The sequence below is a fragment of the Barbus barbus genome, assembly GCF_936440315.1.
Source record: "Barbus barbus genome assembly, chromosome: 29".
NCBI lineage: Eukaryota > Metazoa > Chordata > Actinopteri > Cypriniformes > Cyprinidae > Barbus > Barbus barbus.
In genome coordinates, this window is record NC_136757.1 from 27,360,606 (window position 1) to 27,482,501 (window position 121,896).

Consider the following 121,896-nt stretch of genomic DNA (forward strand, 5'->3'; position numbering starts at 1 on the left):
ATTAGAGCCATTATAACGAGGTGGAAAAACAATTATTTCAACTGCTTTTCATACGAGCCTGATATCCGTCAGGCACGTTATTGAGTTTTATTTCGCCTGACTGTTGTTGTTATTGTGCTCGTCATGTCGGTAATGTCATTAAGAGTATAACAACCTCGTCTGATGACAGAGATTGTTTACTTGGGCTTTCATTTTGCAATCTAGCTCGCTTTTTCATCTCATTCATTTCAATTAAAGAAGTGAGAGGACTTAATTGTGCTCGTTTAAAGACAGACTACGAGAATCACATTGATGAACACACGAGATGATGTTTGAGGAGAGATGGAAGGCCTCCAGCTTCTGTCAGAACTTAAACAGACGTGACATTGGCAAATGCAGCCCAAAGCATTGTCTCTGCATGCTCGTTTTTCTCAGAAATGTAATCAGTTTTCACAGTTTAGGAAAAAGCCAATTAATTCATTAACACAGCCAAACGGCTCTGATTTAAAACGCACAGCTTAAAAAAACAAGAAATGTTACTAAAGTTCAACATGAACAAGCTTGAGTAGATAAAGTTTAAACACACTTAACAAATGACCTACAATATATAGAATATTGTACGTATGTCATTTATATTTAATATATCCAATGAATGGAATACATTCTGTTTTATATATTCTGTTTTGTTTTACTATATATTTATGTATGTATTTATTTGTGTTGGTTTAAATTTAAATATAGTTGTTTAAATATTTATGTAATTTATGTTAAAATGTATTCATCTAAATATATGATGTACATAATAAAATTGGCACAAAGTATTTTAAGTGAAACTATAATATTTCAAATGTAATTTATATTTAATATATATTTTACAAAACTATATCTGTTTTTGAATCTCCATTTACTTTTTACCATTTTATTTACTATTACTGTTTTACTATTATAAAGTTTTAAAAATAATAAATTATATGAATAATAAATAATCTATGTTTAAAGACAGAAATGTAAATACATGATGTTTATAATATTGTCAGCCGGTGAAACTTCAAATTTTTTAAATGTCATTTATATTTCATATAATTTTAAAATATAGCCTAGTCATTTTTGAATCTCCATTATTTACTTGTTCTGTTACGTATCTGTGTAATTTTATAATATGAAAAATAAATTATTTTTGAATAATTTGTTTAACGATACAAATCTAAATACGGTATGGTGTGTGTGTGTGTGTGTGTGTGTGTGTGTGTGTGTGTGTGTATTTTTTTATGTTAACAACTGTGTATTGAGTTTTATTTTGTGGAACAGTAGTACAAAACAAAAATCAGCTGTACAAATTTAAAACCCACCCCAACCCATCTCACCCCTTGGTAGACTTAAAATAATAATAATAATAATAATAATAAAATAACATAATAACAAACACATTATTTAATATTAATAGATAAATAAATAACAATAAAATAATTTTTACAAAGATTTTAGAAAAAGAGACCACATTAAAAGCAGAATGCCATGAATTTACAGTTTTCACGTTAGATCCATGTATATGAGAAGTAGAGAGCTCCATTGAGATAATGTCCAACAAATACACCGTCCAGGTTCGTCTGTCCATTGTGTGAGGAGGATTCCAACGGTTGACAAGCAATATTTTGCTGCTGTGAGAGCAGCTAACAGTAAAGATCTTTGTTGGACAGACAAGGTGAAGTCCCAAAAGTCATTCATGAAAAAATGGCGTGGAGTCAAACATATCTCAGTACCCAACAAATATGATAGGTCCAGTGAGAGTCCAAAGAGGTGAGAGAGAGGGGCACTTGCAAAAAAAAATGCAAAAACGTGCCTAAAACTCCTTGGGAAAAGAGATTACACTTATGTAATCTCAAGTCAAGTTGAGCTTTATTGTCATTCCGCTACATGTGGGGACATACAGTGGAACGAAATGTCGTACCTCGCAGGACCACAGTGCTAAATAAATACAAACATACAACAATGAAGTAAAAAAAACACTATAAACCTATACACAACTAACCTACTGACAGATTTGAACTATAAGTATACTATATATAAGTATTTACCCTATACAAACTAAAAGAATAAAGGATAAAAAATACAAACTATACGAATGCTTCACATAAATATTTACCCTATACAAACTAAAAAATAGAAGATAAAAAATACAAACTATACGAATACTTCACAAATACTGTACATGTGCAAAGAGAGACATTTTGAGTCAAGCAGCTGGTTGGGGAACAGAGCAGGATGATTTGTAGTGCATGAGCATGTAAACATACATATATTGCTGAGTCTTTTGAGGGATTTTGTGCACGCAGCAGTGTGTGTAAAGTGTCTAGTGCACATAGAGGAGAGTGTGTTACTACAGGTGGTTTGTACAGGCCCACTCACCTTCGAATTGCACAAAAAAAGTTCCATACAGTTTTTTCTTTGATGTGGTAAGGTTGGGGTTTGGGGGGTGGTCCATGTTTCAGGAGGTAGGGGTTTTCATTGGGTTTCAGAAGGGGGCGGTGTAATTTGAGTTCAGGGCTCTCACAGCCTGGGGGAAAAAGCTGTTGAGCAGTCTGGCGGAGCGGGCTCTGATGCTCCGGTACCGTCTTCCTGATGGTAGGAGCTGGAAGAGACTGTGGGAGGGATGGGTGGAGTCCTTCACGATGCTGTTGGTTTTGCTGGAGCATCGTGTAAGGAAAATGTCCAGGATGGAGGGGAGAGGGGCACCGATAATCTTTGCAGCTGTGTTCACTGTCCGCTGGAGGGTCTTGCGGTCAGCAGCACTGCAGTTCCCTTACCAGACAGTGATGCAGCTGGTCAGCACACTCTCAATGGTGCCTCTGTAGAATGTGGTGAGGATGGGTGGAGGGAGACTTGCTCTTTTCAGCCAGCGGAGAAAGTGTAGGCGCTGTTGTGCCTTTTTGGAGAGTGACATGGTGGTCCAGGTGAGATCCTCTGTGATGTGCAACCCCAGGAATTTTGTGCTGCTGACTCTCTCCACAGTCGAGCTGTCGATGGTCAGTGGGGGGTGGTCAACAGAGTTTCTTCTGAAGTCCATCACAACCTCCTTTGTCTTCTCCACATTGAGGGACAGATTGTTAGTGCCACACCATTCAGCCAGCTGTGCCACTTCCTCACTGTAGTGCGTTTCATCGCTTCATCGAAGCGGTTCCGGGTGGAGATCTCGAAGACCGGAGGCAGCGGAGGGGGAGGGGTCGTCGCCCGGGGCCTGGCTCGCGTCTTCCGCTGCTGGTGCACCCAAGGTCCGTGGCGTCCCGGCGCCAGAGTGAAGGACATCTGGGAAGATTGCGTCCTGGGTGCACAGGGTCTGTGCAGAGAAACACACGGAGTAGAGGTGGTGGGAGTGTTAGCAGCGTGCTGTATACTTACCCCGGACTTGTGAGCATCAGCCCGGCTCTCCGCTCTCTAAGCTGGGCCTGTTTCTCCACCAGGTCGCGGATCTGCTTCTCCACGGCCTCCAGCTCCAGCTGCACCGAATGCAGCTCGAATGTGTCCTCACCTGCACTCAAAGGTAGACACAAATCCCCCATTTAAGCAAGTAACAGTGAAACAGTGGTAATGTGTGTGAATAGAGTATTAGCAGTGTAAGCGAGATTAGCGGCAGCCACGCTGCCGATGCTAACGGGCTATAAGCTAATAGCAGACTCGAGAAATCAAATAAAACTAGTGATAACAAGGCGCTCTGATTGGTTTTGTTTTAGAATGCTATAGGGGATATATTCACACGTTATAGAAACGAAAATGATAGTGTATAAAATTTTAAAGTTTTGAACCAATGGAATAGATATAGAAAGGGACATGGAATCAATTTTAGAATTGAGGGGAAGTAAACATGACTTACTCCAATTAATTTTAAACCCAGAGAGCGATCCAAAATGGTCAAATAAATTAAACACAGGAGGAATAGAATGTGACGGCTTCTCCAAAAACAATAAGATATCATCAGCAAACAAGAAATATGATGATGAGTATTCCGTATATTTATGGGAGAAATAGTTTCAGATTGTCGGACCGCTTGAGCTAAGGGTTCCAAGGATAGGGCAAATAACAGAGGAGAAAGTGGCCAACCCTGATGAGTACCTCGATGTCTAAAGAATGGGTTAGAGCGAACAGCACCTGTGAGAACAGTGGCAGCTGGATTGGTATACAGAACTTTTATCATATTTATGAAACTCGATCCCAGACCCAGATGCTGTAGAACCGCCCATAAATAGTTCCATTCTAGCTGGTCGAAAGCTTCCATCGCATCTAGAGATAAAACTGCATAAGAGGAGGACAAACTATTATTTGAATTAATAATATGATATAACCTGCGTAAGTTATCCGAAGCTGAGCGAGATTTAATGAATCCTGTTTGGTCATGATGAACTAGTCTATTCATAAATTTCTCTAGACAACGAGATAGTACTTTAGCATATAATTTAACATCAGTCCCTATCAAAGAAAGTGGCCGGTAACTAGAACAGGAAGTCGGATCTTTATCTGCTTTTAACAAGAGAGAAATAACAGCTAATTAATAGATGGGTGAAATGCGCCTTGAGTAACTGAAAAATGTATCATATCTAACATGAGGGGGACTAAATCCGACCAAAAAGTAGTATACAATTCGATTGGAATGCCATCTACAGGTACATCTCAAATAATTAGAATATCATGAAAAAATTCAATATTTTGTCACTCATTTCAGAAAGTGAAACCCATATATTATATAGATTCATTACACAGAGTGAAATATTTCAAGCCTTTATTTCTTGAAATTTTGATGATTATGGCTTACAGATAATGAAAACCCAAAATTCAGTGTCTCAGAAAATTAGAATATTACATAAGATCAATGAAAAAAGGATATTTTAATCAGAGATGTCAGGCTTCTGAAAAGTATGTTCATTTCTATGCACTCAATACTTGGTTGGGCCTCCTTTTGCATGAATTACTGCATCAATGCGGCGTGGCATGGAGGCAATCAGCCTGTGGCACTGCTCAGGTGTAATGGAAGCCCAGGTTGCTTTGATAGCGGCCTTCAGGTCATCTGCATTGTTGGGTCTGGTGTCTCTCATCTTCCTCTTGACAATACCCCATAGATTCTCTATGGGGTTCAGGTCAGGCGAGTTTGCTGGCCAATCAAGCACAGTAACACCACGGTCATTGAACCAGCTTTTGGTACCTTTGGCAGTGTGGGCAGGTGCCAAGTCCTGCTGGAAAATGAAATCAGCATCTCCATAAAGCTTGTCAGCAGAAGGAAGCATGAAGTGCTCTAAAATTTCCTGGTAGATGGCTGCATTGACTGTGGACTTCAGAAAACACAGTGGACCAACACCAGCAGATGACATGGCAGCCCAAATCATCTCTGACTGTGGAAACTTCACACTGGACTTCAAGCAACATGGATTCTGTACCTCTCCACTCTTCCTCCAGACTCTGGGACCTTGATTTCCAAAGGAAATGCAAAATTTACTTTCATCACATGAACCACTGAGCAACAGTCCAGTTCTTTTTCTCCACAGCCCAGGTAAGATGCTTCTGACGTCGTCTCTGGTTCAGAAGTGGCTTGGTAGCCCTTTTCCTGAAGTCATCTGAGCGTGGAGACTCTTGATGCACTGACTCCAGCTTCAGTCCACTCCTTGTGAAGCTCTCCCAAGTGTTTGAATCAGCTTTTGGTTGACAGTATTCTCAAGCCTGCGGTCATCCCTGTTACTTGTGCACATTTTCCTACACAATTTCTTCCTTCCAGTCAACTTTGCATTTTATATGCTTTGATACAGCACTCTGTAAACAGGCACAGCTTTCAGGAATGACTCTCTGTGACCTATCCTCTTTGTGGAGGGCGTCAATGTTCATCTTCTGGATCATTGCCAAGTCAGCAGTCTTCCCCATTATTGTGATTTCAAAGAACAAGATATAACCCGGAATTTATACTGTAGAGATGGTCATTAATTGAAACTCAAATGTAAATATTCTAATATTTTGAGATACAGATTTTTTTACTTTCGTGAGCTGTAAGCTCTAATCATCAAAATTAAAACAAAAAAAACTTGAAATGTTTTACTTTACATGTAATGAATCAAAAATATATGAAAGTTTAACATTTTGAAATAAGTTACAAGAAAAAATTAACTTTTTCTTGATATTCAATTTTTTTAGATGTACCTGTATGCCTGGGGATTTCCCCTTGTTCATAGATCGAATTGCTGACTCCAGCTCCTGAAGAGAGATCGGTTCAGCCAGGTATTCCGAATCTGAATCTGACAGCCTAGGAAAAATCAAGGTTGGACAGAAAAGATGCAAAAGAGTCAGGGTCACCATCAGCAGAAGTAGTAAAGAGGTTAGAGTAAAAAGAGTGAAAGGCGATATTAATGTCTTTTGGGTCTGTCATAATGAGCCCAGATTGGGATTTCACTGCTGAAATATTAGCAAACTTTTCACTGTTACGTAATCTTAGGGCTAAAAGGTGGCTTGGTCTACTCCCTTGAAAATAATAATTCTGCCTGGATCTTTGGGTCAGGAATTCTGCCCTGGATCTCAGTAATGAATTGACCGCCATATTGTCTGAGAAACAGCGCTGATTATCTCTAGCCAGATTCTGGAGCTGTGATTCCAGTTCAACTATATGTTTGTGTCGGTTTTTCTGAAGGAAAGAGGCATATGAAATTGAGATATTCATTCGAAACGCTTTAACTGCATTCCAAAGTGTTCGAGGATCATCCACTAAACCTTGGTTAATTTCAATAAACTCAGCAAATTTATTTCTGAATTGATCAAAGATAATTTATTCAAGCTTGATTTGCCAGCACCCTTTAACATGGTCCGTGGCCTCAACAAAACCCTGCACATTACTGTAGCACCAACAATAGGCCCCATAGTCACATATTGACTAGGTAGTATTTCTATTTAAAAAAAAAAGAATAGAAGGAAAAGAGAGATAAAGAATACAACTAAAACAAATAAAATATCATAATCAGTAAGCGATGAACTATGAATTAAGAAGTGAACATTAAAGTGAACAGTGAAAGACACAGTCACCTAACCATTTAGACCATCTCTTCTCCGATTAGACAGCAAATGTCCAGCTGAAGTTCACTGAGAGTTAGTGGATGAAAGGGACCTGAGAAAAACTCTCGCTTCTTCTGAGGAGAATAGCATTTTAGGTTCACCTTGATTGAGAATGACCTTCAGCGTTGCAGGATAAAGGAGAAAATTCTGGATGCCAGCGTCTCTCATCTCCTTCCTAATTGGCGCAGATGCACTTCTTCTTTTTGCTGCGGTGACCGGAGAAAAATCTGGAAAGAAAGACAGCGTTGCTCCGTCGAAAGTTTTCACCAGGGCATGAAGTCTGGCGGCCCGCAGAATGAGCTCCCTGTCCGTGTACCGCAGCAGTTTAAAGATGAAAACCCGTGGTTTAGCGCAATTTCAGGAGAACCTTGTGTACACGTGATGCGCTCGCTCCACTTCAGTCTCTTAACTCGCCGGAGTCGGGAGCCACGTCGGTAGCGATCTTTTCAAAAAGCCCATAGGGTCGTGCTTTTCGGAATCTTCAGGCAATCCAACCAGACACAGATTGCTGAGCCTATTGCGATCCTGTAAGTCCACAACCTGTTGCTCGAGCGCGGCAACGCGCCTATCATGATCTGCGACGACTTTCTTTTGTTCTCTTATCTCCCCTGTAAGAAGATCCAGTTTAGAGCTTAGACATGTGAACAACTGAACAACTGACATGTGAGAAGCGAACTCGTTCCACATCGCCGTCAACTCGGTTCTTAGAATGTCCTCAAAGTGTGTAACCGTGTTCGCCATCTTGTCCATCATATCGCTTGAGTTCGGTGACTTGGATTTCTTCTTAATCGGAGAAGCTCACGGAAACAACTCCTGCTGTTTACGACTGCATGCCATCAGGTAAAGCACCACCAATGAATAAAACTTTAAACAAAACGAAAAAAAATCTGCAAAAAGAGGCCAAACGTACGGAGCTCAAGTGCGACTAGGTTCATGAGCACGTCACGTGACTCCTTTATATTTATATATGTATGTACAGTATATATATATAAACTGAAATAATATATGGATAGCATGAAAAATGGCTGCATAAAATTAAATATTGCTTTGAGAAAAATTCCATTTGAAGAATTTCTGCCTTTGACGTCTTGTTTGCCTATGCAGAACACCAAGAAAATGTTTCCTTTACAAAAAATAATTCACAATAAATGACTGAAATCTCACGAAAGAGAGTTTTAATTTCTGTGATTTTATCTGAAATCAAATTCAAGCCTCGTTATTCAGCCCATCTTGACTCATAAGACTTTAATAAAGAGATTAAACATTTACCAGCAATCACAGAGACTGGTTTAAAGCGCTCCGCTCTAAACGGCTGGTTTGGGCCGCAGGTTTTTTCATTTGATTTCTGAATTAAACATATATTTACTTTTTACATCCGAGGCCTATTAGCTTTAATTAAATATGACGGCCTATAAAGATTCCAGACTATGGTTCGGAGCCGTATAGCAGCAAAAACTTTGATGCAGACATAATTTCACAGGCTTTTACCGTATTCATGGGGCCGAAACCGCAGCGCCTGGCAGTCTGTCCTGTAACTCAATAGAGAGAACAGCAGTTGTCCGTGGCAATGCAAACCAGCCGTCGCATTTTCCAACACCATCATATGGCCTCACCGCCAGCCAACAGCGTGATTCTGTGGAACAGGAAAGACCAAACGTGAGCTACAGCTCAGCTCATTTTTAATTTCTGCTTTATATTACCCACTGACATATCTCTCGAATGAACTAATTCACTTTGCGGAGGGAACAGCGGTGCCGACTAATCAAATGGAACAATGATATTGTATAATGTTGTAATCTTCCATCACCCCCGCTGCTGTTCGGGGCAGTTAATGGCTGGTATCAGTCATGAATTCTGCTTGTTTAATGAGGAGTGGCAATGGAAAAGGGAAAAGGACCAATCGGACGGTTTGTTACCCTCTTCCACCAATCAAGATGGGGTAAAGTGTTGCCCATTATGATGTCATCAGGTCAAATCAGACACACGTATGGCAATCTGTTCGGGCGTCAGATGATGGATTCAAATGAAAGTCATCTTTCTCTCAAACCTGGCTTGTTTTGAATCACAGACCAGCAGCCGCTCAGGTCAATTCAACCCAAAACGTTACAAGCTTTCAGCCCTGAAAAGCATGACACAATCACAGGACGGAAAGAGAAACAGGCTGACATTTGAAACGTGAGATGCTGGATGATGTTATGCAAGCGCTTGAGAAGGACTCTATCTGCCGAGTGTTATTAAATAACTAAATGCTATTAAACAATCGTTGTGGTAGTACACTGAAAATATGATAACATCTACATTAACTGGTTTCATTGAAGTCAAAAACATTATTTAACATCACTGAATCGACCAAAACACATTCATTTATACCAACAACAGCACTTTTTTCAGTATCGAGATACTATTTTAGTAGTTTTTATTAATAGCATGATTTAGGTTTTTTTTGTCGTTTTTATTATGTCCATACAGTTTTTTATTAGTTTTTATTCCGTTTTATTCAGTTGAAAATAAGAATCCTTCGGAACAAGCTAAATATAATTTTTTTATACTTCATTATATTTCCGTTTAAATTTATTAGTAACACTTTATTTCAATAGTCCACTTTAGACATTCTACTAATAGCAAGTAACTTTGCAACTACATGTCAACTAGCAGTCATCAGAGTATTAGTAGACTATCTGCTTAATATCTTTTAACACTAAACCTACCATAACAGTCTACTCTAAGAGTTAGTAGACATGTAGTTGCAAATCATTGAGAAATAGTTGACATGTAGTTACAAATTTACTTACAGTTAGTAGAATGTCTAAAGTGGACTATCAAAATAAAGTGTAACCAATTTATTTAATTTCATGTAACAATTTGTAGTTTTTTATGGTTTTAGTTTTAGTTTACTATAACAACACTGAACAACAAAACTTTGTTTTATGCGTTAAATCAGGTATAAACAGCTCTTCCAGGTAATAATTGCCACTTTTTACAGTGTAAGACCTGAAAATCACTTTATACATCAAGGGTGCCTGATCTAGCAAATGTATATCTATATCTTACCAGTGCACAATGTTCGGGAGTAACTAGTTACATGTAACGTAATTACGTAATTTAATTACAAAATAAAAGTAATTGTAATTAGTTACAGTAACAAAGATAAAATGTGCAATTAAATTAGTTACTTATGAAAATGTTAAGGATTACAAAGGGGGATACATCTGATTTTTTTCATAAATTGCAGTGACTGCTCTAAAATATGAAACACCAATGTTAACCAATGTAGCATGCTTATCCGATAACTCTTATATTTCCTATATGGGTTTATGTATATACTTTATTTTTTTAAGATTAGCTGTTTTTTTTTTAGGCATTGTTAGATTCCAGTGTTTCCTGTCATAGCTATGCAAAGATTTGATTTCAAAAAATAGTATCGTAGCTATTAAACTATTTCTTGTTATGATTTTAAATCAGTATATAACCTCAGAATGATCTAAAAGGAAGTCTGATTTTGTGGTGGCTGTGCTTCAAAGGGGACATCGGATGCCCATTTTCCACAAGTTGGTATGATTCTTTAGGATCTTCTCGAAATGGTCTCAGTGGTCGTGAAAAACAACACCATTTTTACCTTGTCAAAAACAGCTCTGTTCACAGCAACTCATTTCGGTGCATATCTCTTTACATGCTAATGAGATCTGCTCGCCCTGCCCCTCTCTTCTGTGGAAGAGCAAATGCGATTTGCAAACAATCATAAAAAATATAAAGTGTGAGACTTACTACTTCTGGAGATGCAGGTGGATCATGAACAATGGGTGCTGATGCATCCTTGAGTTTTAACTTTTTAACAAAACCTGCCTTGAATTGTCCCTCATTCAGAAAGCAGTCTGGAGTAAAATGATTTGCGCAGCCAGACATAAATGAATTTAGTGAAAGTGAAGTGAAGTAACGAGTGGCCAAGTATGGTGACCCATACTCGGAATTTGTGCTCTGCATTTAACCCATCCAAGTGCACACACACAGTAGTGAACACACACCCAGAGCAGTGGGCAGCCATATTGTTGCGGCGCCCGGGGAGCAGTTGGGGGTTTGGTGCCTTGCTCAAGGGTCTCACCAATCGTGGTATTGAAGGTGGAATAGAGCGCTGGTTATTCACTCCAAAATCAAAAAGGGTGGTTGTGTCCACATACTGCTAAGACACATTTATATGCAAATTAAGATATTTTGCATCCAATGTCTCCTAAAATCTCCTAAAATATTATAATCGTAATTCAAGTGATGAAGGACTTTTAAAGTCTGACAGTTATCAGTGTTGAGTACTACAGTAACGTTAACCCTGCCTGGTTTACATGTTTGAAAATGATTAACAGTTGAAAACATTAGAAATTTAGAAACGTAATCAAATGTAATCAGTTACATTACTTTAATAAAGTAATTGAAAAGTTACACTACTTATTGCATTTTAAGTAGGGTAACTTGTAATCTGTAACCTATTACATTTCCAAAGTAACCTTCCCAACACTGCCAATGCAATATGCACTAAAGTTACTATACGACACGTAATTCAACATACAAAATGCATGCTAAGCTTAAAAATAAGGAAAAACCTAGAAAAACAATGAAAATATGCTGATAACTATCAAATATCAAAAAGTATAAAATCGAACTAAGAAGCAACTTAAAAACTATAATATAGTTATCTAACTTAAAAACTGTTGCTTCTGGCCAAAATACCAGTCTATTAATCCATAATAGTACTTCCTCCAATAAAAAAAGAAAGAAAAAAAATGAGTATGAATAGAGGACTCATATCTTAGCTGGAAGCAACAGCTTGAAGTTAAAAATGCTTTAATGATGGATTTGCAGGTTTCACTTCACAAGACATTAACTGATGGACTGAAGTAGTGTGGATTATTGGGATGTTGTTATCAGCTGTTTGGACTCTCATTCTGACGGCACCCATTCACTGCAGAGCATCCATTGCTGAGCAAGTGATGGAATGCTACATTTCTCCAAATCTGTTCTGATGAAAAAACAAACTCATCTACATCTTGGAGTAATTTTCAGCAAATTTTCATTTTATGTGAACTATTAAGAAAGTGAACAGGTTGATTGTAATTTTGCATTGACTTAAAATAATGAGGCATTGGATATTCTTGTATTTACCCATGAAAAACTGTAAAGATGACGTAGATTAACCCTAAATGATATACTAGTTTAAATGATTCCTTAAACATATAAAAACAAACCAGTGACATTGAGAAATGCAAATGCAGCCTTTCAGACCAACAGCCGCAGGTCTGTTGTATATGCTGGCTTTCCATTGATTTGTTTCAGTAATTGACTGTCTAGAGAGTCCTCTAACCTGGAACTCACACCATAATCAGTTTATTCGTGGGTAATTACTAACACCTGCCCCCGAGCCCTTTGACTCACCTCAGCAGTTACTTATGCGGCTTGAATCGAGTCTCAGCAGGCATCCGTGGATTCCTCTTTATCCAGAGGCGTCTCCTCTTGGCTTAAGTGACTGCTGTGTTTGTGGAGTTACAATATCTGACTTGTATGATGCAGGTTGTTGTCACCGCTATTAGATTTGTCTCAGCCAACAGGCTGATCCCTCATGAGCACTTGGTGAGACAAGTTCAACAGACTGCCTGTCGAATTCAGCAGAGGCAACCTGGATAAATAGAAATGACTGGGTTCAATATATGATTACAGATATCTGTAACCTTTATCTCCAAAATACAGCTAGTTCTATATGGTTTATAGCTGGTTCAAGCCGATTTAAACATAGACACACAAACTTTCACTTTTTACTTACATATATATTTTTTAATAATAACAATAATAAATTATTAATTATATTATAATACATAATTATTAATATATTAGTAATATACATATGTTGGAATAATTTCAATATTTCTAATTATATTTAGAACATTTGTTCAATATTATATTGAAAAAAATATACTAAATACATTGTATGTTTAGAATATTTTTTTCAATATATTCATAATAATGTAATAATGATTTCAGTATATTTCATTTAAATACTCACTTTGATTTAATTTATATTTTATACAAATATGATTAATTCCTCACATAGGTATTATAAATGATTGAATAATTATAGAGCAATTATATTAGAATAATTTAAATTGGACTCTCTAAAAAATGCTGGGTTAAATACAACCCAGTGCTGGGTAAATATTGGACCGAACACATGCTGGGTTGTTTTCAGCCAACAGTTGGGTTAAATGTTTAACCCAACCTTCTGGGCAGTAACCTAAACGCTGGGTAAAAGCAACCAATTCACTCAGTGACCCATTTTTGTGTTGTTTTTGAGGTTTGTGTTTGGATTATTGTCCGGTTGGAAGATCCAAACATGGCCCATTATAAGATTTCTAACAGAGTCATTCACTTATTGATTTTTTATCTGTTGGTATTTCATAGAATCTGTCACGAATCCGGTTCGTGGCCTTCCGTCCGACTACCACAAGAGGTCGCCTCTCCATCATATTGACTCTCATCACACATAACACTGGACTGCATTTCCCATCATCCATTGCACTGACGACACACACAGCTGATTCCACTAATCCCGCTCACACCTGAGAATTATCACACAATTACACACCCTACTTAAACCATGGACTTCCTCTTCCTCTCTGCCGAGTATTGTTCTGCGCATAGCACTCCCCTAGTGTTAGCTGCCTTACCGAGCCAGTCTGTGTTTTTCTGTTTAGTTCCAGTATTGTTCTGCATTTAGAACTCTCCTAGTTTCAGCTGCGATACGGAACCCACTTATTTGTCATAGTCTTGCCTTGTGTGTTCTCTAGTGTTTTGATTCTTGCCCGTGTTTCCTGGATTTACTCTTTGCCTTGCCGTTTGGACTCTGTTTGCACCTCTCTTGAACTACTGCTCGTGTACCTGGATTATCTCTCTGCCTTATCCTGTTGGATATTGTTCGCCGATCAAAGGCCCTAGGATTACTCGTGTCTTGCCCGTGCCATATCCGTTTGCTGTTGTTTGACCCTACATGTGATTTGACTGTTTATTAATAAAAGCTTTCACTTGGATCCGCTTGCCTCACGTCTCGTTTGCCCCGTTACAGAATCCATGATGCCATGTGTCTAAACAAGATGTCCAGGACCTCCAGCAGAAATATAGGCCCACAACATCAAGAATACAGCAGTATATTTCGTTGTACACATGGGGTACTTTTTATCCCTGTGTTCACCAAACCCATCTCGAGTGTTTGCTGTTAAAAAGCTCATTTTTTAGTTTCATCTGACCATAGACACCAGTCCCATTTGAAGTTCCAGTTGTGTCTGATCACTGAATATGCTAGAGTTTGTTTTTGGATGAACTAGGATAATTTTTCTTGAAACTCTCTCAAACAACATGTGGTGCTGTTTGCCTATTGTTTTTTTTTTAAGGTTTTCTGACCCCAAGACACAACTATTTTCTGCAATTCTCCAGCTGTGGTCCTTGGAGAGTCTTTAGCCACTCAAACTCTCCTTCTCACCGTGCATTAGGACGATATAGACACACGTCCTCTTCCAGGCAGTTTCGTAACATTTTATGTTGATTGGAAATTCTTAATTATTGCCCTGATGGTGGAAATGGGAATTTTCACTGCTCTAGCTCGTTTTCGAATATACTTCAGAGATATTTTACTCATAAGAATTTCTAGGGGCCAATAATTGTGTCCAACGTGTATTTGAGAAAAACATTTCTTTAATAAGGATATTTTCCCCCATTTTAAATTCTTATTATCCAATGAAAGGTTAGATTTTTGTGAATTTTTTTAATAAAAGATCAAAAGGATTAACAATGCAGATTAATTTTCACAGCCATCTTTGGTCATATTTACCAAGGGTGCCGATATTTTTGGCCATGACTGTATGTGGATATATTATATTGAATATATTATATAAAATCCATTCCTTAACATAAAGTTCATCCCTATAGTTTTTGCTTAATAATCCTGTTACACTTAGAAACACAAAAAAATAAAACGGGCTCATGTTGACTTCAAACAGATGTGACCTGGTTTTTCCAGCTGGGTTATGATTGTAACCGCATAGAGTCTTACAATAACAGGACAACATCCTGTCTAAAGCTTCAGTGTGTTCCTTTATATCTAGTACACAAGCAAACACACTCGAGCGCACTGAAACTCTTTAGCTGCATCAGGCTTTGGATTACACCAATGAGGAAACTGCTCTGCTGAGTAAAGCGTATTTCTCTATTTGTTATTCATGTTGGCAGAGCGAATGCTTCGTACTAGGACACGGCCTTGACCTCCCATGCTCTTGGATCACATACATATATATATATATATATATATATATATATATATATATATATATATATATATATATACACACACATACAGAATATCATCTTTAAAGCACCACGTTGCATCCAGGTCAAGCATTGTACAGTTTCAACTTTGACCCCATTACCACTGACCTATGTGATGACTACATGACATTGAACATGACATATGATTAAGTGGGCAAACGCTGGTGCAAAATAAAAACGAATGCATTAAAGAAAACGGCAGGACTTTTTTCTATTCTAAGATGAAATGTATGTTCCATTTGCCTCAATGTTTTCTTTGTGTACACCTTGCTACCTAGCAACCTCGTAAATCCTCTGTCTGTGACGCTATTGGCAATGTGTTTCATGCAGAGGTCAAAGCGGTGCATAAGAGGCACATTGAACCCAAAAGGCCTGAAGACTTTCTGGGGTTTTCTTTACTCGTCATTCCATGTTTTTAGCCTCTACTCTTTGTATTTATCAGCATTTGATTAAATGGCGGCCTTAGGCAGGACATAAATTATGATTTATATTTTAATAAAAATAAAGCCTGCTGAACTGAAGTGGCGGGAGAGCGTGACATATGGGCAGCCACTGGCAGGAGGCCATGTTTGTGATCTTATATATTAGGGCAGAAACGTAAAACTGCAGCCGGTTCTTCTTTGTTGTGAGTCAGTGCAGCAGGTCATGGATGTGTTCGCTTTCTCTCTCACCATCTGCTGATCCCGTGTGACTGTGTGATTCAGGGCCTAAACCAGCACTTCTGCAAGGACATCTGGGCAAGAGAGTACAGATGCTGAACTAGATTTTTACACAAAACATGTTCTGTGTGATTGCCAGGACATTGCTCTGTGGTTGCTTGGCAAGTTTCTATGCAGTTTCGATATTGTAATATCTAAAATGGTTTCGATATTATTTTTCGCAGTATCGATACACCTATACCAGCTGCTCAGTTAACGCACACCACAGAGTAATGAGTAGGTTTGAGTAAAAAAAAAAAAAGAAATTGATTTCTCGATGTTAATCGATTCTCATTTTTACGAAACAATATCAATTATTAAATGCCAGGAATCGATTAGTCTAACCTGTTTTCATTTGAAGGTGGGGTAAGCGATTTCTGGTAGCCAATGTTGACATTTGAAATCACCAAAACAAACACGCCCCCCTACCCCAAAAGGGTCTCGCCCCTATTTTGATAGCTCCAACCCACACATACGTACAGCAATTATTAATTCTGTGAAACAAAGCAAAACCAATGTTACTCACCTATTGAGAAGAAACAAAGCAACCTCGGCGCCCGATCGCAGGCCTTCCTGTTCCTTGAGCTCTTTCCAGCGCTGGAAAGCTGATCCTATATTTACAGGGTCCTACTTATTGTAACACCGTGTCTACACCGGACACAAGCGGTGCGGCGCAACAAAGTACTATAGAACTCATTATAATCAGTGATGCTGTCTACACTGGATGCCGTGCCGCGACACGACAAATCCCCGACAGTAAACTGCTGCCGCTTTGTCGCGTCCAGTGTAGACAGACCGCAACATGACAACTTTCGCGTCCGGTGTAGACACAGTTTAAGCCTTTTGTTTCACAGACATTTTCGTCTTTTATTTTTTATCCGCCATCTCAATCTTTCTGTTGTCGCTCGGCTCAGCTAATGTCCGTCATGTGCACTGATGAACGATCTCTCCTCTGCATCATGAGTAGACACGCCCCTTACTGCTGATTGGCTACAAGTTTGTTTTGGTACTCGGCCCGGACTCGTTTTCTAAAGCGTTTTTGAAAAAATGCATACCCCACCTTTAATGAACGCAAAACTGTAGCGCACCTCCCATTCAATAAATTTACCTCAGAAAAACAACATATTCGGTGACCATAAACACGTTAGTCAGCTAAAAAAAAATAACTCTAAAGAGGAACGTATTCATTATAATTTTCTAATGTTTAACTTATTTTTTATTAAATCTGTCAACCACCATTTTAAAGTTTATATTTCATAAAACAAATTGGTGTAGAAATATAATCATGTAATTGTAAGTTTATAATAAAAACTTCACTGAGTGTAACTTAAGTGTTTGTATACAAATCGGTTCATTTTAACCTTCAATATTAATGTAAAACAACTGACTCTCGTGTATAGTTTACAGAATTTGTTGAGAGATTTTTTTTTTCCTTGAAAAAATCTGATGCATTGTTACGGCCCGTAACCGTTTTAAGGCTCTTTAATTCAAACAATCAAATAAAGGACACAGGCCGAACATATGAAAAGAATCACAACACCTGATGGGAATTTCAAGACGCCTCTTATTTAATTCACTTACGGCAGAAAATAATACACAACAGTTCACAGATTACAAGAATATTTATAAACATAATCTAATGAATAATAACAAAAAAAAAAAAAATAGTCAGCTCACGGGTAGGAAAGCGAAGAAAACAGACTCCTAACTACACCTGTTCTCGGAACAAAGCTCTTATCTGACTCCCGAAATAAAAATAATAATAAGTGAGTCTTCCGGACACCTGTTTCCCTCGCTCAGTTCTTCCTAAATAAACAAAACGTGAACTAATAATATAAATACTACCCGCAACTGATAAGCATAACGAAAAACAAAAATATAGGCTCAAAGAGGCTGTTATGACTCTCTAGGAGTCAGCCGTAACACGAAAAAGGAATAGTCTCAATACCAGAGAGATGTTGAATAACAAGAATTTATTTACAAATAAGGGTTTATCTTCAGGGGCAGACAAGGCCAAAATAACAAACAAAAATATATTTTCGTAAACACTCAAAACCAAAAATAAACAAAAATACAGTTTCAACTTACCTGACTCTCTTAGTCAAAACAATGAGAAAAGAGGTTTCAAAATAAAATGGCGTCTAACCCCTTACCACCCTTAACTTACCAAAAACTTATTTACTAAATATTTACAAAAGATATATACAAGTTAGCAGTAAACAATTCACAATCGGAATCCAATTTCGTAGTCAATCAGGCATGGGTCAAGTTAACAAGGAATATCAAAAAAATGGAAACAAAACAAATAAACTAAACTATCACAGAATTACAATCCCACTAACAATCTTAAACACTTAATCTCTCTGGTAAAACACCCAAAGCCTTAAACGAATGACGCCGGCAACGCACAAAGGCAAACTACAGAGTCACACAAACGATGGCACAATAATGGCCCCCATTGAGTGTTTGGGGCAGTCCTTATATCTGGGTCAGGTGAGGAGGAGAACCAATCGCAGCCTCCAGCAAATTATCTCAGGGAACCGCCCATCTGAAACACAAACATACACATACACAGAGAGAACACAAGAGGGCATAATGGAAACAAACATGTAATGATTAAGGCTCATAACAGAGGCGATGAAAGAGACGCTTGCGAGAACAATGGGAAGCGGAAAGAGAGAGACCGCCATTGTCGCCTCGCAGCCTATTTATCCGGAATCCTTGAAGACGTCACATGACTATCGCAGAATGGAAATACCCCACAACGCCACCTATGGGCTTAGAATATAAATGTCACCCAGATACACGTAACACGCATACTGTACCCGATATATCCAAAATAATCAATATCGAATTGAATCGGAAATTGAATCGCAAGCTTGTGAATCAGAATCGAATCGTGATATTGTGTCAAAACCCAGCCCTAGAAATGAGAAGCATTAATAAACCTGTTGTCCAACAAAATACACATTTAACACTCCAAACTTACTTTATAATGTCAGTCGAGTGTTTGAAATAACTTCCTTTTGCGCTCTGATGTGGCTTTTTACCATAGAATGAGGCCCAAATCATATTATAGTATTTTGCTGTAACACAATCTACATTGATTAGCATTGCATTATAAGTTGACTTTATTCTTACCTAAAACGCAAGATGGCTTGAAAAACACAGATAAACCATATACTGTTTGATCAGTTAAAGCATTTTTAAGCAACAGCTGGATGCCTGGATAGCTGGATGCCTTTGTCCAAATTAGGGATTTCCTAGAACCTCTTCAGTTCTATTACTTCTGGTTTACAATATGAATGAAAAATTACATGTGTTTATAGAGATCCACAATGCTCACACCACCCCATTTTTGGTTAAAAATGGGGGGAAAATATTTGCAAATCCAAAAGTTTTCTCCAGTATTTTACCACCTCAAAAAGTTTTCATTAATGTAAAAAATATACCTCATTGTCATGTTCTAGCCTGGTTATATTTATCTTTCAATAACATTATTCTTGTCTTTAGACATGGCTTGGTCTATAATGAATGTTGTTGCAGTTCAATGGCAGAAAATGACATACATATACAATACATCAGTACTTTTAAATGAGTAGCTTCATTTCCAGCGATATCGCCGACCTGATTGCAAAGACACTATTTAAACTTATTGACACATTATTTTCCTTTTTTGATATTGTGCAGTGCTTTGACACAATTTGCATTGTAAAAAGCGCTATATAAATAAAGGTGACTTGACTTGACTAGAATAAGTTTTAAAAAGTGCCATTTTCCAAACAAAAGGGTCTAATTTCAGGTTATCTGTAAATACTGAAGAAACTAATGACTATCATGGTAGCATAAATAAGTTTAGTCTTTAACACATACGAATGTACAAGTTCAACAGATGCTGCAAGATGACATCTACTTGTGTACTAGACACCTTGAACAGAACACAGAGCGATACTGTTCTGAACTTCATTTTCCGAGGCATAGATTTAAACTTGACATGAAAAAACTTTCGCAATCTATTCTACTTTTTTATTCTGATGCATATAGAAGTGAAACAGGACATTCAATGTGAAAATATATGTGCATAAAATATATTAAATGTTATCTTTATATTTATGATGATTATTTTGGATTATTAATTTTGGATTATTAAAAAAACAACATATTTATTTATGATTATGAAAGGTAAACTTTGTCTTGAAATTATGTGCACAGATTAGTCATGCATAATACCAGGGATGGGTATTAAAAATAAAACAGGGCCTGGTTTCATGTTGCCTTTAAACCCCTTAAGAAAATCCTCTAATTACCTACTGAAAAATAGTTACGCTTTCACCTATCAAACATGTTTATGTATTCATGCTAGTTATTGCATTAATATTTCAACAGCCTTGATTTCGGGGCTTGGCATGAGAAATGGCAATATTTCTTGGACATTAATTCAGCAATCTACAGTAATCATTAACAAAATCCTCTCAGGGTGTTAGGTCTTACTTTTTGGTTAAATGTGTCTCAATTATCTATTCAATTATTGATAAGGCAAAGGGTTGAGCTGCCAGAAAGATTCAGTCTGGTCTGGTTCAATTAGTAGGAACACACTGCCACCTGCCAGCCGGATATTAGATCACATCCATGATGAGGCTGTAGTGTCTCTACTAACAGATGACGGTGCATATAAAATGGTACTGTGATTATTATGAAGATATTTGGATAATCTAATGTCGAATTATGAATGTTTAAAATTACTATTTAGAGGGGATTCTGTTTTTCTACATGAAATAAACATAACCCACGAGTCACGACACTTGCCAAAAAGCGTAGTACACTATACAGCTAGAGCAGACTATTTACTGCATTCAGCCTGAGAAACACTCCCTTCACAGACATTATATAATGTATAGTTCAGAGCTGTTTTTCCAAAAGTAAAAAAAATATAAATAAATAAACATTAAAAAGATGTTTTGTTAATCAAAATGAAGCTAAAATAAAAATAAATATTAGATGGAAAACTTGAAAACCTAAATGAACATTATAATTGATGCAGCTCATTGAAATAAAGTACATTTAAGATTACATTTAAAATTACAAAAATTACTAATACATTTATTCAAATGTATTATTAAATATATATAGAAACATAGATGGACGGACGGACGGACAGATGTAAAAAAAGGGCATAAGAAATTTAATAATCACTAAATATGAATACTTTTTTTAAATAAATTGACAACCAATAATTTAAAAGAAATAAAATTCAAACTAAAATTATAAAATCACATAACAAAAACACGACTTGACTTTCATTGGAGCCCTAAATGTAAAAGCATTATTACACAAATTTAATTAGAAATGCAAAATACTGTATTCCTGAGATGATACCTGGATGTCATTCACTGAATGAACATAATGAGGTCATGTGACAATGTAACCTCCTACTATATGATGTGTTTGTGATGTAGTATACAGTTATGCAGTACATATTGTGCAGTATGCGATACACCAGTGTTACACACTGAAAGTAGCCTTTGTTTGAAATCATTTAAATTGCATAGTTGTGCTAATTAGGATCAAGGGAATTGCAATGAATATCAAAGGCTCATAAAACTTTTGTTTTGGTCTAAATCAATAAACTTGCTTAAAAGACTCAGATTACAGATACAGATTCAAGACAAACACCATGTGTTCAGTTTAATAGGAGAAATTAATCTTTATGGGCCATGTCATACAAATAAAGCCTCTGGGCTGCACTATCTAACACATATTAAATTCTGTTTATTCTGTTGGATTGATACTAATTTGGTTTTAGAGCAACAGTTTAAATGGGCACTTTTTAGCACTTCAAAAATAATACATTATTGGTAAATCAATAACCACACTGTGATTTCCTTCTGCTTGTTCTTGAAACTGTATCATCTAAGATGTGGAAATGATGGGGGGGGGGGGGGGGGGGGGTGTAGTATATATATATATATATATATATATATATATATATTGTGGGGGGGGAGTTGCAGGCTTTTTGTAAGGGGTGCACATGTATATAAAGCCTACAAAATCTTATATCAGTTGATAAAAAAGTAAAAAATGAAAAGTTGTGAGAGTCCTCTGCTATGAACACTAAAATGCTTATCGGTGTGCAAAGCTACATCTGATGACAACAAAATCAGTGCTTTAAGTTTTTCAGGTAGGTCTAAAGCCCAAAATGCACTGCACGATTTTAGCAATCCTATAAGATTATTGCATGTCACACACTGGATCTAATAAACTTGGCTATGATGCGTGTAGACTGTACGATGATGACACCTATTGACTCGTACGCTACGACGCATGTTACAATAGAAGAATAAACGTCATCAGCATGCACAAGTGCACAAAAGGAGCATGAAAAATCACACTTTAGCAGTTGTATTTTTATGTGTGCTGAAAAAAGTGGAAGCAGTGAAAGAGGAAGGGATAAATGCTTGAGATAAGCAGTTTTATGTTTTAGCACTATGTCGCATTGATTTCATGACTCATTTTTATTGTTTGTTCAGTCTACGTGGATCATACCAGCACTGTGCGATGATCATGCTGTATCGTAGGCTATCTTTGATCGCAAGACCGTGAAAATGGCCATCTTTGAACGTCTCTCACTGTACGATACAGTACCACTGATTAGGAGCCACGGTCACAGAAATCGGCACGATTGTTTCACGATGCCAATCTTTCGTATGCAGTGTGTTTAGGGCTTTAATCAGGTACTCTGTGTTTTGTTGTTTGGTTAACATTAATGTCAAACAGCAACAGGCTTATTAGACTGCTATCTCTTTAAGACCGAATGCATGGATCTAATATACAGTTACACATGCGTTTTCTTTCTCAGTTGTTTACATTGAATTTAGATATAACCAACTGTGTTTACATGAATACTCGCCACAACGGGCATTTTGACATCATAATGTCTCTACAGCAAGAGAGGAGACATCAAACTGATTATAAACTGATTCGATCATCCTATGCACTCAAATGATTCAAATTAACACACTTCTAAAGTGTAAGAGAGAGAGAGAGAGAGAGAGGTGCACACATGACATGTAAATGAAATTAAATAATTTAAATACCAAACTTTTTTCTTTTTTTTTTTAGTTTTCCCATTGACTCTTTACTAAACATGTCCTTAGAGAACTTTTTGAATAAAGCCATTGTCTGATGACATTGAAGGAATCATTCACCCAAAGATGAACATTCTGTCATGATCTCCATGTTTAGGTGAACTGATCATGAACTGTTCAGATACCTGTGTTCATGACCGAGTCTGTGGACTGAATCGATGGCCATCACAATCTCAGTCAGGTAGAACTGAGCCACGTCCTACGATATGATCACCAAACTTACTCAGATTTCCAGCGACACAGTAATCCATGAGCAGATACTGCAGAGCAGAAGATGAGAGACACAGATAAATGAGAATGAACAGACAGCACTGTACATCTGACAAACACAAGATCACTGATTCATGAGTCCTGGAACAAAACACACTACACAACTGAATCACGAATCAAGAAATCAGTCTCAATTAATCTTTTCAACACATTCCACCCGTTTTGTGTTCATCTGCTTCTCCCATTTGCTCTTACAAATACAATCAGTTACAACAATAATGCAATATATACTGATAAATTGAACATTAATTTCGGATGCTTTCAACTGATTTCCTAACTGAATTTCAGTGATCAAACTATTTCAAATATACTTAATTAAGCTAAAATCTAATTTAATGCACTATGTTTCCATCTAACATATTCTAACATTGTGAGGTGCAGCTCATCATACTGTATTAAGTGTTTTCACTAGTTATCAGTACCGTTTACTTCACCTGAATGGTAGATTTGTGTTGGAAGTCTTCGAAAGCAGTTATATTCGGAATGGAAATATGGATATTTTATTTGTAAACAATGTATTTTTTCCGGCTTATTTCAGTTAATCTTATAAAACTAGCAAGCTAAGCCAGCAGTAGTGCTGCTGGCAGTGCCGCGTAAACTGAAGGCACAAGAAGCAGAGAAACAAACCGAGTTAGTCATTTACGCTGCAACCACTCCGATTGATTCAAACTCAAACTCGTGACTTCGATCATTCAGTACAAGGTATTCACTAGCAAAAACCAGTTCAAAAGAGCCATTCATTTACGAATTTCGAAATCGCTTGTAATGATTTTAAAAAGCACGTAGTTGTAACGAGCCTAACGAATAAGTAAGCCATTACGTCTCAAAAGGATTCTGAAGCGCTCCAATTGGATTGCAAATCGCGAATCATTTGATTCAGATCGGGACTTCAAAAGCGTGTACCGCAAATCATTTCACTTCGGAGCGGGTTTGTGAATTAACGTTAGGCCTATTTGATTTAGATTGGACTTTAGAGCATGCATCGCAAATCATTTGATTCAGATAGGGACTTCGGAGCGCATTAGCCTTCTACTACACACTGCACAATTTTAGAAATCCTGTAAGATTATTACAAATCACTGTACGACATTTATGCAGACGATGATGGCACCTAGTGACTCGTAGGCTACGAGGCAAGTTACTAATGAAGAATAAAATGTCATTAGCATATGCTTGTGGTAAACAAAAAGACCAAAAAAATCTGTTGTACTTTTTATGTTTGCTGAAATAAAAGAGGAAGTTAAAAGAGTTTGAGGTAAGAAGTTTTTAGTTTTAGCGCCATGTCACAGTGATCAACGCGCCATTTCATGTTGCATTTTTATTGGCTGGTCAGTAAACGTGGGTTGTAGCAGCAAACGCACTGTGCTATTATTATGCTGAATTTCTGACACTGTCAGAAAATGATTACAGGCTATCTTTGGTCGCAAGTCCGTGACAACGTCCGTCTTTAGAAATCGGCGTGATTGTTTCATGATGCCAATCCAAGCTGAAAATCGTACAGTGTGTAGAAGGCTTTAGAGCGCAACGCGTTCGAAGTCCAGATTTGAATAACGGTTCAAAAATTATTCCGATCGGAACTTCAGAGCGCGTATCATAAATTATTTGATTTAGATCGGAACTTCGGAGCGGGTTCGTGAATCTTTTCAGGTCGATGCGCTCCGAATGGTTCACGAATCACGCAGTAACACTAGACTTTGAGGATGCAAAATTGTTTCGTACACTGCAACGTTCATGATATGATCTCACGCTGTGCAGCGATTTTTAAGCGATTATAATACATCTAAAATGTAAAAATATACAATCTATTCCACGTTCCTGCAGCCCCAGGTTTAAAAAAGTACACTTCCATAATGTAGCCTACTTCAAAGTGCTCTATTTTGCACTAATTTTGTACTTCACTTCACAAGTTGTTTGAACATAAATGTGTGTTGGAAGTGTGTACACATCCATCCTATAATGATAAAAATCCACCCAGTGTTTTTTTTTTTTATATCCCTATTTTAAAATCCTCTTTCTGTCAGAATGACGTAGTTCTGTACAGACCCCTCCCACGAGAGTTGATTGACAAGGCCGTCTTACTTTAGACCCGCCCTGAGTGAGCTGAGAGCTGTCTGCCATTGTATCAGCTCCGGTGCAGGTGAAGACAAGATGTCTCAGATTAAGTGATTGAGGTGTTTTGTTGTTCGATGTAATAATGAATATAGCAGTCATCATTTCCTCCCGACATCTGAGCCACTTTCGCTTTGAAGTGAATGCGCCAATCCCAGACCTACATAAATGCATCTATGTTCGCACGAATCATTCGTGATCCAGCTTTATCTACAGAAGTGAGTATAAGGGTTTTTATGAATCTTTGCAAATCGCCTTTCCTAATAATGTGCTAGTTTTGCAGCTGAAGTTTAGTATGCTCCATAGAGATATATACCTAGATGCCTCATTATCGACTATTTCAATGGGCCGCGATACGTAAGCCAAGTTATACGATTGTATATCTTTGAATATTCATTGATTATTATGGTGAATGCAAGATGGTTGACGTGTCAACGTATCTGGAGCGGTCGAATAGGGAACATATATCTATGGTCTGCTCGTCACTCCACGGAAGAGAGGGGCGGAGTCAGCAGAGCTCACTAGGATTTAAAGAAACATGGACTAGATCAGCGTGCTGAAAACAGAGCTGATTTTAACAGGGTAAAGAAGGTATTTTTTACACTACCATTGAGAAATTTTAACCAAAGTATGTTATAGAATTTTCATTAAGACCCTAAAGAATCATATCAACTTGTGTAAAATGGGCATCCGATTTAATATACTAAAAATTATTCTTTAGTACTTCTTATGATAAACTTAAGATCAAGTAAGTGTACTCAACTGTGCTGTTTTGGGACACCATGAATATGAACTAAAATGCACTTTTAGCATACTATCTCTGTATTTTAAAAAAAATTATTTAGTTAATTCAAGATGTCAGTCATCCCTGCGTATACAAGTCTTCTTCTCCTGTCCAACCAGAGGCTCTGCTACAATGTTTGGAGGAGAGAGAACATCACACAACACAACTATAACATTTACATTTATTCGTTTAGCAGATGCTTTTATCCAAAACGAATTAGCCGACAATTGAGGACTACAACAAGCGATTCATCATAAAGAGGCAGCTAAACACAGGAAGTGCTCGTAATACAACGTTTCAGACATCGTTCACCGAACAGTCAGTGTTGACGAAAGAGATGAGTTTTCAGCAGTCACTTGAAAATTGTCTTGGATTCGGCATTCCGGATGGGGGTGGGAAGATTGGTTCTTATCAGAAGTGAAATGTAAGTAGACTGTTGGATGTGCAGAGAGCAAATAGAAATTATTTCATTGCACATGAAAAGTCAGTGATCATGCATACGCAGGGCATAGTAATCAAAATATTACAGTCCAGCAAATGTAATTAAGAATTGCCTCATAAGGCAACAATGTGTTGAGGGAACACTGCCAGGCACAGAAATATACTGTTACAAATTAATTTATATGCAATTATGTTTTAGGTTCTATGAAACAGGTAGCACACAAATTTTTTTAAAAAAACACAGATAAACAAATAAAAACCAAAGCTAGTCCAGTTTATCCAATTATAATTTGCCTAGGTGACACCTCCTGGCACAGAATATATTGTATGTTGTAGAAACTGCCAAACAGCACCAGCAGGCCTGGGAGACTCAATGTCCAAAACATAAAATAATTAAAATCATGTATGCACAGCTTGTAAAAGCCTCCTCCTACAATTACAAAGGCTTGAGAGCAATTGACTTTATCTCCAAGCTGTAGGACGTGAGGGAATTGTCTCCGTTGCTCCCCCTCCTCTAAAGACCGAACCATCTTGCTGCATGTTTCATATGGCAATGGAAGAAGGATAGCAGGCGAAGTTTTTAAAGCAACACCTCCAAGAGTGTCTTTACATTAAACAGAAAGAACAAAAGATTAATCTCTAAACAGCTGCAATATAGGTCAAATATTCTAACTTGGCATGAAACTATAGAGCTGTAAAACTGAATTTTCTCACCAGAAGAAACTTTAGTCTGAAATGGAAAGAGATCCATCTTGCAATGTGAAACATTTGTTAGGAGATTGCTTAGGAGATGATCACCGCATATGGTGCAATAACAATAAAAGTGTGGACATTTGTTTTTCCATAATAAATCAAGGTCTTTAAATCAGATGAAGTGGGATTCATATTTTAGGGCAGGACAATTTTTTTTTTCTTAGATATATATTTGAGATTTTTATCCATTTACTCTTATCCACTGTGCTCGGTAGTTAGCGGTTCCTCTCATAAAAGTTTCACTCTGTCATTTTGTTATTGTCTGCCTCACTCACAACAACCTAAAGTAACCATTCAAGAATCAACATTTTAACTGGTCATTGCAACAGTTTGTACTTTGACTATTATCTACAGACATAAAGTGCAATTACTGAGAGCATATCTGGACAGAAGAATTTTTAAAATGAAGAGAACAAAATCTGTGGATTCTTGGACACAGTTTCACAATGAATTACTTTGATCACTGCACAATTTGGATTTAAGGAATAAACAAAGTAGTAGTAAAAAGTAGAAGGAACAAGAACACCTTTGGTTCAATTTTTTCTTACCTTGCCATAAAGTGATGCGATCAGTCACAGTAGCTCAGTGCTCATTTGTGGTCTGTGATCGCTTTCTGATATTATGGAGAGGTTCCTACAAAAACCCTGTGGCTGGAAGGTGATCCCTGAAACATCAGCATAAATATGATAAAGGAATAGTTTGCCCAAAAATGTATTCAATATATCTTCTTTTGTGTTTTTCAGAAATTCTACTGCAGTGTGACCGTCGCTCACATATCCATATATATATATATATAACTTCATAATGCTAGGATTCGCTTCATATGTTTTAAACAAATGAATACACACTTCCCACTTTTAACATACGCTTTAATAAATGACATAAATTACAAGTTATTGGTCAGAGAATTTCAGCATCACTGATGAAGGTCTGTGAAAAAACTGTTTTACAAAGATTTTTCAGAGACCTTCATCAGTGATGTTAAATATTTTGATGTTAAAACGTTGATGTGATGTGTGGCTTTAAAGATCAGGGGAAAGGAAATGCGTACAAATGAGGTTGAATTTTCCACAACAGTCAGTGTCACGGTAGGTACCTCAGTTTCAATGGCATTCTTGTCAGATGATTCCTCTGTCTATATGTTAAGAGTTACATAACAAATAAAAAACAAATCATTAATAACTTGATTTGATTTGTACACTATAAGAAGGCCTTTTAAAATTTTAATAACAAACCTTAAAATTCTAATATCTACATTTAACTTATGACCAAGTGTGTATGTCTATACAAGACGTTTCTATTTATATCATGCAATTTAATAATACTGTAAAACATTAACTACTACCCGATCAGAAACCTCAGCAAATGGGGTTCTTCAAGACCCTTTACAAACTGCAGCAAGAAATGAACCGTGTCCTGATCCAAACTCTGTGTTTGTGGTATAAATACTATCTGTTAGTAAGCGGTAGCACATCATCCGATTCCTGAATGCCATAGTTTTGCATATGTTTTTAAAATTACAAACGATATGGCTCAGCTGTTTAAAGAAATTATGTCTTGCCTCAAATCTCATTGTCCAAAATTGTTTTAATGGACCAATCTTCCAAATGGCTCTTGGTTAATGGAGAAGAAAGTGGTGTTTGGGTTTCAGGTTGTGGGTAAAGCTGCAAGAAAATAGTGTGCTGTTCCACAATGAGATGTTTCTGGTGACCTCTGCTGTGATGGAGGGGGAGAAAACAAACTCCATGCATGACAGAAGAAGCAACAACAGTTCCCAATGTTTGTTCCCTTTTGGTACTTTGTAAAAACCTTAAGAAGAACCGCATTTGATCAGCAATCTGTCTCATTGCCCCATTAAAGTTCATGATCGTCCCAGTACAGTAGGTTTATTGGAACTATCAGGGAATCCATAAATAAAAAATTTCAATATATAGTGTTTCTAAACTACAGCCACTAAGGATGCCAAGCCCAACTTGACTCCAAAGGGTCCAGTTCCCTCAAGAATGTTGTGCATGATGTCCTACATTGTCCACAACACTGAAGTACTTCAACTCATCCGAGGCACATTTTCGTTTGATTCCTGTTTCTGAATGGTTATTGGATGCCAAGTTCTCTGCATAATTTTGAGCACTGCGCAATATCTCGGTTTTCCACCGTCTGACTGCACATCTTCTTTGTGCACCTTACACCAGCGACAGCAGTGGTTAGCAGTGAAGCTTTCTGAGTAGCCAAGGAGTGAATTCAGTCCTCAGTTTTCACCACAAACTTGCGCCACACTGATCTTTAGAGTACCACAAAATTCTGGAGTGTCAATAAGGAGTTCCCTTGCTTCCAAGTCCAAAATGTCATCAGTCATGCACTGCAGAACAGAATCAATGACATATGTCTTAGCATAATCTCATTTATAGGCAGCTACCAGAAAGAATGAAGACAGAGAAGACAACAGCATGGGGGGCAAACATTTGATAGTATATTGGAGGTATATCAGTCCTAATTTGTGCACAATGCATTTCGGAGCCCAGGGGGTTAATAGTCTCACAATCATCATTGTACAAAAGTGGGATGGAAAGTTCTTTGGAAAACAAGCTCTCCATCATGAAAGTCTTAATACTCCAGCATCATGCTCTGTCATCTGATAGTTAACAAAGTTTTTCATTGTTCCAAGTGTTTCAAGAACTTTTTCCAGAAGTGGACGCAATGGAATATAAAGAAATGTATGAGGTACTGCTGTTTGTTTAACCATGCCAGATGCAGAGTCGTGCCACTGACAGTAGGATACCCCTGGAAAATACTCAGCTACACTGTAAAAAAAAAAAAAAAAAAAAAAAAAAAAAAAAAAAAAAAAGTTGAGCCAACTCAAAATTTTAAGCCAACCAGCTTCAGAAGATTTTTGAGTTTTTGAGTTTAAAAAACAAAAAGTTGAGAATCTCCTACAAAAATAAATCTGCTGAAACTGGTTGCCTTAAAATTTTGAGTTAGTTCAACTTTTTTTTTTTACAGTGTACAGATTCGATAAAACGCCATGCTTTTGTGAAGTATTTCATTTGTTTATAAGATAAGATAAGATATCCCTTTATTCGTCCCACAACGGGGAAATTTCTTTCTTACAGCAGCAAGAAGAAATTGTTCAAATTAAAAAAAAAAATAGGGAAAATACAGTGCATAAATACAAGAGAAAAAATAAAAACAGAAACAATAATTGCACTTCCAAACAAACAAATTGCACTAATTTCAACAAGTTGCACAGAGGTAATATTGCACTGATTATATTCTGATTCAAGGTCTCTTTATGGCTCAGCAGCCCTCTCAAATTGAGCATTCAAGTTTTCCACTGCTTGGTCATCTTGATTTTTATGTTTTTCAATCCTGGTCCGAAGGACCCACTACTCTGCTCATTTTGTATGTCTCCCTTATTTAACACATCTGATTCAGATCATAAGCTTGTTAGAAGAGAGCTCAATAAACTGACTGTGTCAGATGAGAGAGTTTTGATTATATACTATATGTCCAGCCCATAGAGATCAATTCATTTTTCTGTATGTGGCCAGCAACTCCTACCACAAATTTCAATATTGTGAATATAAATATTTAAATATTATAAAATACATTAAAATCTGTATTTTTGTCAAAGAATAGAGATTTGAAGTCGCATAATGTCACATAAATTTGCATTTCATCACTTAGTACATTATCTCTCACCTGCAAATGTGTCAATTAATGTTTCCAGAGTCCACTTCTTAAGTGTTTACCACAGCATCCTGTTTAAAAATGTTTAGTTAATAAAAATTACAAATTTAATTCATAATTTGTCTTTGAACCTGTAAATGTCACTAACCTACTGTAAAATCACAACTTTTATCTTTACAACTTTCTAGATAAAATGTTTAATATTTTGTTGTAGTTTTAAGTTACACTGTAAATATATATACAATAGTGTAACACAGCATAGCTACCTCCCAGAGTGGCCGCATCATCAGATGTATGAGGCTTCCGTGGGGTCTTAAATAAATATATAGATAAAAATAAATAACAAATTAATAAATAGAACAAAGATAAATAGAAGATTATACAATTATATAATGCTTCAATTGTTTTCAGGTTTGTAAGTGGTCAGGTACAGAAATTGAATAAACAAAAATTGCATTGCATAGGCTGTATAAATTAAATATAGACTAATCTTTTTAAAGCTACAACCGCTCCACTCCTCCTGATAAAATGCAGTCGGGATGCACAGAACACAACATTATGGCCCTTAGAGTCAGTGGTGGAAAGAGTACTGAAAATGTGTACAACAAGGCTATGTTGCTTTGCTGAAATAATACCCAAAAACAACAACAACAGATGCTCACATTGACAAGCACTTGTGAGAGGATATGAAGTAGCTCATAAAGAAGTAGTCATAAAATCTGGAGAAAAATAGAGCAGACACTGGACATAGATGAAGCTTTCCAGAGCACATGTGTGACCCTGGACCACAAAACCAGTCATACGTATCAATTCGAAATTTAGATTTCCATTGATTTATGGTTTGTTATGATAGGACAATATTTGGTTGAGATACAACTATTTGAAAATCTGGAATCTGAGGGTGCAAAAAAATCTAAATACTGAGAAAATCTCCTTTAAAGTTGTTCAAATGAAGTTCTTAGCAATGCATATTACTAATCAAAAATTAAGTTTTGACATTTAAGGTAGGAAATTCACTAAATATATTCATGGAACATGAGCTTTAATTAATATCCTAATGATTTTTGGCATAAAAGAAAAATTCATAATATTGACCCATACTATGTATTTTTGGATATTACTACAAATAAACCTGTGCTACTCATGACTGCTTTTGAGGGTCACATTTGTCAATGTGTTGATGAGTAGACAGTCAGCAAAATATAGTGCAGGTTCATCTTCTGGTACATCAGAGAAAGCAGTTCATGGGGCAGTTCATTTCAGATTTTGTCAAATAAATAAATAAATTAATTAATTAATTAATTAACCCCTGTTGCACTTGCTTATTCTATAACAGCCAAAATTTCAGTTCTGTTACTCTGAAACAAACAAAAAAACATTATTTATAGCTATACATAAAAATATGATTTATAATATAATGTATTATGATTATATATAATTTTTATATTATCGTAGTAGAACGTTATTTTAGTATTTATTATAATTTAAGTTAAGTTGCTGGGTTGTTTTCCCACCAAAATTATGTCAGTAAGTAATTGGCTTTTGTTAGATGAAAGGTTTTTACAATAAACTAAAAGGACTGAGGAGGGCACAAAAAAAATCCCAAGGAACCTTCCGTTTTGGACTACAAACTGTCGTCACGATTTTGGACGTGACCACGTGTGGTCGCTGTCGGGCGTGCGTCGTGACGTCAGCGGACCACGCACGTTCAGCGCGTGTGATGCTAGAATGATAGAAAAGCTAAACACGCTTCTGTACGGAGGGAATTATGAAATCAAACCGTATTCTAACACTTTGTTAAGAAAACCAACCTTCTCTTATTAAAATATCTTTATGAAATAACCGAGTCAGAGGAAAAGACGCTTGAAATCAACATCGAAAAATAAGGCCCAGCACTGAATCAGATCCAGCCCAGCATGGACGGTATATTCAACTTTAATTTCGCTCAAATCCTTTAATATAATTCATGCGGTCAGGTAACGTTAATGTGTCGCTGTGCGTTACGTAAAGCTGATATTTGGACAGCATTTAACGTTAGTGTTGTGCATGGTTTGCAGTGTGTTGAATCAGAAATGCGGTCCCACCTCTGTGTTGTGATGCATGTGTAGATCATCAGACTGCTGGACACAGCTCTCCCTCAGATCCATGCAAACGTACTTGTTTTTCTATAGATCTAAACTGTCTCTAGTGCTTCACACGTGTGGTAGTTTAGGGCACATTTGTAGTGGGGGACACAGATAGTGTTTTTTAATGTGGTCTTCGTGTTGGACATACAGTCTGAATTTGTCTTCGGTTCCAGGAGATGGAGACGGCCAGAGCCGCTGGTGTCTGTCCCAGGTCAAAGGAGCCGTAGATGATGATGTAGCCGAAGGTAAGACACAGCACCACCATCAATACAAACACCAGAGTTACCTCAAGGATCTTCAAAGCTATCTTTTAGTCATTTTAGTATCACTGTAGCTTTAAGTTTTACTCTTGTATATTAATGTTATGTAATAATTATCTTCAAAGCTTCTTTTTGCCATTTTAGCATTATTTTTGATAACCATGCTGGATATTATCCAGGTTTGCTAATTTATTTTGTTTTATAAGTTATCTACAAATCGCCAGAGTTACTACAGTAAACCCATAATAAATTAATATGAGATATTCAAAGCTTGTACAGTCTTTCTTTTAACTGTGCTGGATATTATCCAAGTTACTAAAGGTGTTTGTTTATTTATTTATTGGTTGCCATGTTTTACCTTAATGTATTTGGTCATGATAGTTTATGAATTTATGAGTATGCAAACATGCTTCCATCAGATATATTATGGCCATGGAAACACATCAGCGAAGATAATTTTCTATAAAATGTTCTGTCGGCTATGAAAAGTGCCCGTCTGAGAGGTCTATTCATAAAATAACTAGAAAGGTCATGTAAAATTTCTAAAGGTCTGGGAATGACATTTATAATACTTCGAAATAAGTGGTGTTTCAGCTGTACTTCGGCTCTCACTCGTCAAAATATGTTTATGTTTAGGCATATTTATATGAGGTTAAATAGTGCATGTGTTTTTAGCATAAAGGATTTGTTCTCTGGCTGGAGTCAGAACATGGCACAGCCCAGCACCACGCTATAATACGACAGACAGACAGAAAGAGAGAGAGGTTGTTATTGTTAGGGAAGGCAGGGATGGGGGGGTTGTTGGACGGTACTGTGTGTGCAGATGCCCGAGATGCTTTTAATGCCAGGCTCCGCATGTTCCCGCCCACACGCCCTCAAACACAAGCAGTCACTTATCTTCTTAGAAACATTCAGAGAAACAATATGCTCTCATAGTTGCTCTTTTCAATAATTCATTATTGTGTGTGTTGCAGCTGACATCATCTCTGCGGTGGAGTTCAATCATTCCGGGGAGCTTTTGGCCACAGGAGATCGAGGAGGAAGAATAGTGATCTTCCAGCAAGAGCAAGAGGTGAGATGGATTTCAGTCCATTATACACAACAATTAAATAGAAGAGAGTCAATGAGCTTTTCAGGCTTAAAATTCTTATTTGGAAATGCAAAAGGATATGGTAAATACATAATCCACATATTCAAGACATGCCACGCAAAACGTTATTGATTCTCACGTGTCTTGTGATTTACAACATGCCGGGTTTGGATATACAAATTTGAGAGCATTTTTGAGTGGGCCGTTCCTTAATCTTCTCTCCTGAAGTTTATGATTTTATGCATGGGTATGCAAACAGACATGCTTCCATTAAGGTTTTTATGGTCATGAAGACAGAACTGTAAAGTTGTGATTTATAGCCCTGGAATATTTGTGATACTTGTGGAAATCAGTAAAAACAAAAAATATAGTGTAATTTTATATAGTGGAAAAAATAATAATTGTTACTGTCACCTCAAGACACACCATTATTAGTTCTCATGTGTCTTGTGGTTGATTAAAACGTTGGATTTAAATATGCAAATTTTAGAGCATTTTAGGTAGACTATTCCTTAAATAATACACATTGCAATGTGGTTTTAGAATTGTTTATATACTATTATATAATTCAAAATATTTAAACATTGTTTTATATTCATGTTCATTTTAAGGTTTAGTCGTTTTATTATGTGCTTTTTGTCATTATTTATTTTTTAAAGCTGCAGTCCGTAACTTTTTACGGATTTATCAATATTTGAGCAAGTACATAACCAGCCAGTGTTCAAAACTATCACTTTACTTTAGCCCGTTTCACGACGGCTAGCTTATAGTAATGTTTTCTAATTTGAGTGGTACGGGTAGGTTTTGTGGGAAATTCGAGCAAGGCACTGCGTCATTACGTCACGTCTGTAAACATAAAGAAGTTGTCCCGGCGGCTAGTAGGCTATCACATGTGAGGATGCTGTAGGTGACGGATCGTTTATAGTCTTTTCTCACAGCAGCTGGAATAATTAAATGTATCATTTTGATGGCGGATTGTGATCCAGAAACGATTGTGTGTTTATGAAACACATGTGAATGAAATTAAATTGTTCCAGTTTAAATGTGCTTCTGATTTTAGAGAGCCTGGGATTATTACACAATATTTGTATTTTAAAGACAACCAGTTCGAAGGGAGCATATTTTGCTTTTTGGGTTAAAAGAATTTCTTAATATGAAATTCGAATGGCTTGGCAATTAGATTAGACTGTACAGAAATTGACATCTACACGCTAATACACGCTATACTCCTTGTCACTCAATACTGATGTTGTTAACATTAATAATTTGAGAATAAAGTATAACAACAATAATAATTTGCACCGTTAGATGTGATATGAACTAGCCGATCATAGCGTGTTTTATTGTAATGCTTTTTTCAGTTGGTCAGAACAAACGTGGCAGACTTGTTCAGATGGCAATATACGGTGAAAATTCTTATTTGGGTCATATATACCGAGACATAGGCTAGAATCTGTGATTGCGAAGTACGTAAACATCCACACCGGTGCGGTGACTGACAGCCAAACATACTCCTCAAAACATTAGATTCATCCGCGCTGGAGCCGTGCCCGAGCACAACCCCACACGCGAAAGATAATTCCACAAGCAGCTGCAATAACACGTTTTCAAACAGAGATGGCGACAAAGAGGCAAAACTTACGGACTGCAGCTTTAATATTTCTGTTGTAAACTTTAATTTATTTTTATTTCAGTTTCAACGTATTTCTTACTTGTTTAACTGCCAGGACTACATTTCTAATTTTCATTTAAGTTTGTCATCTAACATTTATATTTAATTTCAGCTTTGTTTCAGTTAATGTAAACCATTTTTTTTTTTTTTTTTTAGTTTTTTTTTTTTGCATCATTAATGTCATACAGGATGTTTAATGTTTTTATGTTTCTGTCCTGTCAGAGTAAGAACTTGCCGCAGTGCCGCGCTGAGTATAACGTCTACAGCACGTTCCAGAGTCACGAGCCGGAGTTCGACTATCTGAAGAGTCTGGAAATCGAGGAAAAGATCAATAAGATCCGCTGGCTTCCTCAGAAAAATGCTGCACACTTCCTGTTGTCTACAAATGGTGAGCTAACAGATGAAATGCATAGATCTGTTGTTTTAGTATTGCTTATATAATTAATATTTTGAGTTGGCTTTTATTTGAATATTCACATTTTAATAATTTTATGCGTTCTTCCTTTTTTTTTTTTTTTTAATCAGCTTAAGCATTTAAATTTCATTCCCATTTCAAATTTTCCATACAATATTATCAAAATTGATTTTCAGTAGTTCAGTTAATAATAACAGTACTAGTGCAGATACAGACACATTAACACATTTATATGTGTGTTTGCTCTATTATCAAATATGTAGATTATTCAATGCTCCGTTGTTTTCTTGCATGCAGATAAAACCATCAAGCTCTGGAAAATCAGTGAACGAGACAAGAGACCGGAGGGTTATAACCTCAAGGAAGAGGATGGCCGCTACAGGCATCCGTCATCCCTCACAACACTACGGGTGCGAACACAGTCACACACACACATTATGGATTGTTATTGCATTAATAAGTCCATAGGAGTAACAGGCTTTGCTCCGCACAGGTTCCAGTGTTCCAGCCGATGGATCTGATGGTGGAGGCGAGTCCGCGGCGGGTTTACGCCAACGCTCACACCTACCACATCAACTCCATCTCCGTCAACAGCGACCACGAGACGTATTTGTCCGCCGATGACCTCCGGATCAATCTGTGGCACCTGGACTTCACCGACCGAAGCTTCAGTATCCTGTTTATCCATTTATTTCTTTGTTCATACACTACTGTTCAAAAGTTAGGGGTTGGAAAGATTTTGATCACCAAGGCTGCATTTATTTGATCAAAAATTGAGCGAAAATATCGGCATGTGGGAAATGTTTTAGAGGACAAAAATGCAGCTTATGGAAATATATAGCATTAAACAGTTGTGCTGCTCCATATATTTGTGAAAACCATGATTGCATTTTTCATGATTCTCTGATGAATAGAAAATCCAAAGGAACAGCATTTTATTTTAAATAGAATCTTATGTAACTTTATAAATGTCTTTACTGCCACGTTTGATCCATTTAATGCATGCAACTATTCATTTCTGTTCAAAAATCTTACCCACCCCTAGCTTTTGTAATTATATCATAACACTTAACAAGGTAGTTGTTGAACCAAAAAAAGCACCTCCTTTTTATTCAATTAAAAGGAGATTTCCACCTCCAATTAAAATCACCTTTTAATTTAAAGCAATTAAAAGGAGATTTCCACCTCCTTTTAATTGCTTTTCTTATTTTTCACATTAAGTGTAACTGAAGTCTGCCCTTAACCGCTGACTCAGACATTGTCGATATCAAGCCGGTCAACATGGAGGAGCTGACGGAGGTGATCACGGCTTCAGAGTTTCACCCGCTCCAGTGCAACACGTTTGTGTACGGCAGCAGCAAGGGCTCCGTGCGCCTGTGTGACATGAGGGCGTCTGCGCTGTGTGACCAACACTCCAAATGTATGTTTCACTGCTCTTTATACTGGGGTTATCGTGCAGGTTTTGGTTGATCAAGCTAAAAACCTCTCAGGAGGGCTTTCGTTGTCATGTAACTCATTTATCATGTGTTTCTGTGTAGTGTTTGAGGAACCCGAAGACCCCAGCACACGTTCTTTCTTCTCGGAAATCATCTCATCCATCTCAGACGTCAAGTTCAGTAACAGCGGCCGATATATGATGACCAGAGATTATCTGACCCTCAAGATCTGGGACCTTCACATGGAGAGTCAACCGGTGGAAACCTACCAGGTGCTGTTTCTGTCTGGGAGATTTGCTCTTTAGAAAATAATAATCCATATAGCTTTGGTGTACCAAAGCTAATCATTTTAAAGGATTAGTTCACCTGAAAGTTGTCATAATTTACTTAGCCTCGTTGTTCTAATTTGTATGACTGACGTCTGGGACACAAAAGGAGAAATGCTGAATATTCTGGTTGTTTTATCCATGCAATTACAGTTGATCTGGACTGAGGCTTTTAAGCTTATAAAAGTGCTTTGGAAGTAGCATAACGTTTCGTTATTAAATAGGTTGATCCAGTCTGAGTTGATTCATCCTTGAATCATGCTGATCAACTTTCTAGAAAGGAAGAGTATCAATGACTAACAACTTAAATGCTATTTTATGATTCAGATAATATCAGAAGAACTGCTTTTATGAAACCGTGTTTGTCCCGTTTTAACCTTGAACGCTTACTTGTAAGTACATGGAAGAAACAACCAGAAGATTTAAAGTTTCTCCTTTTCCATTAGAAGAAAGTCAAAGTGCTCTGGAAGGACAGGAGGGTTAGAAAATGATTGTTTTCTTTTTGTGTGAATTAATCCTATAAACAGAATAATAATTTAGCGACATTGACCACTAGGTGGCGTCAGGAATTAATTTCTTAACCACCATCTTTATATAAATATTTTTCATTGCATGAGAATATAGTTTTCCATAATGTGATTGATATATATATATATCTATATATATCAATGTCGAAAAAAACATCAAGATTTGATTGGGTTATGAAAAACTGGATATGATGCACTGCATTAATGACATATTGCAATTACTGTGATTATATTTAATTATAAACTTAATTATGGCACTTTTCCACATTGGATTCATAAATAATAATTAAATATGTTAATAGTCATAATGCCAAAATTGATGCATGACCAACTTTGCTGTTTTGCAACACATTTTTGTTTATTTTCTATTGAAATTGAAATAATCTTGTATTAGTAAGAAATTATGGTTAGTGATAATTATAGGCAATAACAAATATGTACAGCTTACGTTACCTAAAAAGGTTTGAATGGTAGTGTAATAAAATTAGTGTAGTGTAGTAATCATTTCTGAAATGGAATGAATAAAATTAAACTTTTTACACAATTTACTCAATTTTCTAAATTCATTTAAAAGGGAAAATTGTTTAAATATAAATTTTGCTTGTTAATGTAGTGAATAAATTAGTGTGCAAAACATGGCTAGATTTTTTACAGAATTTATTTGCAGCAAAAGCTTTTTGCTCTCTCTCTCTCTCTCTCTCTCTATCTATCTATCTATCTATCTATCTGTCTATCTATATATCTATATATATATATATATATATATATATATTAGAAGAAAATGTCAAAGAGGGTTTCTTTCACAGAAACCATAAGCAATTTTTTATGAGTAATTAAATTTAAAGCTTCTTACTTATGACATTAGTTGTATGGCTCTGATTACCCAGAATGCACTGAGTAAAGACTGTGAAGCTGTAACCATTAAGAAACTGAGATATTCATAAACTGGCTTTCCTGGCTGTCTGACCTTATGAGTATGCGTGACATTAGCATGTTTTGTGACTTTGATCTCTCTCTCATCAGGTTCATGGTTATCTCAGGAGTAAGCTGTGCTCTCTCTACGAGAACGACTGCATCTTTGATAAGTTTGAGTGCTGCTGGAGGGGCGACGACAGGTGAGGAGACGTGGCTCACGTTCAGTAATGGCATGAGAAGCCATCGATATGACGTTTCTGTTCAGCTAACGGGCTCCCGCACATCCTGATCATGACGAAAGCGTCTTGGGTGCATTTCAGTTCATGATAAAAGCAAATACAAAGTAAACCTCAAACAGAAATGAGCCGTGTGCGCTCACAGCTGTATCACTGCGTCCGGAGAGAGTTTTTCAGATTGAAGCTTTTATCTGTGACTAACAGACCGCTTGCACATCTATTCAGAATTCACTAAAAAACACTTTTTAAATATACTTTTAATTTTGTTTATTTGGTGAAAACGGTGTAGAAAAACAGTTAGAAATATTTTTTAAACTAGAGTTTTACAATAATGCAGCAATGGATTTTCAACTGAATTATATATATACATACACATACATACATAATATAAAAAAATGGAAATGTTGCCTTGTCAATTAGCTGAAATTTTTTATTACAGTTAAAGTTTTTTTCATTTAATGTATCAGCCCTACATTTAAGCATTTTGGTAATAACAGTCATTACCATAAAGATTTTTGCCTTATAAAGGAAGAAATTTCATAATTTTCTATCTCTCCATTCTCAGCGAGGTCATGACGGGCTCTTATAACAACTTCTTCCGGATGTTTAATCGCGATGCCCAGCGCGACGTGACCCTGGAGGCCTCGTGGGAGAACGGCTCGCCCGGATGCCCGCTCAAGACCTGGCGCGTGTGCGCGGGGAGCCGCCGCAAGAGGAGCGAGATCGGCGTCGACTGCCTGGACTTCAGCAGAAAGATCCTGTACACCTCCTGGCATCCTCAGGATAACATCGTCGCACTGGCGACAGTCAATAACCTTTACATATTCCAGGAGAAACCCAATTAGGGATTTGGAACGGCTCCGTCCCCATTCCTAGCTCCAAGAGTCAGACGGGATACACGCCAAGCACAACATCTCTCCTGAAGCTCATAGTCTTAATATTAACCACTGTAGTACACAAAAACCTTTGGGTTATTCTATTACGTTAAATGATACACTGTAGGCCGGAGGAAGGGATTTTTAGTTGCATTACTGTATTTGGGGTTTTTTTGCACATCGTCTGTTTTAGCTTTAATCAGAAGCATCACTCATTGCTGGGTAATAAACACGCAACCAAACTGAATGAGCAACCCACAGAATCCTGTTTAATAAGTTTGCAGAATCACATTTAATCAATTGCACTGATTGCTCCCTTCCGAACTCAGGCCTGGTGCCACGGGACGTTTCCTTCACCAAACACTCGTCGAACGCCTGACATTCGTCCACAAGTGCAATTGACTTAAGCAGGGTTCCCAGATAGCTCCATTATTCCCTACATTAAGTCCCTAATGGGTACAACTAATCGTGGCATTAATTTCATGCAATATCTTAGTCTTTGTGGAGAGGGAGACTTTTGAATCGGTCTCTTTTTAATTGTTTATAGAGACACACAAATGTTTTGAGTCTTGTTTGTGCAGATGTGCATGTTTCATGATTTTCAGCATCTTTTGATGTCATTTTATTTGCAGCTTTTTAATACAGAATGGTTCCTATGGGGTAACGAATGCTCTAGATATTTTTATATGAATTTTGGAAAATTGAAATTATGTTCTTGACAGTATTCAGTGTATTAATGCTGTTGATTGGTGCAGAATGATTCTGTAAAAAAGAGTGTGTTTACATGGAAATCAGGCCTGCTGTATATGAACAAACCCTAAAGTATGTTCCCTTTATCTTAATAGTTGTAAAACCCAAAATGTAAAATAAAAAAATAATTTTAAGACTGAAAACTAAACCTCTTGGGTTCATTTTTCTATTCGGAGGTCAGTAAAGTAGAATCTAATTAAATATGATTGTATTATATACCAGGTAAGAGCAAATGATACAGAGCAGCAGAATCACTCATCTGTAGGTTAGCAGGAACAAATGGGACACCCAGAAATGAATCTGTGCCTCAGCTATTTTGCTGATCGTTGAACCGAAGTAACGGGTTTTTAGGTTGTCATGATGGCAGTGCATGTAAACATTGGATGTTGTCTATCAATAAATTTAGGAGCAACATCCATACCTTCATATGACCCCTGTAGGAATGCTTCTATAATGTTTGTATATCGATGGATATTTATCACATCTCTTCATCTATACTTGACCCTCTAACACCAGGACTCTCTATTTCTATTGTATCTAGTTGTTTTCTTTTATTATATATAAAACTAAAATTTGACCTTCTAACACTAACATTCTCTATTCTATTTCTGTTCTAATTGTTTTATTTTTATTTAATAAAAAATTGTGAGTAATAGCACTGGCATACTCTGTTGTTTTTCTATTCTATCTAATTTTTTTTGTTTCTGTTTTTTTTTTAATTGACTCTTTGCCACTAACATTCTCTATTTTATTTCTATTCTACCTACTTTTCTTTTTATTTATCTACGTTTTCTTTTTATTTGTTAAAAAAATGACCTAACTTCTAGCCTCTACTTGGCTACTAGATGGATCATTTAATATGAGAATATGGATGGATCAATAATACTAGATGGATATTGATAAAAAAAAAAATGTTAACTGGTCAGATGACCACATTTTCTTATTTTTTCACAATCCTTATGTACCTAAAGTGCAGAAAAGTTAAGAGCAAACTATATGTGAGCCTGGACCACAAAACCAGTCATAAGTGTCATTTTTTTTAAATTGAGATTTATACATCATCTAAAAGCTGAATAAATAAGCTTTCCATTGATGTGTGGTTTGTTAAGATTGGACCGAGATACAACTATTTGAAAATCTGGAATCTGAGGGTGAAAAAAAAATCAAAATATTGAGAAAATCATCTTTAAAGTTGTCTGTCTATCTGTATATTGTGTACAGAGAGCTTATTTTAGAGCTTGCTCATCTGTTTGTCTCTACACTATAAAATTATACTTCTGTTTTGCTCACTTCTGTAGGCTATTGCACCTTTCATTTACTCAGCAGGCATCACTGAAATTAATGTTGTGAATGATGACGTCGGAGCAGGTGCATGTGCGCGTGCGCGTGCACGAGGAGGCGGGAGCGCGCCGTGTTGACGGACCGGAGAGGCAACATGTCCACCGCAGCCAACAACAATGAAGAACCGGGACTCAACGGTAAACCTCCGTCCGTATTTCTGCAGGGAAAACTCGGGAGGGATCCTAATGTCGCTTTAAAACTGTTGTTTGTGCGTTGTTGTTGTTGTTAAAACGCTGTTATGCAACATCTATTGTCTCACTTCGCTCAATGGCTGGAATTTCCTCGTAGGGGAGGGGTGAAAGGGCGGAGCTTAGGATGGCGTCATTACGCGAGAGCGAATGAGATTGAACGGGAGCGGGAGTTGATGTGTCGTTGCATGGCAACCCAGAATGATTGATGGAACGTAAACCAATTGTTAGTTCTAGATTAAGTTCGAGCGCCGTGGAGGCGGGGCTACGCAGATATCAAAAACAAGGCGAAGAGGGGATCTGAGAAAAATGGAGGCGGGGGGCGTGTAAATAAATAAAGAAGCTGAATTCATTCCGATTTAATTTGGTATTGCCATAATATTTGACTGTTTATTGTGTGCCCCAATGTTTTAGTTGTTTAGTAGCAGGGTCATTCCTGTTAAGCAGTATTTCCCTACTGTGTTAATATATTAAATTAGCATTTAAAATAATTAAATCTTACTAATTACTTTATTTTATCATAATAACACCACAGTTAAGTGGACACTGAGGTTTACTTGAAATAATTTCACTGCTTAAATTAATTTTGTCTTTTTTTTTGTTTTAATTTTTCCATTTTGTACTTCAGATTTGTGCCACAACCTTCATTTATTCAACAGATATCACTGAATCAGTTGGATTGTGGTTTGGGAACAATGAGCTATTAGTGTTTGCGTTTAGTAATCATTAACTGTTTATTTGCATTATGTAACAGCTCTCTGGAAGCACTGAGCTCATAATACTGATCATTTAATATTAGAACATAAAAAAACGGTTAGATGACCCCAAACTTCAGCACATTTCTTCATTTTTCAAATTCTTTATGTACCTAAAGTGCAAAAAAGTTAAGTGCAAACCATATTTTCTTCATTTTTGTGCTGCTTTTTCCATTTTTTTAGAATAACACTTTGTAATGCATGTCGTTGCATCATCTAAAACCAAAAATTAACTGTACTATTACTTTTAATTCTTGCACAAACATTGTAGATTTGAATGTAGTTGGATCTTCATATGCATTCATGCATATTTCAGCAAATGTCTTGAAAATGTACAAGCTTGCTCAGACAGAATAAGCTGATTTTTGGGGTATATCGGTGGCATTCTGTGCAGTGAGTAAAGCTGAGAGTAGGATGCTCATGGTTAGATGAGAGCTTACAAATTATCTAAAAATATTTGATATGCAAATATGGGGTGCGTAGCAGCTCTAGGTAACAACATTTCCCAGCGAATCTGGTGGCACTAGTTGTAAAGTGATGTAATAAAGTAATTTAAGGTCTATTATCATGTGATTTATGACCGGTAACAGTATCTCAAAATCCGTCTCAAATCTTTCAAGAAGCCCCAAGAAACATGTCCAAACAAGTCAGCATGATATAATAATTATTTTATACCACTGATCTATAACAGAGATATATAGATCAGTGTTTTATACTTTATAAATACAGTACATGTTCATGATCTTGTTGTGCCTAAAATAGTTTTTTATGACCTTATTTATGACAGTCATATTTTTTCAGTCCATCTTTTCAAATCTCTTGTCATATAGAGAGACTTTTCACCATTCAATCAATTCCTGGGTAAAATCAAGTCTCACCCAATAATCATTCTTCTTGAATATCCTCTTGTGCTTGGAAAATTTTTGGAGTTGACTAAATTCTGGTTTTGTTTACATATCAGATTTACACTCATCTGTTTAATAAACAATGGCTGTTTCTAAAAAGCCTAGTGTGTTGTCTACCTAGACAGCATTTAAATATCCAATGATACCCCAAAATGCTGTCTAGATAGGCAACTCAATAGGTTTTAGGTTACCTGTCTGTCTTTCAAAGGGTGCAAACTCACAAAAATGAGTCATCATGTTTACTGGTTAGCGTTTAGTGAGGGTGAATAGCAGGTTTATGGGTGTCTGTGGCACACAGATGGATCTGGGTTACAGACACAGCAGGGGGATGGGAGAGGGTTTGATGTGCCAGAGATTACATAATCCCTCTCTGGTCCTGCAGTGAATTCCATCAGAGCTGCTCCAGGATCAGTGTGTTTAGTTGTGTAACTAGAGCTGGTGTGTTATCTATGCATTCATTTGAATATTTTACCACATTGATGTAGTTGTTCACCACTTTTTTGGCCGCTTGTTTCCACCATGGGATAAAAAAAAAAAAAAAAAGACGATTTACAGGGGTAGTTCACCCAAAAATGTAAATTCTGTCATTAATTACTCACCCTCACATCTTTCCAAACCCGTACGACCTTTGTTCATCTTCAGAACACAAATTAAGATATTTCTGATGAAATCCAAGAGCTCTCTGACCCTCCATAGACAGCAATGCAACTGTAACGTAGGCTCAGAAACGTAGTAAGGACATCTGTAAAATAGTCCATGTGACATCAGTGGTTCAACTGTAATTTTACGAAGCTGCGAGAATACTTTTTGTGCGCAAAGAAAACAAAAACAACAACTTTATTCAACAATTCTTCTCCTCCAAATCACGCATTCCACCATTATGTAGAATATCACAACTCATGCGCGTGCTTTCCTCTACACATAAACAATGCACAGCGCATGTTTTCTCTAGGGTGAAATATCCCTTTAAATAGTGACTCTTTATCTCCCAAGTTTCTTTTTTCCAGAACTGCCTTAATTCTTCGTGGCATAGATTCAACAAGGTGTTGGAAACATTCCTCAGATATTTTGGTCCATATTGACATGATAGCATCACGCAGTTGCTGCAGATTTGTCAGCTGCACATCCATGATGCGAATCTCTCGTTCCACCACATCCCAAAGGTGCTCTATTGGATTGAGATCTGGTGACTGTGGAGGCCATTTGAGTAAAGTCAACTCATTGTCATGTTCAAGAAACTTGAGCTTTGTGACATGGTGCATCATCCTGCTGGAAGTCATAAAGGGATGGACATGGTCAGCAACAATACTCTGGTAGGCTGTGGCGTTTAAACGATGCTCAATTGGTACTAAGGGGCCCAAAGTGTGCCAAGAATATATCCCCCAAACCATTACACCACCACCACCAGCCTGAACCGTTGAGACAAGGCAGGATGGATCCATGCTTTTATGTTCTTTACGCCAAATTCTGACCCTACCATCTGAATGTTGCAGCAGAAATCGAGACTCATCAGACCAGGCAACGTTTTTCCAATCTTCTATTGTCTGATTTTGGTGAACCTGTGGAAATTGTAGCCTCCGTTTCCTGTTCTTAGCTGACAGGAGCGGCACCCGGTGTGGTCTTCTGCTGCTGTAGCCATCTGCTTCAGGGTTCGACGTGTTGTGCGTTCAGAGATGGTATTCTGCATACCTTGGTTGTAACGAGTGGTTATTTGAGTTACTGATGCCTTTCTATCATCTCTAACCAGTCTGCCCATTCTGCTCTGACCTCTGACATCAACATATATAATATATACAGTATATATATATATATATATATATATATATATATACAGTATATATATATATATCATGCATTTCTGACTTTTTAACATACAACTGTGAGTTTATATCACTCAATTCTTACTTCATAACTCGCAATTTTGAGTTTATGAAAAAAAGAACTCTTTTTGTGAAAAAATTCACAATTACCTTTTATATTTTTTATTCAAGGTGTTGCTAGGGTGTTCTGAGTGGTTACAGGGTGGTTAATCTAGTTGCCAGATTTATCTGGGTTCCCTCCTTCATTATAAGTCTGAAGTCTTCTCCATTTTGTGGTGTTGTGATGCAGTGAGACAACAAATGCTCACAGATGAAGAGCTGCTGGAATGCATTCTGCCATGGCAACATACCAGTAACCGTGGGCAAATACAAGAGTTCAGTGTTGAGGGCTGGTGAAGGATTTTGCCATAATAAGATGTGCTGATTTAAACAGTCCGCTGGTTTATTAGTGCTGCAGGATTATGACAAATGTAGATTATTTCCCTTGATATTGCAATGATGAGTACACATTTTAAATGACTTATTTTGTTTGGAGCAACTGCAGAGACTTCAGAGACTCAACCACCAAGAACACCCTAGCAACCGCATAGCAATGCCCTAGCAACATCCCGTCACTCCACTGTGTTATTGAAGCATCATAGGACCTGTCTGCGGATCTTTCTGTTTTGCCTAGTAACAGTGCAGGGAAGACGGGACGCACGTCTGTCTCATGTTTGCACCGGGTCAACAGTGGATGTTTGTTCTCACAAGTCAGTCTCATGTTCCTTTTTGAGCAAAATGTGTATTTTTGGCTCTCTCATCGCTTATTCTGTGCTGATGTCAGTCCCACTATCCCCTGAATGAGTCTGCCTAAAGAAAGAATTGAAAACGTTTGCTCAGCTCCACACCAGTGAACACGCTAAGGAACTCTCATAAAAACTCATTTACAGTGGATTAAAAATAAATAAACTAATAAAGTCGGCCCCTTTAAACGATTGATGCATTAGTCTTTTGAAGCAGGAGCTGATGCTAATGAGTGTTTGGGTTTTTTCAGGGTCCTGGGTGGAGCTGGAGATGAATGGAAACACTCAGCAGCAGAGCCTCAGCTTGCCCTCGCTGCTGGGGAACGGGAACCAAGGCGAGTCCCAGGCTTTACAAGCCCTGGAGGCCGTGCAGGAGGAAGAGGAGATCCTGACAGGAGGACTGGAGCATGTGCCTTCCTCCTCCTCCATCCATAACGGAGACATGGAGAAAATCCTACTGGACGCCCAGCACGAGTCCAGCCCCAGCAGCTCGTCCTGCAACAGGTACGAGCAGAGGAACAGGCCGCTCACTTCCCTTTATTCTCAGAAACTCCGCCCTTCAAACCAGGACACTCAGAATGATTGACAGGAAGAGAGTGTTTCTGATTGGCTAAAAACAAATGGACTACTCCCAGACCAGGGTTATTATAGATGACTAAAAACATTTTTGTTACTTGAAAAAAAAAAATGTATTTAAGCTAGTTTCCAAGGCAGCATTTCTGATTATTATTTAGTTTAACTAAAACTTAAATAAAACTATATAGACATATAAAGAAAAAATACAATTACAAAAACAACTAATTTGCTAAAAAAAAAAAAATTGCAATTAAAAATTGAAAATATTAAAATAAAAACTAATTTGAACTATTTTTAAAACTATTTTCCAAGTCTTTTTTTTTAAGTATCGTAATAAATATCATATCATGGACTTCAATATTATCATATCGTAAGATTTTGATATCGTTACATCCCTACTATTAAAATATTCATATTCATATTTTGAATTAGCTTTTAATTTTATATTTTATAATTACATTTTTGTAATGTTATTGTTCTTTTGTTGTTTAAATTTAATGTTCTTTTTTCCTAATTATATAGTTTTTTATAACAATATTTCTATTTAGCTTTATTTTTACTTCTGTTTAGTTTTAGTCATTTTAGTACTTCAGCAGAAACGTATTTATTTCAGTTAGCTGCCAATGCAACATTTCTAATTTTCGTTTAAATTTCATTTAAGGTTTTTTATCTAATGTTTGTCATTTCTTTTATTTTAGCTTTATTTCAAATGTCCAAAAACAGTTTGTAATAGTTTTATTTTTAGTTAACAATAACAACACCTCAAGATATTTTAGTGACATCAGTCAGGTAGTAATGGCATTTTATGTGTAGTGTTAAAATATCACTCGGAGGACCGTTAGTGACCATATTCACTTTTTTTGTCACTGAGGTCCACTACCATGTATAACATTAACCAATGCACCAAAAACTTTTATATTTAGTTCTCTCATTTTCAAAACAAATACAGCACTAGTACCAAAAAATGAATGAAATGAAGCTTTATGTATTTAACCATTCTCATGACACTGTTGTGGTGTATGCTCAAATCATGAAATACGTTCCTTCTGACTTGATTTCTGCAGCATTATTTGTCATAAATGACTGAGGAAGAGTGAAAATGATAGTAAATTCATAGATTCAAATTCAATTCATCCACAGAGGCTCATCTAGAGAGGAGGCGTCTGTGGGCAGCACTGCTTTGTTTTAGCAGTTCTATTCTTACGTATGCAGCTCTCAGTAAACTTCAATTCACTCCTTACATGATTCAGGCATCTGTTGTTCTCTTGTTTTCTGTAATCTGTATTTTACATCTGATGTGTTTACAGCCCACCACGACCACACAGTCCTGACCAGGATGAGGGGCAGATCACGTTTGATGTGGAGATGCCCAGCGAGAGAGACTGGCAGGTAAGAGCAGCGCACAGTATATGAATCTACAATAATCTACAGTCATCATCGAGCTACTATCTATCAGTGATAGCGCTTTATCAAACATGCTGGTCTTTTCTCATCTCTTTTAGTCAGAAGATGATAGTCTGGAGAAGGACAAAGAAGATGATATCCTCATGAATAAAGGGGAGAGTTGGGTGGCAGACTGGTCCAGTCGACCAGAGAACATTCCCCCGAAGTAAGAACCTACATCCAAATTATAATTTGTGTGTATTTTCATAATTTTCCACATTATAAAATGTATTAATTCCTAAACAAATCCAATATACCTAATTCATAAAATATTCTATTCTCTGTTTTATTGTGTTTTATTCATTTTCAATTTGTAATAAAATATTTAATTTTGTATTAAAATATTTGTTTAACATTCATTTTTATTACTATTTAATGTTTTTTTAATCATTTTTATAAAAAATAATTTTTTTATTCATTTTAAAAAGTCTATTTTATTTATTTAAAATATTTTTATTTTTTATTGTTAACCTTCAGTAAAGTACCAAACTCACAATTAAACAATTTAAACCGTTTTTGATACGATGTTCAACGAGATACAAGTATGATCATCTTTGACTGTTCGCAGAGAATTCCACTTCCGCCACCCAAAGCGTTCTGGATCGGTGTCTCTGAGCATGAGAAAGACAGGTGCTATGAAGAAAGGTGGCGTGTTCTCCGCCGAGTTCCTCAAAGTGTTCATGCCCTCGCTGCTGCTCACCCACATCCTGGCTCTGGGACTGGGGTGAGTGTCAACACACAAAAACACACACACACAAAGACCTATACCAGCTCTACCGATCAAGATCTATTCAAGAAGCTATTACTTTTTTTTTTGTCTTAATATTTTATTGCCTACTGCATGTTCCGTTAAAATGGACTAAATTAATTGTAAATAATAGTATTCTTACTGACGTTTTTTTGGTGGGTTTTCACTGCAAAAACATGAATAATGATTTTTTAAGAAAAGCTACAGCAAATCCAGTTATTTTGGACAGAAATATATTCAGAAAATAATTAATTCTTTCACCAAATAATACAGTTAATTCATCCAGCATTTAGAGTTGCATTGCAAATATATATAAATAAAGATACAGGAATATACTAAATCTAATATGCTTTTTTAGGGTCTACATTGGGAAGAGATTGACTACACCCTCCACCAGCTCATTTTAAACCTGAACAGACCCCAGTGCCTGGATGCTCCATCATGAGCAGCGGTGGCACATCAGTGGCCAATCGTGTGATGATTCCTCTCTCTCTCATTCTCTCCCCCTCTCTGACTTTCTCTTTATCGTTTCTTTAACCCACGGTCCTGCTTTCCCATGCACAACCTCTGCTGGGAGGCATTCTGCTTGTTGACCTTTGGCTGTGTCGCATTTTCTTGCCCGCTAACGCTGTGGCTTACTGACATGTTTTAGATGTTTTTATTTGGACATGTAGTGAATTATATGTTTATTTTTCATGACGCGCTACTATACAAGTTAGAGCCCCACTACAACCACGGCCATAATACGCTTTTATTTCTGCATGACGCACTTCATATGTAACTAATATAGAGTCTGGATGTGGGTTTTTGATCTTGGGAGAATATTGACTCTTAATAGGAAATTTAGGAGGGTTGCTATAGGAGAGTTGTGATATTTTATTCTAGAGAGATGATTTTGCTCATTATGTTGCGCAATTTAATTTATTCACTTCCCTTCTTGTGTGACAGCATCAAAAATGCATGTTAGTCATTTACGTTCATAGGAGAACGATGACTGTTTAAAGACAGACCAAGTCATTCTGTACGCATGTCAGTGCACTCGCTGCATTGCTTTGGACTGTTACGACAATTATTTAGAGACTTATTTTGCATAGAATTTAAATCTTAGAGGTTCCTCTCAGTTCTGTTTTAGGCCCTTTTCTGTTTGCTCTTCACTTATAGTTTAAAAATATATAAGTAAATCACAAATTTACATGAACACTACATGTTTTTCTAATCGAAAGACCTTAAGCTAAAGAGATGGACGTACATCTGTTTAAGAGCCAAACTGGTCGGGTTAGTTGTTTTATGAGTTACTAAGGAAGCTACACAAACACACACACTCTGGTTTGCCTTGATGCATATCCTGCTCGCAGCAGTTTCTGACTGTGTATCTTCGTGCCAAAGGGTTTCCACCACCAACCCAACATGAGTCGTTTGCACCTCTTGTAGACTCGGTCTGGTTTGAGTGGGTTATTGATCCTGTCAGTCACTCTGTTTTGACAACACCTTACAAAGGCCTTTGGTTTTACTGTGAACACTCTGTGGATATTAAGCGTAGTGTTGCTAGAGTTGTGTATTTACGCTGTTGTACGTACTTTTGTCAAAGCAACAGATCCACACTCCGTGTACATATTTATATGCAATATGGTGTAGTTTTACTTATTTAGAAGACTTTAACAGTTTTACACTCGCTGATTTATAGATGAAATTTGTCACGAACATGTCCGGGTCATATTTCATCCCATTTGATTGATTTTATTTTCATTCATAAAGAATTCAACTAGGTTTTAAAAACATAAACACATCTGAGGCATTATTTTCTTGACAATTAAGCAAATTTTCCCCATTTTCTCATTACTATAATTAAAAAAATTATTTACATTTTAACATATTCATACATCATGGTTGTTCATTGCACTGCCCTTCTATGTATAATTTTTTTTTTTTTTTTTTTTTAATGGGTAAAATATAACATGGACATTTTCTTGAGTTTAATAATTCACCCTCAGTATCTAGTAACGCTTTTACTAAGTAGTATTTTATACAAAAAACTAACAGTTAAATAGTCCTGCAAGAGATTTGCTACCCAACCAGTTAACAGGTCACCCTTTGCATTAAGGCCGTCTGTGTCAGTGTGCCACATTTACATCTTTACTCTGTTTTCATGCTTTTTTTCTTCCTCAGAGGGGGAGTGGAAATACAAGAGGCAATTTAGTGTCACTTCAACCGTGCCTCTACATTTGTTTGCACCTTTTCTAAGCCCCATTGCATGCGTGTGTTCAGAGATTTCACATCAAGACGTGACAGAGGTGAGGTTTTCTCCTGCGTGGGGCGGAATGATAACTGTGAATGGAATAGCTGTAGCTCATGTCAGAAATGATAAAACTAGCCCTGTTTCGGGTGGGATCACCATACCAGATGTTTTACGCACAATATGATGTTTTCTTTCTCTGTTATATCTCTCTTTTTGTTTTGAGTCTTTGCTTTAATCATGAGTGTGGATACTGGAGGGCGGGGCCCTCGTGATTGACAGCTCCACCATGTGTTTCGTTTGAATTCCAATAGCGACTGGAGTGATGAAGCAATGAACATGTAGTTTCTTTTATTTCGCTGGTATTGGAGGAAAAGTGTGAACTGATATTAAAATATAGCCTGACATTCATCTTTTCTTTTGTTGTCATTCCATTGTTGAACGCTCCTCATGTGTTTTGCTTTTGCCATATGACAAGTTAGGAAGTTATATGAAACCCATCCTTTTTGTGGGGAAGTCGTGGCCTAATGGTTAGAGAGTCGGACTCGTAATCCAAAGGTTGCGGGTTCGAGTCTCGGGCCGGCAGGGATTGTAGGTGGGGGGAGTGAATGTCCAGCGCTCTCTCCACCCTCAATACCACGACTGAGGTGCCCTTGAGCAAGGCACCGAACCCCCAACTGCTCCCCGGCCGCCGCAGCATAAATGGCTGCCCACTGCTCCGGGTGTGTGTTCACAGTGTGTGTGTGTGTGTTCACTGCTGTGTGTGTGGGTGTGTGTGTGTGTGTGTGTGTTCACTGCTGTGTGTGTGCACGTTGGATGGGTTAAATGCAGAGCATGAATTCCGAGTATGGGTCACCATACTTAGCAGTATGTCACGTCACATATTCATAAATATTCTTGCATTAATATGCATGTAGAACAGAACAAATGTATATTAAAACTACAGTACAGTTAGTTTGGTGCTGTATGGCAAAGATTCACAATTTTTTTTGACGTAAATATTTTATTTTAAGCGAATAAGTCAGTAATTTAACAACACATTTGCATGTTTACAATTCTTTATGTTGGTAAATGTTCACATGAAATGCAGGTAAACAAAATATTTCATCTTTTTTAGAAAGTATTTTCTTTTTATTTTAACATTTTTACATTTTTATGATTTAATAATTATTTGTATTTCATCAATTCACAAAGCCCCTGCCGCTTTAACACAAACCCCAATTTGGAAAACCCTGCAGCATGGCATAAAATCGAGAGTGCTTTAGTTAACCAACAACAACAGTCTCAAAATTATACAAGCTTCATGTAAGTCCAAATCCTAACCAAATTATAGGAATGATAATTACGGCCTATTTGAAATGCTCCCCTTTTTCCTAAAATTGTGACTTTTTCTGTATGTTATCCCAGGAAGTCTGTAGTTCAAACTGTAGTGCCTGGTGCTAATAAAGTCAAGGTCATGGGTTCGATTCCCAGGGAATGCATGAACTTATAAAAATGTATTCCTTAAATACAATGTTTTAAAGTATCTGCCAAATGCATTAATATAAATGACCAACAAGAGACAACATTTTACAAATAATATGTTCCCCTTCTTGGTTCAGTGCTCTTGGTGGTTTAATTTCCACCTAACTCAATTGTGCATCTCTCAGCAGCTTTCAGTTCACAGTTTTGGAGAGTCTTTTGTAATGCCAACCCATCTGCATGTAAGAGAAAATACAGAAAATGCGGGCTGTATCTTTGCAACACTTTGATGTATTGGCATGAAACTTGCTATCTATGATTGGCATAATAAATGGATCAGTTTGGTGACGAATTCCTCAAGTTTCGCCCTTTGCCTTTTCCCCAACTTAATAGATTTTAGCATTTTTTTTGTTTACTGTTCCCCCTGCTAAATTTGTCCAATCTATGCCAAAATTGGCTCACATCATATTCAGATCAAACCTCATGAAATTCACCAAATGTATGTTAGGTGTTCAGTACAGTTCTCCAAAAATATGTTAAGTTGATGGCAAAACCTCCAAATGGCAAATGAGATTGGAAAATTGTTTTGTATATTGACACAAAACTTTGTACTAACTATCCACCTTATTTATAACGCAGAGAGGATGTGGCCATTCATAATTTGTATGTTGCAGGCTGTTATGTGTTATTTTTGTTAAAAAAAAATACTTGCTTCCACTTTGCAAAATAAGGTGAATAGAATTTCCACAATGCCCTAATATTTAAATGCAAGTCAAATGCTATAGAGCAGTGGTCGGCAACAGGTGGCCCACGGGCCAAAAGTGGCCAGATTATTTTGATTTGGTTATGAAATAGATCTGTTATGACAGCAACAGTTAGCCTACTCACAACCAGAATAGGCTATGTGAGCAGAGCGGTGTGATTTTGAATGGAGCGTGAAGGTAAGATCGTGGGCCCATCATGCAAGTTCAGTGGGTGTGTGAACTATGAATGCATGTGATTATTGAGCACTGTGAATGTGGGGTTTTGCGTTTTTTTATTGGGTAAAAAGTCTCCAGACAGGCAAGCATGCAACCTGCGCTCTGATGTGATCTCTCCTGTCCTGATGCATGCTACAGGTACAGAAAACCGCATGGTACAGGAAACGCTTTTATTCTATTATGTGCAAACTTCAAATATGGAAAGCTAACAAATGCTTCAGTACAGATAAAAGCAAAATGTTGTTTTGTTTAAAGGGAAGGTGCACCCAAAAATGAGACATCAAACGCTCACCCTTGTGATGTTCAGAACTGTTTGACTTTCTTTCTTCTGTGAAACACTAAACTCTTCATGAAGCTGATTATAATAAAAAAATATTAAAACTGGATCATGGCTTAAATTTGAGTCTGTTCCTCACATAAAGGACTGTATGACTTCAGAAGACTTGGAATATCGTGTAGAAGTTGTATGCACTACTTTTGTCCTTTTCTGAGCTTGCCAGTACACCTTAAATGCAATGTATAAAAAGTATGAACATCTTTTGTATTTAAGAGAAGAAACAAAATCAATTGGTTCGGGATGAAATTATGCATTTTTTTCTCTCAGAATGTTTGGGTGCACTGTCCCTTTAAGAGCTCATTCAAACTTATTGAGTGTTTGAAGATGATTTGTGATGTTCATATTTAATTTCATGATGGAACCAAGAGGTACTTCAAGCAGATTTCTGTCTGTTCAAAGAATGTGAAGCTGTTTGGTTTCAGTCTTATTTTTATTTTACACTTATGATCCATTATTGTCTTATTTTTATGATTCTTTTATGCCAAAAGAAAAACCTCTTCCCCCATGTTTCCTTCACTTGCCTTAATGACTGCATACTGAACTTTTATGTGGTTTGTTTGAAACACAACCAGCTTTGGTTCTCATAAGTCACCCACTGTGAATAACTGTTTTCACAAAATAGATTTAGTAACATTTAGATCACAACGTAAACCTGTATCTGTTGCTTTGGTTTACTTTAAAAAGCTAAAAGTGTTTTTTTTTTTTTTTTTGTAGTGATTATAGTGATATCTTCTTCATATGGTCTGCAATTCTGTTTAAATCTTGTTCATAGGTAGACATTGAGCTGTTAGCTTTCTTTTGCCAATGCCAATTTGAACTGATTGATTCAGGACACTTGTGTAAATCACGTCTGGTGTTTTGTTTGCATTAAAAGTAGATAAATGATGAACAGATGTTTATGTTGTTTCTGAATGTGTGTATATATTGCCATAAAAAATGCAGTTCAATTGCATCCACTACAAGGGCGTTATGAGTTTATTTACTCACACTTTGTTTAATATGAATGTACTTTTACAAGACATTCCTTTGTCATCTCATTTCGATCACTGAATATTAGAGACTATTGCTGCCTACAGCTTTTTTTTAAGTAATACGTGAGTAGGCTATGCATTAGGTAACGATGAAGTTAGGGAATTTTCACACTGCATTTAACCCCTTGTTATCATCGCTCCCCGCTTTTTAATCCAGTTTCACACTTAATCCCGTTTCACATTCACACTTGTAATTTATAAGTGGGGTTAGCGCTGCTTTTATCCCGGGTTACGAAACATTGCTCCGGAACAGGGTTAGCAGCACTTTTGTGGTGTCAAAGGATGAGGTCTAAGAATATCACGGCTAGATGGTTAGCAACCGACAGCCAATCTTTTTGCCACAATATTTGCCACTGTATATGTATACTGTTTTGTGTGAAACTTTTTTGTGCTGCCATTTTGGCCAGGACTCCCTGGAAGAAGAGATTTTATATCTCAATGGGACTATCCTGGTAAAATAAAGGAAATAATAATGAAATTCTAATCATAACGAACCTATAGGTGTGTCGTGTACTTCTGCACTACTCTGTTCTATGATGGCGTTTTGTAGTAGTGCCAGTAGTGTGTTCTCACTGAAAATTCCCAAAAGAAAAAGCTCACTTTAAATACCCAGATGATGCAATTAAATAACCAAAAAATGAAGTGTGGAATGTTGGACACTCCATGCGCTCATGCAGCTTTAATTACGTCGCGAAGGGGGAGGGAGGGGCTATCAGATTATTAATGATGACAAATAATGTTATAAAATTCATACACTACATGGTTGAGTATATAGGGCATAAGTACATAGTATATACATGCATAGATAAAGTGCGTCATTTGGCATGCAGTTAATGGGAAAAAAGTAAACATTTACAATAATCATTGGAATCAGATATTTTTACTGTATAATACTGGATAAACTGATATTTAAACTAGAGTGGCATACTAAAGCCATACAAGAAGTGTACATAGTATATACATAGTTCAGGGCTAGTGTGTATTCTAAAACCAGTCGATGATAATTAGCACATCACTGCCTCCTAATGGCTAAAAAGCCAAACTCATGGTAAACATGAAACACTGAACTTCAGTGACTGAAGAGGCAGTAAAGCAAACATCCATCCATCAAGAGCCACGGATGAACATTGTGATTTTAGATCTACTAGGAAGAGCAAATAGAGATTTTATTCTTTTAATCACAGTGTAAAGCATGCTGTAGTTTGCGTAGCTGCATTCTGGAGTTGCTCTCAGCTTCTAAAGCAGCTCATTGGTTGCTCCTTTTCATAATCACATTGTCTTTGTTACACCATTCAACAATGTGAGATGCTTCCAAATAGTTTGTACACTCATTTTTCCTTTGTGCAGCAAACTGGTCACATTAATAAAGAACGATTAGCCATGCACTGAGAAGCAGACCATGAAATACCAAATTATCTCACACAAGAGCGGGATCCATTGTGTTGGTGGTGGTCCTCATTTATGGGAGACAGGCTTAGAGGACCAGCCTACCCAGTAACCCACGGCAACCATAGAAACTCAGTGGGAGGAGCCTGTGGGCTTCCATTCACATGATTGGCTGCTGGCAGGTGTTCTGAGGTTGCATATGCTGAAGTGGAGGGGTTGTGTGTAATTTACATGTGTGTGCACAAGACTATAGGAGAAATATAATGCTTAATTCATTATTTGCAAACATATTACCACTATATTATAATTACCCCCATAATATTTAAGAGAAATCCTTTTGCATTTTTAAAAGTGCATCTTCATTGATGAGGCCTGACACATTTTAGGGACACGTTGAGAGTTGAGATGTATATTATTCAAAGGAGAGACCTCAGAACAGCAGTCATATAAATGAATGAATGAATGATGCATTTATATAGCGCTTTATTGTGTATTGCTGTACACCCAAAGCGCTTTACAATCATGTGGGGGGGGTCTCTCCTCAACCACCACCAGTGTGCAGCATCCACTTGGATGATGCGACGGCAGCCACAGCACAACGGCACCAGAGCGCTCACCACACACCAGCTACAGGTGGAGAGGAGAGAGAGTCATAGAGCCAATCAAGTGGATGGGGATTATTAGGAGGCCATGATAGACAAGGGCCAGTAGAGGGAATTTGGCCAGGACACCAGGGTTACACCCCTACTCATTACGAGAAGTGCCATGGGATTTTTAATGACCACAGAGAGTCAGGACCTCGGTTTAACGTCTCATCCGAAAGACGGTGCTTTTTGACAGTATAGTGTCCCCGTCACTACACTGGGGCGTTAGGACCCACACAAACCACAGGGTGAGCACCCCCTGCTGGCCTCACTAACACCTCTTCCAGCAGCAACTATAGTTTTCACCGGAGGTCTCCCATCCAGGTACTGACCAGGCTCAACCCTGCTTAGCTTCAGTGGGCTGCAGGGTGATAAGGCTGTGGGGCCTATAAATGAAAATATTTTGTCATTTCATATTATACTGAAAATGTAACACTTGTTATTGCTTTTGTTTCACAAAATCAAAACAATCAACTATTATATTTATCAAAATAATTTTGTAATTCTATAAAAATAGATGTATAATGGAAATCATAATTTTTTTCCAAACATTTTATCTAATGAATCTTGTCCTGCATGTATGAAAATGTGTGCGTGCGCGCGCGCGTGTGTGTGGATCAGGGTGGGGTGTTGCGCATGCACGGTGGCTTTGGCCGTGTAAATCTCCATCAGTGTCAGTGTCTGTCTGAAGCGTCCTGCCTCTGCGCCGGAACAAGAGAGAAGAGCCCGTCACCTGAAACATTTCATCGTCCACCTTCAGAATCTCTGCAGGATTGTCTGGAAACCGTCCTCCATCGCGTCCGGTTTGTTTTGTGCCGACGGCGGCGGGTGTCATTGAGCTGCGGGGCGTCGCTTCTCCAAACGCGCATCGGGAACCATTACGCGTGCGGATCTCCAGCCATCAGCGCAGAGATGTCCGGATACCAGGGCAAGAAGAACATCCCTCGCATCACTGTGAGTACACATCAACAAAAAGATGGGCTGGAAACGCGCGCGATTAAAGCGACAAAGAATATGATGGCATGAAATGACAGCGACTCCCGAGACTCATTTAATGGTATTTCAACGCTGAAACGATCAAGTTATATGCGTTTCGGTTTTGTGCTTTTATAGTGGTCCAGTTATGTCAATACCATTCCATCAGATGTTGGATTTCTGTCACCTCTGGTTTCTGTGTATGATGTGCTCAGGCCCACTTTAACGTGTTTCTTTGTGGGTCACCCTTTGGATCTCTATAGGTCACATTGGATTCATTTGTTATCTTGTGGAAAGCTATCAAGAATGCAAGCATTATAAAACAGGCCTCATTTAAACAGAATATCATGCATTATTATTCCTGGCCATAACCATAACCTGCCTACTTTAATTGCATATTATAATTTATTAAATTAAATTCTTCAGTTTTATACTGCTGCAATGTTTTGTTCTAAATGAATGGAGCATCTTTGTGACTCTAAATCTTTGTGAATTAAAGCATGCATGTTTAACAGCTTCCCATACAGTGGTGAAAAAAAAAAAAATGTCTGTAGTTATGATGGTGAATGATTTCAGTGCATTTTTTTTTCCATTTCACCACTGTATGGGAAAGCTGTTAAACATGCATGCTTTATTTTAGATCCTAAGTATATACCGTAATGCATAGCCTTAAATAAAATAACGGAGTGTCTATTTACACTTAAGTGCAAATTGTACATCAGTTTCAGTGGCGTAGATTGTAATGCTTTTTGACATGATCGACCCGAGTTCGAGCCCACCTTTTGCATAACTTTTTTTCTTCCTTTTCAAATCTCATATCACATCAGAAAGGCATTTATTTTCAATAAAAATTAAGGAAATAATCAAAAAGTTGAAAATAAGAGTATCGGGTAGGGTTAGGGTAGGTGTATGAGGGCTTTATTGTCACAATAAGGTGGCATCCATTTAATAATTTGAATTAAAACTATAATTTACACTCAATACGTTATTATTGTGTACTGTTTTATAATGTACTACAATACTGAGGTGCAGAAAATTGCCACTATTTGCAATAAGTAGTGTAAATAGCAGAAAATCTTGCTATTTTAACAATGTAAATATCTGTAGCTGTTTGCACTTAGTGTAAATAGCATATCGTTAAAAAATACTGCTATTTTCACTTGGTGTAAATAGCATCCGTGGCTATTTGCACTTAGTGCAAATAGTATCTATCGTTAAAAAAATTTACTATTTGCCGCTGCCATAAAATAAACACAATTCTTATCCATTGCCTTATCTCCAGTGAATATGAAGCAATGCATCTTTGCGGTTCTTTGGAAATCTTGGTGAATTATGGTTGTGCATGCACTGGAGACATTCAAAACAACTTCACGGAAAGCTGTTAAACATGCATGCATTATTTTAAGATCCTAGGAATATACCCTAATGCATAGCCTTAAGTAAATAAAAAAAAATCCTATCCATTTTTCCACAATATCTTACCCGAATATGAAGCACTGCATCACTGCAGTTCTTTGGAAATCTTTGTGAATATTGTTTTGCATGCATCGAAACATTCACCATCATAAGTTGGCCTATGTTTAATTTGATTTATAAACAAGCTGTTAAGCATGGATGCATTATTTTAAGATCTTAGGGATATACCAGAATGCATAACCTCAAATAAAGTAAACATATTTTTTTAGAAATCCTAGATATGTTTAGATATGTACCTTATCTCTAATGAATTTGAAGCAATGCATCATTGCAGTTCTTTGGAAATCTTTGTGAATTATGGCTTTGCATGCACGGAAAACATTCACCTTCAAAATGTCATTTTATTGAAAAACTAGCTTACAGAAAGTATGCATGCATCCTTTGGGATATATCATAACCTCAAATAAAATAGAATAAAATCAAACCAAACATTATTCGCTATTCCAACAGAACCTGTTTCAGATTTAGTAGCAGGAATGTGTCTTACAAGATATATCACCAGCCGTGCATGCGTCAACAACATTCACCTTCAAAAGTGCATTTCATTAATGTTAAAAGCAGCTTCAGTTTAGCTGCCAGTACAATGGCCTCCGCACCCACCCCCACTGTGAGCCGGAGCTGGTTTGATAGCCATGCTAAATGCAGAGAACCATCTCCAGAGGAAATGAATGAAAATCCTCTTTTGAAAAGTAGGTCAGTGAATGTAAAGTGTGTGTCATGGTATGGGGTGGTACATGCCTGTAAAACGTCTTCAGTCCACCAGGGACCTTTATAGTCCAAAGACAGCATGCACTGCATCGATATTCACTGGGATTGTTTTAGAGGCGGCGCTGATCAGTTAGCAGAGGCCTGTAGGAACGGGCAGATCTGGGACAAGAGGGAGAAAGATGAAAACTCTCCCTTTGCCGTTAGATCTTGCCTTTAGCTCTTGGACGTTAGCTAAGCTTCAGCCATCTTAAGGGATGGTGATAAGACAGTGGGTGGAAAACACCAATACTCTACTGCACACTCAAAGACTTAAAGCAAAAGTTCATGTTATGTCATTGTTCTAAGCCTGCATGCACTGACAAACAGGAGAGCGTTTGAATATTCATGCAGCTGTTTTGTATACAAGGACATTGTCTGTCAAGCTCCAAAATGAACAAAAAAGCACCATTAAATATTATGTAACTAGTACATAAGATGTATGTACTATATATTTCAGTTCTTCTGAACACATGGCAGCTTATATGAGGAACAGACCCAAATTTAATTGTAGCAAATCTTTAAAATCTCATTTGCATCCATGTTTGAGAAGCTGTGCATCAAAAGCGAATGTAGCTCCAGTTAAAATATGTGGAAATGTGAATTGTATTGAATTGAATCGAGATTGTATGGAAAAGAGCTACATGAAGATTCTTTAAATTTTCTTTGGATCTTTATAAAGAAATGCCTATGGGGAAATACATGTTAAATTAGAGAAGAGTTATTTTTACGGATGGATAAAGGTTAAATCTATTGCGTGGCATATTGTTTGTGAAGCAAGACATTCAATAAGAAAACCATGTTGAAAAAATATAAACAATAAAATGTCTTGTGATATGCACTGAATTTATTTCTGTATTCCTATTTATTTCAATGCTAGTTGTTAGTTGATGTCATTTCAGAGGTGGAGCAAGTTGTTACATGTTGATCACAGATTTCAGACAATGGAAAGATGTTGTCATAATTTTTTCTTCTTTAGAATAATGTGCACTGATGTATTGCTTGATATATGAAATATTAGCTGGAAAATCACATTTGAAATGGAACAGCTGATTGAAACTTTAGACCAAATATTTTCAAAAATCTAAAAAAATAAGTTTGCATGTTTTTTATTGATACATCAGGCTTTTATGGCTCATACTGTATGACATAGTGAGAATACGGAGCTCATATTCGAGGAGGAAATAACACCTGAATTTATTCAGAGGCTCAAACTGAGCAAAAATATGCAATTTAGTGCAGAAGCTGATATTTATATGGAAAAAAATATTCTAATAATACTGTAAATCAATGAGATCTTTATAACAGTAAAGCAGATACTCAAAATAATATAATAACAGATTACATAAATTATATAAAATCAGTTGTCACTCCATACCTACCAATAATATGGCTTAATAAATCGATATTAAAATGCTTAATTTTTTGTCTCGGTTTCTTCTTCAAATTTTATGATTGTCTGACAATGTCACATCACCACCACTCGTGACAAACACGGCCTGAGCTCTCCTTCCTTTCTGTCTGAAACACACACATACAGCCCCACGGCCCACTTTCTAGCCATGTTTTCTGCAGTAGTCACATTGCCGCAGCCCAGACAATGTTCTACTTCGCCTGATTTCATCGTCCGCAGCGTATCGAATGGCTGAGAGGTCTGCCGATTTTATGCCGTTCACTCAGGCTCTCATTGATTTGATTAAAGTGCAGCCATTCGCTCTCTTTGACCCCTGTGTGTGAAATAGCAACAGTAATGAAACTCACCTTAAAAAACTGAGATGTGTGTCAGTAGCCTATCATAATGGATGCTGTGAAACCTTTATTGCTCATTCATGGCTCAGAAGTTCTCAGATATTTTCCATTTATGAAAAATCAACTTATTCTTTCATACACTGCAAAAAAAGATTTTCTTTAAAAGTAGTTCTGTCTTGTTTTCCATTAATGTTTTTTTAAACATTCTTAAGTCAAGATACATTTACTTGAGAAGCAAAATTAGCTTATAACATCTTTAGTCTTCTTTATAAAAAATAAAATAAAAAAAAAGGTATGAGAATTACTTGAGTTTTTTTCTTAAAATGGGGGGGGGGGGGTCTGCCGATGGGGTAAGATAAATCTTATTTTCACTTTGAATTATGTTTATTTTTCTTACCCCATTGGCAGATATTTTTTATTGTTTTAAGCAAAAACTAACCAAATTTAGATACACTTTTTTAGAAAACAAGACTTCATATCTTAAGCCATTTTGTATTTCATATAATGTATCTTGATTAAAAAATGTTTAGATATTTGGACTAGAGAACAAGACAAAATATTAAAGCTACAATCTGTAGGTTTTGCCTCTTTGTCGCCATCTCTGCTTGAAAATGTGGAATTGCAGCTTTTTGCGGAATTACCTTCCTTGCGTGGGATGTGCTCCGGCACGGCTCCAGTGTGGATGAATCTAATGTTTTGAGGAGCATGTGTGGCGGTCAGTCACCGCACCGATGTGGATGTTTACGTACTTCACAAGCACAGATTCTAGCCTACGTCTTGGAATATATGACCCAAATAAGAATTTTCACCGTATATTGCCATCTGAACAAGTAACAAGTCTGCCATGTTTGTTCTGACCAACTGAGGAAAAAAGCATTACAATAAATCGCGCTACCAATGTTGGTTAAAGGTAATGATCGGTTAGCTCATATCACATCAAACCGTGCAAATTATTATTATTGTTATACTTTTTTCTCAAATTATTAATGTTAACAACATCAGCATTGCGTGACTATAGTGTATATTAGTGTGTAGATGTCAATTTCTGTTCAAGTTCAAGTTTATTTGTATAGCGCTTTTTACGATACAAATCGTTGCAAAGCAGCTCTACGGGAAATTACGTTTCCACAATATATTTATATATTGCAGAACCTTAATATATTTAATTTATGGCAAAATTTGGTAATTCTGTATGTTGTCTGCGCGTTGGCATCCTCTGAGGGGTTGGCATCATCTTTTCTCAGGTGTTCGGTCATCTCAGATCATTTAAGGGTTGGATCCAGACTGAAGCTTCTGTAATTCCTAGTTACCATGGGATGTTAATCCCGTGGCAGAAACAGAGAAACAAATAGAGACATAATTAGCGTAGCTGCTGTTCCATCTAAGCAAAAATGATTTGTTCAACCCAAGCTAAAGATTAATAATAATAATGTACATTTGATCAGATATAACTGCAGTACAAGATTATAAGATACGTTATGTGAATGCTTGGCTAAAGAGATGTGTCTTTAATCTAGATTTAAACAGAGAGAGTGTGTCTGAACCCCGAACGTTATCAGGAAGGCTATTCCAGAGTTTAGGAGCCAAATGTGAAAAAGTCTACCTCCTTTAGTGGACTTTGCTATCCTAGGTACTACCAAAAGTCCAGAGTTTTGCGACCTTAGGGAGCGGGTTGGATTGTAGCGTGGTAGAAGAAAAGTTAGGTACGCAGAAGCTAAACCATTTAGGGCCTTATAGGCAAGTAATAATATTTTGTAAATGATACGGAACTTAATAGGTAGCCAGTGCAGAGACTGTAAAATTGGGGTAATATGATCATATTTTCTTGACCTGGTAAGACCTCTGTAGCTTGTTTATTGAAGATGCAGGACAACCAGCTAGCAGTGCATTACAATAGTCCAGTCTAGAGGTCATGAATGCATGAACTAACTTTTCTGCATCAGAAACAGGTAGCATGTTTCTAAGATCGGCAATGTTTCTAAGATGGAAGAATGCTGTTTTTGTAACGTGGGAAATATGATTTTCAAAGGACAAGTTGCTGTCTAATATAACACCCAGATTTTTGACTTTAGAGGAGTAACAGTGCATCCGTCTAGTTGTAAATTGTAATCCAAGAGATTCTGTGTACTGTTTTTTGGTCCAATAAGTAATATCTCTTGTCTTATCTGAATTTAATAGGAGGAAATTATTGGTCATCCAATCTTTTATATTTTTTACACGATCTATTAGCTTAGATAGTTTAGAAGTTTCATCTGGTCTTGTTGAGATATATAGTTGAGTATCATCAGCATAACAATGAAAACTAATCCTATATTTTCTAATAATATTACCACGGGGCAACATGTATATTGAAAATAGCAGAGGACCTAGGACAGATCCTTGTGGTACTCCATACTTTACTGATGATAATTGAGATGACTCCCCATTTAAATGAACAAAGTGGTAGCGATCGGACAGGTAGGATCTAAACCATCTTAAAGCATGCCCTTGAATACCAGTATAGTTTTGTAATCGATCTATGAGTATGTCATGGTCTATAGTGTGGAACGCAGCACTAAGATCAAGTAATACTAGCAATGAGATGCAGCCTTGGTCTGAAGCAAGAAGCAAGTCATTTGTAATTTTAACAAGTGCAGTTTCTGTACTATGGTGAGGCCTGAAACCTGACTGAAATTCTTCATAGAGATCCTTTTTTTGCAAGAAGGAGCACATTGAGCAGACGCAACTTTTTCTAAAATTTTAGACATAAACGGAAGATTTGAAATGGGTCTGTAATTTGCCAGTTCGTTAGAATATAGTTGTGGTTTCTTAATAAGAGGCTTAATAACCGCCAGCTTGAATGGTTTTGGGGCGTGACCTAAAGATAACGATGAGTTAATAATATTGAGAAGCGGTTCTTCTGCTACAGGTAACAACTCTTTCAGTAGTTTAGTGGGTACAGGATCTTATAAACACGTTGTTGGTTTAGATGCACTGATAAGTTTATTTAGCTCTTCCTGTCCTATAGTTGTAAAGCACTGCAGTTTTTCTTTGGGTGCGATGAATGAAGCTGAAATACTAGACGCAGTAGAATATACATTTGATATTGTATTTCTGATGTTATCTATTTTATCAGTAAAGAAATTCATAAAGTCATTAAACTGTGAGGGAATATTTAGATCGGGTGGCGTCTGTTTATTTGTTAATCTAGCCACTGTGCTAAATAAGAACCCTGGATTGTTTTGGTTATTATCTATGAGCTTGCTGATATGCTCTGCCCTGGCAGCTTTTAGAGCCTGTCTATAGCTGGACATACTGTTTTTCCACGCAATTCTAAAAACTTCCAAGTTAGTTTTTCTCCATTTGCGCTCAAGATTGCGAGTTTCTTTCTTGAGAGAATGGGTATAACTGTTGTACCATGGCGCAGTGCATTTTTCTCTAACCTTTTTCAATTTGAGGGGGCAACAGCTTCTAATGTATTAGAGAAGATAGTGCCCATGTTGCTAGTCATTTCGTCTAGTTCATGTGTATTTATGGGTACACAGAGCAGTTGAGGTAAATCAGGCAGGTTATTTGTGAATCTGTCTTTGGTGGCTGGAACAATAACGCGGAGCCATATAATTAATATCAGTAATACGCAGCATGCACGATACAAGGAAATGATCAGTAACATCATCACTTTGAGGTACGATATCTATATCGGTAAGATCAATTCCATGCAATATAATTAAATCTAGCGTATGATTAAAACGATGAATGGGCCCGGTGACGTTTTGCTTGACTCCAAAAGAGTTTATTAGGTCAGTAAACACAAGTCCTAACGCATCATTTGTATTATCAACGTGAATGTTAAAATCTCCGACAATTAGCACTTTATCAACATTAACTAATAGATCTGAGAGGAAATCTGCTAATTATTTTAGGAAATCTGTATATGGCCCTGGCGGTCTATACACAGTAGCCAGAGCAAGAGATAGGAGAGATTTCTTTTGCATATCTAACAGTGTAACATTAAGCAGAAGTATTTCGATTGAGTTAAACCTCCTGTATCCTGTTTTCTGAGTAACATTGAGAATATCACTATTGTAGGGGTATTACATTTTATAATATTAATACGTAATATAGTTTAATTTAGCTCAAAGGGAATCATTTATGATTTTATAGGGATTTGAACAGAATCAGTGTTACGGCGATTCACTGAACGAGCCGTATAACAAACTCTGCACTGGATATTAAAATCCAAAATATAGTGAAAACACTATTAAATAGCACAGTAACGAAATCGACAGATTAAGACATTAACTTGTGAGCAGAAAACACAAGATACTTCTCTTTTAAAATATAAATCAGATTTTATTTATATAAACCTAAGACATAAACTAATCTAACACATGAACACAAGCATTCACACATTCACGCGTTGCAGAAAGAGAGAAAGTGAGGAAAGGATGAGTTTAAGAGAATGGAAGTGTGAAATCCCAAGTTCACAGCAATATGTGCTATTGCATAGACCTGAACAACCATCAATCACTTATTTAACCCTCGCTTTGAGTTTCTCAATGAGGCTAAAATTTATATTAAAGTCACCAATTCAGAACTTGGAGGCGTTGCTTGCTTGCCTGTGTTACGGGGTTTCCTTTGTGTCGTCGTTGCAGACAGGGGGTTCCCCGAAGTGTCTGATTGGCTGGAAGTTCAGTAGTCTTTGAAGTGACGTCTTTGTATCAACTTACATTAACACACGAAACTCAACGGAAAGAAAATAAACTCAAGTAAAAGAATAAAAAAAAAAGATGTAACGAGACTAAGTTGTTTTCTTTCTCATTACGGCACGTGGGCCAGAGCATGCTCAAAGGGCAGCACGCGGTGAGAGGGACAAGGGTACGAGAGTCAGAGAGAGAGCGAAGAAGTAAGAGAGAGAGTGAATTTTACGATGTCCTGAGGTTTTAAACTCAGCTTCTGGACCGTCCCATCTGGACGTCTTGACCAATTAGATACTGTCCTTGCTTAGCTAGGGTGTGTTCTTCACATCATAAATCAGCTTGTTATCAGTCACATGGTCCGAATTTTACAGGCTTTGGCAAAGTATACCTTTTTGAACATGATTTCATAATAAGACTATGATGCATTTGACAAAGAATTGATTGGAAGAAACATTCACAGCATGAATTTTCGAGCTCATACATACTAAATATGCAATATTTATCTTTAAGGCTCGAGCTATTCAATAATGATTAAAAAGACATACATATTATTTGATTAAAACATGATATGTGGGTACAACATAAAAATGTCCTTTTAGGATGATTTTATGTGCATATGGAGAAGAAAGTTTTTGTATAGTTCTAAGGAGAACGAATGCATGTTCTTTAGACGAAGGAATGTTGGTTTGGACGGTCTTTTATGTGTGGAGACACGCCCGAAAGAGTCTGTAGCTAATGATTTTCTATCACAGGTTTACGTGTGAACATCAGTCTTGATTACTTGCAACAAATTTGACAGTCTCCTTCTTGAATTGGAATTATCAATAAGTGTTCGTTTGTCTCAAGGTTGTAAGCTGTTTGATGAAAGAGGCTTGCTAAGTTAGGAGTTGCTTGCCCCAAACTAGATTTATGACGTCCTGTTCCTTAAGGCCTCTCTGCATTCCAGCTCCTCAGGTTTCAATGTTCTGATGCATCTTAAAATTGTCTGATTCAGTCTCTGATATCCTACACTATATATTGTTGCAACACTGCCGCCACGACCAGTCTGACGGGGCTCATGTTTATAACAGTAGCTTGGTGGAGTAGACTCATTTAGACCAAAATATTAATTTGGTTTAAGCCAGGTTTCAGTCAGGCAGAGCTCATCAAAATTATTATCTGTGATAATTTCATTTACAATAACTGCTTTGGGTGCGAGTGATCTAATGTTTAGGAGCCCAAGCAAAATTGTTTTTGTTCATTTATTTTGCGTTTTTCTGGTTTAATCACGATCAGATTTTTACTAGATCCTGCATTAAATTTATATTTTGACCTCGCTATTCGGGGAACAGACACAGTCTGTATAGATTGGACAACGCAAGTACTTCTATCTTTTAAGTGGGTAGAACAAAAGTCATCATAGCATTTATTTGAGAATTGGCTTACTAGTCAGATGGAGCGTAGCGTCCTGGAGATGTTGTCCGACAGGACTTCCGCTCCGACTCTGCTGGGGTGCAGGCCATCAGCACGGAAGAGCCTAGGATGCTCCCAGAAAATATTCCAATTATTAACAAAGAGCAGTTTCTGTTCTTCACACCATGACAATAACCATTCGTTTAAAGCAAACAGTCTACTGAACCTTTCGTGTCCTCGTCGATACGTGGGAAGTATTCCTGACACGATGATCGTCTTCGAGGGCGATGTGCTGCGTACCGTCTCGATCAGGCTCCTGAAGTCCCTCTTCAGTGTCTCCGTCTGCCGCAGCTTGGTGTCGTTAACCCCCGCGTGCACCATGACAGCACTGATGCTCTCGTCGCCCTTCAGGATTGCGGGTATCTGCGCAGAAACATCGAGAACACGAGCACCGGGGAAACAGTGAGTGTGCACTTTACCTTCAGCTAACGTAGCACGGACGTGCCGGACGATGGCGTCTCCGATGATCACAGCGCCACGTTCCGTCTCGCGGAGGGGAGCGAAGCGGTTCCGGGTGGAGATCTCGAAGACCGGAGGCGGCGGAGGGGGAGAGGTCGTCGCCCGGGGCCTGGCTCACGTCTTCCGCTGCTGGTGGAAATTGCACAACTTGCATATTTCAAAAGTAATGACTATGTAGCTAGAAGTATCTCCATTCATGGAACTGCTTAAAGTATGATTCTTACCACTCAAAATACTGTATATCACTTCAGCCACAGAAGTATGAAATAAATACAACAAAATACTATAAATTATAGACCTGGATTTGCAGTTCAAAACCAAAATAAACACAAATGTGGGAAGAGACTGGTGAACCAGCTTTGACCCGATTAACTCATTTGTCTGTAGTATGACTAAGAGACCTGTACAATGTCTAGTCTCAGTTTTTTGTTTTTTTTGAAAGCCACATTAAACGTAGCAGGACAGACTACAACCCGTAAAATACTCTGTGCAATCATGTGAATGCATATGCATTTATATTTTTTTTTGTGTGTTTGGATTGCATTCTTACATGCATTTACATGCATGCGTGCATTTATGTTATTCATGTGAAGCCTTGAAACACAAACCTGGTCAGCCACAGAAACGTGACTCTACCTTCAAGAATCTGAGCGAGTTTGACCCATTTACTGGAGCACAGATCTCTTGGTTCTCAGTGCACATTACTTTCGGAAAGGCTGTTTCTCTCGTGCACGCAGTGCATCCAAGGGCCATTATGACTGTCAATTGGAGTAGCTTGAGTTAGTGTGTATGTCTTTAGGATGAAAGTATGCACCAGATTCACTGTAAGTGGGTCACAGGGATTTTTTCTGGTATGGATGGACTCTCTGGAGGCCACCATTAGCAGCCCCTCACGCTCGCTGAAGTACACACTACATGTGCAGCTGAGGAAAAAGTCAATTATTAAGTGCTGCATTTGTCTCTTTAATCCAAACAGAGTCGCTTTTAGCTGTCGGAAATACATTTAACCATAACAAATGTTTAGTTCAACGTTTCAGGTCCAAATGCTGTAGCGCTTGATTTAGAGGAGAGACTTTTGCCGTTACGTAATGACCCATTAAGCCCATTCACAGGCTTTACAATGGATTAAAGGAATATTCCGGGTTCAGTATGAGTTCAGCTCTAACAACAGCATTTGTTGTATAATGTTGATTACCATAGAAAAATATTGAAACTTTTTTGCAGGTTGATAAATACAATGAGAGTGTGTGGTGTCAGCATCCAGAGGATTTATGTAGTCATAGTCAATAATCAGTGTTGTCATACTTCATGCTGCTCATATTTTTGTTATTCTTCCATACAAACTGTGTGTAATTTGAGTGGTTAAGTGGTCTGAATCACTATTCTCTTCCAGATGGGTGTCAGAATGTGTAGCTTCTGTTATCTGGTTATTTTTTTGTCATCAAACACCATGAACATGCAGACATCAGGAAGTTTGTGTTCCTTTGTCGATTCAAGACAACAGTCTGGCAAACTACCAGCCCAAAGTTACGTCACTTTCCTTTTTGGTATCTTGTGCGGTCCTCATGCAAAATTTAGCAGGATTAGGGTTTACGTCATCTCGAAGTTGTAATATTGGATATATATTTTTGGACAGGCAAGGTTAGTAAACGATTCTATCACATTAGTCTCATGCTAACTAGTGGCCATTTTTTCATTATATTGCATGTGCATTATGGTAACTGTGATTTCCTTTTTAGGTAGAGATGAGTAGAAATAATTTTGTGTCATAGTTGAAGACATTGCATATGTGTCCTCATGTCATGATAATTGCATGATCTAATTCTTTTCTGATTCTTTTCCAAGCCACATGGGGTTAATATCCACACAGTTTACATTAACTGATATTTGTGGGGGGGGAAAAAAGCTTTTTAAGGGTATTTTCACTGTGTTCAGGAAATTGTTGGTCTTCATAAAATATGTTTTGTTATCTCTGTTCTAACAAAAAAACGGAGAGCAAGAGCAAAATATAGCTGCAAGCAGCGATGACGGGCCCAAGCCGTCAGCATACGCCACCCCGGTGGCATCGATAAAACAGTGCCCAGCGAGCAAACGCATCACAGTAACCCTCTGGCAGTTTGGTTTTAAGGGATACGGCAATTAAAGGGTTAATCCAAACCATCAACTCTGTGAAACACACACACACACAGAACAACATATAAAACTTTAAATTCTGTGAAAATATATTTTTCATTGGTAGTTCATGTTAGTCAATGCATTTACTAATGCTAACAAATGAGAAATTATTATAGTTACCAAAGGTTTTAATGATTTATAAGCATTTTTTTAATGATTTATTTTTCCATTAACTAACATTAATAATTTTTTCTAACACAAATGAATAAAGTAAAAAATATATTGTTAATATTTAATGTTATTTGTGAATTAACCAATGTTAAAAAACAACATTATTTAACTGTTGTTAATTTACATCATTAATAAATATATACCATTTAATGTTTATCAAAATCAATTCCAAAATGTGTTAATATATTATTACATTTTAATGTTTTATCTTTTGAACATGACTATTTTTCTAATATTACAAATATTTTGTTCATTGTTAGTTCATTGTAAGTTCATACTATCAATGAAGAATTAACATGCTGTAAAAAATATATTTTTCATTGTTAGTTCATGTTAATTAATGCATTCCCTACTGTTAACAAATGAGACTTAATTATAAAGTGTTATCAAAACCTTTAATGCTTTATAAGCATTTTTTAAGGATTTTATTGAGAAGTTTAAACAGACCCTCTCTCTCTCTCTCTCTCTCTCTCTCTCTCTCTCTCTCCCCCTCCACACTCACTGAACTCACACAGTCAGTCACCCACCCAGTCACCTACCGCACACATTAGAAGCACAGTGACAGGATATCTCTGATAAGTTTTAAATTTTCTCCTCTCCATAGTGTATTGTAAATTCATGAAATTAATCACATATCTCAGACTGTCTTGTTCTGTGTATGTAATTTTTTATGAAGTGTTTGGAAGCTGCTCTTAAAAGAAAAAGAAAAAAAGTTTTCTCTTTTTTACTGTAACTTTAATAAGTTGCCATTAAAACACTGTTCAAGATATCCTAAATCCATCCACAATTTAGCATCTTCAGTATTTTGGCATCATGAGAAAAAATGTTTGGTGTGATTTCTGTGTTTCTGCTTGAAGGAGTATGAATTTGTTTACAGCCTGTTTAAAAAAAAAACCACATTAAAATAAATATAGCCGACTTCCTGTTGGTCGTAGCTAATGACTGTAAATTAGAAAGTTGTCCGGCTTAATAAGAACAATTTATGTACCGAGTTTGGTGTCTGTAGCTATCAATATATATATATATATAAACATTAATAATTATATACCATTTAATGTTGATCAATATTAATTCCAAAATGTGTTAATATATTATTAAATTTTAAAGTTTATCTTTTGAACATGACTATTTTTCTAACATTAAAAAGATTAATAAATGCTTTAAAAAAAATAGTTCTTTGTTAGTTCATACTATCATGGAAGAATTAACATGCTGTAAAAATATATTTTTCATTGTTAGTTCAGTTAATTAATGCATTTCCTAATGTTAAGAAATGAGACCTTATTATAAAGTGTTATAAAAAATCTTTAATGATTTATAAGCATTTTTTTAAGATTTTAAAAAACAGACCCTCTCTCTCTCTTTCTCTCTCTCACCCACTGCCTCAATCCACACAGTCACTCACACAGTCACTCACACCCCACCCCTCACTCAGATGCAGGCTGGCAAGAGCTCTCACTCAGCAGTCTAACAGCTTTCTGATAGTTTTAAAATTTTCTCCTAAGCATAGTGTATTGTAAATTCATGAAATTAATCACATATCCTCAGACTGTATTGTTCTGTGTATGTAATTTTTTATGAAGTGTTTGGAAGCTGCTCTTAAAAGATAAAAAAAAAAAGTTTTCTCTTTTTTCTGTAACTTTAATAAATTGCCATTAAAACACCGTTCAAGATATCCTAAATCCGTCCGCAATTTAGCATCTTCAGTATTTTGGCATCATGATAAAAAATGTTTGGTGTGATTTCCGTGTTTCTGTTTGGAGGAGTATGAATTTGTTTACAGCCCGTTTAAAAAAACAAAAAACCCACATTAAAATAAATATAGCCGACTTCCTGTTGGTCGTAGCTAATGACTGTAAATTAGAAAGTTGTCCGGATTAATAAGAACAATTTATGTACCGAGTTTGGTGTCTGTAGCTATCATTATATATATATATATAATCATTAATAATTATATACCATTTAATGTTGTTCAATATTAATTCCAAAATGTGTTAATATATTATTAAATTTTAAAGTTTATCTTTTAAACATGACTATTTTTCTAACATTAAAAAGATTAATAAATGCTTTTAAAAAAAATGTTCTTTGTTAGTTCATACTATCATGGAAGAATTAACATGCTGTAAAAATATATTTTTCATTGTTAGTTCACGTTAAATAATGCATTTCCTAATGTTAAGAAATGAAACCTTATTATAAAGTGTCATCAAAATCTTTAATGATTTATAAGCATTTTTTTTAAGATTTTAAAAAACAGACCCTCTCTCTCTTTCTCTCTCTCACCCACTGCCTCAATCCACACAGTCACTCACAGCCCACCCCACCCCACCCCCACCCCTCACTCAGATGCAGGCTGGCAGGGATCTCTCACTCAGAAGCAGTCTTAACAGCTCTCTGATAGTTTTTTAATTTTCTCCTAAGCATAGTGCATTGTAAATTCATGAAATTAATCACATATCCTCAGACTGTATTGTTCTGTGTATGTAATTTTTTATGAAGTGTTTGGAAGCTGCTCTTAAAAGAAAAAAAAATAATAATAATTCTCTTTTTTACTGTAACTTTAATAAATTGCCATTAAATCATCTTTCAAGATATCCTAAATCCGTCCGCAATTTAGCATCTTCAGTATTTTGGCATCATGAGAAAAAATGTTTGGTGTGATTTCCGTGTTTCTGCTTGGAGGAGTATTAATTTGTTTACAGCCTGTTTTTAAAAAAAACCCACATTAAAATAAATATAGCCGACTTCCTGTTGGTCGTAGCTAATGACTGTAAATTAGAAAGTTGTCCGGATTAATAAGAACAATTTATGTACCGAGTTTGGTGTCTGTAGCTAAAACTAACCCCCCCATTTTTGACAAAAGGTGGCGCTATAGAGTGCCTCTTCCACGCCCGTTTATGAGCTTTTTCCAGTGTCTAACTATCATTATTACTCATATGTGTGTTGAGTTTCATGACATTCTAAACATGTTATCTGCCTCAAAATCACCAGAAACGAATTTTCAACTTTGACACGTTGCCATGGCAACATACTTTTAGATATCAATATTCCCTTCACAGTTTTACATCGGCCGTGTTTTGACATTATTCTGGTGAAGTTTGAAGCAAATCGAGTAAAAATAAGATGCTGAATTCAAAGCATTTTGAAAATGACACACTTCCTGCAGCCAGTTGGTGGCGCTATAACTTTCAGTCATAATAGTCACATCTATCCGATCGGCATCATACAACGAACAAACCACTGGAGTTTGATCTACATCATACAATGTATGTGGACGTTATTAGGCATTTCCTGGGTCTCATTTTTCGCCATAACTTCATCGCCTCGCCACGGGCAAACCGTTCGACATATCAAAAATATCTTCGCAATTTAGCGTCCCCAATGTCTTGAGATCATGTTCACCGAGTTTGGTGGCAATCGTATGGAAATCCTCAGAGGAGTATATCAAATTCCAGAGCATGCGCTTTTTAAACAGCCCTGAATAGCCGACTTCCTGTTGGGCGGAGCCTAAGACATGCTGCGCGGAAGTTGTTCGGCTCAATGAGTTCTATATGTGTACCGAGTTTCATATGAATACGTGCAAGTATGTGTGAGCTATACATCAAGTTTTCTGACAATTTTCCAGGGGGCGCCGTAGAGCCCCTGTGCCACGCCCGGGTCCCAGCCTCAGCGGCGTCCTAATGGCCGCAGGTTCCAATGTGCGTGCCAATTTTCGAGAGTTTTCGGGCACGTTAAGGCCCCCAAAAGTGCCCGGATGATTGAAATAAAAAAAAAAAAAAAAAAAAAAAAAAAAAAAAAAAAAAATAAATATAGCTGCGAGCAGCGATGACGGGCCCAAGCCGTCAGCATACGCCACCCCGGTGGCATCGATAAAACGGTGCCCAGCGAGCACACACAATACAGTAACCCTCTGGCAGTTTGGTTTTAAGGGATACGGCAATTAAAGGGTTAATCCAAACCATCAACTCTGTGAAACACACACACACAGAACAACATATAAAACTTTAAATTCTATGAAAATATATTTTTCATTGGTAGTTGATGTTAGTTAATGCATTTACTAATGCTAACAAATGAGAAATTATTATAGTTACCAAAGGTTTTAATGATTTATAAGCATTTTTTAATGATTTATTTTTCCATTAACTAAAATGAATAATTTTTTCTAACACAAATGAATAAAGTAAAAAATATATTGTTAATATTTAATGTTATTTGTGAATTAACCAATGTTAAAAAACAACATTATTTAACTGTTGTTAATTTACATCATTAATAAATATATACCATTTAATGTTGAAATCAATGTTTTAATGTTTAAAATCAATTCCAAAATGTGTTAATATATTAAATATTAAATTTTAAAGTTTTATCTTTTGAACATGACTATTTTTCTAATATTAAAAATATTTTGTTCATTGTTAGTTCATGTTAATTAATGCATTCCCTACTGTTAACAAATGAGACTCAATTATAAAGTGTTATCAAAACCTTTAATGCTTTATAAGCATTTTTTAAGGATTTTATTGAGAAGTTTAAACAGTCTCTCTCTCTCTCTCTCTCTCTCTCTCTCTCTCTCTCTCTCTCTCTCTCCCTCTCTCTCTCCCCCTCCACACTCACTGAACTCACACAGTCAGTCACTCACCCAGTCACCTACCGCACACATTAGAAGCACAGTGACAGGATATCTCTGATAAGTTTTAAAATTTTCTTCTCGCCATAGTGTACTGTAAATTCATGGAATTAATCACATATCCTCAGACTGTCTTGTTCTGTGTTTGGTGTGAATTTGTGGTTTCTGCTTGGAGGTGTATGAATTTGTTTACAGCCCGTTTTGAAAAAAAAAAACACATAAAAAAAAAAAGCCGACTTCCTGTTGGTCGTAGCTAATGTCTGTAAATTAGAAAGTTGTCCGGCTTAATGTGAACAATTTATGTACCAAGTTTGGTGTCTGTAGCTATCATTATATATATATATATAATCATTAATAATTATATTCCATTTAATGTTGATCAATATTAATTCCAAAATGTGTTAATATATTATTAAATTTTAAAGTTTCTCTTTTGAACATGACTATTTTTCTAACATTAAAAATATTTTGTTCATTGTTAGTTCATTGTAAGTTCATACTATCAATGAAGAATTAACATGCTGTAAAAAATTATATTTTTCATTGTTAGTTCATGTTAATTAATGCATTCCCTACTGTTAACAAATGAGACTTAATTATAAAGTGTTATGAAAACCTTTAATGCTTTATAAGCATTTTTTAAAGATTTAAAAAAAACAGACCCTCTCTCTCTTTCTCTCTCTCACCCAGCTCCTCAATCCACACAGTCACTCACACCCCACCCCACCCCCACCCCCTCACTCAGCTGCAGGCTGACAGGGAACTCTCACTCATTGAAGCATTGTAACAACTGTCTGATAGTTTTAAAATTTTCTCCTCTGCATAGTGTATTGTAAATTCATGAAATTAATCACATATCGTCAGACTGTATTGTTCTGTGTATGTAATTTTTTATGAAGTGTTTGGAAGCTGCTCTTAAAAGATAAAAAAAAAAAAAAAAATCTCTTTTTTACTGTAACTTTAATAAATTGCCATTAAATCATCGTTCAAGATATCCTAAATCCGTCCGCAATTTAGCATCTTCAGTATTTTGGCATCATGAGAAAAAATGTTTGGTGTGATTTACGTGTTTCTGCTTTGAGGAGTATGAATTTGTTTACAGCCCGTTTTAAAAAAAAACCCACATTAAAATAAATATAGCCGACGTCCTGTTGGTCGTAGCTAATGACTGTAAATTAGAAAGTTGTCCGGATTAATAAGAACAATTTATGTACCGAGTTTGGTGTCTGTAGCTAAAACTAACCCCCCCATTTTTGACAAAAGGTGGCGCTATAGAGTGCCTCTTCCACGCCCGTTTATGAGCTTTTTCCAGTGTCTAACTATCATTAATACTCATATGTGTGTTGAGTTTCATGACATTCTAAACATGTTATCTGCCTCAAAATCACCAGAAACGAATTTTCAACTTTGACACGTTGCCATGGCAACATAATTTTAGATATCAATATTCCCTTCACAGTTTTACATCGGCCGTGTTTTGACATTATTCTGGTGAAGTTTGAAGCAAATCGAGTAAAAATAAGATGCTGAATTCAAATCATTTTGAAAACGACACACTTCCTGCAGCCAGTTGGTGGCGCTATAACTTTCAGTCATAATAGTCACATCTATCCGATCGGCATCATACAACGAACAAACCACTGGAGTTTGATCTACATCATACAATGTATGTGGACGTTATTAGGCATTTCCTGGGTCTCATTTTTCGCCATAACTTCATCGCCTCGCCACGGGCAAACCGTTCGACATATCAAAAATATCTTCGCAATTTAGCGTCCCCAATGTCTTGAGATCATGTTCACCGAGTTTGGTGGTAATCGTATGGAAATCCTCAGAGGAGTATATCAAATTCCAGAGCATGCGCTTTTTAAACAGCCCTGAATAGCCGACTTCCTGTTGGGCGGACCCTAAGACATGCTGCGCGGAAGTTGTTCGGCTCAATGAGTTCTATATGTGTACCGAGTTTCATATGAATACGTGCAAGTATGTGTGAGCTATACATCAAGCTTTCTAACAATTTTCCAGGGGGCGCCGTAGAGCCCCTGTGCCACGCCCGGGTCCCAGCCTCAGCGGCGTCCTAATGGCCGCAGGTTCCAACGTGCGTGCCAATTTTCGAGAGTTTTCGGGCACGTTAAGGCCCCCAAAAGTGCCCGGATGATTGAAATAAAAAATAAAAAAAAAAATAAAAAATAAAAAAATAAATATAGCTGCGAGCAGCGATGACGGGCCCAAGCCGTCAGCATACGCCACCCCGGTGGCATCGATAAAACGGTGCCCAGCGAGCACAAGCATCACAGTAACCCTCTGGCAGTTTGGTTTTAAGGGATACGGCAATTAAAGGGTTAATCCAAACCATCAACTCTGTGAAACACACACACACAGAACAACATATAAAACTTTAAATTCTGTGAAAATATATTTTTCATTGGTAGTTGATGTTAGTTAATGCATTTACTAATGCTAACAAATGAGAAATTATTATAGTTACCAAAGGTTTTAATGATTTATAAGCATTTTTTAATGATTTATTTTTCCATTAACTAAAATGAATAATTTTTTCTAACACAAATGAATAAAGTAAAAAATATATTGTTAATATTTAATGTTATTTGTGAATTAACCAATGTTAAAAAACAACATTATTTAACTGTTGTTAATTTACATCATTAATAAATATATACCATTTAATGTTGAAATCAATGTTTTAATGTTTAAAATCAATTCCAAAATGTGTTAATATATTAAATTTTAAAGTTTTATCTTTTGAACATGACTATTTTTCTAATATTAAAAATATTTTGTTCATTGTTAGTTCATTGTAAGTTCATACTATCAATGAAGAATTAACATGCTTTAAAAATATATTTTTCATTGTTAGTTCATGTTAATTAATGCATTCCCTACTGTTAACAAATGAGACTCAATTATAAAGTGTTATCAAAACCTTTAATGCTTTAAGCATTTTTTAAGGATTTTATTGAGAAGTTTAAACAGACTCTCTCTCTCTCTCTGTGCGCATGTGCGGGCGTCTGAGGAGCGTGTGAGCGTCTGAGCGAGTTGCGGTGTGTGAGTGAGTTGATATTCTTTTTTCCTTTTCTGGTTTTTGTTGTTGTTGTTTAGTGTAGATTTAATTGTCGCTGATTGTATCACCTAAGGGTGGTTAAAAATGGGGACAGACTCGGACGGACGTGATCCTTTAACTGATAAACATGGGTGCAAATGCTTACCTGATGAATCCATCACAGTTGAGGACTGTCTAATTGCTATTGGTAGTGAGGTTGGAGCTCGTAACATTGTGTCCGCATCAAGGATGAATAAAGCGGTTGTTGTCTTTTTGAGAGAAGTTTCTTTGGCTCAGCATTTGGTTGAGTTTGGTTTATCTATTAGAGATACTTTTCTTCCAGTTTTACCGTTGTCGAGTCCTTCTAAAAAGGTTATCCTTTCGAATGTACCTCCATTTATTACCAATGATTCACTCGAGCGGCTGTTAGGACGCTATGGTAAATTAGTAGCGCCAATTAAAATGATCCCTTTAGGATTAAAAAATCCGGAATTCAAGCATGTGATGTCGTTTAGACGTCAGACTTTCATGATTCTGAACGCTGAGTTTCAATCTTTGAATACTTCAGCGAAAACCACTTTGCTGGGTAAAGAATATACCATCTATATCAGTACTGAGTCACTGAGGTGCTTTACTTGTGGGAAGTACGGTCATACAAAATTGGTGTGTTCAATGAATGATGAGGTTAACATTAGTACTAATATCACTGAACTTAATCCTTCTGTGGAACAATTGCCATCTGTTTCTTTAAACAATGAAGGCGGAAAAAATCATAGTGACGGGACTGATCAGAAAATTGAAGCTCTTTCTCTGTCTAAAGATGGTGGGAGTATAAATGAGCTTGTAATGAATAAACACTCTGAGGATGTGGTAGATATTCCCGTGATTACCGCTGAAAGTGTAAATGATAACGAAGCAGAGCGCGCTGATGTAGATGCTGGTCAGATCAGTGGATTGGACAGATCTACAGAGAGTGCTGAGATCGTGAGGGCTGGTGGGGAGCCGATAGAGTCTCAAGTATCTGATCTCAGCCAGGCACAGGATGATGATACTGGTATGCTGATAGAAGGAAGTGAAGTTCAGTCCATGGATTCTGACAGTGACACTTCTGATATAGCTGAATCTCAGGGAGGTTCTGCAGAGAATTGTCACAATAATAAATTAAAGCATTCTTATTACACAGTTCGCCAAATAAATGAATTTCTTGATGATACCTTCAATCAGAGAAGACCTAAACTTGAAAAATACTTCCCAGATTTACAGCTTTTTATTGATTCATGTACCCTGGCTATGAAAAAGGCAACCCTGGAGGAACTTGATCAACCTAAACGTTACAGGCTCAAGAAACACATGAGCACTGTTAAAAAGAAGATCTCGTCTTAATGAAATATCTATGGGATCATGATTGTTAGTCCATTTTTTTGGGTTTTTGGATACCCTAGTATTATTCTGTTTATGGCATTCATAAATATTGGATCTTTTAACATCAATGGATGTAGGGACACAACAAAGAGACTTGCTATGTTTAATTATTTAAAATTTAAAAAGGCAGACATTATTTTGCTTCAAGAAACTCATTCTGACTTACAGAATCAGACACAGTGGAATTGTGATTGGAAAGGAAATATTTTAATGAGCCACGGGACTAATCTTAGTGCTGGTGTTGCTATACTTTTTTCTCCATGTGTCTGTAATCAACCGGTTATGTTTGAGGTAATACCTGGTCGATTTTTAAGAGCAGATGTTATGGTTGGACAAATGGGGTTTTCTTTTTTTAATGTATATGCTCCAAATGTTGGACAAGAGCGTAAGATATTTTTTCAAAAGTTGTCTGATGCTTTGTCACAGTGCCCACAGGATAATATTGTGGTAGTAGGAGGTGATTTTAACTGCACTATAAACCCTGATTTAGATAGGAATCATGATGAACCTCACCCAAGTTCTGCAGAAATCTTAAAAAATGTTATTGATTATCATGACTTTGTTGATTTGTGGAGAGATAGTTTCCCTGGAGTTAAACAGTACACCTGGTTAAAAACTAACTCCAATGCGTTGTCTGGAGCGAGACTTGATCGATTTTATGTTACTAAGAGTAACAGTGGTAGGTTTTATAATAGTTTAATAGTACCATCTTTTCTATCTGACCACCACTATATCTCTGTAGCTGTTTCTGTCCTGTCTTCTAAAATTCACAAATCACATTGGCATTTTAACAATAGATTATTACAGGACCACTCCTTTATTCACTCTTTTAACCTTTTTTGGCAATCTTGGAGAGAGGAGAGATGCAGTTTTTCTTTATTATGTCAGTGGTGGGATATGGGCAAAGTGCATATTAAGTTGTTTTGCCAACAATATACTGCCCATAATACCAGAACTCTTAAAGAGAAAATGAAATCACTAGAAGAGGACATTCTGAGACAAAGCAGTCATGGTGATTCTGCTGATTCTATTGAGAGGAATAAATTCCTTTTAAAGACATTGTTGGAGGAGCAAGGAAAAACAGCCCTCTTAAGGACCAGATATTCTCAGCTAAATGAAATGGATGCTCCCTCTGCATTTTTCTTTGGTCTTGAAAAAAAACCAAGAGAACAGAAGTACTTTCACAAGCTGAATTTACCCCAGGGTGGTGTGACAACTGACCAGCAGGAAATCCGTACTCATGCTCTTTCCTTTTATGAGGACCTCTACTGTGCTGAAAGATGCGATGAAGCTGTAACAGAACAACTTTTGTGTGATTTACCACATTTATCAGAGGAAGATCAACAAACCCTTGAGAATCCTATATCCTTTGCTGAACTTTCTCTGGCCGTCCAGGAGTTGAGCCCTGGAAAATCGCCTGGATTAGACGGTCTCTCAGCGGAATTTTATCGTGTTTTCTGGAATTTGATTGGGGAGGACTTGTATGCGGTCATTCTGGAAAGTTTTAATCAAGGGAAACTTCCACTGAGCTGTCGGAGGGCAGTTGTAACATTGATTCCAAAAAAAGGAGATCTTGGGTTCCTTAAAAATTGGCGACCCGTGTCACTGATCTGTGTTGATTTTAAAATTTTGTCTAAAACAATAACTAATAGACTTAAAAAATATATGACAAACGTTATCCATGAAGATCAATCATTTTGTGTCCCTAAACGTTCAATTTTTGATAATCTTTTTCTCGTCAGAGACATGATTACAGTTGCACAAAGACACAAACTGGACATTGGATTCCTATCTTTGGATCAGGAAAAAGCTTTCGATAGGGTGGACCATCATTATTTGTTTAAGACCCTGGAAGCTTTTGGTTTTGGTACTTATTTTATTTCTCTTGTCAAGCTTCTGTACAATGATATCTACAGTATGTTACGGATTAATGGGTCTTTAACTAGACCTTTCCCTGTGACCAGAGGAATAAGACAAGGATGTCCTCTGTCTGGTCTTTTGTATTCTATTTCTATTGAACCTCTGTTGTCTATGCTGAGGAAACAGCTGTGTGGGTTTGGTGTCCCAGGTTTTCCAGAAGTAGCCCCGGTGAAGCTTACAGCATACGCAGATGATGTAACTGTGATGATTAGGAGCACTGATGATGTTACTAAACTTATATCTTGTTTGGATAGGTTTCAGAGAGCTACTTCTTCTCGTATTAATTGGGATAAATGTGCATCCTTGTTGTTGGGAGAATGGGAGGATATAGGACCACCTCATTTGCCACAACAGTGTAAATGGGCTCAGGATGGATTTAAAGTACTTGGTGTTTTTTTTGGGACAGCCCAATACACCGAAAAGAATTGGGTGGGATTAGCAAATCGGGTGATTGGTAGATTACAGAAATGGAGATGGCTTCTCCCGCAGCTTTCATTTAGAGGGAGGTGCTTGATTGTTAATAATTTGGCAGCCTCTATGTTGTGGCATAGGGTCACTGTTTTAAATCCTCCTAAAGAATTGCTCATTACCATTCAGAAAGCTTTTGTGGATTTTTTTTGGAATGGTCATCATTGGCTTATTCCTGGGATACTTTACCTTCCTGTGGCAGAGGGAGGTCAAGGATTAATACATATAGAGTCAAAAATATTAGCAATGAGACTACAAACATTGCAGAGACTTTTGTATTGTTCTGCTCCTTTAAAATGGGCTGCATTTGGGTTGTCTGTATTAACAGATCTAGGTGGAATAGGCCTTGATAAACAGTTGTTTTTAATGGAAAAACTATTTGAGGAAAGGGCACAATGTTTTTTTCCTAATTTTTATATGTCAGTTATTAGATCATGGAAATATTTTTATTTCTCAAGAACAGAAGAGGTACATTATGGGATTTCAGAACCTTTGTTTTTTAATCCCCTTATAAAATTACCATCTAATATATCTTGTTTTATTCCACGGTTATTAAATGCTGGGGTTAGTAAAGTAATGGATTTGATTGATTTGACACAATGTGAGTGGCGAACTGTGCTGTCACTTGCGGCACAGGTTAAATTAAAATCCTTGAGAACTGTGGATAGGATTATTAAGTGTATTAAAGATGCTTTCCCCCCTGCATTAATTTCCTCTATAAATTCAGCCCTGGTAAATGGTTTTTTACCTCAGAACTTCCCTGAACTGAAGGTGATCCCTAAAGATATGGGATTTGAGAGTAGGATGAATCCGAGTACATTGTTGAAGGGATATGGTGATTTGGTTTTTCATAATGTGGCAAAGAAAACTCTTTATTATATTTGTGTCAAATCCTTACATATTAGACAGTTGCAAGGAAGACCAGATACTAAATGGAGAGATAAGATTTCTGTTTGCGAGGGAGTACATCCATCATGGAGAGTATTATATAAACCTCCTGTCTCCAAGCGATGTGGAGATCTTCAGTGGAGAGTACTCCATTGTGCTATAGCTTCAAATAGCTTAGTCTCGAAATTTAACGAGATGGTTTTATTGTGTCCGTATTGTAATGCTCATGATACTGTTTTTCATATGTTTTTTGAATGTGCAAGACTTGGTTCCTTATTTGAAATACTTGAAAGATTGATTATAAAACTGGGGTTTTTGTATAATAATGTTTTGTTTATTTTAGGATATCGATATACAAGGGCGTGCCAACAACAATGTGTTCTTGCAAATTTTTTAATTGGTCAAGCTAAGCTAGCCATTTTGAAGTCTCATCAGTGTAAAAATGCAGGAAAGGATGTTGATATGTTGGCAATGTTTAAATCTCTAATAGAATCCCGAGTGATCATTGAGTATACATACTACCAACACACTGATAATGTTGCTTTTTTTGAATGGAGGTGGGGTGTGAGAGAGGCATTAGTGTCTGTGACTGAAGATGGAAGTTTAGTTTTTAATTGGTGAAATATGTTTGGTTTTGGTATTTTGTGTTTTGTAATGTATGTTTGTGAATTATTTTTATTTTTTTAACCCATAAACTTGTTTGAATAATAAAATAAAGGGGGTTAAAAGTCTCTCTCTCTCTCTCTCTCTCTCTCTCTCTCTTTCTCTCTCTCTCTCTCTCTCTCTCTCTCTCTCCCCCTCCACACTCACTGAACTCACACAGTCAGTCACTCACCCAGTCACCTACCGCACACATTAGAAGCACAGTGACAGGATATCTCTGATAAGTTTTAAAATTTTCTTCTCGCCATAGTGTACTGTAAATTCATGGAATTAATCACATATCCTCAGACTGTCTTGTTCTGTGTTTGGTGTGAATTTGTGGTTTCTGCTTGGAGGTGTATGAATTTGTTTACAGCCCGTTTTGAAAAAAAAAGCCGACTTCCTGTTGGTCGTAGCTAATGTCTGTAAATTAGAAAGTTGTCCGGCTTAATGTGAACAATTTATGTACCAAGTTTGGTGTCTGTAGCTATCATTATATATATATATATATATATAATCATTAATAATTATATTCCATTTAATGTTGATCAATATTAATTCCAAAATGTGTTAATATATTATTAAATTTTAAAGTTTCTCTTTTGAACATGACTATTTTTCTAACATTAAAAATATTTTGTTCATTGTTAGTTCATTGTAAGTTCATACTATCAATGAAGAATTAACATGCTGTAAAAAATTATATTTTTCATTGTTAGTTCATGTTAATTAATGCATTCCCTACTGTTAACAAATGAGACTTAATTATAAAGTGTTATCAAAACCTTTAATGCTTTATAAGCATTTTTTAAAGATTTAAAAAAAACAGACCCTCTCTCTCTTTCTCTCTCTCACCCAGCTCCTCAATCCACACAGTCACTCACACCCCACCCCACCCCCACCCCCTCACTCAGCTGCAGGCTGACAGGGAACTCTCACTCATAGAAGCATTGTAACAACTGTCTGATAGTTTTTAAATTTTCTCCTCTGCATAGTGTATTGTAAATTCATGAAATTAATCACATATCGTCAGACTGTATTGTTCTGTGTATGTAATTTTTTATGAAGTGTTTGGAAGCTGCTCTTAAAAGATAAAAAAAAAAAAAAAAATCTCTTTTTTACTGTAACTTTAATAAATTGCCATTAAATCATCGTTCAAGATATCCTAAATCCGTCCGCAATTTAGCATCTTCAGTATTTTGGCATCATGAGAAAAAATGTTTGGTGTGATTTACGTGTTTCTGCTTTGAGGAGTATGAATTTGTTTACAGCCCGTTTTAAAAAAAAACCCACATTAAAATAAATATAGCCGACGTCCTGTTGGTCGTAGCTAATGACTGTAAATTAGAAAGTTGTCCGGATTAATAAGAACAATTTATGTACCGAGTTTGGTGTCTGTAGCTAAAACTAACCCCCCCATTTTTGACAAAAGGTGGCGCTATAGAGTGCCTCTTCCACGCCCGTTTATGAGCTTTTTCCAGTGTCTAACTATCATTAATACTCATATGTGTGTTGAGTTTCATGACATTCTAAACATGTTATCTGCCTCAAAATCACCAGAAACGAATTTTCAACTTTGACACGTTGCCATGGCAACATAATTTTAGATATCAATATTCCCTTCACAGTTTTACATCGGCCGTGTTTTGACATTATTCTGGTGAAGTTTGAAGCAAATCGAGTAAAAATAAGATGCTGAATTCAAAGCATTTTGAAAACGACACACTTCCTGCAGCCAGTTGGTGGCGCTATAACTTTCAGTCATAATAGTCACATCTATCCGATCGGCATCATACAACGAACAAATCACTGGAGTTTGATCTACATCATACAATGTATGTGGACGTTATTAGGCATTTCCTGGGTCTCATTTTTCGCCATAACTTCATCGCCTCGCCACGGGCAAACCGTTCGACATATCAAAAATATCTTCGCAATTTAGCGTCCCCAATGTCTTGAGATCATGTTCACCTAGTTTGGTGGCAATCGTATGGAAATCCTCAGAGGAGTATATCAAATTCCAGAGCATGCGCTTTTTAAACAGCCCTGAATAGCCGACTTCCTGTTGGGCGGAGCCTAAGACATGCAGCGTGAAAGTTGTTCAGCTCAATGAGTTCTATATGTGTACCGAGTTTCATATGAATACGTGCAAGTATGTGTGAGCTATACATCAAGCTTTCTGACAATTTTCCAGGGGGCGCCGTAGAGCCCCTGTGCCACGCCCGGGTCCCAGCCTCAGCGGCGTCCTAATGGCCGCAGGTTCCAATGTGCGTGCCGATTTTCGAGAGTTTTCGGGCACGTTAAGGCCCCCAAAAGTGCCCGGATGATTGAAATAAAAAATAAAAAAAAATAAAAAAAAAATAATAATCCTTAGAAGAACAATAGGGCCCTGCGCCTTACTGGCTTGGGCCCTAAATATAGCTGCGAGCAGCGATGACGGGCCCAAGCCGTCAGCATACGCCATCCCGGTGGCATCGATAAAACGGTGCCCAGCGAGCACACACATTACAGTAACCCTCTGGCAGTTTGGTTTTAAGGGATACGGCAATTAAAGGGTTATTCCAAACCATCAACTCTGTGAAACACACACACACAGAACAACATATAAAACTTTAAATTCTGTGAAAATATATTTTTCATTGGTAGTTGATGTTAGTTAATGCATTTACTAATGCTAACAAATGAGAAATTATTATAGTTACCAAAGGTTTTAATGATTTATAAGCATTTTTTAATGATTTATTTTTCCATTAACTAACATGAATAATTTATTCTAACACAAATGAATAAAGTAAAACATATATTGTTAATATTTAATGTTATTTGTGAATTAACCAATGTTAAAAACAACATTATTTAACTGTTGTTAATTTACATCATTAATAAATATATACCATTTAATGTTTATCAAAATCAATTCCAAAATGTGTTAATATATTATTACATTTTAAAGTTTTATCTTTTGAACATGACTATTTTTCTAATATTAAAAATATTTTGTTCATTGTAAGTTCATACTATCAATGAAGAATTAACATGCTGTAAAAAATATATTTTTCATTGTTAGTTCATGTTAATTAATGCATTCCCTACTGTTAACAAAAGAGACTTAATTATAAAGTGTTATCAAAACCTTTAATGCTTTATAAGCATTTTTTAAGGATTTTATTGAGAAGTTTAAACAGACCCTCTCTCTCTCTCTATCTCTCTCTCTCTCTCTCTCTCTCTCCCCCTCCACACTCACTGAACTCACACAGTCAGTCACCCACCGCACACATTAGAAGCACAGAGACAGGAGAACTCTGATAGTTTTAATTTTCTGCTCTCCATAGTGTATTGTAAATTCATGAAATTAATCACATATCTCAGACTGTCTTGTTCTGTGTATGTAATTTTTTATGAAGTGTTTGGAAGCTGCTCTTTAAAGATAAAAAAAAAAGTGTTCTTTTTTACTGTAACTTTAATAAATTGCCATTAAATCACCGTTCAAGATATCCTAAATCAGTCCGCAATGTAGCATCTTCAGTATCTTGGAAGCATGTGAAAAAATGTTTGGTGTGAATTTTTGGTTTCTGCTTGAAGGAGTATGAATTTGTTTACAGCCCGTTTAAAAAAAAAAAAAACACATAAAAAAAAAAAATAGCCGATTTCCTGTTGGTCGTAGCTAATGACTGTAAATTAGAAAGTTGTCCGGATTAATAAGAACAATTTATGTACCGAGTTTGGTGTCTGTAGCTATCATTATATATATATATATATATATATATATATATAATCATTAATAATTATATACCATTTAATGTTGATCAATATTAATTCCAAAATGTGTTTATATATTATTACATTTTAAAGTTTATCTTTTGAACATGACTAATTTTCTAACATTAAAAAGATTAATAAATGCTTTAAAAAAATTGTTCTTTGTTAGTTCATACTATCATGGAAGAATTAACATGCTGTAAAAATATATTTTTCATTGTTAGTTCACGTTAATTAATGCATTTCCTAATGTTAAGAATTGAGACCTTATTATAAAGTGTTATCAAAATCTTTAATGATTTATAAGCATTTTTTAAAGATTTAAAAAAACAGACCCTCTCTCTCTCTTTCTCTCTCTCACCCACTGGCTCAATCCACACAGTCACTCACACAGTCACTCACACCCCACCCCACCCCCACCCCTCACTCAGCTGCAGGCTGACAGGGATCTCTCACTCAGAAGCAGTCTAAGTCTAACTCTCTGATAGTTTTCAAATTTTCTCCTCTGCATAGTGTATTGTAAATTCATAAAATTAATCACATATCCTCAGACTGTATTGTTCTGTGTATGTAATTTTTTATGAAGTGTTTGGAAGCTGCTCTTAAAAGATAAAAAAAAAAAAGAAATGATCTTTTTTACTGTAACTTTAATAAATTGCCATTAAATCATCGTTCAAGATATCCTAAATCCGTCCGCAATTTAGCATCTTCAGTATTTTGGCATCATGATAAAAAATGTTTGGTGTGATTTCCGTGTTTCTGCTTGGAGGAGTATTAATTTGTTTACAGCCCGTTTTTAAAAAAAACCCACATTAAAATAAATATAGCCGACTTCCTGTTGGTCGTAGCTAATGACTGTAAATTAGAAAGTTGTCCGGATTAATTAGAACAATTTATGTACCGAGTTTGGGGTCTGTAGCTAAAACTAACCCCCTCATTTTTGACAAAAGGTGGCGCTATAGAGTGCCTCTTCCACGCCCGTATATGAGCTTTTTCCAGTGTCTAACTATCATTAATACTCATATGTGTGTTGAGTTTCATGACATTCTAAACATGTTATCTGCCTCAAAATCACCAGAAACGAATTTTCAACTTTGACACGTTGCCATGGCAACATAATTTTAGATATCAATCTTCCCTTCACAGTTTTACATCGGCCGTGTTTTGACATTATTCTGGTGAAGTTTGAAGCAAATCGAGTAAAAATAAGATGCTGAATTCAAAGCATTTTGAAAACGACACACTTCCTGCAGCCAGTTGGTGGCGCTATAACTTTCAGTCATAATAGTCACATCTATCCGATCGGCATCATACAAAGAACAAATCACTGAAGTTTGATCTACATCATACAATGTATGTGGACGTTATTAGGCATTTCCTGGGTCTCATTTTTCGCCATAACTTCATCGCCTCGCCACGGGCAAACCGTTCGACATATCAAAAATATCTTCGCAATTTAGCGTCCCCAATGTCCTGAGATCATGTTCACCGAGTTTGGTGGCAATCGTATGGAAATCCTCAGAGGAGTATATCAAATTCCAGAGCATGCGCTTTTTAAACAGCCCTGAATAGCCGACTTCCTGTTGGGCGGAGCCTAAGACATGCTGTGCGGAAGTTGTTCAGCTCAATGAGTTCTATATGTGTACCGAGTTTCATATGAATACGTGCAAGTATGTGTGAGCTATACATCAAGTTTTCTGACAATTTTCCAGGGGGCGCCGTAGAGCCCCTGTGCCACGCCCGGGTCCCAGCCTCAGCGGCGTCCTAATGGCCGCAGGTTCCAATGTGCGTGCCAATTTTCGAGAGTTTTCGGGCACGTTAAGGCCCCCAAAAGTGCCCGGATGATTGAAATAAAAAAAAAAAAAAAAAAAAAAAAAAAAAAAAATAAATAAATATAGCTGCGAGCAGCGATGACGGGCCCAAGCCGTCAGCATACGCCACCCCGGTGGCATCGATAAAACGGTGCCCAGCGAGCACAAGCATCACAGTAACCCTCTGGCAGTTTGGTTTTAAGGGATACGGCAATTAAAGGGTTAATCCAAACCATCAACTCTGTGAAACACACACACACAGAACAACATATAAAACTTTAAATTCTGTGAAAATATATTTTTCATTGGTAGTTGATGTTAGTTAATGCATTTACTAATGCTAACAAATGAGAAATTATTATAGTTACCAAAGGTTTTAATGATTTATTTTTCCATTAACTAACATGAATAATTTTTTCTAACACAAATGAATAAAGTAAAAAATATATTGTTAATATTTAATGTTATTTGTGCATTCACCAATGTTAAAAAACAACATTATTTAACTGTTGTTAGTTAACATCATTAATAAATATATACCATTTAATGTTGATCAAAATCAATTCCAAAATGTGTTAATATATTATTACATTTTAAAGTTTTATCTTTTGAACATGACTATTTTTCTAATATTAAAAATATTTTGTTCATTGTTAGTTCATTGTAAGTTCATACTATCAATGAAGAATTAACATGCTGTAAAAAATATATTTTTCATTGTTAGTTCATGTTAATTAATGCATTCCCTACTGTTAACAAATGAGACTTAATTATAAAGTGTTATCAAAACCTTTAATGCTTTATAAGCATTTTTTAAGGATTTTATTGAGAAGTTTAAACAGACCCTCTCTCTCTCTCTATCTCTCTCTCTCTCTCTCTCTCTCTCCCCCTCCACACTCACTGAACTCACACAGTCAGTCACCCACCGCACACATTAGAAGCACAGTGACAGCAGATCTCTGATAGTTTTAATTTTCTGCTCTCCATAGTGTATTGTAAATTCATGAAATTAATCACATATCCTCAGACGGTCTTGTTCTGTGTATGTAATTTTTTATGAAGTGTTTGGAAGCTGCTCTTTAAAGATAAAAAAAAAAAAAAGTGTTCTTTTTTACTGTAACTTTAATAAATTGCCATTAAATCACCGTTCAAGATATCCTAAATCGGTCCGCAATGAAGCATCTTCAGTATCTTGGAAGCATGTGAAAAAATGTTTGGTGTGAATTTTTGGTTTCTGCTTGAAGGAGTATGAATTTGTTTACAGCCCGTTTTAAAAAAAAAAAAACACATAAAAAAAAAAATAGCCGATTTCCTGTTGGTCGTAGCTAATGACTGTAAATTAGAAAGTTGTCCGGATTAATAAGAACAATTTATGTACCGAGTTTGGTGTCTGTAGCTATCATTATATATATATAATCATTAATAATTATATACCATTTAATGTTGATCAATATTAATCCAAAATGTGTTTATATATTATTAAATTTTAAAGTTTATCTTTTGAACATGACTATTTTTCTAACATTAAAAAGATTAATAAATGCTTTAAAAAAATTGTTCTTTGTTAGTTCATACTATCATGGAAGAATTAACATGCTGTAAAAATATATTTTTCATTGTTAGTTCACGTTAATTAATGCATTTCCTAATGTTAAGAATTGAGACCTTATTATAAAGTGTTATCAAAATCTTTAATGATTTATAAGCATTTTTTAAAGATTTTAAAAAACAGACCCTCTCTCTCTTTCTCTCTCTCACCCACTGCCTCAATCCACACAGTCACTCACACAGTCACTCACACCCCACCCCCACCCCTCACTCAGCTGCAGGCTGACAGGACCTCTCACTCAGAGGCAGGCTGGCAGGGAGCTCTCACTCAAAAGCAGCTCTGATAGTTTTTTAATTTTCTCCTCTGCATAGTGTATTGTAAATTCATGAAATTAATCACATATCCTCAGACTGTATTGTTCTGTGTATGTAATTTTTTATGAAGTGTTTGGAAGCTGCTCTTAAAAGATAAAAAAAAAAAAAACATTATCTTTTTTACTGTAACTTTAATAAATTGCCATTAAATCATCGTTCAAGATATCCTAAATCCGTCCGCAATTTAGCATCTTCAGTATTTTGGCATCATGATAAAAAATGTTTGGTGTGATTTCCGTGTTTCTGCTTGGAGGAGTATTAATTTGTTTACAGCCCGTTTTTAAAAAAAACCCACATTAAAATAAATATAGCCGACTTCCTGTTGGTCGTAGCTAATGACTGTAAATTAGAAAGTTGTCCGGATTAATTAGAACAATTTATGTACCGAGTTTGGGGTCTGTAGCTAAAACTAACCCCCTCATTTTTGACAAAAGGTGGCGCTATAGAGTGCCTCTTCCACGCCCGTTTATGAGCTTTTTCCAGTGTCTAACTATCATTAATACTGATATGTGTGTTGAGTTTCATGACATTCTAAACATGTTATCTGCCTCAAAATCACCAGAAACGAATTTTCAACTTTGACACGTTGCCATGGCAACATAATTTTAGATATCAATCTTCCCTTCACAGTTTTACATCGGCCGTGTTTTGACATTATTCTGGTGAAGTTTGAAGCAAATCGAGTAAAAAGAAGATGCTGAATTCAAAGCATTTTGAAAACGACACACTTCCTGCAGCCAGTTGGTGGCGCTATAACTTTCAGTCATAATAGTCACATCTATCCGATCGGCATCAGACAACGAACAAATCACTGAAGTTTGATCTACATCATACAATGTATGTGGACGTTATTACGCATTTCCTGGGTCTCATTTTTCGCCATAACTTCATCGCCTCGCCACGGGCAAACCGTTCGACATATCAAAAATATCTAAGCAATTTAGCGTCCCCAATGTCTTGAGATCATGTTCACCAAGTTTGGTGGCAATCGTATGGAAATCCTCAGAGGAGTATATCAAATTCCAGAGCATGCGCTTTTTAAACAGCCCTGAATAGCCGACTTTCTGTTGGGCGGAGCCCAAGACATGCAGCGTGAAAGTTGTTCAGCTCAATGAGTTCTATATGTGTACCGAGTTTCATATGAATACGTGCAAGTATGTGTGAGCTATACATCAAGCTTTCTGACAATTTTCCAGGGGGCGCCGTAGAGCCCCTGTGCCACGCCCGGGTCCCAGCCTCAGCGGCGTCCTAATGGCCGCAGGTTCCAATGTGCGTGCCAATTTTCAAGAGTTTTCGGGCACGTTAAGGCCCCCAAAAGTGCCCGGATAGTCGAAATAAAAAATAAAAAAAAAAAAAATAAAAAAAAATATAGCTGCGAGCAGCGATGACGGGCCCAAGCCGTCAGCATACGCCACCCCGGTGGCATCGATAAAACGGTGCCCAGCGAGCACAAGCATCACAGTAACCCTCTGGCAGTTTGGTTTTAAGGGATACGGCAATTAAAGGGTTAATCCAAACCATCAACTCTGTGAAACACACACACACAGAACAACATATAAAACTTTAAATTCTGTGAAAATATATTTTTCATTGGTAGTTGATGTTAGTTAATGCATTTACTAATGCTAACAAATGAGAAATTATTATAGTTACCAAAGGTTTTAATGATTTATTTTTCCATTAACTAACATGAATCATTTTTTCTAACACAAATGAATAAAGTAAAAAATATATTGTTAATATTTAATGTTATTTGTGCATTCACCAATGTTAAAAAACAACATTATTTAACTGTTGTTAGTTAACATCATTAATAAATATATACCATTTAATGTTGATCAAAATCAATTCCAAAATGTGTTAATATATTATTACATTTTAAAGTTTTATCTTTTGAAAATGACTATTTTTCTAATATTAAAAATATTTTGTTCATTGTTAGTTCATTGTAAGTTCATACTATCAATGAAGAATTAACATGCTGTAAAAAATATATTTTTCATTGTTAGTTCATGTTAATTAATGCATTCCCTACTATTAACAAATGAGACTTAATTATAAAGTGTTATCAAAACCTTTAATGCTTTATAAGCATTTTTTAAGGATTTTATTGAGAAGTTTAAACAGACCCTCTCTCTCTCTCTCTCTCTCTTTCTCTCTCTCTCTCTCTCTCTCTCTCCCCCTCCACACTCACTGGACTCACACAGTCAGTCACCCACCGCACACATTAGGAGCGCAGTGACAGCAGATCTCTGATAGTTTTAATTTTCTGCTCTCCATAGTGTATTGTAAATTCATGAAATTAATCACATATCCTCAGACGGTCTTGTTCTGTGTATGTAATTTTTTATGAAGTGTTTGGAAGCTGCTCTTTAAAGATAAAAAAAAAAAAAGTGTTCTTTTTTTACTGTAACTTTAATAAATTGCCATTAAATCACCGTTCAAGATTTCCTAAATCGGTCCGCAATGAAGCATCTTCAGTATCTTGGAAGCATGTGAAAAAATGTTTGGTGTGAATTTTTGGTTTCTGCTTGAAGGAGTATGAATTTGTTTACAGCCCGTTTAAAAAAAAAAAAAACGCATTAAAAAAAAATAGCCGATTTCCTGTTGGTCGTAGCTAATGACTGTAAATTAGAAAGTTGTCCGGATTAATAAGAACAATTTATGTACCGAGTTTGGTGTCTGTAGCTATCATTATATATATATATAATCATTAATAATTATATACCATTTAATGTTGATCAATATTAATCCAAAATGTGTTTATATATTATTAAATTTTAAAGTTTATCTTTTGAACATGACTATTTTTCTAACATTAAAAAGATTAATAAATGCTTTAAAAAAATTGTTCTTTGTTAGTTCATACTATCATGGAAGAATTAACATGCTGTAAAAATATATTTTTCATTGTTAGTTCACGTTAATTAATGCATTTCCTAATGTTAAGAATTGAGACCTTATTATAAAGTGTTATCAAAATCTTTAATGATTTATAAGCATTTTTTAAAGATTTTAAAAAACAGACCCTCTCTCTCTTTCTCTCTCTCACCCACTGCCTCAATCCACACAGTCACTCACACAGTCACTCACACCCCACCCCCACCCCTCACTCAGCTGCAGGCTGACAGGACCTCTCACTCAGAGGCAGGCTGGCAGGGAGCTCTAACTCAAAAGCAGCTCTGATAGTTTTTTAATTTTCTCCTCTGCATAGTGTATTGTAAATTCATGAAATTAATCACATATCCTCAGACTGTATTGTTCTGTGTATGTAATTTTTTATGAAGTGTTTGGAAGCTGCTCTTAAAAGATAAAAAAAAAAAAAATTATCTTTTTTACTGTAACTTTAATAAATTGCCATTAAATCATCGTTCAAGATATCCTAAATCCGTCCGCAATTTAGCATCTTCAGTATTTTGGCATCATGATAAAAAATGTTTGGTGTGATTTCCGTGTTTCTGCTTGGAGGAGTATTAATTTGTTTACAGCCCGTTTTTAAAAAAAACCCACATTAAAATAAATATAGCCGACTTCCTGTTGGTCGTAGCTAATGACTGTAAATTAGAAAGTTGTCCGGATTAATTAGAACAATTTATGTACCGAGTTTGGGGTCTGTAGCTAAAACTAACCCCCTCATTTTTGACAAAAGGTGGCGCTATAGAGTGCCTCTTCCACGCCCGTTTATGAGCTTTTTCCAGTGTCTAACTATCATTAATACTCATATGTGTGTTGAGTTTCATGACATTCTAAACATGTTATCTGCCTCAAAATCACCAGAAACGAATTTTCAACTTTGACACGTTGCCATGGCAACATAATTTTAGATATCAATATTCCCTTCACAGTTTTACATCGGCCGTGTTTTGACATTATTCTGGTGAAGTTTGAAGCAAATCGAGTAAAAATAAGATGCTGAATTCAAAGCATTTTGAAAACGACACACTTCCTGCAGCCAGTTGGTGGCGCTATAACTTTCAGTCATAATAGTCACATCTATCCGATCGGCATCATACAACGAACAAATCACTGGAGTTTGATCTACATCATACAATGTATGTGGACGTTATTAGGCATTTCCTGGGTCTCATTTTTCGCCATAACTTCATCGCCTCGCCACGGGCAAACCGTTCGACATATCAAAAATATCTTCGCAATTTAGCATCCCCAATGTCTTGAGATCATGTTCACCGAGTTTGGTGGCAATCGTATGGAAATCCTCAGAGGAGTATATCAAATTCCAGAACATGCGCTTTTTAAACAGCCCTGAATAGCCGACTTCCTGTTGGGCGGAGCCTATGAAATGCTGCACGGAAGTTGTTCGGCTCAATGAGTTCTATATGTGTACCGAGTTTCATATGAATACGTGCAAGTATGTGTGAGCTATACATCAAGCTTTCTGACAATTTTCCAGGGGGCGCCGTAGAGCCCCTGTGCCCCGCCCGGGTCCCAGCCTCAGCCGCGTCCTAATGGCCGCAGGTTCCAACGTGCGTGCCAATTTTCAAGAGTTTTCGGGCACGTTAAGGCCCCCAAAAGTACCCGGATAGTCGAAATAAAAAATAATAAAAAAAAAAATAATAATCCTTAGAAGAACAATAGGGCCCTGCGCCTTACTGGCTTGGGCCCTAATAATCCTTAGAAGAACAATAGGGCCCTGCGCCTTACTGGCTTGGGCCCTAATGATGCACATAAGGTGTGATGCTTCATCTGTGCATTTTATGTATGTTGATCATTTTAACTGTGTTGCCGTTGCCTGATAAACCAAGTGACATGTGCAATTAAAACTAGAGTAAAATTAATTTTAGCCACTATTATTTTACTATCAGTGCCTCTCTCTTAAAATAAAATCATTCTGATATGTTTTTGAAAGCCTCTTAAGCTTAATTTGTGGTCTTAATTCTTAATTCATAGTATTTCATCAATAAATATTATATAAACAATCTACTTATTTATATAGTATTTATATCAGTCCACCATTTGATGAAAGTCTACCTCAAAAAAGTCTGCAAGGCCAAAATAAAGTTGTATCTGTTAATATTAATATGAAGCTATAACATGAACTGACAATAAGCAGTTGCACTTTTTCAATTAACTTTAACAAAGATTAATAAACACTGTAACAAATGTATTGCTCTTTGTTAGTTAACAGTAGTTAACTAATGAACCTTTTTGTAAAGTGTTACCATTAATTTTTCCTTCTTAATCTTTAATCCTAATTGGTCAGTATTCCTGAATATGCATTAAGACGTTAAAGAACTGCTGAATAAGCCAAAAGCTCAGCAGTAAAGCAGATGTAAAGGTCTGTTTTAATGAGCCTTTGGGCCGTAATGCCACCAGCGTTTGTCTGGACTCAGCATTAGTAATGGATTTGAGCGAACAACCAACATCAATACAGAGCACATGTCCGTCACAGCTGAATAAAAAGAGTTCATCTTGATCTCTGACATTGATCTCGAGCTCGCTCTAAACATCACAAATAAGCTCGAGAGCCGCAGTTCTTTCGCTGTGACTTGGATGTTTGCAAGATGTTTTTCAGCTAACAGCATGAGCGAGCGCCGGCTGTGATGATGAATGCAGTCTGGAGCTGCTGCGTGTTTCATAGTAACATAGTGAACAGAAAGGCTTTGTCTCTGATTTCCATTCAGATGTTTAAGTCATTTCATGATCGTTCTTTCCCAAGCCGTATTTACTACTTTAAGGGTTAATATCTATGTAGAATATGTTTGCTAGCCGATATGGTTGGTTAAAACTTGATTCAGTTGTTTGGGGGATATTTTTAATGTGTATTCAGGTTTTTTTCTGAATTAAACTAAACATTTTTCTCTCTTTTATTTTATTTTATAAATTTGAGTCATTTTAGTACATCAAGTTAAACTAAAAGAATATGTGACCCTGGACCACAAAACCAGTCATAAGGGTCAATTTTTCGAATTTTAGATTTATAGATCATATGAAAGCTGAATAAATAAGCTTTCCATTGCTGTATGGTTTGTTATGATAGGACAATATTTGGTTATTTGAAAATCTGGAATCCGAGGGTGCAAAAAAAAACGAAATATTGAGAAAATTGCCTTTAAAGTTATCCAAATGAAGTTCTTATCAATGCATATTACTAATTAAAAATTACGTTTTAATATATTTACAGTTTGAAATTTACAAAATATCTTCATGGAACATGATCCTTACTTAATATCCTAATGATTTTTGGCATAAAAAGAAAAAATTTGATTGATCAATCAATCAATCAATCATCAATCAATTTATAATTTTGACCCATACAGTGTATTTTTGGCTATTGATACAGATATACCCCAGCAACTTAAGTCTGGTTTTGTGGTCACATATGAAAAATGTTGCCTTGGCAGCTACCCTGTTGAAAAATCCAGTATATGCTGGTTAGGTATGTTTTGAAGCATGGCTGCTGGTTTGAGCTGGTTTAAGCTGGTCCTTAGCTGGTCATGAGCTGGTTTAAGCTGGTCATGTGCTGGTCATGTGCTTGTCCTAAGATGGTCCTGAGCAGGAGCTAGTTGCTTAGGACCAGCACATGACCAGCTAAGGACCAGCTTAAACCAGCTCAAACCAGCAGCCATGCTTCAAAACATACCTAACCAGCATATACTGGATTTTTCAACAGGGTAACTGAAATAAACGTTTTTTTATTTAATTTTATTTCAGTAGGGCTTAGTTGACTAAATGCATGTTTGTACTATGTTATTAAAAAATATACTGTGTGGTGAGGAGCTAAACTAATGAGCCCTAATGTATAGTGTATTACGTACTCAAGCACACACATAAAGCAAAAACTAATGACTGTGTTGTGAAAAATAGCAAGGAGCTATTTTAATTATTTATTAATAATTAAACTATTGTTTTCTGAGTCAGTGTCAGCTGCAAAGAAAAAGTGGATGCTGACTTGTCATCTCCGCAGTAGGCTACAGTGGATGCGGCGTTGAAATGCGCCTTTTATACAGATTACATAATCACATTTGTTTTCAATCTGAATTGGTTTATTTTAGAGTAGACGTTTTTGGCTTTCTGTAGGTGATTTCATGTGTCTGTGAGGCAAGTATACACTGAGTTTTATCACTCCTGAGTTTTTTGCCGGGTGCACAGAGACCGAGACGGCAGAAAGCACATCCTGTTTGTTTTCTTTAGTTTATAGAAGCACAATGTCTTGTTGATATTGTGAATGTATACAAATAAAAGTAGACTCTTGACAGTTTCGAATGATGTAATATGAGTAATATGAGCAAAAATGATGGTGTATTTTGTTTCCACTGTTATTGGGAAAAATGCCAATGATCATATGCGCCTAATAACACACATTCATCTAAGGTAACGTTAGAGCAAACAGCCATTATAGATGCTACTACTTATGTTTTTTTTTCATTTGAGGTCAATGAATGAGAGGCATACATTTGGATTTTCTTGCCCAATATACTGTAATCATCTCAACCAGCTGTTAACAATTTTTTTCTGCGACTAACCAACTAACAAAATTTTAGTCAACTAAGCTTCTTCTAGTCAACGATTTCATTTAAAGTAACAAAAATGTTTTATGGATTTTAATGTATTGTAAAAATATATTGTAAAACCCTTATTTTATGCAAAAATAACAATATTTTGATACATCATGATACATGATTATCATGAAATAAAACTCATATTGTGATATAAGATTTAGGTCATAAGAAGGAGTTAAATACGGCATTGGGCTTCCATTCGTGTGTGCCTGTTTCATAAAATACAATCATTTAGATATGATCGTAAAGCATCTTGAACTTAATTGTGAACTTATGTCTTAATTCATGGCATTTCATCCGTAGTTATTTAAGTTTGCAACAGTCTTTCCGACAATGTCTTGTTCTCCCCAGCACAGACTCTTTTCTACTTTCTCCTCTCTTCATAGCTACTCATTAGCAAACAAACCGCTACCGAATAGGATTTCCATGACAATTATCCTGTTGGGTCCTTAATTACAGAGCACAAGGCAACTGAGATCTTATTAAACCCCCCACCATTCCCATCATGCTCATGGATAAGAGTGCATGTCCTCCACACCATCACGACAGGGTTAACGTGTCAATGCTATGGCATTAAATCAGATTCTTTTTTATTGCAGTGATGTGAAATTGAACGTGCACCATGTTTCTGTGCGCTGCTTGTCTGAACAGGAGGGAAGCATGCGGGCCGCAGTCGATGGCGGTGTCCTAAAATGACGTTTGTGCTCATGATGGCGTGTCAGAATTGATTTAGCATGATAAGAATCACCATGTTTCTCTGATGTGCCTCAGCGATCTTTATGCTTCAGCTCTGATTGAACTTGATGTCTATTGTTTGCTAGTCATGTTTTAGTGCACTGTGTGGTTTATACTGTGCAGTATGTTCCCAATCTACAGTTGCATCTCATTTGGTTGTTTCCTACAGTGACCTTGTCATGCAAAGACATTTATCAAATCAGTTCACTTTAATGTCAACAACAGTGGTGACTTTTTATGTCAACACACACGTTGCAGGGTTTTTGGAATCATAATTGCATTTAATTGCAAAAGTGAATCCTTTTGTGGAATTATCTGTGTGTGTGTGTGTGTGTGTGTGTGTTTCATTTATAAAAGCGTAGAAAATGAATTGCGTGTGTAGAGAAAAAAATTTAGCTCAGAAAATGAGTGAAAGCTGTATTTAGTGGCAGTGGGTATGTGGCCTTTATAAACCGTCCACCAGTGAAAGAAATATTGCTGTGAAATATGCACATGCTTTTTTTGTTTTATTGTTCATACTGTGCAAGACAAAGTGTGTCTGTACTTAAACTGATTGCATGTGATGTCTATTGAGTTACAGTTAGATTGCTGTATAAATAGATGCATACAGACACTGGGAATAAATGCATTTTTGTATGACTCTCTTGCCTCTCTCTCACAGAGTGACCGACTTCTAATCAAAGGAGCGAAGATAGTGAACGATGATCAGTCTTTCCATGCCGACATCTATATGGAGGATGGAGTCATCAAGCAAGTGTTTTTTTGTTGTTCTTATTGTCATTATTTGATATCGTTATTTCTCTTGTCATTATATCTCATATTCATAATTAGTGCTGCCAAAACGATTAATTGCGATTAATCGCATCCAAAATAAGTTTTTGTTTACATAATATGTGTGTGTACTGTGTATATGTATTATGTATATATAAAGACACACTCATACAGCATATATTTGGAAAATATTTACATTTATATATTTATATTCATTTAAATTATATCATATATTTAATATATAAATGTAACATATTTTTCTTAAATACATACATGCATGTGTGTGTATTTATAAATGCATAATAAATATACACAGACAAACATATATTATGTAAACAATTTTTTTTATTTTGGATGTGATTAATCGCAAATTATAATTTGTCAGCACTATTCATAAGTAAAGACTGACAGTGGAGATGAACTCTGTTGTCCTTTGTGACCCTCTCTTTCTCTGTCTCCAGGCAAATCGGTGAAAACCTCATAGTTCCTGGTGGTGTGAAGACCATCGATGCCCACGGCAGGATGCTGATGCCCGGCGGCATCGACGTTCACACCCGCTTCCAGATGCCTGACCGGGGAATGACCGCTGCTGATGATTTCTACCAGGGCACACGAGCTGCTCTCGCTGGCGGCACCACTATGATCAGTACGTCTAAAACATCAAAATAAAAAAATAATATATATATATATATATATATATCGTTGCAGTAATTTGCTTCTAAGTCTATGTTTTTCATTTCATTGTGTTGAACATGATGCTTAATGGCTGGGATGATGCTGGGGGAGAAAACAAAATATTACATATAATGTTTTTTGAAGATTGAAAAAAATTAAAAATGACAAAATCATATAACAAAATTACTCAAAGTTAAATAATAATAATAATAATTTCAAAATGTTGTACATGACATTTCATGTGTCCAGTTCCTTGGCTAAGGAAAGAAAACAAAATAATACACACAAAATAATGCAATGTTTGTGTTCATATGCTTTCAATGACAAATTGAAAAATGGCAAAAGCACATAAAAAAAAATTACTAAAACTTAAACAAAAATTTAAATGAAAACTAAAAATGTAAAAATACAAATTCTAAATATTAATAAATGCTGTAACAGTATATAAATGATACTAAAATAACACTGACCCCAAGTCGTTCTCTATGATAGTTTAGCTTAAAAACTGGGACAAATTACATGTTTAATATATTTCCATTTCCTTTAACATAAGTATACAATATCACTATATTTTGATTGGTTTATGTGTTTTCAGTCGATCATGTGGTCCCAGAGCCGGGCGTCAGTCTGATCGCTGCTTTTAACCAGTGGAGAGAGTGGGCCGACCACAAGTCCTGCTGCGATTACTCTCTGCATGTGGACATCACAGAGTGGCACAAGGGCATGCAGGAGGAGCTGGAGGCGCTGGTCAAAGATCACGGTATGCTCCTCTGCAGTTTACACACTTTTGCATGAGTGCAACAAAAATTAAAGCTTTGGTTAGGTCAACTGACAGCATTGGTGGTGATGTTGATTAACACAGAAGGAATTTTCAAAAATGTATCAAACAATTCAGATGCAGGACTTAAACATTACTGTATGTGTTAACATGAGATTAGAGTTATAATATTTGCTCATGTCAAGTGGGTAAATCTGGTGACTTTCACATGTGAACGGGGCTTAACAGTATTTGCATTTTCAGTATTTTGCAAGTGAAAATACTGAAAATGCAAATACAGCTGTTAAGCCCTGTTCACGCCAAGGACGATAACTATAAAGATAACGAAAAATATATAGTTCTAAAAATCATTCTCAATATTAAAGCATAGCAGAGTCCACACCAGAACTATAACGATAAAGGCACGGAGAAACAATATCGTTGGAATCATTTTCAGAATGATTTTTTTCCAGCTGATGAACGATACAAACATTGACATCCAATCAGAATCCATCCTGTTATAACGAGCTCGAGAATTTAAAGCGGCAGATGCACGTGCGCTGAGAATAAACAGGCGATATCGTTCACTGGTGTGGATGCTAATATCGTTATCTTTATAGTAATTGTTCTTTACATCAGAGTTTATTAACTTTATTCACCTATAACAGTGTTCTCACATGAAAAGTGATGATTTAGGCAGTTTACAGCTCAAATTAAGATTTGAATTTAAAAATATAGAATCTTTTCATAACAAGAATTTGTATAATTATTTACATACAAATATCATATGTCTGATGTCTTACATCCTGGTCTTTTTGTTTTTCTTTCTCCCAGGCGTCAACTCTTTCCTGGTCTACTTGGCCTACAAGGACATTTTCCAGCTAAATGACTCCCAGGTATGCATGATTTCTCATGCATATTCCTTTAATTATCCTGATAAAGATGGATTAGACACTAAATGAGCAGTACTAGTGTTTTTGGTGCGTTGAGAGTGCAGTAGTGATGAGTTCTCCATGATTTGAGCATGCAGGGCTGATGGTCTCAGGGGAACGGACATGTTCGCTCTGATGTTCAGCACATTTCCTGTAGCTGTAGATCCAGAGCAGATGATAAAACAACACCACACCCAGTGCTGTGCTTCTCCTTCTGTTGTAGATGTATGAGGTGTTCAGTGTGATCAGGGACTTGGGAGCCATCGCCCAGGTGCACGCAGAGAACGGAGACATCATTGCTGAGGTGAGCTCACCTTTCCTACCCTAAAAACTATATCATAGTGATGGTCATTTGGAATCAAATGTGCTTAATTGTAATGAAAATGCAAAAAAAAAAATTAAATATATATTCTTTTTTGCAGTGAAATCCATATAAACCTCTTTTATTTTCTTGTGTTTACAGGAGCAGAAGAAGATTCTGGGATTGGGTATCACTGGTCCAGAAGGACACGTTCTGAGCCGCCCAGAGGAGGTAAAACACTTCACATGCTCATCAAACTACACCAAATACACCATCACAACACATTCACACCGCAACATTACAGCTGTGCACCACATGGAGGAGATTTTAGCACGTCATCGTACATCGAGACCCAAGAACGCTTCCAAAATAACCTTCAGACATACTGCACTAAAACACATTTATGGTTTATTTCCCTTTAGGGACCAGGGAATTTCAGACTTTCCACTTTCCCACTGTTTTTGCTGCCAGACTCATTGATCATTGGTATCGCAGGCACATCAGCCTTCCAGAAACCTTTAGCCGCACATAAAGTGCAGTCAGCGTTCAGGAGGTGCTGAGCGGCTGCGTCTGTAATTTCAGCTGAAGGTCAGTGAGTGTCGGCCGTTGTTTTATAGGTGGAGGCCGAGGCCGTCAACCGGGCTGTGACCGTCGCCAATCAGACCAACTGCCCGCTCTACATCACCAAAGTCATGAGCAAGAGCGCTGCTGATGTCATCGCACAGACCAGGAAAAAAGGTACAACAGATATTTGATAGAAAAGTCCAATGGGTTGATCAGCTTCCCAGTAAATCACCCAAAAAGGCCTGGAAAATGGCACATGGGTTTCATTCTCAAATTATCAACAGAATCCTAACTAGACCGCAAAACATGATTTTCTTACACAGTATTTTTGTCTTGATTTCCATTACCAAATAAGCATTATTAAATCAAAATATATTAACTTGAGATGCAAAATGGCCTAGGATTTTAAGTTTTTTCTGAAGAAAAAAAAAATGTATCAAGTCATTTTATGTTTAAAACAAAACAAATACCTCTCAGTGGGTTAAAAAAAAAATATAATAATAATAATAATAATAATTCTTTGCATTTTATGTTACAAAAAATAAATGTGAAATATATTCAAAATACACAAAAACTAACCTTTATTTAAAAAAACTTATTTAAAAAAAAATAAAAAAAAATTAAAAATAAATATTTTATATTTTATATTTTTATCCAAGAAAACCATTCCAAACACTTTTCCAAATATATTTACTTAAGAAGCAAATTGACTATCAAAATTAAGTGAGTTTATGCTTAAAACAAGAAAAAATATCTGTTGGTGGGGGAAAGAAAATTCAAAATTTAATTAACACTTTAAATTAAATGTATTTTTCTTGTTATAATACATTTTGATACATTTTTCTGAAAACAAGACATTGTCTTTTATCTTGATTTAATGCATCTTTAATGCAAATGTGTAACTGTTGTGGAAAACAAGAAAAAAAAGATTTTTGCAGTGAAAGTACTGGTATGGAAATGGTGTTAGCATGTTATGCTTATATTGTGCAACTATAAAGCCACGGGTCAAGGGAAATGTCAATTCTAAAAATATTTTAATGAGTATCTGTAATAAGTATACTTAAAATGAAATTACTTCCTCCAGATTTGTGTGTGAAATAACAAACCTGAAAAAACAAACAAACAAAAACAGTTAAAACCAGCCCAAGCCAATCTAGTCTTCCAGTCTGGTCATAGCTAGTCTCGCGTAGCCAGACCTTCAGACTGACGGCCGTGGGCCTGACGTCTGAGGCTGAGACTAGGTCATAGCTGATTCAGTGGGCTGGTTTTAAAAGGTCTTGACCGCATCTTTAGCTGGTTAGGCTGGTTTTATAAAACGTTATACAGCAAAACAGCTCTTTAGGGTTTGAAATAGATCATAGTCTGCTTGTGAGCATGAGGCATTTAAGTATGAAGAATGAAGTAGCTCTCAAATCTAGTCCTAGAAGCGGTCTAGTGATCCTGACCCAGTGCTTTTCCTCCGCAGGTACCGTGGTGTATGGTGAGCCCATCTCAGCCAGCCTGGGGACCGACGGCACTCACTACTGGAGCAAGAACTGGGCCAAAGCTGCAGCCTACATCACATCTCCACCCCTCAGCCCCGACCCCACCACCCCAGACTATCTCAACTCCCTGCTGGCCTGGTGTGTGTCCGCAGCTGCTCTAGTGCATTATGGGACATAGACTGCAGGGGGTTAGTTGGACCACAGTGAGTGTGTGCAGAGCAGGGTTTAGCCATTAGCCACCTACTGTCATCTTATGCTTACTTTAAAGTGAAGAACATTTATGGGTGATCACTAGAGGGCCATATAAAAGAAGGATCAAGGTGAAATGTCTTGGCCAGGTGCAAGATCAAAGAGTATCATCACAAAATAGAAAAAAGATCTGCATACTATTAATATTCCTTTGTTAAATTTTTTTGTAATGTAGCTACTTTTAAAAAAATTGAAGAAAGGGAGATTAACAGTGTGCAGATATTTTTTTCTATTTTTTGAGGATCACTAGAGGGCGCCATTACACAAAGAAGAGCTTTTCTCTCTACTTACGATAAACTAAGATACAATACAAATGACAATGAAAGAACCCATTTTTACTTGAAATAAAATAAATGTTAACTGATGTAAAAGATATATATTATGTTCACTACTGTGTGTACACTTGGATGGGTTAAATGCAGAGCACAAATTCCGAGTTTTGTGTTTGTGTGTATATATATATATATATATATATATATATATATATATATATATATATATATATATATATTTGACCCTGGACCACAAAACCAGTGTTAAGTCGCTGGGGTATATTTGTAGCAATAGGCAAAAATTCATTGTATGAGTCAAAATTATTGATTTTTCTTTTATGCCAAAAATCATTAGGACATTAAGTAAAGATCATATTCCATGAAGATATTTTGTAAATTTCCTACTGTATTTATGTATGTATGTATGTATGTGTGTGTGTGTGTGTGTGTGTGTGTGTGTGTGTGTATATATATATATATATATATATATATATATATATATGTATGTATATATCCACAATATAAATATATGTGTGTGTGTGTGTGTGTGTGTGTGTGTATTGTTTGTATATATATATATATATATATATATATATATATATATATATATATATATATATAAACATAAACTTATTTTATTTAAGCTAGATGCCAAAGCATCATTTCATTTCTCATGTTCATTTAGTTTAACTTGATGTAGTAAAATAACTAATTAAAATTTTTTAAATAATAATAAAAATGACAAAAACAGCAAATAATTTAATAATTAATAATAAAAAATTATTAAAACTTTCACTAAATTAAAATAACAGAAAATATATAAATAAAACTAATTCAATGTATTAATAAAAAAAATGTTTAGAAGTATGAATATATTTAATTTATTCTCTCAGTTAATATGCAGTGCTAAAATTGCATGTATAATAATGATAAAATAATCAGCTAAATGTTTTTAGATGTATTTTTAATCAGCCTTTTCCAATTAATTTTAAGTGTATATGTGATGTTACAAATCATTTTTATGTGTAAACATTTAATTTACTCTCTCAATTAATATGCAGCCATACAATTCTATGTATAATAATTATAAAATAAATATTTTTAGATGTAGTTCAGAGAGTTTAGATGGAGCTTAGCATGTCACACTACCTTCCATTTTATGTCAGCTAGCAATATACAGAGGTACTGAATGGTTGCTTTATGGTACACATGCTATTCATATACATGCTATTGAAAAGTTCTTTTTTTAAAGTATACCATGGTATTACATTGTCCAAAAAAAAACAAGCATATTGCCATGTGCAAAAATATTACTGTTTATAAGTGTTCTGTGTGTGTTTTATTGCAGTGGTGATCTGCAGGTGACTGGCAGCGCTCACTGCACCTTCAACACTTCCCAGAGGGCCGTGGGCAAGGATAATTTCACCCTCATCCCGGAGGGAACTAACGGTACCGAGGAGAGAATGTCCATCATCTGGGACAAGTGTGTGGTGAGAGATGATTTATCTGCTCTATATGTTCATTAATATTATTACAGATCCAGGTTATATAAGGCAAGAGGAGTTTATGCATTTGTTACTTTGCATGCATTGGTTTATGCATTTGTTTCTTTTAATTTTTTTATTTTATTTTACTTTTTTAGCTGTATTATTTTTTGTACCCAAAATGGGGATTTATTATTCAATAGTTTCATATGTAAAATCTGATTAGATGAGCTATGATGCATTGTTTTGATTATTATTGTTAATTACTTTTATATTTAACATTTTAATTATATTCATTTGAATACATTTATATATATATATATATATATATATACACATGTTTATGATTAATATTCTGTTTGATGACGTGTTATTTTACAATCAATAATTTCATCTGTAAAAGCTTATTGGATATGTCATGCTGCATTGTTTTTTTTTTTATTTCCTTACTAATAACTTTAGTTAAACTTCCAATAAATAATAACCATATTTCTAATAACCATGCATATAATAAAATACTTACTTTACAAATAAAATAAAAAAAACCAACATGAAAAAATAACTTTTAAACATTACAAGGCACCTGTCAGTAATACCAGTCTGTTTCATGAAGTGCAAGAACACACTATACCTATACTGTGGTAAAAAATCAATGTAAATCTCATTACTGTATCATTCCTACAAAAAGTTTCTGACCCTGTCTTTAAGATGAATGTTCTGCTTCACAGGTGACGGGTAAGATGGATGAAAACCAGTTTGTGTCTGTGACGAGCACCAACGCTGCCAAGATCTTTAACATGTACCCACGGAAGGGCCGTATCGCCGTGGGCTCTGATGCCGACCTGGTGCTCTGGGACCCCGACGCCACCAACATCATCTCTGCTAAGAGCCACCACCTGGTGAGAAGTGTTTGTTTACAACTAAATAATTTTTCAAGTTTGGATTCAGTAATGATTGTCAGCTGAAAAGGAAGCTCTGTGGTGTGAATGTTAGATTAGTTCATCAAGGGCTGTTTGTGTTTCTGAATGCACTTTAAATGAACCGTAATGTGGGTGACACCATTAGGTCTGGACCAGCTCTGACGCCCATGATCCTCTGCTCTGAGCTCTTTTGGTTTTCTGCTGACTCACTCGCTCTGTCTGCTCCTGTTTGTCAATGAGACTGATGCTGCGATCTGTGCTGATTTAAATCGACCGAAATGAGATGCTGATGCAGTCAAATATAGAAAGAGTGAATTATCTGAGCGCTGGTGAACTCTGGGATATGTTAATGTACATTATCATTCAAAGGTTAGAGATTTATTCATTTATTTACAGTATTTTGAAAGAACTCAATACTTTGATTCAGCAAGGATGCATAAAAGGCATCATTTTACAAAAGATTTTTTCTTAATAAATAAATTCCACAATAAAAAGTGTCAGTTTCCACAAAAATATGAAGCAGCTCAACTGTTTTCAACACGGATAATAATCAGAAATGTTTCTTGAGCAGCAAATCAGCTGAAGGATCAGCTGAATTTCTGAAGGATCATGTGACACTGAAGACTGGAGTAATGATGCTGAAAATTCAGCTTTGATCACAGAAATAAAATACTTTTTAAAATATATTTTCTTTTTTTAATTATAATAATATTTCACAATATTACTGTTTATTTTTAATCAAATAAATGCAGCCCAATCAAATTATTAATCAAATAAATCAGCATGAGAGACTTCTTTCAGAACATTACAAGATCAAATATTGATCATTAGTGAATCTGTTTTTACCATAATATTTTAGGTTTATTTACTATTTTAGGCTGTGCTACTGATTGTTTTGATAGTAGAACCTCAAAAGCTCAGCTAGACAGACTTTCATGCAGTGTACTGGTTAAAGCTGAGAGCTTTTCCCTCATTCTGTCATTCTCAGGCGGTGGAGTACAACATCTTTGAGGGGATTGAGGTGCGTGGAGCTCCTCTGGTGGTGATCAGCCAGGGCAAGATCGTCCTGGAGGATGGGAACCTCCACACCACTGAGGGTTCTGGACGCTACATCACCCGTAAACCCTTCCCAGACTACGTCTACAAGAGGATAAAGGCCCGCAGCAGGGTATGTACACATACAGTACATAGACGCATATACAAACTAGGGCTGCCCTCGGCTACAGATTTTTCTGGTCGACTAGTAGTCGTTCATTTTAAGCATTAGTCGACTACTCGCACATGTATTAATAAACCATTTAAATCATTATAATGCGCCTTTGATTGTCTAGCCTACTAAGCGCTCAAGCACACGTGTAAAGCTTGCCACACACCAGCAGAAGTAATGATTATGAATGTGTCTGGGAAAAACAGTAAGGAGGGTGCATTAACATTTTAATAATGTACTGATACACCAGTGCTTTCTTTGTTTCCGGTTTAAGAGATGAAGTCGGCGACACTGACTCGTCATCTCTGCAGTAGTGATGCGCCTGTATGCACATTTCATATGGATTACGTAATCTGAGAATATTTGTTTTCAATTTGAATTGGTTCATTTAAAAGTAGACATTTTGCTCTCTATAGATATGTTTTTCATATCTGTAAGACAAGTATACACAGAGTTTCGGAGTTTCGCGCTCGAGCTCACAGAGACGGCAGAAAGCGCATCCTGTTTGCTTTCATTATTTTACAAAAGCTCAATGCTTCGTTGTTATTGTGAATGCACACAAATAAACGTATAGTCTTTACAGATTCGAAAGATGTATTACTCTTATCTGTATGACCAAAAATGACGGAGTAGGCTATCTTAAGATCAAGTGAGCGCACCGGCGCCTCCATCTGTCCAGCTTCCACACTCCACACAGACTCTTGAGCAACGCACATTTTTCTAGGTTAACATTAGATTGAGCAGCCATGTGAAGTTGCTAATACTTAACGTATTTCAGATGATAAGCCATATTTGAGGTCAATGAATGATACGCAAGCATCCTGCTCGATGTACTGTACAATAACCATAGACCAGCCGTAAACGATCTGTCCGTCACTGACTGCGTGACTTCGCCAGTGGATTTTTTTTCTGCGACTAAGCCACTAATAAAATTTGGGTCGACCAAGCCTCTTCTGTTCGACTAACGGTTAGTCCAACGCTATCTCACGGCAATTCGTACGTATTTTACGAGGTGGCTAATTCGTACGAATTCGTACGACCTCACTCGTACGATTTAGTATGATTTGTCTAAACCCCAGTGACAGGTAGGTTTAGGGGCGGGGTTAGGTGTAGGTCATTCGTACAAATTCATACGAATTGGCAACTCGTAAAATACATACGACTTAGCAAAAATCGTATGAATTTGTACGAGTGAGGTCGTACGAATTCGTACGAATTAGCCACCTCGTAAAATATGTACGAATTGCCGTGAGATCGGGCTGGTTAGTCGACTATTAGGGGGAAGCCCTAATGCAAACAGAAGACTCTTAGTTAAATTAGTCATAAATGATTAAAAATTTGTCTAATTATGCCATCTCTCATCACAGCTTGGTGAGCTGCGTGGAGTCCCACGAGGTCTGTATGATGGCCCGGTGTGTGAGGTCACTGTGACACCTAAGGTCATGACCCCTGTCACCTCCAGTAAGACTTCTCCGGTCAAACACACTCCTCAACCGGTTCGCAACCTGCATCAGTCTGGATTCAGCCTGTCTGGTGAGTATACAACTAAATGTCCTATACTTACTCTTGAAACAAACACATATTTACATTTACATTTACATTTATTCATTTAGCTGACGCTTTTATCCAAAGCGACTTACAATTGCTATATATGTCAGAGGTCGCACGCCTCTGGAGCAACTAGGGGTTAAGTGTCTTGCTCAGGGACACATTGGTGTCTCACAGTGGATTCGAACCCGGGTCTCTCACACCAAAAGCATGTGTCTTATCCACTGCGCCATCACCACCCCCCATATTTGCTAACATAATACTTTTTAGAATGACATACTACCATAATACATACAGCAAATCTTGGCTACATGATTGTTTATATAATCACAAAATGTAACTATATTATTGACCAGCTCTTAAGTTGGATGTACAAGTTTGTCCATCTTTTTCCCTATAAAATGTGGCTATAGTATATAGCAAATCTCACCTGCTTGATTGTTTATATCAATTTTTTATTGTTGCATACTTTGTTTTAATGTACATAAAAAAAGAAAATACTTTAATGCTATATAGCCCAAATGTTTGCTCTGTTCTTGCCATCTAACTCATTTTTCCTTTCATCATTTCACAGGGGCTCAAATTGATGATAACGTCCCTCGTCGTACAACTCAGCGCATTGTGGCGCCCCCAGGTGGCAGGGCCAACATTACCAGCCTGGGATAAAATCATTTACTCATAACAGAGAAAAAAGGATGGGGTGGGATGGGGGTTAAAGAAACTTGGGTTTTCACCCGGGATCAGTCCAGCCATCTGGACTGTGTCCGAACAAGCACACCTCTACTTCCTCCTACACTTTTGTCCATCCATCCACCCCTAACACCCATCCTTTTAACTCTAGTGTCCTGTTTTTTGAGTGTCTTTCTTAGATTAATAAGTTTCAGGATTACTTGGCATAGAACTGGGATACTTACTGGAAAGTTTGACTAAACGGCATACTAGCATTCTACTAATTCTTCAGTATGAATAATGTGCATAGTGTGATTTTTCTGTAAGCAGCAACCTACTGTACTGTGCAGTATGAAACAGAGCATATTGCACTGTGTACTGTATCCCATAATGCAATGCATCATTCAATTTCTCATGCGACGAATGAACTGGAAATAATATCAACTATTTCTTCATTCGTTATTTGGCCAGAATGTCTAAATTACATTTTTTTTTACATGCAGTTAGATTACAATGCAAAATAACTCTTTCTGCCTTGATAAATGTGACATAAACATGCAACGCATGCTTGTTTTTGGCCAAGTGTTCCTGAATCTTATCCAGCTAACAAAGTATTCTACATTCAAAGAACAGGAACTACCCAGCTAACAAAAATATATTCTTAGAATGTTTTGCTAAAGTTATTTTTCTCTGAACATTCAAAAAAATCCAGTTAAAAAAAAGAAAAAAGTTTTATTTTAGTTATGTGAACATAAGAGAAAACAAGGAAAGTTCTATTTTATCATTTTGCAAACATTATGGGAAAGTTACTTTAAATGTTCTCTGAACATTCTTAAACTATTAATGGTTAAAAAAATGTTAGACAAATATGGAACTAAAATGTTTCAGAAAAACATTCCATGAAGGATGTATAAATAACATTTTTGAGTTCACAATTAAGAACGTTATTAGAGACCAACTCTTAACGAACGTTCTAATAATGTAACTGGAAGAATGTTTGTTCATAACTTTGAGAAAGCCATGCCAGAACGATCTGACAATGTTTTGTTAGCTAGGTAGTACTATCCATCATTTACCTCCACACTTTAAAGTTTTTATTTGTTTGCATTCTGGAAATGAACAGCACAATACTTCCGCCTGTATCGTTAAGTATTAAACGTGCTGTCTCCATTTTGATTTGTGGTTTTTCCTTGTAGGAAGATCGATGAGTTATTTATTGTTTAGGATTCAAACCACGTTTGTATTTTACATTTTGCAAAAGTGTCAACTTTTCCACAAACGCCTGATTAATTACAAGTTTTTAGAATGTTGTTTTATAATGAACTTAATATTCTTTTTTTATTATTATTTCTATGTTATGATTTCGGTTTCAGGTTGGTGTTTCAACGCTCCCTGAAATCCATCACGTTTGTCTTCCTCACGTGTTTGCACTTTGTTATTTTCTCTCAGTATTATTTAACTGCAGTTTTGGAGATGTTTAGAGCAAAAAAAAAAGAGACTAACAGTGGTGTTTTTGGCCGTGTTGCGCAGTCCTGTGGGGTTTTTAGTGTGATTTGAATTCACTCATTTTTCGCTGTAAATGTCAAACTGTCCATTCCTACTTTGTCCCACAATTGCACGAAGGGTGTCTCACCAGAAACAATATAGTACAGTTGAGAAAATAAAGAAATACTCTCTGGGCAAACAGCAGATCTAGAGGGAGCTGCTCTTTTCATTTCGGTTTAGGAGGAAGGCGGTTACTATAGCAACGGTCCCGATAACTCGGTGTGGATGCTGATTAGTTACGACAGCCGTGCCGTGCTGGAGCGTCACCCCAGTAACCTCTTCACACCGGGGGTTTTATTCGTGCGGGGGATCTCGGCACGGGTTCGACCGTTCCCTGTGACGCCTCAGCCGCTCCACGGGGCAGCTACTCACCCCCTCCCGTTATGTTCCGTCCCGTCCCGCAACAGAACCGACCTTTACCGTGAGGACATTTTGAAGGTTGAAGTGACTCTTGTCTGTCAAACGGATCGTCCGGCATGTGTAAGGTTGAGCTGTATTATTCTAAATTAAACGTTAGGTCACAATGCTTTTCTTACGTTGCAGTTCTGCTTCGTTTTTATAAATCGAATTGCCTGCCTATTCACCAAGTGATAGAGTTCTTGATTAATGTCTGTGAGTGTTGTTATGACAAGCTGAACATTTCTCATGGAAGATATGTACACAATTCATCATTCTTCATGTCTTTGATTGTTACAATAAAATGCAGTTGTGAAAAAAAAAAAATGTACAGCTTGTCCAGTGTCAAACCACATTAATCTCAAACACACTAGTTCCATCCCTGTTAAGTATTTTGCCCTTCAGCTTCTTCACTGATGATATGAGGTGGTAATAGGATGATATTGTGATAGGGCTATATTATAGTGAGCCCATTTGTATTTAGACACTTTAATAGTTCACCCAAAAATGAGAATTCTGTCATTTATGGTTCCCATTGACTTCCATAGTAAATAAAAATAAAAATACTGTGGACATCAACGGGGACTATAACTGTTTGGTTGCACATTCTGCCCAAAATATATTATTTTGTGTTCGACAGAAGAACACATCGGTTACAACTTGAGGGTGAATAAATTACAGAATTTTTTTTTTTTTGGGTGGACCGTTATATGTACAGTCAGGTCCATAAATATTTGGGCACTGACACAATTTTCATAATTTTGGCTCTGTATGCCACCAGAATAGAAATAAAATGAAATTGAAGTGCAGACTTTAAGCTTTAATTCAAGGTGTTGAACAAAAATACAACAAAATGCTTAGGTGTAATGTAATTGGACAAATAAATATAATCATAAATAAAATGTAATTTTTTATATATTTTGTTAAGAATCCTTTGCAGGCAATGACTGCCTTAAGTCTGGAACTCATGGACTTCACCAGAGACTGGGTTTCCTCCTTTGTGATGTTTTCCAGGCCTTTAATGCAGCTGACTTCAGTTGTTGTTTGTTTGTGGGTCTTTCTGCCTTTAGTTTTGTCTTCAGCAAGTGAAATGCATGCTCAATCGAGTTGAGATCAGAATAATCCACCTTCAATCATGAGCTATTCCAAGCCTCCTCCATACTTTTTTCTTCCCGTCGTTGTGGTACAGGTTGATCTTATCTATTTCCAGAAGTGGTTTGCATTTTTAATTTTTATTTTTTATGTTTTTTGGAAAAATCTATTCTGGCCTTGTTTGCACCTTGTGGTGAACCCTCTGTATTTGCTCTCGTGAAGTCTTCTCCTGATTGTAGACTTTGACAGAGAGACGTCTAACTCCTGGAGAGTGTTCGTCTCTTGGCTGGATGTTGTGAAAGGGTTTTTCTTCACCATGGAGAGGATCCTCCGATCATCCACCACTGTTGTCCTCTGTGGACGTCCAGGCCTTTTTATATTGTTTTGTATATTCCACGTCATACGTGCGTAAACTACTATTCATCTGACTTGGCTATGAATTACAGGTATATTAATAGACCGATCATTTCACTTCATAAGACTTTAATATCCTATGTGTGCCACGGGGAATCATTTTTGTGTTTTTGTATCCTCTTTTTTGTCTCTCAAAGTAAGTGTAGGCTACGCCTTGTCTTGCATTTTATGAATCACCAAAAACCATGGTTTGGTTTCAGCTTGCTCTTCTAGTGAAAAAAGAAAAGTCACCTGTATACATGTTGAGTGGTGAGTAAATAAACAGCAAATTTTTACTTTTATTTTTAACTATCCCATGAAAGGGCTTGTATTCCTGCATACAAAACAAAAAACAGCAGTAAAGTTGTCTAAATTGTTGTTTTGAGATGAGACCTATTTTATAGTATTTTTATATATTATCATGTGTATGAAGTATTTATATTTTAACAGTCACTACATTCTGAGACCATTATGCGTATGGCGTGAAAGTGACTAGGTTTATTTGATAGGATCTTATACTAGCATATCTGTCTGTGTAAAGTTCATTTTTGTCCTCAGAATTCACTTAAAATTAATATTTATGTATTTATAAATAAACAAACAAACACATACAGTAGGCTACATACTAGTACTGATATCAATGCATGCAGTGAGTCACCTGTTCATCTGATTGGTTGATTGGTCTAGTCTCCGCCCACTCCGTTGAGAATGTTAAGAGCTCATTGATCGCAGCTGCAGTAGAGTTGGGAGGTTATAAAGCTTTCTTTAAGTTTGTCGCCAAGGAGCACTCTGGTGAGCACAGGCTACATCACACTGACAATGCTGTCAAATCAAATGCAGTGCATTGCTATGTTGAGCGTTTCGGATGTTCTGTTTATACAGACAATTCATATAAAGAGTGTATACACTCTAAAAAAAAAAAAAAGGTGCTATATAGGTGGTTCTTGGCTCGTAATCATAGGGGAACCACTTTTGGTGCTATATAGCACCATATCTTTAAAGGGGCCATAGGCCTTTATCACAGTTCCGCGTTCGAAAAGCGGAAGATTCAAATAGTAGCATAAAAGAACTTCCGCTGTAGCCTATCAGTGGCTGTGCCCATAGCACGGCATTCTTGTGGACTATTTATGTAGAATTAAGCACATGTACGTCTTCTAAAGACACCAATCTCAGTTTACAACAATTAATTGAGTATTATGAAACGAAGGAATGCGTATTTCGTGACTTAAACAGGAGCACGCGAGCCGCAATTCTTCACAGTCTGATCACTTTATTTCATCACAGAACAGTGAGAAAACTATACAAACAATGTATCACAGAATTAGCCAAAGCTTAAAACATTAATTATGACTAAAGGCTGTATAGAAGGATTAAATTAAAGGTTTAGTGCAAACTTGTTGTATTAAACATAATGCTCACATTTTTTCTCGCGCTGACTTTGATGCAATCCTCTACAATTGCATCAAATTGAAGTTGTTCAAATAAAGAAATATTTCCAGCCCATACCAGAGCGGGAGGTTAATCACAATTAATAAAATTCAAAAATAATCTTAAAAATTAAATTAAATCAGTTACTGTTCTGGATATTGTTACACATTAAAATGAAGGATGGCATGATGCATAGTATGGAATCGGTATAAATACGCAGTTTCAACATTGACGTTTATTGCGTCAATGTTCAACTAAACTAAGTTAGTTTAATTTTCTTCACAAAACTGGCGTCTGTCCATTGACAATATAGCAGGCGGAAATTCCTTTACGCTACTAATCGGAGCCAGATGTGATGACACACGGACTGTGATAAAGGCCTATACAGCACCTTTGTCAAATGGTGCTATGTAGAACCATAAGAGGTGCCATATTGCATTGTATTTCTTCAACAAAAACTGTGCTAAACAGCACCAACAGTGATTCTTTGGCTCATAATGAAACATAAAAGGGGCTTAACATGTTCTTTGTATGGCAGTGGTGCTATATAGCACCTCAACTCCCCATAATAACCACTGAAGAACCGCTGAAGAACCATAGGAGCTTAACAGGTTCTATATATGGTAGCGGTGCTATATAGCACCTCAGTCATGCCATAGAACCGCTGAAGAACCACTGAAGCACCAAGATTTGGTGCTATAAAGCACCAAAAGTGGTTCCCCTATGATTACGAGCCAACAAATGACTTTTAGTGCTATATAGCACCATTTCTTTTCTGCAGAAATGGAGTAGTGTGCTATTTTAACAGCCAAAGTGTTCAAACTCTGTGTTGTACTCGCATTAGAACAGTAGGAGGTGTTGTAGGTCAAAGAACTGGACTTGTGGATCATTATAATGTATTGGAAGAAATACAAAAGCGTACACCATAAACATCCAATTATGAGTCAATCTTTTGCATGTGCAGTATCATACTAAAAGATTACCATATTCAAAAACCATGGCTACTTTAAAAAAATACCATTGTACATCTTTAAAAAAAACGTAGTATATGTCCAAAAAAATTATATTTGTTTCGAAAAGCCATGATTTTCTCATAAATTATAACCCAAAACATGCTATCACCATGTTAGACAAGTTTTTTTAACGTGGTAATGAGTACTTTTGGTGCTTTTTGTTCATGTGTGCTCATTTGAAGGTATTTTATAAAGGGAGAGCGAAGGGGCACAGGGTGATTTCTGCCTCCCACATGAGAGGGCATCTGAAGTGATGCAAATGTACATGAGCTCCCATTTAAAGTTCCTGTCGGATGATGTTGAGCAGGCGCAGCACCAGGACTACAACACTAATGACCCTGACAGGTTTTTAAATTCTCCTCTGCTGTCTTGCGGCAAGAGCCCGTTATAGATCATTACATGACTGGCTATTGTCTGATCTTCTGCATACATAATTCATTTTTTAGCAGTGGAAGTGGGTCTATGGCAGGGTTAGAAATGAACTTCAAACACAGGGTCCGTATTTGCCCCCAGAACTGATTTTAAAGAGCCTTTTTTTACCTTTTAATGAGCACCGTTTTGCTCCTGAACCATTCAAAAAACACAGCATGTTGTCTATTATATATTGAATTGCAGTTAATTGAAGTCAATTCTGAATCTGAACCAGATTGGCTGTTAATTATGAAATCAAATCAAAGTGAAAAACTAAAAGAATCTCTAAATAATTAATATCATTCAGTGTGGGGCAGTGTAGTTTTCATATCATTGAGATACTAATTATTATTTAGAATTTGGGATTTTTTTAATTTATTATTTGACTTCTTGTCTATATATAGGACTCTGGATTTTTTTTCCATTTTAATTTATGGATTCTATTACAATGGTTAAATCAAATGTATTAATCAAAAACATGTCTAATCAATTGAAATCATGAAACTAAACATCTTATTAAGTTTAACAAAAAAAAAATTTTTTAGGGCCCTATGAAATGTCTTAAATTCTCTCTCTCTCTCTCTCTCTCTTTAAACTAATCTGGATTCCATTTTAAAGGTATGATGACGTTTTAATAACCAGAAGTCATGTCTAATTAATTGAATTCATATAAACAACTTTTTTACTTACTCATATTTCCACATGTTTGGAAATATGTTTTTTTTTTCAGAAATTCCCTTGCGCATATTTCTTATAAAGGGAAACAAAGTTTTGCATGACAGAGGTTTAATGTTAAAATGAACACATAAAAGAAAAATTGTGATTTATTCCTTAAAAAATCTACAGAAATATATAGTAAATTGTTTTGTTTTTTTTTTGGCTGGATTCTGCGATTCTGTCTGTTTTCTGTATCATGGAAATCATATACTTTTTTACTTTTATTTAAGGTTTAGCTATAATGTTAAACTAAATAGAAATGAGAAATGTTGCCTTGGAACTAGCTGTATTTTACTAGTATTTTTACTGTTTTACTGTATTTTACTAGTATTTTTATTTATTTTTCTTCTTTTTGAGGCCGATGAATTATAATGTTATAATTGACATTTACCCATTTATTATTTATTTCTATAGACCACACATCTGCAGAGAGAGTGACACAGATTTAAATTTAATTTCCACATGTTTCCACAATAAATGTTTGGTCGATTTCTGACCCTGCTGTACAGTAACCACCTCATGTACGGCCAAACAATAATTTTCAAGGATCAGTTATTGATTTCAGGAAACATTTCCATGTTAATGTGCATGGAGGTAAGGAGTGTAGTAGATGTGTTGAGAAACTCATATTTTGTATACATAAAAACACACCATTTTCCGAGCCCATGATCATCAGCATGGATGTAAATGTTGCTCTGGGGTCTAAACACACGATCCCTCCAGCCTCCAGCGAGGGCTGGAATTTTTAGCAGACATTGTCATGTTGCCATGTTTCTGTGGGCGATGGCTTTCTCGTGTGCACTATGTTTGGAGCAGCTCTCACGCAGGCCTGAATGAAACTCATCTCAGTTCCGTGAGAACACTGTTACTCAGACCCAGGAAATGTGCAACCTTGGTGTGTCAGACCAATGACAAATTCAAGACAGACTTGTATGAAAAAAATGATGTTTTCCCTTCAGATATGCAGACGGATTTGTATCGGACTGTGTTTACTTGGGCCCCTATTTGGGCGAAACTCTCGAGGAATAGTTCTGACAAAAATCTTTTATTTATTCAATGCAAAACACAAAGATTCTAATTAAAGTTCATTTGCACAACATACAGTATACAAAGTTACTATTTCGTGAAATAATGCATGAGGTGTCTTGAAAAGATGATTTGCAATCTTTTTTTATCTCACACAGAATTTAGAAGACTTGAAATATAATGTGTGGATTGTATAGACTACTTTTATTTATTTATTTTTTTGTTTAACGAAGTCAATTGAGCAAACATGCTTCAGTAAACATTTCTGGTATTATTGTGCACGATTCATCCATGCACATTATATTAAATACAAAAATAGCCTTTTCTTTTCACTAAATGTCCTGTTTAACTCAAATATGTTGTAATATTGAAATTAAAATGGGTCTCGAATAGCATATATTACTGACTGTAACAGTCTTTGGTCTCTGTTGCAAAGAAATTATTGGAAATTTCTTGAAACAAATTATTAACAGTTTTTTCCTCATTTAGTATGACTATACTATAACAGTAATAATATTAATGTTATAATAAGATTAATTATTATTAATTATTATTATATATATAAACAAATAATTTTACAGTTGTACTGTAAAACAAAAAAGTGTTTAATAATAATAATAAGCATATGGTTCCGTGGAATATTTTACTCACAGAAAGCCTTCAGAAGACTCAGAAGAAGTGCATGGTTCATACAGATTACTTTTATGATTTTCCTTTTTTTTTTCTTTTTTTTTTCAACATATAGTAACGTCAATATTGTGCTTTCCTATAACTTGTTCCTGGTCTTATTGTGTGCAATTCATCCATGCACATTATTT

The 121,896-nt window shown here is 36.4% G+C and overlaps 3 protein-coding genes across 4 annotated transcripts; all 3 read left to right on the forward strand.

Annotated features, from left to right (window-relative positions):
- Window positions 1-32,968: 32,968 nt before the first annotated feature.
- Window positions 32,969-42,586, forward strand: LOC306849055 (serine/threonine-protein phosphatase 2A 55 kDa regulatory subunit B alpha isoform-like; the record flags this gene model as incomplete). 2 transcript variants are annotated; one of them, XM_079383915.1, is made up of 10 exons in its annotated part: window positions 32,969-33,224; window positions 33,601-33,672; window positions 34,662-34,759; window positions 36,672-36,837; window positions 37,162-37,274; window positions 37,358-37,535; window positions 38,120-38,284; window positions 38,403-38,572; window positions 40,177-40,268; window positions 40,870-42,586. In XM_079383915.1, the coding sequence occupies 10 exons, from the start codon at window positions 33,218-33,220 to the stop codon at window positions 41,147-41,149; spliced, it is 1,341 nt and encodes a 446-aa protein (XP_079240041.1). In that variant the 3' UTR covers window positions 41,150-42,586. The 2 variants fall into 2 exon arrangements, with proteins under 2 accessions (XP_079240041.1, XP_079240040.1); XM_079383914.1 differs by lacking the exon at window positions 32,969-33,224 and having other exon boundaries at window positions 33,552-33,672.
- Window positions 42,587-43,307: 721 nt separating this feature from the next.
- Window positions 43,308-53,130, forward strand: LOC306849743 (BCL2/adenovirus E1B 19 kDa protein-interacting protein 3-like). Its single transcript, XM_079385019.1, has 6 exons — window positions 43,308-43,407; window positions 47,972-48,224; window positions 49,604-49,685; window positions 49,799-49,905; window positions 50,308-50,463; window positions 50,846-53,130. Exons 1-6 carry the CDS (start codon window positions 43,365-43,367, stop codon window positions 50,892-50,894), a joined length of 690 nt encoding a protein of 229 aa, XP_079241145.1. The 5' UTR covers window positions 43,308-43,364; the 3' UTR covers window positions 50,895-53,130.
- Window positions 53,131-59,180: 6,050 nt separating this feature from the next.
- Window positions 59,181-115,315, forward strand: LOC306849212 (dihydropyrimidinase-related protein 2-like). Its single transcript, XM_079384089.1, has 14 exons — window positions 59,181-59,513; window positions 101,886-101,974; window positions 102,457-102,641; window positions 103,266-103,430; window positions 104,262-104,323; window positions 104,583-104,663; window positions 104,823-104,891; window positions 105,278-105,398; window positions 106,690-106,846; window positions 108,578-108,719; window positions 109,442-109,612; window positions 110,622-110,801; window positions 112,208-112,373; window positions 112,963-115,315. The coding sequence occupies exons 1-14, from the start codon at window positions 59,196-59,198 to the stop codon at window positions 113,052-113,054; spliced, it is 1,998 nt and encodes a 665-aa protein (XP_079240215.1). The 5' UTR covers window positions 59,181-59,195; the 3' UTR covers window positions 113,055-115,315.
- Window positions 115,316-121,896: the final 6,581 nt, after the last annotated feature.

Coding starts and splice junctions, on each gene's coding strand:
- LOC306849212 (XM_079384089.1), top strand. CDS start 59,196: ATGCACGGTGGCTTTGGCCGTGTAAATCTCCATCAGTGTCAGTGTCTG. Junction 106,847..108,577: donor CTCAACTCCCTGCTGGCCTG/GTGTGTGTCCGC, acceptor GTTTTATTGCAG/TGGTGATCTGCAGGTGACTG. Junction 108,720..109,441: donor TCATCTGGGACAAGTGTGTG/GTGAGAGATGAT, acceptor TCTGCTTCACAG/GTGACGGGTAAGATGGATGA.
- LOC306849743 (XM_079385019.1), top strand. CDS start 43,365: ATGTCCACCGCAGCCAACAACAATGAAGAACCGGGACTCAACG. Junction 49,906..50,307: donor CCAGAGAACATTCCCCCGAA/GTAAGAACCTAC, acceptor GACTGTTCGCAG/AGAATTCCACTTCCGCCACC. Junction 50,464..50,845: donor ATCCTGGCTCTGGGACTGGG/GTGAGTGTCAAC, acceptor ATGCTTTTTTAG/GGTCTACATTGGGAAGAGAT.